The sequence below is a fragment of the Puma concolor genome, chromosome D1 (genome assembly GCF_028749965.1).
Source record: "Puma concolor isolate L17-30 chromosome D1, mPumCon1.1.hap2, whole genome shotgun sequence".
NCBI lineage: Eukaryota > Metazoa > Chordata > Mammalia > Carnivora > Felidae > Puma > Puma concolor.
This window is the reverse complement of record NC_141676.1, coordinates 8957112-9093500: the sequence shown is the minus strand read 5'-3', so window position 1 is coordinate 9093500 and position 136389 is coordinate 8957112. Positions and strand designations below refer to the sequence as shown.

The 136389-nt window shown below is 51.3% G+C and overlaps 2 protein-coding genes and 1 long non-coding RNA gene across 8 annotated transcripts; 1 reads left to right on the top strand and 2 right to left on the bottom strand.

Annotated features, from left to right (window-relative positions):
* Positions 1–18554: 18554 nt before the first annotated feature.
* SCGB1A1 (secretoglobin family 1A member 1) lies at positions 18555–21370 on the top strand. Its single transcript, XM_025915678.2, has 3 exons — positions 18555–18609; positions 20556–20743; positions 21231–21370. The coding sequence occupies exons 1-3, from the start codon at positions 18555–18557 to the stop codon at positions 21261–21263; spliced, it is 276 nt and encodes a 91-aa protein (XP_025771463.1). The 3' UTR covers positions 21264–21370.
* An 11935-nt stretch (positions 21371–33305) lies between these two features.
* Positions 33306–89071, bottom strand: LOC147576413 (uncharacterized). 5 transcript variants are annotated; one of them, XR_015240777.1, is made up of 4 exons: positions 86698–89071; positions 86504–86624; positions 78011–78109; positions 33306–33338 (listed from the first exon to the last, which is right to left on the bottom strand). It is a non-coding gene; the product is annotated as an uncharacterized LOC147576413 (long non-coding RNA). The 5 variants fall into 5 exon arrangements; XR_015240776.1 differs by lacking the exon at positions 86698–89071 and having other exon boundaries at positions 86504–86691; XR_015240780.1 differs by lacking the exons at positions 33306–33338; positions 86698–89071 and adding an exon at positions 53773–53806 and having other exon boundaries at positions 86504–86691.
* Positions 89072–97210: 8139 nt separating this feature from the next.
* Positions 97211–134176, bottom strand: AHNAK (AHNAK nucleoprotein). Of its 2 annotated transcripts, none has more exons than XM_086677169.1 (5): positions 134057–134176; positions 117335–117434; positions 116871–117027; positions 116306–116493; positions 97211–115356 (listed from the first exon to the last, which is right to left on the bottom strand). In XM_086677169.1, exons 3-5 carry the CDS (start codon positions 117025–117027, stop codon positions 98080–98082), a joined length of 17622 nt encoding a protein of 5873 aa, XP_086533295.1. In that variant the 5' UTR covers positions 117335–117434; positions 134057–134176; the 3' UTR covers positions 97211–98079. The 2 variants fall into 2 exon arrangements, with proteins under 2 accessions (XP_086533295.1, XP_086533294.1); XM_086677168.1 differs by lacking the exon at positions 134057–134176 and adding an exon at positions 128030–128219.
* Between the last annotated feature and the right edge of the window lie 2213 nt (positions 134177–136389).

The window sequence follows — 136389 nt, the reverse complement described above, 5'->3', positions numbered from 1 at the left end:
GCTATCGAGGGAGAGGAGTCACCTCCCAGCCACGGTGAGGGCCCTCTTGGCAGTCCCCAGCTGGCCAGGGGCTTCCAGAATGGGAATGGGGCAGGGTGAGGCAGGATGGGCGTGGTGACCCACTGAGGATAGGACAGACAGCGAGGGAGTCCACGCCTAGGGCGCCCCAGCTCAAGAGCCCAGGCTTCCCCCCCGCCGGGGGCCATTTCTCTAGCTGACTCCCCCACCTCGATGATACGAGGGCCTGTGCGGCTGAGGTGTGAGTGTGGGGTGGTGTCTGTGTGAACGAGTCCAAGCTCAGGAGTCCAGTCGGGGGGACTGTTCACACGCCTTCAACAAACATAACAGCCGTGGCCACAAAGTAGAGCGACAACGAACTCAAACTCCACCCCAGCCTGGGTCTTCTAGAAGACGTGGTGAATTGAACTGTGGATCAGTACCTGGCTTTGTCCACCTCCCCTGTCGTAACAAAGCCTGTTCTCCAACGTCCACCAGTCACCGGATGTGCTCCATCCAGGCCCACCGCCCCCGTCGCTCCCATTCCCCACGAAGCCGGGCCCAGACCCCACTTCCATGCCTTTTGTATCTGTGTCCTGCGACCAAGGTAAACGCGAACGTCCCTCGGGCAATCAAGGCTCTGTGTGGATGTCAGGCTCTTGCCCCGAGGTCCCAAGCCTTCTCTCTCAGTGCATCAGCTTCCACCATGCTGGCGTCGCCTGTGGCCCCGCTCCCGGGGGCCCCGAGCTTCACACACCCCACCTCTGTCCCAAGTGCTCTCCCCTGCCCCTCACTAGACAAGGCCTGCCGATCTCACAGAGCTCACCCAAGGGACGCCTCCTCCAGTACCCGACCCGGAGATTCTTCTGGCACCCCCAAATCTCTCCTTCGTGGAAATTGTCATCCTGGGGATTAACATCTGTGTGTCACTCTAGACACGGTCCCCAGAACCGGTACCTGGCTGGCCTTCACACATGAGGGCTGAATGAAAGAACGGTGATGGAGGTGCCGGCCTCTCCCGGCTCTGACCTTGTTTGCCCCCAGTGCCCCCCAGATCCAGCGCAAAGACACCTCCTCCAGGAAGCCTCTCTGCTCCCACTCGGAACTCGTCTTTTCCTCCTCTGAGGACTGCCCATGAACCGTCACCTTTGTCCATCTGCCTCCTCACACGGTTGGGAGACCCTCGAGGTGGCGCCCTAGGCCCGGCCAACCAAGTTGCCCACTGCACCCCTCTTCCCACACAAGCCGCGTCCTCAGGAAAGCCTTGGCTTTCTCTCATCACTGACTGAATTCCAACAGCCTCTGAGAGGCAGGGCTGGTGGCCTCCATTAGCCCTAATTCACAGAGGAGACCTCTGAGGCTAAGAGGGAAAAGGCTCAAAGTTCTGCATGATTCTAAACACCCGCACACTCAGCGCCGTGGGGCCTGCTGAGAGGAAGGAGCCCCAGAAGCACCCGCCTTTGCACACAAGGGTCCAACCCTCCAGAAGAGAGAGAAAAAGAGAGGACTTAATCACTTCAGTCAGGATTGCATTTTAAAACTTACTTTTGGGGTGCCTGGGTGGCTCAGTCGGTTAAGCATTCCATTCTTGATTTCGGCTCAGGTCATGAGCTAACAGTTCGTGAGTTCAAGCCCCGTGTAGGGCTCTGTGCTCACGGCATGGAGCCTGCTTGGAATTCTGTCTCTCTCCTTCTGTCTCTACCCTTTCTGCACTCTCTCTCTCTCAAAATAAGTAAATAAACTTTATTAATTAATTAATTTAAAAAACTTACTCTCAGGGCAGCTGGGTGGCTCAGTGAGTTAAGCTTCTGACTTCCGCTCAGGTCATGACCTCGAAGTTTGTAAGTTCAAGCCCCACATCAGGCTCTGGGCTAACAGCACAGGGCCCACTTTGGATCCTCTGTCCCCCTCTCCCTCCCCCTCCTCCACTCGCACGCACTCTCTCTTCCTCTCTCTCTCTCTCCCTCAAAAATAAATAAATAAACTTAAAAAAAATTAAAACTGGGGCTCCTAGGTGGTTCAGTCGGTTAAGATTCCGATTTCAGCTCAGGTCATGATCTCATGGTTCGTGAGTTCGAGCCTCATGAAGGGCTCTGTGCCGACAGCTCCCAAGCCTGGAGCCAGATTCGGATTCTGTGTCTCCCTCTCTCTCCTCCCCTCTTCCACTCGTGCTCGCGCGCTCTCTCTCTCTCTCTGTCTCTCTCAAAAATAAATACACATTAAAAAAATTTTTTTTAATTAAAATTTACTCTTTAGCAGTTAGGACCACCGAGGAGGATGTTACTACCCAAAAACATCAAGGTGACATTTACCAAATTTACTTCCTATTTGCCAGAGTTCTGTCAGCCCCTTCCCAGCACAGAATCTTCTCTCCCTTCAGAACTGTCAGGTCTAATTCTATGAACCAATTTTTATTGGCAAAAATAGTTACTGTAATAAAAGTTTAAAAGACGCTCAACATCACTCATCATCAGGGAGACACAGACCAAACCCACAATGAGATACCCCCTCACGCCCGTCAGAATGGCTAAAAGCAAAACAACAAGAAACAGTAAGTATGGGCGAGGATGTGGAGAAAAGGGAACCCTCGTGCACTGTTGGTGGGAATTGGTGCAGCCCCTGGGGAAAACAACATGGAGGTTCCTCCAAAAAACTTACAAATAGAATTGCCATGTGGTCCAGCAATCCCATTTCTGGATATATTCAAAGAAAACGAAAACATTGGGGCACCTGGGTGGCTCAGTCGGTTGAGTGTCCAACTCTTGATTTCGGCTCAGGTCATGATCCCAGGGCCATGGGATTGAGCCCCACGTCGGGCTCCCTGCTGGGTGTGAAATCTTGGAGCCTGCTTGGGATTCTCTCTCTCTCCCTCTGCCGCTCTCCCCCACTCATGCTCTCTCTCTTTCTCTAAAATAAAATTTTAAAAAACACTTGGTTTAATAATAATATTGTACTGCATATTTGAAAGTTGCTACAAGAACTTCAAAGTTCTCAGGGCACCCGGGTGGCTCAGTCGGCCAAGCATCTGACTTTTGATTTCGGCTCAGGTCATGACCTCATGGTCTGTGAGATTGAGCTCCAAGTCGGGCTCTGTGATTACAGCCTCAGAGCCTGCTTGGGATTCTCTCTCTCCTTCTCTCTCCGCCCCTCCCCTGCTTGTGCACGCTCTCTGTCCCTCTCTCTCAAAACAAATCAACTTAAAACATAAGCTCTCAGGGGCGCCTCGGTGACTCAATCAGTTAAGCGTCCGACTTCGGCTCAGGTCATGATCTCGCAGTTTGTGAGTTCAAGCCCCGCATCGGGCTCTGGGCTGACAGCTCAGAGCCTGGAAACAGCTTCAGATCCTGTGTCTCCCTCTCTCTCTCAGTGCCCCTCCCCTGCTCATGCTCTGTCTCTCTTGTTAACAAACAAATGTTTAAAAAAAAAATTTTTTTTTAATAAAAAAAAATAAGTTCTCATCACAAGAAAAAAAAATGCTTAACTCTGTGTGGTGACAGAAGTTAACTAGACTTCTCGGGGTGATCATTTCACAACACATACAAATATTGAATCGTTATGTTGTCCACCTGAAACTAACATAATGCCGTAGGTCACTTAGACCTACATAAGTAAATAACCCGCGTATAGAATAAAAGATAAGAAGAGTTAGGGTGTCTCCTCCACCACCCCCTCAGAACAGAGGCCGGAAGAACATGTGCTTGGGGTAGGGAAGAAGGGCTAGAATTAGGTTCAATCCCACCAGCGATGGTTATGGAGACTCACGATGTGCTGAAGTTCCAGAAGCCTCAAGGAAGATACAGAGCCCAGGGATGGGGACAGTCCGTGAGACCTCGGCTCCCCGCAGGCAGGTAACTGAAACCAGCACAGCAAGCAAGGGGAGTGAAGGCGGGCCCAGCAGAAAGGGGCTCGGCAGGTTGCGGTCAGCCCTCCCCAGGTTGAGATCCTGCCTCCCCCGCTTGCTGACTAATACCTTGGGCAATTCTCTGAGCCTCAGTGTCCCCATCTTTGAAATGGGGACGGGCCTAGCACCTTCCTGGGAGGATTGTTACATGAGTTCAGTGAGAGAACACACTGAGCGCCCTGCCTGCAGAAGGGAGGTGTGGGTGAGTGCTGTGACCGTCACTAACGACATGACCTATTTTCCCTGCAGGGGTGAGAGGAGATAGTGGGAGGTCGCCTTTCACCCTGGTCTTGAAGGTAAGAAGGATTGCAGCCAGTGAGGATGTCGTGGACATGGGGGACGACAGCTGAGTGCATTTCAGGAAATGGAGAAGTGACTGAGGCTAGGTCTCTGGGTGAACTTGGGTGCCATCACTGTCCTAGAAAACACTGAATACTTTAGTATGCACCGGCCGTGCCTCTGAGTGCTACCCACATCCTCCCCACTGATGCTCACTGGACACCTGACTACAGGGCAAAAGGCTCAGGGTCCTGTTCATTCAGTCAACAAATACTTTTTTAAAATTTTTTTTTTCAACGTTTATTTATTTTTGGGACAGAGAGAGACAGAGCATGAACGGGCGAGGGGCAGAGAGAGAGGGAGACACAGAATCGGAAACAGGCTCCAGGCTCCGAGCCATCAGCCCAGAGCCCGACGCGGGGCTCGAACTCCCGGACCGCGAGATCGTGACCTGGCTGAAGTCGGACGCTTAACCGACTGCGCCACCCAGGCGCCCCAGTCAACAAATACTTAATAAGCACCTACTATGTGCCGGGCCCCAGAGGGTCCTAGGTGAGCATGGAACCTACGTCCTAGGAAGACAGATAATAAACAGCATCATTTCAGATGGGGATTAAGGCTCTGAAGGAAAGAAAGCTGGACCCTGGGATCCAGAGTGACTGGGGAAGGGCACACGGTGATCTTATCTGCAGAGGGGGTGTATGGGTTGACACCTCCGTGGCAATGACAGAGAGTCTGATCAAGTTGTAATCCGGGGTGGAGTTCCTGGCAGAGGGAAAGCAAGAGCAAAGGTCCGGTGGCAGCCAGGGCTCATGTACCTTGTGGGTAAGGAGGCCAGTTTGTCACAAGGTACTGAGTCAGAGGGGCAGTGACACAAGCTGGGACTGGAGGGACAGGCAGAGACAAGTCATGCAGGGTCACATGGACTAGGGGAGAGTTTGGATTTAATCCTAAATGTTGTGTGAAGCCAATTTACACAGAAGAGTGACAGGGTCTCTGATTTACATCTTAAATTTTTTTTTTAATGTTTCTTTATTTTGAGAGAGAGAGAGTGTGTGCACGAACAGGGGAGGGGTAGAGAGAGGGGGAGTACAGAGGATCCGAAGTGGGCTCTGTGATGACAGCAGCGAGCCCCAGGTGTGGCTCGAACTCACGAAACACGAGATCATGACCTGAGCCAAAGTTGGATGCTCAACCAACTGAGCCACACAGGCACCTCTAATTTACATTTTTAAAAGGTCAGTCTGGCTGCTGTGAGCAGAATGGACCACAGCGGGGCACTCCGGGCAGTGACCCTAACCTTGGACATGAACCCCATGCTGAGCCCGGGGTCCAAGAAAGCAGCCCCCACACTTTCTGTCCCCGCAGACCAGGCAGCATATCAGACACAGCCTCTCCAGGGCCACCATGGGACAGGCACTGGCAGTTGTCCCTTGCCCAACGGGTGTCTCTCCAACTCCAGCCTCTGGGACTGAAGGATGCAGCTCTCTAGTTACCCTGTTTCCTGGCATTCTGAATCTATCCGGAAAAGACCCACCAATGACTTTAGAGGAAAGTGAATTACAACCAGCAATGCTGGTTTTTCGGCATTTTTACAGGCCCCAAGGGTCCGTGAGATTCAGAGCATAAATGCGTAGAACGCTGTCTGTTCCTAGGCATCTGGGTGCATAAACCACGGAGGCCGAGCTCTGCTGTGCGGTTCAGAACAGCAGAGCTCCCCCAACCCCCCAGCAGAGAGCATCACAGTGCTCAGGTTCAAGTCCCATCTCTGCCCCTCACGTTTGCAACCTCTCATAACTTATAGTCTCTCCCTCCTCCAGAGAGCCCTTCTCCAGATGGAGCCGATGTTCCCTGCGGCCCTTCCAGATCACAGACGCAGAATTTCCCTAGAGTTCAAATTTGGGGTGAGCCAGAGACAGCTGCGGAGAACCACCTGGAATCTCTGAGCCCGGGGGCCTGGGCAGCCTGTCTTATGCTGAAGAGGCAGCGAGAACCTCACCCGGGGGCTCACCACCACGGCAGGATACCAGCCACCCTGTGCCCGCCCGGCTCCCCAGGGGCACAGGCCGGCTGCTTGCGGTGGATAGTTTTTGAAGCATTAACCTGTACTTTTTTTCTCCTCATTTTCCTTTCCTCTTTTGGCTTTTCCCCTGACTCAGGCGGCCCCAGGAAGGGCTGAGACAGAGGAAGGCAAATGAAAAGACCTTCAGGCACTCATTTTGTGTAAAGAGCCCGGCTTCCAGAATATTCCCACCTAGAGAAGGATTGGCTGGGAAGCAAAGAGCAAGTATTACCAAGCTTTGGTGGTCCCTGGCTGAGACCAGGGGCGGCCACCCACTCCAGGTGTGCGCAGTAAGAAGGATTCAAACACCACGGTAACACCACTAAAAGCAAGTGTTAACGCCGTGCACCATAAGTCCTAATAATTTTTTTTTCGATGTTTGTTTATTGTTGAGAGAAAGAGAGAGAGAGAGAGAGAGAGAGCAAGTGGGGGAGGGGCAGACATAGACTCTGAACAGGTTCCAAGGTCTTAGCCCAGATTCCGACTGGGGACTCGAACTCACGAACCGTGAGGTCATGACGTGAGCTGAAGTCAGATGCTCAACCAACTGAGCCACCCAGGCGCCCCCATGCACCAGCAGCTCTAAACAATGTCAGGGATAAAATACGGCTACCTGAAAAACTCTTCTAAGCCTCGTGGTGAGGATTGGCTAGTGTCACTTCCGAGTGTTCCGAACACATGCGTGAGCTCCAAATTAGCCCGTGTGTATTGCTTGTCTGTTAATAAACACTGTATTCCACGTGGGAGTCATTTCTAAGAGCTCCCAGTTGTACAGTTGGTCTCCGATGACACAAGCGTGTCAAGACCAAGTTTGCGAAGGTTCAGAATCCTTGGAACAGGCTTCAGAGTCAGATTCTTGTCTCCAGCTCCCGAGGGCTACATCCTCCCTGTGTTTAAGCAATAAACTCAGGGGCTACATCCTCCCTGCATTTAAGCAATAAACTCAGGGGTGCTCGGGTGGCTCAGTCAGTTAAGCGTCCGACTTTGGCTCAGATCATGATCTCATGGGGTTTGCGAGTTTCAGGCCCGCATCAGGCTGTGTGCTGACAGCATGGAGCCTGCTTCGGATTCTCTCTCCCTTTCTCTCTGCTCCTTCCCCACAAGCTCTCTCTCAAATAAACATTTTTTAAAATAGAATAAAATAAACAGTGAATTCAAAGTGAACCACAAAACACTGATGGTAAAGACCATGAAATAGAACCTGAGTGGCTTCCTTTCCATCGTCCTATGAGACCACCTGGGAGCTTGGGGGGGGGGGTTAACACAACAGTAAACAAGTGTAAAGTATAATATTTTTGTTGGGGAAGTGAAAGTGTTAGTCCGTACACGAAATATTTTACTGGATTCTAATATCTTTGAAGTCAAAATGTATTTTTTTCAATTGTCGATTGTTTTAGAAGAACGACTCAAAAAATAAATAAAACGTGACAGCAGTGGTACGATTCAGTGGGTGCCTAAATTTGACCTTTTGTGGGTATTTCAGGGTTTTTATTTTTCCCCAAATGATGAGAGAGCTAAGGCAAGCTGAGGGCAAAATACGAACTAACGCCCCACCACCCTCCACACCCCCAGGTGGGATCTATGTGACCTTCCTCAGGCACTCCAGGCTGCCCAAGAACAAAGGAAAAGGAAAAACAAATGGTTATCTGATACAGATCACAGTCCTGAAGGACTAGAGTCTCCATCAGCTTGCAACTGTCTTAATGATGTGCAAGAAAAAAGGCAATCTCCAGAAACCTGTGGACTCAATTTCCCGGGGGCCCTAACATCCCCCTCCCCTCCGTACTGATACCAGAACAAAGGCAAGACGAAAATACAGATAAAATTAAACTTCTTTGTAACCTGCAGCCCATTGACAACTACTTGGGGCAGGCAGGATAAAACATTCCTCCAGGGACTTCCCACTGTCTTCTTGTTAATGCTTTGCTAGAGGGAAAAATAACTTTAGCTCAACAGTAGCAAGGCCTCTAGTTTGTTGTGAGTCTTCTTTAGCATATGATAGTTCTTTTGGAAACTCCCCTTGCCTTTACCTCCCCCGGCTCCCAGGTATGCGATCAGTCACTCCTCACAGCCCCAGTGCAGCTTTCTGCCCACGGGTCCTGTCCCCTTGCTTTAATAAAATCACCTTTTTGCACCAAAGACGTCTCTAGAATCCTGTTTTGGCCTTTGGCTCCGGACCCCCACCACCACTCCAAAACCGCATCACAAAGAATCATAATATCTTTTATTAATGAACTGTCTGACATCCTTTTGTGTTACTTTTTTGTACTTTTTTGACATATATTTCAGTTTTTATAAAAACTCACTTCTTGGGGCACCTGGATCAGTTAAGCTTCTGTCTCTTGATATCCACTCAGGTCATGATCTCACAGTTCGTGGGATCAAACCCCAAGTCAGGCTCTGCACGGACAGCATGGAGCCTGCTTGGGATTCTCTCTCTCCTTTTCTGTCTCTGCACCCCTCTCTCACAATAAATAAATAAACATTTTTTTTAACCCACTTCTTGGTGACTTTTAATTGGATAAGTATTTACTTAAACTATTAATATGTCAGATTATAATGGAGCGCCTGGGTGGTTCAGTCAGGTAAGCGTCTGACTTGGGCTCAGGTCATGATCTCGTGGCTTGTAGGTTCAAGCCCTGAGACCAGCTCTGCACTGACAGCTCAGAGCCTGGAGCCCACTTCAGATTCTGTGTCTCCTCCCTCTCTCTCTGTCCCTCCCCCACTCATGCTCTCTCTCTCTCTCTCTCTCTTTCAAAATAAATAAACATAATTTTAAAAATTAAAAAAAAAAGAAAAGAAAACTGATCTGGATGGATAAATAAATAAATCATCACTGTCTGAATTTCTTCTCTGGCCTTTTTTCTTATTCATTTTATTTCACGGTGATTGCTGAGAATAATTTTTGTTGGCTAGAGCAGGGCGGTGTTAAGAAATGATCCTCTCCGAATGTCAAATCTACCGGCTAAGCCACTGCAGACACTGCCCTTAGTGAGATGGCAGAGTGACAGAGACCCCAGATGGCTTTGACGAATCCGGGAACAGACAGCAGAACCCCCAGAGAAGAAATGTGTGATGCATCTAGGTAGACAGGCCTTGGGTGGTGTCACAGCAGAACTTCCCGGCCCAGGGACAGCACGGGGACAGCAGCCGGTTCCTGTGCACCCACGAGTGGCGCTGAGGTGACAGAGAAAGTCAGCGGACTGGAGGCCTACAGACAGTGTCAGGGGTCAGCTCAGGAGGAGGCCTGCATGGGCTGATGGCCAATGACAAAGGACGGGCTGATGACGGTGACATCAAGCACCAGATGTCCTCACCAACACAAACCCCACCAATGCCTTCATCCTGCACAAGCCCCTGGAAGTTAGGCACAACCGTGGGGACAGGGAGCCCCAAAATGACCGGGACTGAGTTTTCATCCCCTTAGCAGAATGAAAGCTTGAGAATGAAATTACACATCATATTAATTAGAATATAAATATGATAGATATTATGTATCATTTGCAATATATAACATGTTTATATATGCATGTGAGATAAATATACATTACAGAATATATATTACATAAAATATAAAGCATAAATATAGAATATAACTATTTTAGTTATAAAAATAGAAAAAGATGTTGATGGATATAGGAAAGTCCTGTAGACTCTATAGACCTAAAGAGAGAGAGAGAGAGAGAGAGAGAGAGAGAGAGAAAGAGAGAGAATCCCAAGCAGGCTCCACACTCAGCGTGAAACCTGACGAGGGGCTCAATCCCATGACACTGGGATCCTGAGCTGAGCCAAAATCGATTTGGACGCTAAACTGACTGAGCCACCTGGGCGTCCCAAGGGGAAGGTATTGCATCTCACGAACACCTGTGTCTGAGAACCCTGCATAACCCCGCTGGACCAAAAGTGGTGTGGTGCCCAGAAGGGACAACACAGGCCATGTCTGGGGGACAGAGACCAGGAGCTCCCCAGGCTCCTCTGGGCGGGACATCACTTGCCTCAGACTAGGAGCCAGAAGGAGCTCAAGGTGGCCTTCCTTCCCACTCCCCCCCACCCCCCACCCCCGTCCCTGTGCATCTAGGACAGCTGCAGCCCTGCAGAGCCACGCAGCTGGCCAACCATGTCTGCTGACCACATTGGCGCCTGTCCCCCATGACAGCGGAGAACAGGGCCGCATGACCCACCCAGAGGGGCCTGAGTGGTGACACGCCAACTTTGCGGTGGGAACAGTCACAGGGCAGGGAAGGTGAGAGAGAACACACACAAAAGGCAGGATTTGCGTGACTCAGCCCAGAACAAAGAACCTGCAGAATTAAGCAAGAAAGGGAGCAAGCTTTCTGGGAAATGTCAAGAAGTAAATCGTGTTTCATGTTGTGTTAACCCCCCAAATCCCCAGAGTCTAAGTGAAGGGGAACCGGTTACCACCCCGCAGAACAGGGACTTCCATCAACTTGATGGTCCCCACCCCTCAGGGGAGCTTGTCCCAGAGCAAGGTTCTCCCAGGCTCCGTGGGAAAAGCCCCAGCTCTCAGCCCTGCTCCACCTTCCCACCCCCCAAGTTTCAGCACATCTGCCTGCCTGGCCATCCCCAGCACCCCAAGAAGGCGCTCTGATGCTCAGCAGGTCATGGCCTGACTCACCCTCACCCCTCCCTGAAACTCTCAGGTTCAGCCTCCAGAAACCGCTAACACCCGATCCCTTCCAGCAGGAGTGGGCGATTTGCACCCACAGGATGCTCTCAGCAGTCCAGGAGACATTTCTGCTGGCCCCTGCCCAGGCCTGGGGCTGAGGGACAACTTGCACCAGGAAAGTGACCAAGATCCCCATGGAGAATCAGAACAGTTGCTGACCCACACATACCCTCTTGCTCTCACCACCGCAGTCCGAACACTCACCAACCACCCCTCTGCCGCTGGAACAGACAGACTCCAGCCTGGGGAGTCAGCGGCGCCTCTAGAGAATGGCAGCAAATCTGAATCCAGGCATCTGTCCTACGGGGGGAAGCCCCCAGGGCAGAAGGAGGCGTGCTTGTGGTTTGTATGGGAAAAACTGCGAAAATTACAGGCATCCATCAATAAGGTACTGGTAGCTCAAATTGAACTGCATCCTACAGAGGGATATCCTATAATTTGAAAAAAAAAAAAAAATCAAGTGCATCTGTAAGTGCCGAAGTTTGAAAAGATATCCAAGACATAACATTTTTGTTTTCAAATGTTGATTTCTTTATTTTGAGAGACAGCGGGAGCAAGGGAGGGGAGAATGAGAGGGACAGAGAGACAGAATCCCAAGCAGGCTCCACAATGCCAGAGCAGAACCCGACGACTCGACGCTTGAACTCATGAACCATGAGATCATGACCTGAGCCAAAACCAAGAGTCGGACGCCTAATGGACTGAGCCACGCAGGTGCTCCAATCTGACAGATAATATTAAGTGAAAAAAGCAAGATCCAGAGCTGTATGTATAGAATGAGACCATTATGTGCAGGTTATTCTCTGTTTGACACTCACCCCACGCATCCATTCTCTACCTTTCTCTGATCTGCTCTGTGCCCCCAGGCAGCTGACCTCTGAGGACCACAAAAGTGGGGCTCCCTCGCTGGCTGAATATCAGCTGGTTGGCCAATGGAAGGTTCTAGCTATAGATCAGGGGATGGGACAAGAGACAAACTGGGGCATTTCTTCTGATCCCTCTCTTCCTGTTCTGATGGTGGCTGTGCTCTGCTATGACCACACAGCTGCAGGTATTGGGAGAGCGGGACACGAGGCCCTCCTAGTTGTGACACTCCAACCCCACATCGTATCAAACACGTTAAAATATACACACTTCTCACACTATGTTTGATTTTGCCTATAAACTTTTGAAAGGGTCTGTATAAATTTTATAATTCTGATCCTGAGACTACATTATGCATTTTGTTCATACAAGTTAAACTTTACTGCTCCTGCATGACGCCATGCTGTAGTTGAGCTGAGTCGCAGTAAGCTAGTTGAAATGATGTTACGCAGGTACATATTCATTAGTTACAACTTTGAGGATTTTTAAAAATATTTTGGAGCCAGCAGATACATGATAACTGAGGCGGGGGGCGGGGGACATTCTAAAAACGCACGAGTCTTAGGCATCAGGGCCTGTGGCCAAAATGGCTGGAATGTCCAGAAGTTGCCAGGCCCTCTGGGTCAATGCAGCGATCAGTCCTCAGAGACACCAAGAGAGAAGAGAACAAACCCATAAGGGAAAATCTGCTCTGCCCAAGAGCTGTCTGGAGAACAAGCACGGAGCCAGAAGCCCCCTGAGCGCATGTGGGGAACACCAGCAGACCTAGGGCCTCACGGTCCAAGTCCCCAGGCTGGACTTCCAGATCCCCCAGGACCTTCAGGTTCTGACTGAGCCTCTTTCTGGCCCACAGCCAGGCATACCCTCCAAGCTGGAGTCAGGGAAGGTTGAGCCCTGGCCCTGCCCCTGAATCTCCAGCAACCTAGGGGTCAGGACAAACACAGACCCAGGCACAGCCAACACAGGCCACGGTTTCAGCTGGGGGACACGGGGAGCACTGGCAGGAAGCATACAAATTCATTGCCATGCCTGCAGTGCTAATAACCGAGTGGCTTGCCTTCCCTCAGTTTATCTTTGCACAGTGACCGGGCCACTGCCCAATGTAGCCAAAAACAGTGGCTCCCAGCCCTCACCACATGCCAAGGCAGGCTGGAGGTTTCTGGCCTGGAGCTCAGTGTGTGGTGCTTAAGGATTTGAGGAGCAGGTGTTAGAGTCTAAGAGACTGAGCCTCCCCTAACAATTTTTGCCTAACTGTGGCACACAGCAAAGAAGTTGTTGCTCTATACGTTCCTGGGCAGGGGAGAGAAATGCCCCTCACTGCCAAGCAGAGCTCTCCCAAGGACCAAGATGGAAGAGCCTGTCCTGGAATGCTTGGTGGTGGCCCCACTCAGAACTGAGATGAACCCCCAACCCCATACCTTGAAGGTCAATGCCCACCCCCCGACCCCCGCCACCCCACCCCGCTGGGCCTGGGAAACCATTGCCCCAGGAACAGCAAGGGCTGATTGTCCGTGAGGTTGAGTAAGGGCCGCATGAGGCCCTCTTAATGGCAGGGAAGATATTAGATGCTAAGTTCCTCAAAGACCCAGGAACCAGCTATTCTGTTCCTAGGACCCCGAACCATGAAGGTAAGATGTAGACAACAGAGTCCGAGGCTGTGGGTGATGGGCTGGGAGACCCACGGGTCCCTGCTGCCATCACTGCAGCCCCAGCCACGTCCACTGCTGGCTCAGAGAGGGACCCTCTAGGGGCAGCACTGGGAGGGTTTTAGGGTACCCCGGGTGGGGGTTCAGCTCACCTTTCTTGCCTGTATCAGAACCATCAGCCACACTTTGTGAGTCCCCAAGGGGCATGTGACACAGACACTGAAACTGAGCCTGAATGATGGGCTGGCCTCAAGAGACCAGATCACTGGATCATGGAGTCAGACCCAGAAGGAAGGTGATGTTTAATATCATGGGGGAGGTGGGGGTTGTTTTGTTTTGTTTTAATAATGGACAGCTTTTTATTTTCAGCTTTCAGTGGGTTTCTTACCTCTTAGATAAGTGGCCCCTCAAATAAACCTATCATGAATCTGTGATATTCCCAAAGCAGAGGGAAATAATCAAACTGAATAAAGCTTCAGGACCCCGCTGTGATGCCTGGACCTGATGGCCCCAGAGGGAGTTGGACGAGGAAGAGAAGGACCTGGGTGGTAGACTGACAGATCTGAAAGGCCCCTCAGAGAACAGCGAGAAGGACACCATCAAAGTTGTGTCCAAGCCCATGGTGACATGAGGCTGTGTCAAGATGGCCCCAAGGAGGGTGAGGCATCAAAGATGTGTCTCCGGCTTGCGTGACCAATTGGGTGGTGAGGTCATTTGCTGAGATACGGAATCCTGGGGAAAGGTTTACCAGGCTTAGGAGCAAAGATCGTAAGTCTGACTTTGTACAAAGTGGGTTTGAAGGCTTTTGAAAAATTTGGATGGGGATGTCCAGCAGGCATTGGATGGTCAAGGCTGCAAATCCAAGAATTCTGGGGGGGGGGGGGGGGGGGGCGGAGTGGGAATATAAATTAGGGAGTCGTCTCAACATAAGAGGTAACTGAAACTGTGAGCACGGATGAGGTGCCCAGGAAAAGAGTACAGAGGAGGGAAGGGAGGGGAGGGAAAAAGGAATATGGAGTAACAGAGGAACTGGAAAAGGAACATCCAGAGAGAGATGGCGGGAACGAGAACAAGACACATACTGTCCCCACAACAAACTGTGGAGAAGAGCACAGACTGAAGTCTTTCACAAACGCTGCACTTTTAAGATTCTGGACCCAATGAACTGTCTTTTTTTTTTTTTTTAATGTTTATTAATTTTTTGAGAGAGAGAGAGAGAACAAGACAGAGCGCGAGTGGGGGAAGGGCAGAGAGAGGGGGAGGCACGGAATCTGAGGCAGGCTCCGGGCTCTGAGCTGTCAGCACAGAGCCCGACGCGGGCCTCGAGCCCATGAACCGCGAGATCATGACCTGAGCCGAAGTCAGACGCTTGACCCTCTGAGCCACCCCTAGGACTGTCTTGATGACACTCATCAGGTCATTCTCTGCACAGCCACTGGGCTGTGCCACCAAGTGGCCACACCATGTATCCAGGAAGCCCTCCCTGTCTGACAGCTGGTTCAGGGAAGAAAACACGGAGAGACCCTCGCTCTACAACCCTATGACTCAGGGGACAGAAAGACAGGCCCTGAGGGGCGCCTGGCTGGCTCAGTCGGTTGAGCGTCCAACTCTTGATTTCGGCTCAGGTCATGATCTCACAGTTTCGTGGGTTCGAGTCTCACGTTGGGCTCCGCGCTAACAACACGGAGCCTGCTTGGGATTCTCTCTTTCTCTGCCCCTCCCCCGCTCGTGCTGTCCCTCTCCCTCTCTCTCAAAATAAATAAATAAAAATAAATATAAAGATACGCCTGCATAGTCTATGCCTCTATACAGGGCTTCCGTACAGGGGGACCTCAGAACTACTGTTTCTTCGTGTGAGCTCTCATCTCCTGGCCTGGGTTCAGGTCTGGAACATGGGAGCCAGCTAAGCCATCACGGCTGCGCATGTGATGGACAGAGTAGAGTAGGTGGGACAAAGGAAAAGCTCATCCTGATGACATTAGCTGAGCACGGAAGCAGGGAGGCTCACTCAGGATCCTCTGTGCCCCGGAGACTCGAGCAAGGAAACTCAAAACAGAAAGGCCTTCCTCCTGCAGCTTCACAGTGGAGATGTGCAAATACAACACTCACCAACGTTCAGTCACAGAGCGCATTCTCCATGCCAGCCCCACTTACGAGGTGGCCAGATACAACAGATAATATCATCATGCTCACTGTACAGACAGGGAAATCAGGGCAGAGAGGGGTGATGGACATGGCCCGGGATACTACAGCTAGTGAGTGACAGGTCTGGGAGGCAACTCAGCCTAAACCCAAAACCTGTTCTCTCCTTTTATTATTATTTTTTTGGCAGGGAGGGAGGGGAGGTGCGGCTGGGTGGCTCAGTCGGTCAAGCGTTCGACTTCGGCTCAGGTCATGATCTCGTGATTCGTGGGCTCGAGCCCCGCGTCGGGCTCTGTGCTGACAGCTTGGAACCTGGAGCCTGCTTTGGATTCTGTGTCTCCCTCTCTCTCTGCCCCTCCCCCGTTCATGCTCTGTCTCTCTCAAACATAAATAAATGTTAAAAAAAAAAAAAAAAAGCTGCAGGTTGGAGAAGGCTCCACTCTGCCCCCATCCTCAACCCTATTGTAGCCGGCATTTGCTGTCAGGAAAAAAGCACCCCATGCACCCAGCTGCCCCAGCCAGAAACTCACCCGGCTCATTCTGTCACCTCCCTCTGTCTCACCTGCCCTATTCTAGCCTGTCCAGGCGTCTCTCAGACCTTCACCTTGCCCGCATCAGCTGGTCAGCTGGTCCAAAGCCCACCGCCCCTTCTGCTGAGCCGCTTTGTCACCCCCACCCCTCCCCCAGCCCTTCCTCACAGAAGAGGCAGGGTCATCTCATCCAAAGAGAAATCAGACCACATCTCTCCAGATTAAAACCTTCCAGACTGTGCACTCACGTTCATAGCTGCGTTGTTCACAATAGCTAAAATGCGGACACAGCCCAAGTGTCCATCGACCGATGAACGGATGGCAAAATGTGGTCTGCACGTACAATGGAACATTATTCAGCCTTCAAAGGGAAAGAAATTCTGCAATATGTTCCACGGATGAACTTGAGGACATTGTGCCAAGTGAAATGAGCCCGTCAGAAAGACCAGTACCGTGGGATTGCACATACATGAGGCAGTTAGGAATCAAAATCACAGAGACAGATACCCGAATGGGGACTGCCAGGGCCTGGGGACGCAGAGGGAGTTAGTGTCTAATGGGGACAGTTTCAGTTTTGTAAGACGAAAAGAGCTACAGGGATGGCTGGTGGGAACAGCTGCGAAACAACGCGAATAGATTTAATGCACTCAACCGTGCACTTGAAAGTGATGAATATGGTAAATTTTGTATTATGTATATTTTAACACATTTTTAAAAAGCATTAAAAAGGGGCTTCTGAGTGGCTCAGTCGATTAAGTGTTTGACTCTTGATTTCAGCTCAGGTCATGAGCTCACGTTTCTTGAGATCGAGCCCCGCTTCAGGCTCATCTCGAAGGTTGGTTGGGATTCTCTCTCTCTTCCCCTCTCCCCCTGGCCCTACCCCCCTCAAAATAAATAAATAAACATTTTTTTTAATAATAAAAATTTAAAACATTAAAAAAAAAAAGAAACCTCTTCCAGAGCTTCCCAGGACTCTGAGCATACAGACCTTGGCAGGGGGCCCCTGCAAGGGGCCCACCCCATTCCCCACCCCCTAACACAATGCTTGGCACATAGGTGCTCAACACGAAATCAATGAATGGGCATTTGACCGAATGTTGAAGTACAAACAGGATTTGGAGAAGTAGACAAGACGGGAGGTATGTATTCCAGGCACGAGGCATCCTTTGTGAAAAGGTAGAAAGGCGTGAAGAAACATACGGAACGTTCCCACATCCACAAATACTAACATAGGGTTAAATCACTATGCAGGGAAGTGGCGGAATGAGGCTAAGTGGTCAGCAAAAGCAGTGTAGATCGCACTTGAATTTTACCCTGTCCGCAAATGGATGCTTTCAAAGGGTTTCAAGACAGAGGACACGATCAGCTGGTTTTAGAAAGATCGTTCTACAGGCCTTCCCGATGAGGGCAAGTCGGGATGGGAGGCCGTTTAAGAGTTGGCTTTACCAGGCCAAGCCTGTGTCCTAAGGCAGGTGCACTGGAGAAGGAAGGGAGCAGCCACAGATGTGGCAGAGGGAGGTGAGAAGGGGCTATGGCCAGAGTCTGGAGCTGATGATACGTAAGTGCCATTGGTAAAGAATAAACGTCTCGAGAACAAGGATGGTTGGAAAGAAAGCAGGAAAGAAAGCCTTGGGAGCACAGGAGAGAGAACAGTGCAAGAAGGAAAAGGTCAGAAGGGTCAGGGCCATTAAGAGGCCAAGCGAGATATGGACTGAGTGCCCATGGATTTGGCCACCAGGAGGGCAGGACTTAAGAGCAGTTTCAGGTGGGAACAGACCCAGCCCCGAGCAGGGCATTCTCCAGGCTGATTTGAGGCTTGGGTTTCTCGTGGGCTTTCTGGAGAAGGCCATTATCTGTCAACATGCTTCAGTCCAGGGTCTCCCCCAAGTCTGATCATGAAGATGCTCTGGTCCATGCGACACCCCCAGCTGCCTTCCTTCGAGAGGCAGTGAGAGGAGCCCAATGGAGTATCCAAAGTCCTGAGCCCCATTCCTGTCGCACCTTGTGGGATGAGCCTAAGGCCTTGGTTTCTCCTGGAGCGATGGGTCCAGGTGGACTCTAATTGCCTCTGTTGATCTAGACTGCTCCCGTGCTCAAGTTCAAAGAGAGTGGCACAGGCAGCCAGGGCTCCGTGCCCTCTGACCTGGGTCCCCTTGTGGCCTCCACATAGAACTCTGGGTTTCCCCTGACCGAGTGCCCCATTGTGTGAGCTCAGTTTCAATGGGGAAAGAAACCGGGTTGAGCAAAAAGAACATTTACTTTTCCCACCAAGCTGATGCCCAAGTAAATAGTGTGGTCCCATCGGTGGAGCCCAGGCCCTGCCCCCTTCCCTCCCTCCAAGTGCAGCCTGGATTATTTAAGAAGGCACCCCAGTTGAGCACACCTCACACGAGACCATCGGACCCAGAGACAGGCCAGCGCATCACTCACCAGCCTCCTGACCACCATGAAGCTCGCCATGACTCTTGCCCTGGTCACCCTGGCTCTCTGCTGTAGTCTTGGTGAGTGCCCAGAGCCCCTCTTCCCCAAGCCCGGCTCAGGAACCCTTGCTGCCACCCGGTTGCACTCAGGAGAGGGGGCACCTATTTTACTCGAAGGCTGACTCCCAGCCAGGAGTCTTGGCCTGTGAACAAGCCCATCTTGGGAACTTGGGGAGCACCCTGAGCCTGTGGGGAAACCAGGAAAGGATCCCATCTTCTATATCCAACAACCTCAGAATTCCAGAGTCAGAACAGACTGGAGGCAGGGTTGGAGGAGATCCAGTATGGATGTGTGTTCAATGACCAACAGAATAGGAATAATGAGCTTCTCAGGGCCCAGTCTTGGAGAACCCCCAAGACGCCAAGAGACCTTGGTACAGTGAAGCCTTCAGGTTGGGGGTCTCCACACTACTCTGGGAGCCAAAGAGGCTAGAAAGAGCTATAGAGCCCCATGTCTCCAAAAGAAACCCAAGCAAAGGCAAGGTCTCCCATTCTGGGCAGAGAGGAATATTCTAGAAAGGGATCTTCCCTTTGGGAAACTGCCAACCCAGAGTGGAGTTTTCTAAACATTTTTGTCCTCCTCCAGAAGGATAAGGAGTCTCTGAATAGTTGCAGCTGTCACTAAGAGGAAAGGAATGAGAGAGAGGGAGAGAGAGGGAAGAGGGAAGCAGGAAGGGAAGAAGGAAGGGAGGAAGGCGGATCCTACTTCTCTCGAAGCCCCCTGATCTTTTGGGAATTGAGTTACCTGTTTTTCACTCTGTATCAACCTCTTCTACTCCTTTTCATAAGCAAAGAAGCAAAAAGATTTTTATTTTTTAATTTTTTTAATGTTTATTTATTTTTGAGAGAGAGAAAGACAGAGTGTGAGTGGGGGAGAGGCAGAAAGAGAGGGAGAGACACAGAATCCGAAGCAGGCTCCAGGCCCTGAGCTGTCAGCACAAAGCTCGACGTGGGGCTGGAACCCATGAACCATGAGATCATGACCTGAGCTGAAGTCAGACGTTTAACCAACTGAGGTACCCAGGCGCCGCCCGCTTTTCATTCTTACAATAATCCTACGAAATAGGGGTATGATTCCCATTTTACAGATGAAGAAATGGAGCCACACAAAGATAAAGATACTTGCCAGATGACACAGTAAGTTGCAAAGCAGGGCTCAAAGTTCTGGCGAGGGCTTGACTTAGAGCGGCCACTTGGGGGTGCCCGGATTCCAGGCGGGGAAGCCGAATTTGCACACAGGCAGAAAATTCAAGGATGGGGACTGAGACTCCATGGGAAGAAGGGCCAAGTAGGGCGTAGGAAACGGTGACTCTCCCCCACATTCCTGGGAGCAGGAGCCTAAAGGGGGAGCACAACTGGGGAGCACTCTGGGTGAAGGGAATATAGTGGGGCCAGGAAGGGAAGCAAGAGGCTTGTGGGCAGGTGAGTGCACACCACAGGGCCCAGCGCCTCTTCCAGGCCAAGTTCAGGGGCTTGCACTTGGCTAGAGCCTGACTCCGCCAGAGCCTGACTCTGCCACGCCCCTCCCCCTCCCAGGAGCAAGCAGCTGAGATCATCCCTCACCCTTGGTAAGAGGCACATTTCTGGTGGGACAACCGAAGTCCTCAGTAGCCTCTCCCCAGACCCCACGTTGCATAAAAGATCAGGTCAGCACCTCCTCCCATCAGCCCTCTGCCTAGAACTCGCAGAAGGAACACAGGGCACCCCGCCCCGCCCCAGCCCAGGAGGTGCCAGGAAGGCTCAGACAAGCCGCAGAAGGCTGCAACCCGGGAAGGACCCCCGCGGCGCCAAAGAGCCAACTCCTTGGAGCACCACCAGATCTCCCATTCAACGCATCCCTTCGACGAAAAGGCTGCTATCTCTTGCTGACAGGCCCGGCCACTTACATCTGGGGCTGGCCCGGCCAGGGGCCCTGCCAGCTTGGAAAAGGGCCCGGACACATGTGCTCTCTCTTTTCTGTGCTTCAGCTTCCGCAGAGGTCTGCCAGAGCTTTCTAAACGTCATGGAAACCCTCTTCACGGGCACGCTTTCCAGTTACGAGGCCGCCGTTGAACCTTTCTTGCCAGACGCGGACATGAAAGACGCGGGGATCCAGCTGAAGAGGCTGGTGGACACGCTTCCTCAGAAGGCCAAGGAGAGCATCTTAAAGCTCACGGTACCCAGCTTCCTTGACTCACGCAGTCTGAGAGCGGATCTCCCCCCTCGCTTGGGTGCAGCCTGGGCCCATTTTTTGGAGCCTTTTCTGACCCAGTGCAAATATCCCTGGGGAAGCAGGCTCAGTCACCTCCCCCTTTTCAAGAGGCTTCTGCGGGGACGCCTGGGTGGCTCAGTCAGTTAAGCGTCCGGCTCTTGATTTTGGCTCAGGTCCCGATCTCACCGTTCCTCAGATCACGGGAGCACGGAGCCTGCTTGGGATTCTCTCCCTGCCTCTCTCGCTCTCTCTCTGCCCTTTCCCTGCTCTCTCTCTCCCCATCGCTTTCTCAAAATAAATAATCAAAACAATCAAAACGCTTACAAGCTCAGCTCTTCCCAGACCCACTGAACCTCTTCGTTGACATTGAAGTTCCTGCGTCTCGTCATCTTGGTCGACCTCTGAGGTTCACTCGCCACTGTCTTGGGGGGTTTTTTTGTGTGTGTTTTAGGACAAAATCGTAAGAAGCCCACTGTGTGCTTAGGATTCAGAAGCTGAAGGTCTCCAGCCGCCGAAGTCCCTGCTGCTCCCCAGACGCTTCCCTCACTGTGTCCCCAGCCTGGCTCCCTTCAGTAAAGCACAAGCATCTCACCTTTGTGTCCCAAACCCCCCCCTTTTTTGTCCCCCTGCTCCAGTGGGAAGGTGTGTCGCTGCTAGGGCAAGGGTAGCAAGTGCAAAGGGACAAAGGGAAAGTCACTGGCTGTGCAAACATATCTCCAAGGAGCCCAGGAGTCTCACTTCCTGTTCCCCACACGCACCAGGCTCCTCACAGTTGGCAGGAGTGGGGACCGGCACACAGTCCCTTGCCGGGGCAGAGAGCCACCAGGGCCCTGCTCAAACTTAACCCACGGTGGAAGAAGGGAGGGTCCAACGGGGTGGTGGCTGCCCTCAGAAAGACGCCCCAACCCGCGTCCATTTAGTGATGGAATCCACTGCTCTGTTTCTTCCAGTCTCTTTGGAATCCTGCTCTTGGGTGAAAAAGTAAATAGTTAAGGTGATTATGCTACCCAGACATGCCTGCAAGTAAAGATGGCGCTTTCCAGAGAGTTCTGTCTCCTGTAGACAAATGGTGGACGTTTCAAGCATGCGGATAGAGCAGTTGGGATCTGTTAGGGGTTGGGTGGCCCTGTGTCAGAGGCGCCTCAAGTCACACACAGCACACAACCATGCGTGGAAGGAATCGGTTTCCTGTCAGACACTTAGGCAACAAAGGCCGGAGTGGGGAATAGGCTCAATTCCTCCATTAGGGACCCAGGGTGTTTGGGGTGCTTTCGAGAATGACGGACCCTGACTCCTCAGGGTCAGCAGTGGGTTTTACTTGGAGTCCCGAAAGATGGCGGGTTAGATTTTTTCTTCACTTCACATTTGTCAGATGAAATTATTTATCAAACTATTTTCTTTTTTGTTTTAATTCACATCCAAGTTAGCACATGGTGCAACACTGATTTCAGGAGTAGATTCCTTAGTGCCCCTCCCCCATTTAGCCCATGCCCCTTCCCACAACCCCTCCAGCAACCCTCTGTTCTCCATATTTAAGAGTCTCTTAATGTCTTGTCCCCTTCCTTGGTTTTGTATTCTTTTTGCTTCCCTTCCCTTATGTTCACCTGTTTTATATCTTAAAGTCCTCATATGAGTGAAGTCATATGATATTTGTCTTTCTCTCACTGACTAATTTCACTTAGCATAATACCCTCCAGTTCCATCCACATAGTTGCAAATGGCAAGATTTCATTCTTTTTGATTGCTGAGTAATACTCCATTGTGTGTGTATGTATTATATATATATCATATATATATCATATATCATATGATATATGATAAAGAAGATATATCATATATATATCATATATCATATGATATATATATATATATATATATATATATATATATATATATATATCTTCTTTATCCATTCATCCATCGATGGACATTTGGGCTCTTTCCATACTTTGGCTATTGTTGATAGTGCTGCTATAAACATGGGGGTGCATGTGTCCCTTCGAAACAGCATACCTGTATCCCTTGGATAAATACCTAGTAGTGCAATTGCTGGGTCATAGGGTAGTTCTTTTTTTAGTTTTTTAAGGAACCTCCATACTGTTTTCCAGAGTGGTTGCACCGGTTTGCATTCCCACCAGCAGTCCAAAAGAGATCCAACACCAGCAGTGTTGGTTGGCCATCTGGATGTCTTCTATGGAGAAGCGTCTATGCATGTCTTTGGCCCATTTCTTCACCGGATTATTTGTTTTTTGGGTGTTGAGTTTGAGAAGTTCTTTATAGACTTTGGATATGAACCCTTTATCTGATATGTCGTTTGCAAGTATCTTCTCCCATTCTGTCGGTTGCCTTTTAGTTTTGCTGATTGTTTCCTTCACTGTGCAGAAGCTTTTTATTTTGATGAGGTTCCCAGTAGTTCATTTTTGCTTTTGTTTCCCTTGCCTCCGGAGATGTGTTGAGTAAGAAGTTGCTGCGGCCGAGGTCAAAGAGGCTTTCTCCTCTAGGATTTTGATGGCTTCCTGTCTTATGTTTAGGTGTTTCATCCATTTTGAGATTATTTTTTTGTCTGGTGTAAGAAAGTGGTCCAGGTTCATTTTTCTGCATGTCGCTGTCCAGTTTTCCCAGCACCACTTGCTGAAGAGACGGTCTTTTTTCCATTGGATATTCTTTCCTGCTTTGTCAAGCATTAGTTGGCCATACTTTTGTGGGTCCATTTCTGGGTTCTCTATTCTGTTCCATGGATCTGTCTGTTTTTGTGCTGTCTGTCTTGATGATTACAGCTTTGTAGTATAGCTTGAAGTCTGGGATTGTGATGCCTCCTGCTTCGGTTTTCTTTTTCAAGATTGCTTTGGCTATTTGGGGTCTTTTCTGGTTCCATACAAATTTTAGGATTGTTTGTTCTAGCTCTGTGAAGAATGCTGGTGTTCTTTTGATAGGTATTGCTTTATCGATCTATTCTTAAAGGGGGTGGAGAACAGGAAAAAAAAAAACAGCCCCTGCTTATACATTTTCTAGATCCTTCAGCTGTCACCATTGTTAGGACATCCTATTTCCAGGTCTAAATCGCAAAAGCATCCGACTCTTGATCTCGGCCCAGGTCATGATCTCAGAGCTCATGAGTTCAAGCCCCTCATCGGGCTCTGTGCTGATGGCATGGAGCCTGCTTGGGATTCTGACTCTCCTTCTCTCTGCCCCTCTCCCGTGTGCACTACATAAATATATAAATAAAATGTAAAAATAAAATAAAATAAAATACATCGCAAAAGCCTACAAGTCAAACTGTCTGTTCACATCAGTCTTGCCTTTAAAGACATCTCTGCCCAGAAGAGGATCTGGAGGTGGGGCGGGGTGTCACAGGCACAGGGCTGTTCACCACCGGGTCACTGCTGTCTAGGGTCCTGATGCTCTTGTGCCCTGACTTGGACCACTGCCCCCTCCCTGAGGCCCTGTCCAGCCCACTTTCCTGCAGAAAGAGAATCAGTCATCCTTTTCTTCTGTGGCCAAGGAGTCTTCAGGCATGAAATTAATCCCTAGGTATTTACGGGCACGTCCAATGTGTTCATAGTGGCGCTGGGCACTCTAAGGAACCCAGGAGCGGATTTCATAATCCAAGTCTGTGTGAAGTGACTGCTCTGGGCCAGAACTGTACTAAGGCTCAAGCACGGCAGTGAAGAAAGCAGGGCCTTCTGCTCTCTTGGAGCTGGCGATCAAGCGGGGAAGCTCCCACAAAATAAACGTGAAGTCAACAAACAGACAGGTAGATGAAACTGTGATAAAAGCCATAAAAGAAATCCATGGAGTGATGTGAGCCAGAGAAGCTTAGGCCAAAGCTCTGGAGTCCCCCTTGTCAGGATTTGAGCAGATACTTAAAGGGATGGCAGGAGCCAGCCACCCGGGGGCCGGCGGGGGACAGGGCCTTCCAAGCAGACGGTATAGCAAGAACGACGATCAGGCAGATACACAGAGAACGGAGTGGAGGCTGCCTGGGGTCCCCCACTCCCTTCCAGAGGGCCCACTGAACCCAGTGTTTGGACCCCAGGGGAAAATTCAGAACCTTTCAAAAGAACCTTTCCTCAGGGCACCCAGGTGGCTCAGTCGGTTAAGCGTCTGACTCTTGATCTCAGCTCAGGTCAGGATCTCACGTTTCATGAGTTCGAGCCCCGCACTGGGCTCTGCACTGACAGTGCAGAACCTGCTTGAGATTCTCTGTCTCTCTCTCTCTCTCTCTCTCTCTCCACCCCCTTCTCTCTCTAAAATAAATAAAAGAAAGAAAGGAAGGAAGAAAGAAAGAAAGAAGAAAGAATCCTTCCTCTAGGTTCTGTTACCTGTCGCCAAAAGAGCCCGGACCTCCTCCCCTCATGTCCTACCATCTACTCAACCTCTCAAACTCCACTTGTCCGACGGAACTCACGGTCCAAGCCCCCCTCCCCTGCCAGGCGGTTTCTAATCTTAGTGAATCCTCCCAGCTGCTCAGAAGGACGGACAGTCCTAACCCTACTATGGATGCAGTCAAGCAAGTCCATCTCCAAAGCATCTGGGAACTCCCTCCAAGTCCACAGGGCTGCCCCCCCCCTTACCCCTCCATCCACCTCTCACCCACACAACCCAGGGGCCCCCTGATGGGCTCCCAGCTCACACTTAGCCCTCCCGCAGCCCATCTTTCCCCCAACCATCAAAGTCATTGTCATCACCTGAAAACCCCCTTTCACTGCCACCAGCCTCCACCAAGTAAAAACCTTCAAGGCTTTCTAGTACCGTGATAAAATTCAAAATGCAGGGGCGCCTTGGTGGCATCCAACTCCTGATCTTGGCTCAGTTGGTTAAGCATCCAACTCCTGATCTTGGCTCAGGTCATGAACTCAGTCCAAGCCCCCTTTCAGGGCTCCGTGCTGACAGCATGAAGCCTGCTTGGGATTCTGGCTCCCTTTCTGTCCCTCCCCTGCTCATGCTCTCTCTCATGCTCTGTCTCACTCGGAATAAACACTAATAAATATTTTGAAAATAAAAAGTAAAAATTACATTCAAAATGCAGAATCTGCCCATCACTGGCTTTCACCTCCCACCCTCCTTCCCATTGCTTATTTCCTGTGTTCATTCCACCACCCACTTTCTCTCCCTCCCCCCACCGTCTTCAGGTCAGTATTTTTTTTTTAAGAGCCAAGTCCCTTCCCACCTCAGGACCTTTGTACAGGTCACACAGCATCAACCGCTCAAAAGTATTGTTGATTGGTTTAGAAAGTCTCCCCAGAACAAAATGTGCAAAGACTAGAGTTTGTCATAAAGATGTGTCCCGCGTGCATGTAAAAAACAAACAAACCTCGAAACCCCCCTGTTCCGTGGCAATCGGTCCCCAGCCAGGCCACGCCATCCGCAGCCACTGAATGAAAGCAGAGGACGTGCAGAGGGGAGGCGGGAATAAAAAAGGCATCGGCAGAGGGCAAGGAAGGAGACAGCTGAAGAGAGAGAAGCCTCTGCAGGCGGAATTTTCCGTCTAGCTGCGCGGGTCTGTGAGGACGCGCCTTCCGCATCCTCAGAGCCCTGTGCTGCCGCGGCCACTAGGGGGCGGTGTCGGCCAAGGTGTCCGCGAGCGGACGCGGTGGGTCGGTCCTGGGGCTCCGACGCCCTGCGCAGCACAGCTGGGCGCGCTCTGCGGGACAGTTGATGAAACACAGTTCCTTCCTGGGGATCTTTTATCGTCTGTATGATTGCTTTAATTTGATTTCTGAGATGTGTTTTTTTTAATCCGAATTCTGAGAAAACACAGGGACAGTCATACAAACAAAAGTGCCTCTCGCTGAAGGCTGCCGGTGATGGGTCAACCCTTTTGGAATTAGGAATAATTCCATTCCCAGACGATCCCAACGGCGAGTCCAGCTGAATCTACAGACTGAGAGGACCGAGGGGCGCTGGTAGAGCTGACCTTTAACCTCCATCGGCCCCATTTTTAAAGTCTGGAAGCAGAAACGCAACCTCGTAATTATCTTTATAGATTGCTTACTTGCTGGGGGCAGTTTTGCAATTAGTCTTCACACAACCCGGATTCCAGAGCCCAGGCCCCAACCCTGGCTCTACAGAGAATGCGATTCCAGACGCAGGAATCTCCCGAGCCAATAAATGAGATTGATGAGCATTGTCCCCCGCACCCCCACACAGGTACAAGCGCACCACGCCCCACCCTTCATTGTCCACCACAAAGGCGGGACTTCCTGATGGTAAAAATTCCAGAGCAGGTCATGAGGATTGGCAATTTCAAACGAGATTCTTGGCAGAAGGCGGGACCTTGGTGGGGGGCCTCCTGGCTCTCTCCCACCTCCTCCACTCCCTCACTGCTGGGCCAGGGTTCTTCTGTATCCAGGTCATTAACTCACATACCTTTGCCTCCCATGAGCCATCCACCTAGGTGAGTATTGTTCAAACGGATAAGGATCCAGGGCCAAACAAGGTTCAGAATTTTAATGACTTATTCACAGCAAGGGAAGTATTTACCCAGGGCAAATTCAACACAGGTATCTGGAGATAAAAGCAAGTACAATTATAATGTAGAGAGTGTCCGCCTGAAGGGGGCTGGAGATGTAGGGGATCCACGAGCATTGTGAGCAGTGGACACAGAAAGGCACCTTCGGTTTTAAAAGAACAGAATGCGGGGCGCCTGGGTGGCTCAGTCGGTTAAGCGTCTGACTTCAGCTCAGGTCACGATCTCACGGTTCATGGGTTCAAGCCCCGCGTCGGGCTCTGTGCTGACAGCTCAGAGCCTGGAGCCTGTTTCGGATTCTGTGTCTCTCTCTCTGCCCCTGCCCTGCTTGTGTTCTCTCTCCCTCTCAAAAATAAATAAACATTTAAAAAAAAAAAAAAAAACCAGAATGGAAGATGAACTGATCCAAACCACAGAAAGAGCACGTATCTGTGGGATGCCTGTTGCCAGAAAGCAGAAGGTAATTAGAGGACTGAAGGAATGTTCATTGGGTTCTTTTCTGTCTGCATATGCTCACCCGTAAGTTATAGCACAGGTCCAGGAACTATGACCAACGGCCCACATTCAAGACTTGGCCTATTCTTGAATGGACCTCAAGCTAAGAATGGCTCCTGCATTTGAAGAAGGAAGAGGAGAGGAGGAGAAAGGGGTTGTCCATCACTGTATCACATAAATATATAATTCTATAATCGGCCCTTTTCACTACGAAGACGCCAAACTAAAACACAGAGAGGCCAGTGTTTGAACATAAGCTTCCTGCATTCGAGAAGCGTTGCACACACTATGTAAAGACAAAGAAAAAACTTAAAAATGCATCTCAGCAAAGCAGAATAAAAAATATATCTGTATCTATATTATCTGTTCTTAGCACTGCATTAGTTTTGGTGTTCATGCCTCTGAGAAGCCTAGGGAAAGACCACACTTCTTTTTTTTTTTTTTTTTAATGTTTATTTATTTTTGAAAGAGAGACAGAGAGTGTGAGCAGGGGAGAGGCAGCGAGAGAGAGAGAGAGAGGGAGACACAGAATCCAAAGCAGGCTCCAGGCTCCAAGCTGTCAGCACAGAGCCCGACGCGGGGCTTGAACCCACAAACCATGAGATCATGACCTGAGCCAAAGTCCGCCACTTAACTGACAGAGCCACCCAGGCGCCCCAAGACCATACTTCTTGATCACATTGTCAACTGAAGTGTGAATCTGGGTGAAAATGGTCTTTGAAAGACAGTCTTGGGGAGCCTGGGTGGCTCAGTTGATTAAACATCCGGCTCTTGATCTCAGCTCAGGTCATGATCTCACGGTTTGTGAGATGGAGTCCCCGCATCGATCCCACATCTGGCAGTGCGGAACCTGCTTGGGATCCTCTCTCCCTCTCTCTCTGCTCCTCCCCTGCTCATACTCTTTCTGTCTCTCTTTCTCAAAATAAATAAATAAACATGAAAAAGAAAAAAGAGAAGAAAAGAAAAACACCCTGTCGCCCCCACAATCCGAAAACAAAGGAACAATTACTCCGGAAGAAAAGAGGAGCGGTAATTAACAAACCCCAGGGTCCGGTCACACTGTAAAACCCCAGGGCTCGCCCTTATCCTAGGTCGATGTATACCCTGAACTGACAGACCCTGAATTGACAGATGGACAGGAAGACTGAAGTTTTCACCCTCAACACACGAGAGAGTTGAGGTTAGCCTGGCAGAAAAATCTATAAATGACTCACAAGGCAGGAAAGAGGAAGCAAAACCAGCTCTCGTCAACTTGATCGAGATGATGTGGATAAAATTATGTCTAGTTTACGGCTGATGCCAGGCATGCTGTTGGTGAAGGCCAGGGATTGGTGGGTAGTAATTCACCGTAAGGCGGTTGCCACTGAGAATGGCTTCAGCTAGACGATAAAACAAATAACGCGTTCTGAAACGTGTAATTAGGGAATGACCCTCCCAAGCACGTACAGAACACACTGACAGGCACATGGGACAATGTGAGGATGAATCATCGGGAGGAAGCCACCCAACGTATTTCCATGGGCCAACTAAAATGATAAAACTACAGTACGTGCAAAAAAAAAAAAAAAAATCGGAGAACAGATTCAACTCAACACGTGCAGCCCCCATTGTCGGGGTTTGGAACTCAGATTTGTTCCCCACCCAGTGAATAGATTCCTAGCCTATCACGGAAGTCTAGTTAACTCATAAAATATCTCAGGTTGTGAGAGCTCGGAGCCTGCTTCAGATTCTGGGTCTCCCTCTCTCTGCCCCTCCCCTGCTCGGGCTCTCCCAAACATAAATAAATATTTTTAAAAATTTGTTATCTCATAGGTCGAGGGATCAGAAGTCCAAAAAGGTTTCACTGTGCTAAACAAGATGGCAACAGGCTGTGTTCCTTCTGGAGACTCTAGGGCAGGATCAGTTCCTTGCTTTCCCCCTTTATCCAGAGGCAGCCTTCACTCCCAGGCCTGGGGTCCTTCCCTCACCTTCAAACCCAGCGGTACAGCCTCTCCGATGCTCTCTCTGGCTCCAATCTCCTCCTCTGCCTCCCTCTGCCACCACCCTGGTGATTGCACGGGGCCCACCCTGTCATCCAGGCCGTTCTCCCCATCTTAATGTCATCTGATCAGTAATCCTCACTCCCCGTGCAACTTTCACTCCCCTCTGCCGTGGAACCTAACATATTCACACGTTCTGGGGATTCGGACGTGGGCATCTTTGGAAATCGTTATTCGGCCCCCAAAGAGTCTCTAAGATTTCAGTCTTGCCCCTTCCACAATATTCTCCTCAGGACTGTCAGTCAACAGAAACGCCATGCTTTTGTTTAAAATCCTTCTCTGCTCCCAGTCACCTGTGGGATAAAGCCCAGACTCCTCACCAGGCCCCGGGGGGGCCCTCCTTGGAGACTGGTGCTGCCCGCGGCTCTGACCTCAAGTCCCACTGCTTCCCCCTTCGATACTGGGGGGTGCGGCAACAGACCAGGCCTGGAAATAAGGTGGCCCTTCCAATCGGGCTGGCAGATTCACACAGTGGATGGGGAGGAACCAAGAGATTGTCTCTAACCACGAGAAAAGATTCTGCCACATCCTGTACTCCACCAAGGTGATGAGGGAGTCACGTGAGGGGGGCAGGGCTAGAATGTGGGTGTCGTCTAGGACGTGCAGACCTAACCCGAGGTACTGTGCCCCGCTGGGTGAACAGAAAGGGCTGGCGTGCCAAAGAGGAGGGAGAGGCAACGGAGCCAGAGAGACAGGTGGGTCCTGAGCAGGAAGAAGGGGCAACGGGGGAATATTCCAGCTTCTGCCGGCGACGAGCTTTGACTGGGTCGTGGCCAGTCCCTTCGTACACTCTCTGCTCCCCACCCAGCCCTTGTAACTTGTCCACAGGGGGAGAATATGCTCGTCTAGTCTACTAGACCTTTCTCCCAGCAAATTAATGAATATGCTTCTGGTTGCAGCTGTGGGTCGGGAGGCTGAGGGTGCAGCCTCTTCTGAGAGACGGGACCCTTTTCGTGTTGTCCCCTCAAACAGGTTCTAAGGCCACAAAGCCATGAGAAAGACCCAGGTTCCCCTCCTCATCTGTTCCCCAGCCAGCCTCTAGGGTGTGATGGATGGAAGACAGACAAATGGAAGGAAGGGAGAGCCAAAGGGGAATCGGATGCCACCGGCCCAGAACAGAGGACCTTCCTGGCGGGCAGACCTCCTTCCTCAGGGGACACTTACCTGCGTTACTGCGTTACTGTTTCTATCTGAAACAGGCAACCCGCTCCACACTGTGCACATCTCCACACCTTTGCAGGCAGTTCTCACTGACCGAAGTCACCTCTTCCTCTCCCCCAAAGCCACCTGAAGACCCACACTCCTCCCTTCGTGACCTAGGCAATATCTGGGCCATAGGATACTTAAAAAAAAAAAAAAAAAAAAAAAAATTCCAGTTTAACTGGGCATCCTGTATTTTTATCTGGTACATCTAGCACACTTACACTTCCTTCAAGACTCAGCTCTTGGGGGGCGCCTGGGTGGCTCAGTCGGTTAAGCGTCCAACTTGGGCTCAGGTCATGATCTCACGATTTGTGGGTTCTAGCCCCGCATCGGGCTCTGTGCTGACGGCTCAGAGCCTGAAGCCCGCTTGGGACTCTGTGTCTCCCTCTCTGCCCCTCCTCCACTCACACTCTGCCTGCCTCTCTCTCTTGCTCGCTCGCTCTCTCAATCTCTCAAAAATAAATAAACATTAAAAATTTTTTAGGGGTGCCTGGGTGGCTCAGTCGGTTGAGCACCCGACTTTGGCTCAGGTCATATCTCATAATACGTGGGTTCAAGCCCCACGATGGGCTCTGTGCTGACAGCTCAGAGCCTGGAGCCTGCTTCAGATTCTGTGTCTCCCTCTCTCTCTGCCCCTCCCCAGTTCGTGCTCTCTCTCCGTCTCAAAAATAAACATTAAAAAAATAAAAAAAATAAAAAAGACTCACTCTTGGACTCTTCCCACCCTGCCCCTGATGCTCCCAGGCCCAGGGGCTCTCTTCACCACCGTCACATCTCATCTACACTCTGTCATACGCATATCTCACTAGAGCACGTTCCCTTGTATCTGCTTTCCTCTCTGCAACATGAGCCCCAGGAGGGCATGATCCAAATGTGTGTTCTCTTGCCAGGCATGGACAAAATGAGAAAATCCAGGTAAATAAAAGGGAAATAAATTCATTCAAATATGAATCTGCATCCTGTAATCTAGTATAGCGGGGTCCTACTTTTGAGCCTCTAGTGAAAAAGTTGAAACAAATGTGGAAGCGAAGATAGAACATGTGTTAAGCATGTTATCGGCGTAGAGACCCTTTTTATCCCCACCTCTCTTCTTCCAGGTGGGACCACATCAGTAACCAAGTGGTCCCAGAGAGATAACCCTGATTCCCAAAGAAGGTCTGCCATCACTCTATGGCCAACCCATTGGAAGAATGCACACGTTCGTGGGCAGCCAGCTCTAACCAAAGTCTACGCATTCCAAAAAGTTTGAGATTCATTGTTTCCCCTTGCTCCCATCTTTCTTGCTTCCAGCAGAGATGAGATCAGCTTATGGAACTGGAATCTCTCTAAACCACAAATCTATCCGAAATGTATTCATTTCACACGTGATGAATTTCAAGACCTGATTATTTTGCAGTTATATCAATGTTGATAAATGTCAACTATTAACCAGATAACCAAAAATACTAGTTTTTAAGTTTTTTTTTTAACACTTATTTATTGTTGAGAGAGAGAGTGTGAGCAGGGAAGGGGCACAGAATGCAGAGCGGGCTCCAGGCTCTGAGCCGTTAGCACAGAGCCCGACGTGGGGCTTGAACCCACGAACCGTGAGATCATGACCTGAGCCAAAGTCGGACACTCAACCAACCAAGCCACCCAGGTGCCCCCCAAAAATTACCTTTTGACGTCTCACACCTAGAACAAGAATTTCTGTATGTAGTCCCATAACTGGAAAGCTTGAAAAATCATATGTGTAAAGAAATGTATTTACTGACATGTTAAGAATAGCGTTTTTATTTTTGTAGATCAATAGAGTAGAATGAGAAAGGAGGGAGAGGGGGAGAGGAGAAAGAAGAGGAAGGAGAGAATGCGCTGGGGGGGGTCTCTCTAGCTGCCCATCATTTAGAGGCAGAAATCGTGCACGGACTCTGAAAATTGACAAAAAGTAACCAGAAAGCCGCCTGCCTGTAGCCGATTCTCTGGGTGATTTTTAACAAGGCCAGAGAAGGGAGTCGTGAAATCCATCAACACTGACCCAACGGAGATGCTCGATAGATGTTTATTGAGTGAATGAGTAAAAGACAATCACCGGAGCCCCGTAGTCACCAAAGCCCACCCTGGTTACAAATGGAGAAGCACCCGATCCCCTTAAAAGTGAAGAAAGCACCAAGTGAAACTTGTGTTAACAGCCCCGCATCCAGAACTGGCTGGGGCTCTGAGAGCCACCTCGTGGTAGGTATTCCTTTAATTTCAGGTGTTTGTTTCCTTTGGCACGGCAATATGTAATTTCCCATTTTTAGAACAATGCTCCAAAGAACAGTCACCAAAACAACTTTCAGAGGGGGCGGTTTTCTTCCTGGCCACTGCTACAGCCCTGTAAAACAACAATAACAAAGGGATATTTATTCCAAACACGGTTTGCGTCTCTCCATAAAATCAGGAGGCCGTTCCTTAGCTTTGCGCAGGCTGCCGAAAGACCCTTCCGACCCCTCGGCAGAGCATCCAGCCAAACTCTTATGTCTCTGGGAGGGGGAGACTGGGAAAAGGTTCTGCTGTTGGCTTAGTTTTGGTCTTGACACACCTCCCTCCGTGTGGTTCCCAGGCGGCGAGGGTGGAAAGGAAGTTTGTAGAAAGGCTGTGTCCGTTCTTTGGGTGTCCCGTACTAAGCCTGAACCCGGAAGAGGGCAGTGTGTTCTTGGGGTCGTGCAAATAGCAGACTTTGAAGGTGAGGGCCCGGGAAGGGATGAGATGCATTCCCCCCCCCCCCACCCGGTTGGTGGAACCGTTGAGAAATCCCTTTCATTGGCATCCCCGCACCGACCTTCTCTCTGCTTCATCACTCAAGAAATTGGCTCCAAGACTTCAGGAGTCCAACCCCGCTCCTCCCCATCTATTTACCCTTTCATTTCCATCCCGCTGCTTCTGCCCAGATCACACATAACTCCTTCCCACCTGAACCTGCATGCTTCCCCTCCTCAATGGCCTCCTGGCCCAGTCACTTTGACCTCCCCTGTGGGTCTGCACATCCCGGCTTCATCTTGTACCTTCCCTGCTCAGCAATGGTCAGCGACTCCTCTTCCTGTAGAAAACGTCTGGGTTCCTTGGCAGGGGGGAACCTCATCTGAGCCAGTCTTCCTTTCCAACCTCATCTTCCACTTGTTCCTCCATAAATCTTAGGCGCCATCTCAAAACGGCCCGCTCACCATTCCCAGACTCCACCTTTGCCCTCCGGGTACCACCTCCCTCCCCCAGCCCCCAAATTTGAATGACCTTCCTGGTCCTCTCTCTGTGACAAAAATCTTACCCATTGCTGACAGTCCCACCAGCTTTAACACCTCTCTCTGCCCAGTCCAGCTGAAAATGACCTCCCTCCCCCACACCTTACTGAAGCACTGAGATTCCGCCCCATCCACAAAATGGCTCTACTTTGTGGAGATAACGTTAGTGTAACTTTTTTTCAAACGTGTGCTAAATCGTTTCGAGGAGAAAGGTGCTGAGCCTCTTTAAGAGACCTAGGTAGAATCAGTTCAGTGTTGGCTTTGCCATTTCTACCCAGTCCTTTACTGAGCACTTGCTATGACCCGGGTGCTGAGCTGAGTGCTTCTTAGGTATGACCTCATTCAACCCTCGTGATGAAACTGTAAGGTAAGTACCACAGTCCCCTTTTCACAGACAAGGAAACAAAGGCTTTGAGAAGTTAAATAACTTCCCGAGAGCCTCCCAATTTCAGAGGAGCAGGGATGAGGCCCAGGCTTGGCTCACGATATTCACTGCTGTGGCCAATGCTCAGTATTTCCTTCTCAGAGAACTCACAACCCAGAACAGTTAGGATGAGCAGGTGAATGGGAAACCACAGGTCGTCTCCCAACTGGAATAAATTCATGGGAAGTTTCCCCATTCAATGTTTCGTTTTGTTTTGTTCTTTAGAGAGAGAGAGGGAACAAGCACACATGCACACAAGCAGGGGAGAGGGGCAGAGAGAGAAAAGGAAAGAGAGAGTCTCAAGCAGGCCCCAGGCTCAGCCGGGAGCCCGACTCCAGGGCTCAACCCCACAACCGTGAGATCATGACCTGAGCCGAAATCAAGAGTTGGACGCTCAACCGACTGAGCCACCCAGGTCGTCCTTTTCATTTTTTTAAATCGAAGTATAACACAAATACAGGAGAGGGCATGAGGAATGCACTTGTGATGAGCACAGGGTGATGTACGGAAGTGTTGAATTACATACACTATTCCATACCTGACACTAATATAACACTACGTTATACGTATACGTTATACGTATATATACGTTAACTGGAATTAAAATGAAAACATAAATACAACAGTAAAATAAAATAAAATGCGTTCATCTTAAAGGGACAGCGCGATAATCATTTACATGCATATGCACTCATATAAGACCACCCTGGTCCGGCCTAGAATATTTCTAGTGCTGCACAAGGTTCTCTCATGCACCTTCTCAGTCCATGCCTCCACCAGATATATAACTATGAGTTTACTCTTCATGTTTTAGCTTCGCCTCTTCTTGACCTTCATATCAATGATCCTGTAACACATAATCTCTCTCACTGTGGTGTATACTCTACTGTATGAATCTACCACCATTTATTGCTTCAATCTCTAGTTGATGGGAATGTGGGGTGTTTCGAGTCTGGAGACCGTGCCTTTGAACATTTTTGTCCATCACATCTCTGTGTCATCCTATCTCTTGGATACATGTACCCAGGAGGGGCATGACTGAGTTATGGAACAGACATATCATTAGCTGGAACAGAATCTACCAAACACTTTTCCTCCGTGATTGTGCCTTTCAACACTCCCCCACAGCAAGGTGTGATAGTTCCAATGGCTCTGCATTTCAGTCACACCTGGTATTGTCACGCTTTTCTTTTTAGCCATCCTGGTGGGTGTGTGGTGATATTTCCTTGTGGTTTTGATGTGCATTTTCCCCATGAGTAATGAATGATGTTGCTTACCTTTTTATAGTTTGTTTGGTCACCTGGATAGACTATCTTATGAGTGTCTGTTAAGCCTCTTGCCCAATTTTTATGGGGTCATTGTCTTTTTCTTACTGATTTACAGCTGTTCTTTATATATCCTGAAAACAAATACTTGGTTGGATATATGTGTTACAGATTTCTTCTTCCGGGTCTGAGGCTCGCCTTTTCGTGATTTTTTTTTTTTTAACGGTTTGTTTATTTATTTTGAGAAAGAGAGCAAGAGAGAGAACACGGGCGGGGGGCGGGGGCAGAGAAAGAGGGAGAGAGAGAATCTTAAGCAGGCTCCATGCTCAGTCCAGAGCCGGACTCGGGGCTCGATCCCACGAACTGGGAGATCACGACCTGAGCCAAAGCCAAGTCGGACGCTGAACCGACTGAGCCACCCAGGCATCCTGCCTTTCCATGTTTTTAATAGTACTTCTTGACGAAGAGAGGTGGTAATTTTTCATAAAATGCTATCAATTTTCTTCTGTGGTTAGTGCTCTGGGTGTTCTGTTTTAGACATCTTTGCCCACCCCAAGGTCATGAAGACATCCTCTCTATGTTAATTTCTTTTACTCTCGCTTTCTAAGTATCTTCCTCTAGACTTGGAGACAACCAATTGGCTGCTATTTCAATAAGGAGCACAGGTCGCATGGAAAAACTCACCATGACTGGCTCACGTGTCATTACTCACAGGATAATGTCCACCTGTCTTTGGGCCATCTAGACCGTTATCCTAAGGCCGCCTTAGAGCATCCACAGACGCCATTACGCACTGACTGCATTGCTGTAATTCCAGAGGAGGCACCCCTAATGAGGGGAAGGGGCATCTTGCAAAATGACCTGGAAAGGAGAAGGGAGGCCACCTGTCCCCCCAACCCTGTTGACACTCTCCAGCCAGCAGCCTACTCCCACAACCCGAGCTGTGATCACTTTGCAACACATTCTTCCCATCCTAGCAACTCTCGCGGTCCCTCTTTATAAACCCTTCCCCTGAGCGTGTTCTTTTCTCCCCAGATTTGCCCTTTTATCATCATTTATTTGCTTAACCACTTGCCATCTCTAGGACACTTACTATGAAACCTTTGCTTTTTCCTCCCTTCGCCCCTTCCTCCCCTCACGCAGGCTTATCCCAGCCTCAGCGCCTTGGATTTGGGGGCTGGAAAAGCCTGTGCGGTGGGCCCATCCAGTATGCTGGATCCAGTATGCCCGGCTCTTCAGCTTCCTGGCTCTTCTGGTTCCTCCTGTTTCCTTCCCACCTTCCTTCTGTCAATCAAGAGGCCTGAGGGAACAGTGAGGGAGTGGGAGGCAAATCATAGCTTTTTCAAGCTTAAAGGAGCCTTAGATACGATCTAGTGCAACCCCCTCATTTTACAGATGAGGAAACGGATCCCGAGAGGGGAGGGAGAGGATGTGCCAGAGCCAAATATGTGGGGGAACAAAGCCAGGCCAAACAGGAAGTCCAAATTCCAGGGCTTGAGGCAGAATTTCCAGTCCCACCAGGGAACCTGGGACTGCTTCCCACAGCAACTTTCTCCCTCCAAGCCACACATCCCATTCCAGAAACAACCAGGGCTGCTCAGACACAGCAGCAGACACAGATCCGACAAGCCCCCAGCGTGTGCACACCAGCGGTCGTCCCTGAGAGTCCATTCCAGAGCCTCCAGGGGACACAGACGACCACCCATCCCCACAGGGGAGTTTCGCGATGACTCATGCCATGACCACATCTTCGTTTTAATTCTCTAATCATGAGGGAACTGATGGGCATCCCGCCTGGCCGCACCTGTTCCAACGGGGGAGTTGGAGAGCAAGAGAGATGGGTGGAGAGCGGGAGGGGCCTGGAGATCACGTCTGTCCCCGCCCTGTCGCCAAGCCTGCGGCTGAGGGGACCCCCCCCCCCCGACCCAGGGCAGCCCTCAGCTGGGATCTCCCAAGTTATGGCGGCTGTCAGCACCTAACTGAGCGCTTACTATGCACTAGGCACTGTTCACACCACCTTAGATGAATTCAGTCCAACCTCGCCCAGCCTCTGAAGGAGACACTGCGTTTCCTCACGTTGAAGATGCTGACACGTTGCCCGGGGGGCCTCTGGCCGAGCAGCAGGGAGGCCTTCCCGAAACGTCTTTGATGGGGTCACCAGTCGGCACGAATCACCCTACTCATTACATCTTGCCAACGTCAAGCTCACCCCCAACATCACCACCAGACACCCACGGAGACCACCAGGAACATACACAAAGCCCAAGATTTTAGCAGCTCCGTGATGAATGTTTGCATTTTCACCGTTACGAACTTGTCGACAATTACTAGACATTTTGTCGGATTTCATTTATGGTAGTGACCATAATTAAAAAGATTTCTTTTTAATTAAATGTGAGGATTTTTTTTTTTTTTTAATAAATCTACTTCAAGAGGATGATGAAATGAACAGGGCACGGAGGGCATGTGGATGTGCAGCGAGGGTGACGGGGGCACCGGATGGACTTAAGCATGGGCGACCCACCCGGTCTGGTCCCAGCTCAGAGGCGACCTCGCTGCTGGAGCCCTTGTGCCTCCGATTCCCACCTGCCGCCCCCACAGCACCTCCCGCAGTAAAGCCCTGCGGATTGGGAGAACCTAGTCAGCCCTCCGGCCTCCTCTGGCCCCATTCCACATGAAGGTCACTCACTTCTGGGTTCTCTCCACTTTCCGGAGAAACCCGGTGAGGCCGATAAACGTACTGAGACCCACAAACAAGAGGCCAAGTATGAAGACAGAAAGGAATGAGGAAACCCCGCCCTTTCTTTGGACCCAGTCCTGGGTCTTCTGCCTCCACAAAATTTGCACATCACTGGCTGGGGGGGGGGGGGGGGGGGGGGAATGTCCGCCCAGGACCCTCTGCTGAGGATCCCTCCCGGTGCCGGGCTGTGAGCTGGCCCTGGCCAGGGCAATGCTGTCAAGGACCCAACACCACCCCCTCCTGCTGGGGTACATGGCCCAGCCTGGTGGCCCCGGAAGGTGATACAGGGAGGACTGTCCTTCCTTGAAAAATAGGGACAGTTTAAAAACAATACTCATAAATGAGATGGGGTGGGGGGGGGGTGTCTAGGGGAGGGCAGAGGACTCGCTCAAAGCCCCAGGGATCTAACAGCAAACAAGAGGCTGGGATTCGCCATCCCCAGCACTGTCAGAGGACAGGAGTCAAAGGCCCTCTGCCCTTGGAGTGCCCGCCATTGCGTTCTCTTGGGCGCCGCCTCCCCCACAGCAGGGCGGGTGCCTGGCCGAGGAAGCCGGAGCCTTGTTCAGGGCATTGTTCTCCGTCAGAAGAGGATCTCGAAAGCAGAAGGAAATTAGAAACAACCACACAATGAATACCAGATTCTCCTTTCTCCTGGCTTTGGCTGCCGGGAGAGTAAGCAGGGCTGGGCCGACAGCACACCCCACCCAGCAGTTGCTGGCCCTCCAGGACGTCCAGGCCGCGGGGAAAGGCAGGGCTTGGAGGCTGCACTGGTTGTCTACTGATTCCCACCAGGTCCGTGTTCTTTCTCCAGCTAGATGCTGATTCCTAGACACAGAGCCGCCCTCTGGGGCTTCCTTCCCATGAGGCACAGCCGACAAGCTACGGGCACTCTGTGTTTGCCGGTTGACTAACTGATACCCTCTGGGCGCTTTCCTAGACGTTTTACAGGTGTAGACTCATGGAACCCCCACAGCCACCCCACGAGGGAGACGCTACCGCTAGTCACGTTTTAGTCGTGACGAAGGGGGGTCCAGGCGACCCAGCGCCCGGCAGGACTGATCTGACTGGGGCAGTTTTGACGGGACTAAAATGATCCCACTCCGCGCTTCTTACGAACATCAGCTTCCCCTACGACACCATGAGACACGCGCAGAGCCCTCCTGGAGTCACCCCCACGTGTCAGATAAAAAGAGTGACCCGAGAGAAGATGTGTCCCCTTCAGAACTTGCACCCCGAGACACAGGACACCATGGGGACGGACACTAACGCGCTGTCGAAGGGGAGACACGCGGAGCCGATGTCAATCTTACCAACTTAGCATCTGAATGTTCCCGCTGAGAATTTTTTCTTAAAAATGCACTTTTTTCCTCCCCCCTGTTGGGGCTATTCTTCATTTTAACATAATGTTGTGTTTTATGCCTCCTACGTAAGTAGGCACCAGCTTCAAATGTTGTGGAATATTGAGCTCATATATCTAGTCAAACTTCTGCTTGCTTTTTGCTGCCTCCATGGCTACCATGAGGATAAATAGAGGAGAAAGGTTTGGCTCTCAATCGTCCTAGCTGGGCCCTCTGCCATCATTCCCAAAAACAAAGGGGAAAAGATGCCAGCAGTGAGGGACCAGGGTGAGTGGTGAAAGAAAACACCGTCCTGTTCCAACGGGTACTGAGCAGAGTCAAAACTCCCCGGCGAGGGCTGGTGGAGGGGGCAGGAAGGCATTCCCCTAATTCCCTGTAAGGAGCATGCGCGTTGTAAACCTGCGGGCAGAGGAGGGAGAAGACGAGCTGTCACCCTCCAACCCTCTGCAGATGGGGTTGCAGGCTTGGAGGACACGAGTGAACCCCAGCTTGTAAGTGGTCTGCCTGGACCTGGGACCCAAGTCCTCTGTGCCCTACTCCGTGTGCCCCACCCCCTCCACCCTGCTGCCCATCGGCTGCAGGATCTGGAAGCTCTGCGTGGTCTGTTAAGTGACCTGCAGTCTCTGGACGGCATGATGGAATGACCACTCCCCTGACCGTGTGCTGTGAGGCTGTCTGAACAAGAAAACCCAAGGATCGGGCTTTGTCCTTGGACTTCCCAGTGGAGGACCACACAAATGGATCGCGTTTTGGGGGTGGAGGTTGTTTTTGTTTTTGTTTTTGTTTAGTCTGTTATATCCGATTGTTCAAACAAAAGTGCTGGAAAGGTCAAGTTCACAGGTTCACTCTCTAAATGAACCCACTGTCCCACAAAGGAGAGTGAAGGGAATCTTCATCCCTCCTGGGCATCTTCACCATCCTGCCACCCTTCTCCCATCTCAGAAAGCATCTGAGTCTCCAGAAAAGCCTCTCTGCTCTGCCCAGTAACAGCCACCGCCTCTTGTGCACTTGACCCCATCCCTGTGCCTCTTTCGGGGACAAGGGAATCAACTACGCCATCTTGCTTCCCCCTCTCTCCCACTGGCTTCCTTGGCTCATCCAATAAACATCTTCAAGTTTGCCCCAAACTGGAAAAACCTCCTTGTGTCTGCCTCCTGTGGCCAGAGACCGTCCCATCCTTCCTCTTCCCTTTAACACCAAACTTCCTGGTGGTCTACCTTGCTCTCCGCAACTTCTCCCGCTAATTCCTAAGCCCCCACAGAGGGCAGCCCAAACCAGTGCGAGTTGCTCTCTCAAGGGCCACACATAGTCTTTAAGCATCAACTCCAGCAGCCACTGCTCAATACCCATCCTATCTGACCTCCCTACACCAACAGAAAAAACTCCTCCTTGTGAAATGTGCTTAGGGCAAGCGCTTTGCATTGTTTTCTCAAAAGCCATCCCCCTTCTCCTTAGCTGGCACGAGCCCAACTTTGTTCAAGGACAGGAAAGAGATTCTTTTATTTCAGCAAGATGGGCACCGGCCCTGGTCCAAGGGCAGGCAGGCATGCATCCTTTCTGACCAGTGGAATATAGAGGGACGTCGGTTGGGATCTTCTGGGGACAGCCCCTCCGCCCCCCCCCCCCGCCCCCCCCAATAAGAGAGAGACATGTACAACAATAAGACAGAAGCTGTCTGTCCCATGCTGCTCCTTGTTTCCTGTCTTTGAACTCAGTTGTGTGAGGATGTGATGCTGGAGGCTGACGGAAGGCCAGGAACACCTCAGCAACACTGGCCCAGAGCTTGGCCGCTGAACGTTCCGACTATGAAAAAGTTCATCTGTGTCTATACCACTGGACACGTTTGCCGTTACCTGCAGCCAAAAGGATCCCCAGCCGAGTTGTCACTCTTTTCTTGGTTATTGACATTTCCCTCCTGGCTCTCATTCTCAAGTCTCCTTGACTCCTTGGCAGGCCCTCTGCCCACCCCTTGAATATCCCTGTCCTCCATATCCATGGAGGGCCATGCTCCTGGGTGGGTGTGCCCTCTTCATCTACCTGTTTGCTAACTCCACAAATACCCACTGGCAACTTCTATGTGCTTGGCTGGCCTCCTAGATTTGACACTCTAGCAGGGGACACAACAAATAAACACAATGAACAAATAGAAGGTTACAAGTTATGGGGGTGCCTGGGCGGCTCAGACGGTTGAGTGCCTGACTCTTGATTTCGGCTCAGGTCATGATCTCATGGTTTGTGAGTTTGAGCCCTGTATCAGGCTCCATGCTGACAGCTCAGAGCCTGTTTGGGATTCTCTCTCTCTCTCTCTCTCTCTCTCTCTCTCTCTCAATAAATAAACTTAAAAAGAGAGAGAGAGAGAAGTGAGTGAAGGGGAGGGGAGTCCAATGAAGCTGAGATCCTTGCAGAACCCAGTAAGCCTTGGGAAGGTGCTGGCTGTTCTGCTAAGTGCAGTTGGAAGTCATCAGGTAAGATGATTAACCATGGAATTTGTGTTCCTTAAAGATCACTGAGGCTGGAATTTGGAGCCAGAGTGGAAGGGGGAGGCACTGTGGACTCACAGTCACCCCGTTGAGAGATGGGGGTGGCCTGGCCCAAGATGGCGGCAGTGCAGATGGAGAGAGGGGATGTGCTTCCCTTGTGATGTATCCCCCAGGTAGAAATTATGGGACTAGCTGCTGAGGGGGCTCCCAGGGGTGAAGAAAGGGGGAGACACCAAGGATGATCCCCATATTTTCTAGCTTGAGCACAGGGGAGAGTCGTACCATTGAGGGAGATGGGAAGCAGGTTCGCGGGTGAGGCAGGCAGATCGTTTTTGGAGTTCTGTTTTGGAGATGTTGTGTTTGAAATGCCTGAGAGCCATCCAAGTGAAGAGACCAAGAGACAGCTAAGTACTCCAGGCTGGAACTCAGGGAATTGGGAATTTGGAGATTGTCAGCCTAGAAACGCTTGTAAAGCCACGGGGATGGATGAGATCCACCCAGCACAGTGTGAAAAGGGAATACAATGGCCATTTAAGTGAGAGACAGCCTTTAGCTTCCCGTCTCCCTTTGTCTTCTCCTCATCATCATATCAGTTGAAACCCAGAATATTCCCCCAAACTGCCTTCCATTCCCATGGCCGTGGCCTTCCAGCCTTCACCTCATCTCCCCTGGAGATTTTCACCAGCCCCCTGGACGGTGGTCCCTCCCACGCATCCACCGTTCTGCCACCCGTGGGGTCGGGCCCTGCTCAGCTGTAGCAAAGCTGAAACCAGAGGGCGGAGCAGAAAGCCTCAGAGAAGCAGTCGTGGAACGATCCCAGGTGGGAACGGGGTCACCCGGACCTGAGCTGGAGAGGCACCCGCGACAGAGAGAACGAGATGCCCAGGTCGGTAACCACAGCAACGGGGGTGGGTGCAGGCAGACTGCGGCCTTGAACCCCGGTCAGCACCCTGCTCTGGAAGGAGTGGCTTTATTAGCTCAGTTTACTCACGCCAGCCCATGTGGTTTCCAACTCAAAGGTGCCACCCAGCACCTGGCATGCCCGCGGCCACTCTCTGCAACAGACAATAGCAACAATAACAAAAACAAGAGTGACCAACGTTTACCGAGCACTTACAACATGCCAGGCACTGTGGCAAGTGCCAACCATCCTCCCCAAGTTACGAAGACAACCCTGTGAGGGAGGTTTTATAGAGGAGGACTCCGAGGTTCAGGAAGGTTGAGGAGCAGTTAATAGCAAGGCCTTTGGTGTTGGACAGACATGGGTTTGTCTGCTGCTACGTGACTGGGCTTTGTGGACCCTCCCAGCCTCGTCTGCGAAGGGGGCTTAAACGAGAGAATTTGGCAAAGCACTTAGCTGATGCCCATCCCAAGACAGTGCTCAATACCGATCGTTGTGATGGCTGTTGTAATTACAAGAAAACCAAAAGCCAGCTCCTGTCATTTCCCTGTATTAACACCTCCAGTGGCTCCCACCTCCCCAAAGATTAGGACTCCCTGGCCCACCCACGCCACCCACTCCTCCCGTCTGGGGCCACCCATTTCCTGAAGGCACCACGTTGTTACGCCTCGCGCGCCTTGCCGTCCGCACCAGCAGAGCACCCTCCTCGCCCTTGTCCACCAGGGAGGAGACCGGAAGTTGTCAGCAGAGAGGCCCAGAACCGCCAGCCAGCCCTAGCTAGGCTCACTGGACTTACAGACTGGGACATCTCTCCCCTATTTGCATTCCGGGTGCTTAGCGCAGCAGCGGCCACCCGGCGACACCGACTGAAGTAAATATCAAAAGCTCATCACATTTCCAAAAAGCAGTCATGGGGAAGGTTGGTGGAGAGGTCAGTTCGGGATTCCAGGAAGAGCCAACATCTCAGCCAGCCCTTCTAGCTGTGGGCCAGCGCTACCACCTCCATGTTCTAAGGACGGGTCTCAACCCATCTCTCCTCCCCGGAAACTCAGAACAATCCTGGAGGCGAGACAATCCTGGGGGCGAGACTTCGGTTTAAATAACTTGCGTGGTTTGGGGAACACAGCCCAGGGCAAAATGTCGGGTCAGAGAAAGGTTGTTCTCTGGTCCACTGTCTCTTCCAGGGCCCTCCACAGCCCCAGACCCTCACCCTGGGCCCACCCCAGGTCCTTGCCCAGCCAGGCACCTGGCAGGACAGTTGCTAGGTGGCTTAGAACAGTTGCTTATTTATAAGACTCTCTAGGGGATGCCTGGCTGGCTCAGTTGGGGGACTGTACAGCTTTTGATCTCAGGGTTGTGAGTTCCAGCCCCACGTTGGGTGTAGAGCTTACTTAGAAATAAAATCTTAAAAAAAAATAAATAAGGCTCTAGGGGCACCTGGGTGGTTCAGTCGGTTAAGCATCTAACTTCAGCTCAGGTCATGATCTCGAGGTTCCTGAGTTCGAGCCCCAAGTCAGGGTCTGTACTAACAGGTGCAGAGCCTGCTTGGGATTCTCTCTCTCCCTCTCTCTCTCTCTGTTCCCCCCTCACAACTTGAGCTCTCTCTCTCTCTCAAAATAAATAATAAATAATAAATAAACTTAAAAAAAAAGCCTTTAATCTCAAAAATAATAATCATCATCACCTCATAGGATAGCTGTGGGCAGATCGCAAATCCCACCCCAAAGAGAGTGAGAACAGTAACAGATAACATTTCTTCCTACTTGCCCAGTATTTCACATTTATAATCTCATCTCTCTTTTTTTAAGTTTATTGATTGATTTTGAGAGAGAGAGAAAGTGTGCATGCACACGCAAGATGGGGAGAGGCAGAGACAGAGAGAGGATCCCAAGTAGGCTCCACGCTGTCAGCACAGAGCCTGACGTGGGGCTAGGACTCAGGAACTGTGAGATCGTGACCTGAGCCGAAGTCAGATGCTTAACCAACTGAGCCACCCAGGTGCCCCTCTGCTCTCATCTTATCCGTGTGACAGTGCTATGATGTGCATGGTTTTATTGTCCCCCTTTCTAGCGAGGGGGAAACAGAGATTAATTAAGAATGGCTTGTAAGGTGGGGAGCCGGATTTGGAAGCAACCCCCCTTGGAGCCTGCAGTTCTGCCTACCATGCCTGTTCCAGAGGGGGCTCCGATCCCACGTGATGGTGGATTGGGCAGGTCGGTTGGATTCCTGTCGTTTCCTACCAGCTGCTTTTATTTGGAGGGTGGGGAAGGCAGGCAGGCAGTGTCAGAGCGGTCACCAGGGCCTTCACAGTCGGTCCCTGCCGTGGTGCTATTTGACCTCCACCTAAGACTTCCCACGCTGAGGGGTGACAGAGATCAAAGACAGCAGGTGACTTGGACAACCCCCATCCCCGGAGTCTGAGCTCTCCCCAGGGCTCACATGATGGGACGCGTGAAGTCGTAAAAGGGGTTTCAGCAAATTTTGCAAGAATAGTAGGAAAACCCTAGGCCCGTCAGTGACCCAAAACAAAGTCCGATGTCCCAGGAGCATCCCGTCTCCAAACCCCATCCATATCTAGGTACTGCATCCAGAAGAGCGAACAGCGTTATCCTGACATGTCAGAAGGAGTGCTTAAGATATATTACACCTGTCTCCACTTTCTCCCACGGTTCAGATCGCTCTTTCATCAAGTGATGCCTCAGAGCTGGCTGTTACCGCTCTTGTCCAGCTCGTCACTCAGCTTCCCTGATGACCAGCGTGGCCCCAGGGCAGTTACTTATCCTCCTTCCAGGGAAAACCGCTATATTCAATGCCATTTGGGCTGAGGACGTTGAACGGGTGATAACAATAATAAAAATAAAATCAGCCATGATTTCTGAGCACTTAATGTGTGTCAGGAACAAAGAAACAGACTCAGAAACACCCCAGGAGACCCCGCTCATCAACGGCAGAGCCGGGATTCAGAACCCAGGACTTGCACCTGGCATCGCACCACTGCCTTCCAAGAAGGTTACAAGCTGGTGTTCCAGGGTGTCTCTGCTCCTCCAGAGGAGGGGGTGGTTTGAGAAGACCCTTCAAGTAGGCGATACAGTCTGAATTCCAGACTGGATTCAGGAGCTCTGCCCCAGGAACACATCTCTGTAGGAAGACTGCATCCAAATGCCCTCTGCCATGCGCACAGTCAGAAACTCTAAGTCAGTTCCGAGGCAGCCAAATGTTTGGAAAGAATGCCATCTTCAACCTCCAGCCCGCTCAGGACGACTATGAGCAGAGAGACTATCAAAACCCAAGCCACTTAAATAATACAAGATGTGAGTAAGAGGCTGAAACCAAAACAGCCTCAAGATCAAGGTGAGAGAGCTGGGATGTTGGTCGTGACAGCAGGAACTGCCCACCCTCGCTCCAGCAACAGGCTGCTCCATTTTGGGGGGGGGGGGGGAGGGGGGTGCGCCTCTGGCCAAAATCAAAGCCCGATGGCAGGCAAAGGGATGCGGAGTCCAGGAATCCGGGCTTTCGTGATCCACAGGGACAGATGTGCCAGGATGATGGGGACGTCCACAAAATAGCTCGGGGGGTTGGGGGGGAACCCTTGTGGCAGAGAAATGTGGGAGGGGAGAGGTGGGGGCTTGACAAGTGACCCTCACAAGCTCATCCTGGGGTTGAAATTTAGTGGACTGACACCTGCCCGCATGCTGGGCTCCAGGCCTGTCCTCAAAAAGGCTCCGAGAAGTTGAAGACCTACACCTGGTTCTCGACTGAAGCTCAGATTTGCACTTCAGAAGAAAATGCATGGATGCCTACACTGGAGCACTTATCACATTGGCTTCCTTCAAAGGGTTTCCTGACCCCACTGAAAGCAAGCAAGAGTCTTATGGACCCTAAAGAGCTGCGCCGGGGGCCCAGGGCCCCCAACCTTGGCTTTGTTTTGTCTCCCAATTCCCAAGGATGTGATCTTCCTGTTTCTTCGAGAGCCACTGTCTGCTCTCCCTTCCATATCCCCACTCTCACCTCCTCACTCCACCCATGGAGCTGACCTCAACCACACCTGCCAGGCTGGAGCCCAGGCAAACCCAGCCATCCACCATAAGCCTAAATACACTGCACTTAGCAGCATGGCCGGATAGGATGGGTTGTCTGGGCGACCACAGCGCGAGCCCCCAGACAAGCTCGGGCCTCACTCTCACATCTGGCTCCCTAGAGGGGGCCTTTTGTGTCTGACCCTCAGATATCCTGGCCCTGAGACTGGCCCTTGTTGTGGGCTGAATTGTGTCCTTAAATCCGTATGTTGAAGCCCTAATCCCCATCACCTCAAAATGTGACTCTATTTGGAGACAAGGCCTTTAAAGAGGTGATTAAGTTACAATAAGCCCATTAGGGTGGGCCCTAATCCAGCCTGTCTTCGTAAGAGGAGGAAACTTGCGCCCACAAAGAGACACAAAGGACGAACATGCATGGAGGAAAGACCGTGTGAGGACGGGGCGGGAAGGCGGCCGTCGGCGAGCCAAAGAAAGAGAGCTCAGAAGCACTCAGACCTGCCGACACCAACATCTTGGGCTTCCAGCCTCCAGAACTGTGAGACGATAATTTTCTGTTGCTTAAACCATACAACCTATGGTATTTGGTTATGGGAACCTGAGCAAATGAAAACAGACCTCATTCCGGGTCTTTGCCACTTTCTGTCACTAATTACAAGAAAGCTTAGCTTTTATTGTGCGTTCAGGCACTGCGCTAAGCCGTTTGCAGGCTTCTCTCATTCCAGCCTCTCAACAGCACAGGGAACCTTACTCCATTTTACAAATAGGAAAACTGCCACCCAGAGAGGTCAATGACTTCCCCAAGGTCATCCCAGCTGATAAGTGACGGACTGATATGGGATTCAACCCAAGGAGGGCGACTCCAGAGCTGGCGCTCACAGCCATCACACCCCACAACTAGGGATGCCCAGGCCACCAGCCCCTGGAAGGATGCTGCAACGGACTGAATGTTTGTGTCCCCCCCCCCCCCGCCCAAATTCATCTGTTGAAACCCTACCTGCCCCCCACCACAGCATGATGATATTAGGAGGTGGGGCCTTTGGGAAGTGATTAGTAATGAGGGTGGGATACTTGTGACGGAATTAGCGCTCTTATGTAAGGGACCTCCGAGAATTCCCTCACCTTTTTCCAATGCGTGAGGGCACAGGGAGAAGTGGGCAGGCTACAACTCAGAAGAGGGCTCTCGCCAGAACCCAATTGTGCTGGCGCCCTGACCTCAGGCTTCCAGAGCTACAAAGAATACATTTCTGTGGCTATAAGCTACCCAGTGCATACTATCCTCTCATAGCCGCCCAGACTAAGACAGCCGTCCTCAGCCCAGCTCCCAGACCAGCTCGATGAGTCAGCATGGCCAGTGGTGACACTCGGCCCCACAGCTCCAGGCTGCTATGGACGCTGGCCTTCCTGGAGCCCCAGCGGTGACATGTCCTTCCAAGACCCCAAGAACCTCGTGTCCCTCATCTGAAGGCCTGTGGAGCTGTCGCTCTGCTCCTCTCCCCTCTGAGGGACGCCTCGGCCATTTTGTTCTGTGGCAGCAGGGACTGAGGGAACCCACCAGAACCCAGAGAATAAGCGTGCCCTTTACAGGCCATCTTGGGTCCTCTTCAAACCATCCCCATGACTAAGTGCCCTTGGGGACTCTAGCTCATCAATTCACCTTAGAAAAAGGGGCAGCTCGTAAGCAACAGAAATGACAGCTGCCCTACCAAGAACAAAAACGGGGCTGCTTTTCCTCACCCGCCCTCCATGCCGGAAGGTCAGGGCCACAGTGGGCCGTGGAGATGGTCCCCTTTAGAGGTGGTCCCCTCGCGCTTTCGCCAGAGGGTCACGCGGTGCAGCGGACAGAGCAGGGGTAGTTCTGGGACGGGAGAGTCTGCCGTCAACTGCAGGGAACGGTCATCTCTGGCAACTCACTCAAACTCCCTGCGGGGCCCCCTGCCGAAAAATGCCAAGTCAACCCTCTTAATGAACAAAGCCGAGCTTTGTAAGCACTGGATTACTTGGGAGGGTGGGAGGAGGAATCAGAATCTTGGTCCTCGTGCTACTCATGTTACAGTGTCCATTATATTCTACCACATGTGAGCCGAGTTCCCTGCTGGGGCTTCTGCCCGTGTTACAAGCAACATGAGGGCAGGAGCCAACCCTGTTCCCCGCATTACCCCAAGCACAGTGTGTGTCCCAAGGTGCGGTACTGACCCACCTGCACCAGACTCACCTGGAAGCCTTTATTTTTTTTATTTTTTATTTTTTTTAAATTTTTTTTTCAACGTTTATTTATTTTTGGGACAGAGAGAGACAGAGCATGAACGGGGGAGGGGCAGAGAGAGAGGGAGACACAGAATCAGAAACAGGCTCCAGGCTCCGAGCCATCAGCCCAGAGCCCGACGCGGGGCTCGAACTCACGGACCGCGAGATCGTGACCTGGCTGAAGTCGGACGCTCAACCGACTGCGCCACCCAGGCGCCCCACACCTGGAAGCCTTTAAATGCGAATTCCCAGTCCCCCGCCCCAGATCTACCGGATGAGGCTCTCCAGAGTGGGGCCCAGGAATCTGCATCCACCAAGCATTCCGGCTGATTCTGAGTCTCCCTGCCCCGCTGGGTCCTTTACTTACCCCGCTCAGGAAGTGAGCCAGGCCCTGACAGGGCAGAGCAGTAGGGGAACCGACCGTCCCCGGTGTGCCCTGTGGGGGTTCCTGGGACGCGGGACAGTCCAGGGCAAGCCGGGACGGCTAGTCATTCCAGCCCCCCTTCAAAGTCACACACAAGGACAAGGAGCAGGGGTTTCCAAGCTCATCTCCAAATGGCTCTTACTTGGTGTTGGAATGCGCCCCAAATGTACTCAGGGTTGAGAGTGGGCGTGGGTGATGTTCTGGGATTTCACAACACTCCAAATGAAAAAATGAAGTCAGACCATGAGGAGCTGACTCAGGGACTCCGGAGAAGGGTCCAGCTTCCCTGGTTTGTCCCCTGCCCCAAACCTACTATCACCACCCTGTGCTGAAAGCAGCAAATGCCCAGAGCTCACGGTTCCCTTATGATCAGAGGGGTCACCCCTAAGTAGGAGGAGGTCAGGAGAATCATGGGGTGTCAGAACCGGAAAGTCTCCTGGAGATCAAAGAGTCCTGGTCCTTCATTTCTTGCATGAAAAAACAGGTCCAGAAAGGCCACGTGATTGGCAGGGTCACACAGCTAGCCAGCCCAAAGGTGACCCTAGCTCTCTGATGTCTTGATGTCTGCACCTCGACACCAGTGCTTCTGCTGGACAAAAAAAAAAAAAAAAAAGACAACAGCCGGAAAAGAAACAAGAAATATGAGTTGAGGAAGAGGAGGCTAGACACAGAGATGAGTTAGAGGAAAGAGTGCTTGAGGCCCATGGTGTCCTAACTCCCCAAGTTACAGATGAGGAAAGTGAGGAACACAGAGCTCAAATATATTTCCCAGGGCTACACACAGGAAACCTCTCTTGCAGGTCACTTAAATCCTATCCACAGGGGGTCCCGCCAACAAATCTGAAGATGTGCTGTGTCTGAAACGAGAGACCCTCATGACAATGTCCAACAGAAAGGGGGGACCAGCGCTCCCAGGGCTAGAATTGGAGCCCTGGATCCACGGACACAGTCCCGAAGCCTTCAGCCTGGGGAGTTTCCCCAGAGAGGGTAGGGGCCACTCTGGAAAAGCAGTGGGGGTGACTTTTACTTTTCATTTTAAGCAGTTTTGAGTTATTTGGGGCTCTGGGTGGCTCAGTCGATTAAGCGTTCAACTCTCGGCTTCGACTCGGGTCACGATCTCACAGTTTGTGAATTCGAGCCCTGCATCCGTCTCTGCACTGAAAGCACGGAGCCTGCTTGGGATTGTCTCTCCCTCTCTCTGCCCCTCCTCCTCTTGTTCTCTATTTCTCTCTCAGAAGAAAACAAAATGAAACAAAAAAACAAACAAACAAACAAAACACCTATAGACGGTTTTGAGTTATTTGAAATAACTGGTAAGAATTTGCTTTTTGTGGTATCTTTTTAAAAAGATTAAAGGAGGGGTGCGTCTGGCTGGCTTGGTTGGTGGAGTGTGTGACTCTTGATCTTTGGGTTATGAGTTCGAGCCCCATGTCCGGGGTAGAGTTTACTTTAAAAATAAATAGATAGATGGGGCGCCTGGGTGGCGCAGTCGGTTAAGCGTCCGACTTCAGCCAGGTCACGATCTCGCGGTCCGTGAGTTCGAGCCCCGCATCAGGCTCTGGGCTGATGGCTCAGAGCCTGGAGCCTGTTTCCAATTCTGTGTCTCCCTCTCTCTCTGCCCCTCCCCCGTTCATGCTCTGTCTCTCTCTGTCCCAAAAATAAATAAACGTTGAAAAAAAAAATTAAAAAAAATAAATAAATAAATAGATAGATAGATAGATAGATAGATAAAATTAAAGAGGGGAAATAAATAAAATTAAAGAGGGGAAAAAAGTTCTTTAGTAGCTGGTGAGAGAGGAGCAGGAGACCAAGCCCTGAGCTTGGGAAAGCAGAGAGATGAAAATAATGGGATTTTGAAGACAGAGGCTGAGATCAAGGAAAGAAGACCAAAGGACCCCCTCGGTAACTGGAGGTAAGTTGGATTTCCTGGAGGGGAGGTGTCTGTATGGTGGTAGAATTGGACATGAACTTGCTTTTTTAAGCACATTAAAAGTAACTAATTTAGGGGCTGGCTGGCTCAGTTGATTAAGCATCTGACTCTCGATTTTGGCTCAGGTCATGATCTCATGGTTTGTGAGTTTGAATCCCACATCAGGCCCATAGCAGAGTCCGGAGCCTGCCTGAGGTTCTCTCTCTCTCTTCCTCTCTCTCTCTCTCTGCCCCTCCCCTGCTCATGCTCACTCTCTTTCTCTATTTCTCTCTCAAAATAAATAAATAAATAAACATTAAAAAAAATTTTAGGGGCACCTGGGTGGTTCAGTTGGTTAAGCATCTAATTTTGGCTCAGGTCATGATCTCACAGCTTGTGAGTTCAAGCCCTGTGTCAGGCACTGTGCTGACAGCTCAGAGCCTGGAGCCTGCTTTGGATTCTCTCTCTCTCTCTCTCTCTCTCTCTCTCTCTCTGCCCCTCCGCTGCTCACACTCTGCCTCTCTCTCTCTCTCTCTCTCTCTCAAAAATAAACATTTAAAAATTTTTTTTTAATTTTTAAATAAAAAGTAACAAATCTAGAGATGATAAAGCATTTCTACTTGTCATAGTCCTAGGAGACTGCACCTAAGGATTTAAGAGCTAATTTCTAAAAAGTATTTCGAGTTCTCCGTAATTGGGTGTGCAAAAATATTACCTCCAAGTTATAGTCCATGACAAAATGGAAACAATCTTCCAGGAACTGATGTCTCTGCGGTTGACCCAGTAAAACCCTGGCTGCGCAGAATCCTTAGGGAATGAATGAGTCACTTTATAGAGTAGAATTTCCTGAATAGCTGAAGGCGAAAACTTTAAGTGACAGACATGTAAACTTTTAAATACAAGTCTTTCCAAACCGGCCTCATCGCAGCCTGCATTCTGAACCAGAGGACCCGGGACATTATTTCTATAATCCCATTTTAAGGCGGCCCCTAGGGCTTACCGACGCCTGGAAGGACTCCACACCCAGTATCTTACAACCAGAAGTTTCCCTCTTGCCACAATCCCCACCCCACACCCGTGCCTCACTCCCTCCACCCCTACTCTACACTCACTTCATCCCTGGTCCCTCGTCCAGCGCCTCATTCCTGATGGTCATCAGGAGCTTAGCCACCACGCCCAGGGGATCGGCAGTTTTCTCTGTCCCTATTATTAAAGCTGCAGAATTGAAATCTACCAAAGAAAGGCACAGAACCACACCGCAAACAATCAGAGCAAGAGCCAACCTATGTGTGACACACGACACTTTCCTTTACAGAGTTTATGAAGCAGCTGGTACAGGTAGGTTTAGCCACATTTTTATGACGAAACTGAGGCTGGCAGGTTAGAGGAGCTTCAGAAGGTCACCTGCCCAAAATCCAGTACGTGGATAACTCAAATCCAGGTGTTGTAACTCCAAATCCTTATGCTTTGCTACTTTCTGAATTACCCACGTTGATTAAATGCCTAAAATCTGCGAAAAGAAGAGGCAGAACAAACCAAAACCAGCAATCCGGCCGGACTCCTCTAACACGAAGATCGGTGAAATCACGCCGGGCAGTAACTTTTGATTTCCGTTCGTGTTAAGCTGTTGCTTCGGCAAATCATCGTAATTGCAAATTGCAAAGAAGTATCTGGTATGAGCAAGCCACTGGGGTGTTTCGGCAGGAGAGGAGAGGAAGGGTGCCGTGCTTACAAAGGGTGTGGACAATGTGACCGGGTCTGCACGACAATTATGAACAGCCCCTATGGGAAGAAATCAAAGGTCTGAGTGAAAGTGTTGCTAATCTACTCTCCAGAGAGTTGGCTGCGGCTCTGTTTTCATCTGGAAGTCCTACAGACCAGGAATGTGTTTCTGCTGACGTACCGCTTTCCACCATGTTCCAGGACAACGCAATTAGCGTCCTGTGTTCCAACAAATAGCTTGTGACAGAACGTTAGCCATTTGGAGCTTTGCAGTGTATACACCCCACTGCTGCTCTGCCTGCTATCACGTGACGTGTGTGACCACAGATCACAAGTTGCCACCCAGCACTGCCCAGAAATGCTACTCTATTTCTTAGCGAGCTCCCTTTCCCCCCTCCCAAGATGGCTGTCCTACAACTTTTCCTCTCCCTTCCAGCCTCCCTCCCTGTCTTTGCTCTCAGTTCATGATCTCAGCCCTTATGTCACCCAGAAAATAGAAGCCAACGATTAAAGACTACCTCATCTTCCCTCCAACAAGCCCCTTGGCCTCCCAGCATCCAACTCTCCCTTCAAACCTGACCTGGTTTGCCTGGGACTGGGAGAGGGGAGTGGCCCTGGGACATGGAACTTTCTGTTTTAAAGCTTTCCCAGGACAGGGGACTTTCAGCTAAAACTGGGGAAGTCGCTCCAAATCCAGATGTGCTCCCCCTGCTCCTTCCCATCAGAAGCCCACCCTCCAGGAGACACCGGATGCCATCTCCTCTCACCAGCCTACGGGCTCCAGTCCTGACCACCCTCTCTTCTGCCTCATCCCCCTCTCCCTTCCGCTGAGCATGCAGACGAGGTCTGAGATCCCTCATCTTAAAGAATAAGAACTATCTCCCTCGATCCCACTTTTCCCTCCTCCTGCCAACCCGATTCGCTGCCCTCCAGAGCAAAGTTCTATCCGTACTCACCAAATCCTTTCTCTTCTTTTTATGTTTATTTATTTATTTTTGAGAGAGAAAGAGAGAGCGCAGGGGAGGGACAGAGAGAGGGGGAGAGAGAGAATCCCAAGCAGGCTCCGTGCTGTCAGCGCACAGCCTGAAGCAGGGCTCCATCTTACGAACTGTGAGATCGTGACCTGAGCCAAAATCGAGGCCACGCAGGCGCCCCTCACACCTGCCATTCTTGGCGAACCACTTCCACTCAGGCTCCCTCCCCTTCAGTCCAACAAAACCTCCATGGTCAAGGCCACCCACACTTGCCAAATCCAAGGTGAAGTCTGAGCTCCTACCTTACTCAACCTGTGGCGAGGGAGGGAGGTTTTTAATTTTTTATTTCCTATTGATTACAGACCAATACTGTTGAGAAAGAGAAAACAGATGGATAGCTGCAAGAATGAGCCTGTGCTTGGGGGATTCGCCTATAAAAGTTGCTGAATGCCTACTCGGAGTTTCTGCAATACATCTCCCCATGAACCAGGCACTGCTCCAGATCCCATACTCTCCTGGTTCAGGGTGGGCCCTCATCCAACAACTGGGGTTCTTCTAAGAGGGCAATTTGGACAAAGAGACACAGACATGTACAGAGGAAAGATGGCCATGTGTGTGAAGAGGCAGAAATGGAATAGTACAGCTGTAAACCAAGGAATGCCAAGTCTTGTCAGCAACCACCAGAAGCCAGGAAGAGGCAAGGAAAGAGTCCTCCCTAGAACCTTCCGAGGGCACGTGGCCCGGACGACACTCTGATTCTGGGCTTCCAGCCTCCAGAACCGGGAGGCAATAAATTTCTGTTATTTTAAGCCAGCCTGAGAAAGCCATGCGACCCCCAATTTGTATCTCCAGCCCAGAGTGCTCCCCTGAACACCAGACCTCTGCACGACCATCTGCGTCCCTGACATGCCCCCTGATGTCTGAACTTTGGGGTTTTCTTTCCCAGATCCATTTCTCCCTGCTTCCCCCAGCTCAGTACATGGCAGGGGCATTCTGCCAGTTGTTCAGGCCAAAAATTTAGGAGTCATCCTTGATCCCTCTCTCACCACCTCCCCCACATATCCAATCCATCAGCAGTTTCTGTCAGCTCTACATAGCAGATATTTCCTCCTCTTCTGCCAACCATCCTCACGCCTGGCCTCACTAGAATGTTCCAAGAGGGCAAGGATTCGGTTTGTTCATTGCTATCCGTGGTGCCTGGAACATAATAGGCATTCAGTGAATACTCGTGAGATCAGTGAATGAAACAAAACTGTATTAATTCAAACACTCCCCTGATTGAGGATTTGTGATCATGTAAACAGAGGCTACTAAGCGCACTCACAGTACAATGAAGGTAAGGAAGCATTTTAACTATGCGGTACGCTAAGCAGTAAGTTTACAAGCAACATGCCTGTTAATTAGGAATCATTTGCATACTCATGATGGTCCTCAGGTTTCTCTTTTAAACGACCTGGTTTATGGGCCACCAGGGTGGCTCAGTAGGTTGAGCGTCCAACTCTTGGTGGCAGCTCAGGTCATGATCTCACGGTTCCTAGGTTCAAGCCCTGCATCGGGCTCTGCGCTGGCAGCATGGAGCCTACTTGGGATTCTCTCTCTCTCTCTCTCTCTCTCTCTCTCCCTCTCTCCCTCTCTCTGCCCCTCCCCTGTTCTCTCTCTCTCTCTCTCTCTCTCAAAATAAATAAACATTTTTTTAAATGACCTGGTTTACTTAGTAGTTATACAAAGCCTAGGTCCTTCTTCACAGTCTAGTTCAATACATTTAAGTATAGCCTTCTAACTAGTATCATTGCATTTCCTTAAAAGCAAATGCATATTCTCCAATTCAAAATCTGCAGAATGCCAGAGAGCACACGCATCCTAGAAATACCCTAGCTTCTTGATGTTTCCACCATGGCTCGCCCAGCATTCCAAAAATGCATCTTGAAATACTCAAGCCTTTTGATACTGAGCAAAGCATGTTAGAAGCTGTAACTGCTTTGAAAAAGAGAGACGGCCACTCTCAGGCACTTCCCAACACACCCTGTTAAACTTGCAGCAGTGCCTTCCTTCTGTGCGCGATGCATTCGGTGACCCAAGTTTGCCATTTTAAACCGTGAAACGGACGCAAACAGTTCACTCTTTTGAAGTTCAGTTCAGCTCAGCAAACACTTCCTGAAGCCTGATCTTGGGTCAGACACAGTGCCAGTGTCAAGGGCTCAAAGATGAGTAAACAACATGTGGTCCCTACCCTCCAGAATCTTCCACTGTGGGATAATTATATTAGCTATATTAATTACATTGGGATTATATTCACATAACCAGACTGTAGTAAAAGCTTGGTCAAGGGCTGTTTAAGGTGCTGTGTAGGTACAAGAGGTAACTCCATGAGGGTGAGAGATATCAGGCACAGAGTAGGTGGTTTGAGAGATGGCCTGAGTTCACAAAGTGGACAACGCAGGGAAAGCAGGAAGCACACCTCACTCATGTATGAGTGCCAGATCACGAACCAAAAATTACATGGAAAAATCTCCTAGAATTTAAAGAATAACTCCTGTAACTGGAACTCTGGTTCCCAGCCACCAAAACCACAAAAGTTAAGAGGTTCAAAACTCAGCTAATTGTCCAAATGCTTTGTCACACAGCCCCTGGATGAGGCTTGAGTGTTGATTAAAGGGTCCAATGGGTGGTCATCCCAGGTGGGCAAGGTCAACAGCTTTGTGAATGACCGCTGACTTCAGATCATCACCTCCCATAAACCTTCATCTCTCATCTCTTTATTTGCAAGAATCCTATGCCCAGATCCTTTCAATAGATGCAGAAAATACATTTGAGAAAATACAGCATCTTTCTTGATAAAAACCCTCAAGAAAGTAGGGATAGAGACAACATACCTCAAGATCATAAAGCCATCTATGAAAGACCCACAGCTAATATGGGTCCTCAATGGGGAAAAACTGAGGGCTTTTCCCCTAAGGTCGGGAACACGACAGGGATGTTCACTCTCACCACTGTTGTTCAACATAGTGTTGGAAGTCCTGCCTCAGCAATCAGGCAACAAAAAGAAATAAAAGAGATCCAAACTGGCAAGAAAGAAGTCAAATTTCCACGCTTCACAGACGACACGATACTATACGTGGAAAACCTGAAAGACTCCACCAAAAAACTGCTGGAACTGATCCATGAATTCAGCAAAGTCACAGGATACAAAATTAATGTACAGAAATAGGTTGCATTTCTATACACCAATAATGAAGCAGCAGAAGGAGAAATCAAGGAATTGATCCCATTCACAGTTGTGCCAAAAATCATAAAATACCTTGGAATAAACCTAACCAAAGAGGTGAAAAATCTATACACTGAAAACTATAGAAAGCTTATGAAAAAAATTGAAGACGACACACAAGAAAATGGAAAAATATTCCATGCTCAATGAATTGGAAGAACAAATACTGTTAAAATGTCGATACTACGGGGGCGCCTGGGTGGCGCAGTCGGTTAAGCGTCCGACTTCAGCCAGGTCACGATCTCGCGGTCTGTGAGTTCGAGCCCCGCGTCGGGCTCTGGGCTGAGGGCTCAGAGCCTGGAGCCTGTTTCCGATTCTGTGTCTCCCTCTCTCTCTGCCCCTCCCCCGTTCATGCTCTGTCTCTCTCTGTCCCAAAAATAAATAAACGTTGAAAAAAAAAAAAATTAAAAAAAAAAAAAAATGTCGATACTACAAAAGCAATCTACATTTTCAATGCAATCTCTGTCGAAATAACACCAGCATTCTTCACAGAGCTAGAACAAGCAATCCTAAAATTTGATTGGAAACAGAAAAGACACCCAAATAGCCAAAGCAATGTTGAAAAAAGAAAACCAGGGGCGCCTGGGTGGTTCAGTCGGTTAGGCATCCGACTTCGGCTCAGGTCATGATCTCACGGTTCATGAGTTCGAGCCCCGCGTCGGGCTCTGTGCTGACAGCTCAGAGCCTGGAGCCTGCTTTGGATTCTGTGTCTCCCTCACTCACTCTCTGTCTCTCTCTCAAAAATAAATAAAAATTAAAAAAAAGAAAGAAAGAAAAAGAAAACCAAAGCTGGAGGCATCACAATTCAAGCTGTAATCATCAAAACAGTATGGTACTGGCACAAACACAGACACATAGATCAATGGAACAGAACAGAGAACCCAGAAATGGGTCTACAAATGTATGGCCAACTAATCTTCAACAAAGCAGGAAAGAATATACAATGGAAAAAGACGGTCTCTTCAGCAAATGGTTCTGGGAAAACTGGACAGCAACGTGCAGAAAACTGGACCACTTTCTTACACCAGACACAAAAACAAACTCAAAATGGATGAAAGACCTAAAAGTAAGACAGGAAACCACCAAAATCCTAGAGGATAAAACAGGCAGCAACCTCTTTGACCTCAGCCTCAGCAACTTCTTATTAGACATGTCTCCCAAGTCAAGGAAAACAAAAGCAAAAATGAACTCATCAAGATAAAAAGCTTCTGATGGTGAAGAAAACCATCAGCAAAACTAAAGGACAGTCTGAAGAATGGGAGAAGATATTTGCAAATGACATATCAGGTAAAGGGTTAGTATCCAAAATCTATAAAGAACTTATCAAACTCAACACCCAAAAAAACAAATAATCCAGTGAAGAAATGGGCAAAAGATATGAACACTTTTCCAAAGACACCCAGATCGCTAACAGACACATGAAAAGATGCTCAACATCACTCATCATCTTGGAGATACAAATCAAAACCACAATGAGATACCACCCTGAAACCTGTCAGAATGGCTAAAATTAACAAGCAACTCCGGAAATAACAGATGTTGGTGAGGATGAGGAGAAAAGGGAACCGTTTTGCACTGTTGGTGGGAATGCAAACTGGTGCAGCCACTCTGGAAAACAATATGGAGGTTCCTCAAAAAAATTAAAAATAGGGGTGCCTGGGTGGCTCATTCAGTTAAGCATCTAACTCTTGATTTCGGCTTAGGTCATGATCTCATGATTCATGAGTTCAAGCCCTGCGTTGGGCTCCTCACTCTCTGTGTGGAGCCTGCTTGGGATTCTCTCTCTCTCTGCCCATCCCCTGCTTGCTCTTTCTCTCTCTCTCTCTCTCTCTCAAAATAAATAAATAAACTTAAAAATACATATGTGAAAAAAGAAAAATTATTTTAAAAAATTAAAATACAACCTAGCAATTGCACTACTAGGTATTTATCCAAAGGATACAAAAATAGTGATTTGAAGGGGCACATGCACCTCAATGTTGATAGCAGCACTATCATGGAAAGAGCGATGTCCATCGAGTGACGAACGAATAAAGAAGATGTGGTATACATACACAATGGAATATTACTCAGTGATCAAAAAGGATGAAATCTTGCCATTTGCAACAATGTGGATGGAACTAAAGTGTATTATGCTAAGCAAAATAAGTCAGTCAGAGAAAGGTAAATATCGTGTGATTTCACTCATCTGTGGAGTTTGAGAAATAAAACAGATGAACATAATGGAAGGGAAGGAAAAATAAGATAAAAACAGAGAGGAAGACAAACCGTAAGAGACTCTTAAATACAAAGAAAAAACTGAGGGGTGATGGAGGGGAGGTGGGTGAGGGGATGGGCTAGATGGGTGATGGGCATTAAGGAGGGCACTTGCTGGGATGAGCACTGGGTGTTATATGTAAGTGATGAATCGCTAAATCCTACTCCTAAAACCATTACTACGCTATATGTTAACTAGCTTGGATTCAAATAAAATCTTTAAAAAATAATTTAAAAAAAAAGAAAGAATCTCATGCCCTCCCAGCTGGTACATTTCAATGGAATAAACAAACAATACAAGTTGCTGGGCTAATCCAGATCCCTCCAGAGCTAACCCTTCCTGCTGTTCAACCCAGATGCCTCCTCCACCTGTGATCACCCCTGCAAGTTAAGAGACCTTCTGATTTCATTTATACCAATATGGGAGAAGGCTCTGGGAGGGACTTTTGTCGGACAAGAGCTTCCGCCTCCTGCAGCCCCAGGGATAAAGACAGAGAGGTGTGGTTCTTGGGGCAGAGGTGGAGGGGGGGGGGGGTTGCTGATTGCAAACACAGTTCAAGCAGCCCAGAGCAGAGTTTCTTTCTCAGCAGCAACACTTGAAACATTTTGCACTAGGTAATTCTTTGTTGTGGGAGGCTGTTCTGTGCACCACAAGATGCTTAGCGGTATCCCTGGTGTCTTAGCTCCGGGCTGCAAGGACGAAAATACTCCAGCTAGGTGGCTCAAGCTATAGAAATTTATCTCAGAGTTCTGGAAGCTGGAAGTCTGCCGTCAGAGCGCCAGCAGGGTGGGTTCTAGGAGAGTCCTCTTCCTGGCTTGCCCATGGCCACTGTTTTGCTGTATCTTTATTATTATTATTATTATTATTATTGAGTTTTTTCTTTTAATTCCAGTATAGTTAACATACACTTGCTATATCCTCACAAGGCAGATGCAAAGATCTCTGCAGCTCTTCTTATAAAGCACTAATCTCATCATGAGGGCCCCACCCTCGTGACCTCATTACCTCCCAAAGGCCCTACCTGCAAATACCATCACATTGTCACATTGGGCTTTAGGGTTTCAACCATAATCCCAATGAATCTGGGAGAGACACACACATTCAGTCCATGACACCTATTTCTACCCACTACAGCCAGCAGGACCCCCACCCCCAGCAAGTTGTGACAACCCAAGCTGTGTCTGAAAATCATCGCATGGCCCTTGGGAGGCAATCCTCCCCCCCCCCCTCCCATTTGAGAACTACTGCCTTAGAGGACAGAGCAGGGACAAAGGCAGGAAGAAGCCCAGGGGGAATTGGACACTGGGGAATATAGAGTTGGGACAGAGTGGGGACGAGGGGTGGGGCCACGGTGCCCGTGGTAGACACCATGCAGGGTGCTAGAAAGCCCTGCGATGACCCAGCCAGGGAGAGGGATTAAGGGAAGGAGGGTTCCTCCAAGCCCCTCCTTGAGAGAGGGTCACTGCACTCAGCCCGGAGGAAAAAACATTAATAAAATCAAGCTCCACACCCGCAGGGAAGAAAGGAAAGGTCTCGTGAAGTTCAAAAGCAGCTTACACCTCACGTGTTGACGAGAGAGAGAAACAATTTTCAGTAGGAAGGGGAACATTATCTTTTATTAATAAATGTGTGACCTGTGTTTGCCTGGGCCACCCCACATGGACTTAAGGTTGGGGCTATTTTGACAGTGATGATGTGGGTGTCATTGACTCTTCCTCCAACAGCTATGGTGGGGTCTCAGCCTCCTCCAACACCTACCACCGTTTACACAAATACACACACACACATACACACACACACGATTACTCTGGGAAATCCTCGCACAGCTGTTTACATGTCCTCCTAAGCAGACCCAGTCTGCTCCCACAAAGGGTCTGCCATGAATTCTACCTCAGCGTCTCCCTCCACATTCCTATTGATTGTGTCAGTCAGGGTTTGATCAGAGAAGTAGAACCCCTGTGAGCTATAGAGAAGAGGGGCTCTTTGCCAAGTTGACCCTAGGGTCCCCACACCAGCCACCAGCCACCCTAGCCGGGCACCTCCTCCACCTGCAAGGGGGCCACCACACCGCTGGGCACTGTGGTATCACCCCAAGGCACTGTGCCGCTGTGACCGGGCGTGAAGGCCCAAGGCCACACTGTATTTCCTGGGTCCTCAATGCGACAAAGACACCCCATCCTTCATGCCCATTTGGGCAAAACGCCTCTTCCTTCTGCCTCAGACTGATGAGCACGAAGGCATCATCCTTCCGTGTTCTGACTCAGCCCCCTTGTCTCCACAGGACTCAAGGGTGAGACACAGGAAGACATATTCGAGGGTCCCACCTCAGGCCGCACGTCGAACCATCTGGCAGCCTCCAACAGCTGAGGCTTAAATCTTTCTTCCCTTAAAGGAATTTGTTTATCAGAAAACCCCTCCATCCCTCAAGCAAGCCGACTTCCAGCAGCTTCCCCGCTCCCCGCAAGATATGGCGGAAATCCTGCAGAGCGGGGGAGACTGGCTCAAGCTATCTCAGCCACCACTCACCCACTGCCCGCTGCCCATGCTGTCCACGTCCGTACACGAGGCGCCTGGAGGTCCTGGGCCTCCTCTCGAAGTCTCTGTTGCATTACGTGGGAAAAATAATAAGTCAGGGAAAGTCACACCCTACCAGAAACTTCTGTTGAGTTCTGACGGATATTTATTAACTGCCAGCTGCGCCAAGCACGGCTCTGAGCCCGTTACCTGAGTCCTCCCATCTAATCCCAAGGACCGACCTCTGCCGTCGGTGCTGTTTCCGTGCACGTCCTAAGAGGGGAAACTGAGGTGCCGGGCAGACGTAGGAGGCAAAGCGGTGCGCCAGCTCTGTGCAGGGCCCTCAGGACAAGAAGGAATTAAGAGGAAAGGCGGGAGCAGAGGCAGATGGAGTGGGAGAGGGTGGAAAGGCGGAGAAAGACACCCCTGAGCAAGCTGTCTGCGGTGGGGCGTCGGGGGGGGGGGGGGGGGGGGGTGTTGACCTTGCCGCTCCCACGCCCTGGGCGCGCCCTCAGGGTCACACTGCCCCGAACCCGGGCACCTCCTCAGCAGGAAGTCTGCGCAATCTCCTGACTGAGGCAAAGGGTTGGCCCCATGTCAAACCTCTCTCTTGTGCCCACAGGCCCGCTTGCCCAGACCTGATGACCCTACTTTTTTGCCTCTAGGCCTAGGGTGGGATCTGGGCCCTGCTTCTCAAGGGCGCCCCCGCTTGGGTTGACCTGCGTGGCTCTGACACCACCACCCACCCCTCTGGTTTTTCTCATGGCCCTCACACACCCCCACCACACCCCAGCCTTATCGGCACCTCACCCTGGCCTGTGACCCACAGCCTCTGGACCCTCCCTGACCTGACCGGTCCACACATCTCTCCTTCCATGGGCCCTCTGCCCTGAGCTCCTTGGTCAACACCCTGCCCTGAGCACTACCTGCCAGAAACCAGCCGCTGCCCACCCCAGGGCCCCTCTGTCACCATCCCCCTCACCGCTCCCCCTTCCTGCCTCTCAGCCCACACCCCCTGACCCCTTCCTGCCTCACCCCATGTAAATTCAGCCCTCCAAGCCTGTGCCAGGATGCTTCTCCCGCCCCTCCTCCCTGCCGCGACCAGAATTTCTCGGAGCAGTCCAGACCCCTAGGCGAGCATTACCAGGGGCCCTTGTTTAAAACGCTGCTGACAGTGACATAAGCCAGACACAAGAGGACACATGCTGTATGATTCCACTTATCGGAGGTCCCTAGTCAATCCATAGAGACGGAAAAAAGACGGGTGGGTGGCTGCCAAGGGCTGGGGGAGGGGGAGCAGGGAGTTAGTGTTTCATGGGGACAGTTTCTGTCTGGAAAGATGAAAAAGTGCTGGAGATGGATGGTGGCGATGGTTGCATGACCACGTCAATGTCCTTAATGCCACCAAACTGTGCACTTTAAAAATGATTCAAGGGCCGCCTGGGTGGCTCAGGTGGTTAAGCATCCGACCCTTGGTTTTGGCTCAGGTCATGATCTCACGGTTTGTGGGTTCGAGCCCCGCATCGGGCTCTGAGCTGACAGCTCAGAGCCTGGAACCTGCTTCAGATTCTGTGTCTCTTTCTCTTGCCTCCTCCCCTGCTCTCTCTCTCTCTCTCTCTCTCTCTCTCAAAAATAAATAAACATTAGGGGCGCCTGGGTGGCGCAGTCGGTTGGGCGTCCGACTTCAGCCAGGTCACGATCTCGTGGTCTGTGAGTTCGAGCCCCGCGTCGGGCTCTGGGCTGATGGCTCAGAGCCTGGAGCCTGTTTCCAATTCTGTGTCTCCCTCTCTCTCTGCCCCTCCCCCGTTCATGCTCTGTCTCTCTCTGTCCCAAAAATAAATAAACGTTGAAAAAAAAAATGATTAAAAATAAATAAATAAATAAATAAATAAACATTAAAAAAAATTTTTTAGTAATAATAATAATAAATAAGGGGTGCCTGGGTGGCTCAGTCGGTTAAGCATCCAGCTCTTGGTTTCGGCTCAGGTCATGATCTCACAGTTTGTGACGCCAAGCCCCTCATCGGGCTCCGTGCTAACGGTGCGGAGCCTGCTTGGGATTCTCTCTCTCCCTCTCTCTCTCTGCCCCACCCCACTCACTCTGTCTCTCTCAGAAGTAAATAAATAAACTTTAAAAAAAAAACACAAAATTTTTTAATTAAAAATTAAAAAAAAAAAAAACAAAAAGCCGTGACACAGAATCTTGAGAGCCAGGCAAGGAAGCTATGTTTTTAACCAGCTCCCCAGAGGGTCTTAGGCACCCTAAGTGTGAGAACTGGGAACCGTGACCCCTTCTGAGCTGTGTAGCCCAAGTCCAGTCACGGGGCCTGCTGAGCCCCACCTTCCTCATCCGGAAGTGGATGCTACACCCCCCCTCACGGGGGAGACGGCAGGGGTCTCCCTTCTTCCACCCTCACACCCCCAAAGGACTACCTCCAGGCACAGACACGTGGCAACACACAAGGGACTCGCTGACTTCTTGGAGGCTGCGGTTATAACGTGGAGAAGGAGAGGAAGAGTCACAGAGACCAGGGGCAGGGAGCTGGGACAACACTTACCAGGGGACCTCAGGCTTTCCTGAGGGGTGAAGGCTGTCAACATCCGGAGGGATAATTGGCTCAGGGAGCGGCCAGGGCACTCCTGGCCGAAGGAATTACACGTGCAAAGGCCCAGAGGCCTCCAGTACGTGTGAAAAGAGCAGGAAGGCCGGCTGGGGAATGTATACAAGAGCAAAGGAAAACCTGCTCAGAGGGTTTTACTCAGTCTGGGTCCCCCAGAAGCAGCCTGGAATCTCAGTTGCTCTGCTCCAAGGACCTCCCCCTCTCAGGAGAGGGTGTTATCTTAAGAGCACAAAGCACTTGGTCTCTTTATCTCCTCACACTGTTCCCTGTGGTTTCTGGGGATGGCCTCTTGCCTCCCACAGCCTCGGCCAGGCGGGTCTGGTCAGCACGGCATTCCATTCTCCCAGCTGCATCTGGGGCTGGGTGCGGCTTGGCCCTGAGGCCTCCCCAGACTAAAACTGGACCCCTCTGGTCCCTGCCGGTGCTCCCCACAGACCCTGCAGGGAGTTAGTGGCCCTCGCTGGGGCCACTGTAACCCCTTTCCAGACCCCAGGAGAGCACTGGTGGAAGACAGCCTCTTCTTTTTTCCTTTCTTTTCCTCCTCCTTTGCTTTTCCCAAATTGGCCACCCCTGGCCGTGGTTAGAAAGCAGGCAAGTTCACACCACACAAAATCACTTGAAAAAATACACTTGAAAAAAATATGTAAATTATATTCTACTATATATAAATTCTACTATATATAAATTATATATATATATATATATATATATATATATATATATATATATTAGACCTGCCAGACCTTGGTGCACAAGAGTTTCACTAAGGTAGACAGTGAAGATTAGAAAATATACCTACTTCACGGGTGCCTGGGTGGCTCAGCGGGTTAAGCGTCCGACTTCGGCTCAGGTTATGATTTCGCAGTTCGTGAGTTCAAGCTCGACCAGTTCAGAGCCTGGAGCCTGCTTCAGATTCTGTGTCTCCCTCTCTCTCTCTCTCTCTCTCTGCCCCTCCCCCACTCACACCTTGTCTGTCTCTCTCTCTCTTTCTGAAAAATAAACATAAAAAAATAAAGTGCACCTACTTCAGCACTTACTGCAATAAGATAGTTGGACAAATTTTAGATGGCTTTATTTCTTTTCAAGACCCCCATTCTCGGGGAGCGTGGGGTCCGTGAAGTGGTAAATGCACTAGGAAATTACCTAAATAGTTTTGCCAGGCCCGCCTTTCTGTCTCAGGTACAAGGAGGGTTGGAAGGCTGCCAGACCGCTCATGACCCGTTTACTAAGCTGTCCCCCTGACAGCCTGTCACTGTGCACGGGGGGACCTCCTGGACAGGTAGCAGGCCTCTGTCCCCTCCGCCCCAACGCTGCCCACTCCCTTCTTCCTCTGCGCATGAAGCCCCTAGCGCGAAATCAAAGTCCTCTTTCTAGAACCGGCTCTCCAAGTGGGTGATCCAGCCCTTTGTGCAATCTCGTCCTTTTGCCTGTTTCGCTGTGAAACTATTCTTGAACGTATTCCAAAGTGGCTCTAGGGAATATTCATATCTCCACTGTTTTTCACTTCAGCAAAAAGCGATGGCGACCTTGGCTGGGGCCAGGGAGCTGGAAACGCGAGGAGAGAGCAGTAAGATGCCAGGTACCTTTCTGGTTTGATTCCAGATTTGCAGAAGGGTATCACCCCCCGCTGTCCCTATTTCTAGCAGGACAGCAGTACGCAGGACTCGGGAAGCCTCGCCCAGACCCTGCTTCCTGCCAGGGGGCTCAGGCAAGCCCCAGTGGCCAGCTGTCCTGGAAAGCGAGAGCCACCGAACCCTGTCCTTGCTATGCCTGCCCCAGCCCCTTTCTAAATCCCCCAGGAGTCTGATGTTTTAGGGACGAGAGAAAATAAAGGTCAAGGGTTAAATTACATTCTTGGGTTGTGTCAAAGTTCATTCTAGGTACATCAGTTCAGAGGCTAATCAAGCAGACTTGGGATTAGCAGAGGAGGGCCTGACCCTTTCTGAAGGGCCCCTGACCTCTGTCCCCAAACAGGGCCTTCCTTCCTGAGCTCTCTGCTATGCAAGGGATTCTGCAGACAGTTTAAAAAAAAAAAAAAAAAAAAAAAATTCCCCCTGGATTTGCTGCTTTCTGATCTGACCAAGTCGGAATGTGTGGCGCGGAGGAGGAACACCCCTTGCCTGGGCGAAGACAGCCTCGCACAGGAAAACAGGCCTCAGAAAATAACGTCCTTGACCTTCCCAAAAAAGCCCAGAGGCTGCCTTCCATGAGTAACAGAGGTAAGAGCCGGAGCCGTCGGTCTAGCTGTGGGGCTGATCCTTCACCACGAGGTTAAGTAGGATGAGAAAGAAAATGTGAGAGGCTGAACCGTACCCTCAAAAAATTCATATGGAGAAATCCTAACTTCCGGCACCTCAGAATGGGACTGTATTTCAAGACGGGTCCTTAAAGAAGAGACGAAAGTAAGGTCATCAGAGGGGGCCGAATCCAATATGGCTGGTGTCCTTACTCGCAAGAGGACCTAAGCACACGGGCAGTTATAGAAGGAAGACCACGTGGAGACCCAGGGAGAAGACCAGCATCTACCAGCCGAGGAGAGAGGCCTCAAGACACCGACCGTGCCGAGACCTTGATCTTGGACTTCAGCCTCCAGAACCGTGAGACAAGAAGTCTCTGCGGTTCGAGCCACCAGGTCAATGGCACCTCGTTCCAGAGGCCCTAGGAGGCGAATGCAGAAGACGCGGCTGCAGGAAACCTCCCGCCACCTGTGTACGTGATGAGGCCAATAGAAAGATTAAAGAAAAGTGAATCTGCCTTGTATGTGGACAAGGACAGTGTGGCTACATTTTCTAGAAGGCGCAAGTGAAGCACCGCCATTTTGTTCTGCTCTAAAGGTGGTGGAGGGCAGACGCACCCCCACGCACCCCAACGCTGGCGGTTCCAGTCTATCCCTTTGCTTCCATCGTCCCTCCCTGAGCCGGCCCAGATAAGACAGAAGGACAACACCTTATACAGACTTCAGACCCACCTCCCACCAGCCCGGGAGCTCTGCCCCGCATGATAAAGCCCCTCTTCTCTATAGCTCACAGGGGTTCTACTTCTGTGATCAAATCCTGACTGACACAATCAATAGGAAAAATTCTCAGTAGCCTTTTAAGACCAATAACCTGATTATGTCCTATCTGTTTAATTCTCTGTGAGAGCACTTTGGGTGAGTAAGCAGTGAGCTCTCAGCCCATGGAGTCAACACTGTGCCTCCTGCCAGACTCAGAACCTCAAAGCCAGCAGAATGTGGAGCTTCTTTTCCCACCTCTGTTCCCGTCTGTGAATTCGCTCACACTGCGCTCCCTTGCTTCCAAGCCTCTTGCATCATCCTAGGCTAGACCCTCAACGCTTCATTCCTGCCTCCACACCTCCTACCCTCAGACCTGTCGCTGCCACCCAAACCTCTGCTTCTAGAAAGCCACCTTGTAACACACTTCAAAGGAGATCTCAAGACCAAACCCTCTCTGCTAGATGTTAAGACCTTTTATCATCTGTCCCCACTCTACTGCCTCGCCATCCTCCCCACCGCTCCTCAGCACGTGCCCTCTCCCAAGTGAGGTCAGTCTCTCCTTCCCTGTTGGGGCCTGCCATGCCTACTCCATCCCTGGGCCACCTCTCAGATTGTCCCCATGCTGCAGGACCTCTCGTGCTTCAAGGCTCCAGGCCCACCTCCTTCACAAAGCCATCAGCAAGACCATCAGGTGTAGCATTCTAGAGAAAGGACTCTGGAGCTGGCCAGTCTGGATCCAAACCTTGGCTTTGCCCCTCCCAGCTCTCTATCACTTTGGGCAAATTACTCGATCTTTCTGTGTCTCACACTCCTCCACTGTAAGATAGGGATATGAGTGCACCTGCGTCTTAGGGTTTTCGTGGGGATTTTTAAGTCACATAAAGCATTTGCATCACGCCTGACACCTAGAAAGTGCTTGGTAAAGGTTAGTTCTTGTGTTATTTTTGTTTTTATTATTACCTGACCATTCTGACCATCTCCAATACTCTTTTCCCCTGAATTTCTGCACCTAGTGTCATAGAGACCACATCACTCAAGCACATAATTATAGTCGATCTGGCACCGTTCGCCGCCGTTTCACGGGTAACAAAGAGGAACAAGGACATTTTCTCTGTAATCGGAACATCAATAGGCAATAGCTTACTCATGAACGTCAAATATTCCTCATTCCTCATGTGCAGAGTAAGCAGGGGAACTTGCCCTGCTTCTTCCTGATAGCATTTAACCCCTAGGAGGCCTAGGAGGAAAAAGATGGAAACAGCTAACGGTCAGGAGCATGAAGATACAAAGATGCCCACGTCATGGTCCTGAAGCTCATCCTGGTGCATCTGACCCCCCAAAAGATGACATTTTGAAAGATGTGGTTTTCAGATGAAGAAGAAATGCCTGGAGGGCGGCCTGCTCAGAGGCAGGGACCTCAGTGAGCAACTGCTTCTACAGAAACTGAACAGCACCCACGTTAGGGGACACCCGAGCGGGCCACTAGATGGCGACAGACTAGGTGGGGTGGGTCATGGCACTCCCTCCACGGGCCTTCTGGTTTACCGGTCAGACTGCTGAAGGCTCACGAATTTGCCAATTTGTAGTTCAAGACATTATGGGAGTTGGGGCACCCGGGTGGCTCAGTCGGTTAGGCGTCTGCCTTTGGCTCAGGTCATGATCTCGAGGTTAGCGAGATCAAGCCCCACATCTGGCTGGCTACCATCAGAGCAGAGCCTATCTCAGATATTCTGTCTCCCACTCTAAGCCCCTTCCCTACTTGCACTCTCTCTCAAAACTTAATAAACATTTTTAAAAAATAATAATAAAGTAAAATAAAATGAAGGGATGGGTGGAACCAGAGGAAAGCTAACGAGCCACCCAGTTCTGGAATGTTCTGCCCAGTGTTTTCTGTACAGCCAGAGCAAACAAAGGCAGTCAGGGAGGGCTCTGAGAGTTTGATTTTTGCCAACACTTCCCCAAACAACCTACAGAGTGGATGCCATCTCTATCAAAATCCCAAGGACATTTTTCAGAGAAATAGAAAAAACAATCGAACACTTGTATGGAACCACAAAACAGCCAAAGCAATCCTGAGAGAGGTGAACAAAGCTGGAGGCATCACACTTCCTGCTTTCAAACTATATTACGAAGCTACAATAATCAAAACAGTATGGTATTGGCATAACAACAGATATATGGGTCAATGGAACAGACTAGAGAGCCCAGAAATAAACCCATGCATTTATGGTCAATTAATTTATAACAAAGGAGCCAGGGATATACACAATGGGGAAAGTACAGCCTCTTCAGTAAATGAGAGTTTGATTTTCCCTTTCCCCATGAACAGAGCAATATTAGAAAGAAGAGAGGAAAAACAGAGCCCTACCTGTGCCTTGATGCATTTGGTACTGGAGCCCTCCCGTAGAGGTCCCAAAGCTAGGGGTGAATACAGCAAGGTGGACAACTTACCTGGGTTCAAGTCCCAGCTCTGACCCTTAGAGGTAAGTCACGAGACCCCAGTTTTCTCAGCCACTGCGTAAGGCTAATAATAATTCTTCCTTAATGCACGTACTGATTGAAGGGTAAAGCACTTGGGACAGTACCCAAACCAAACGAGGTGCTCAAATCATTAGGCTTTTCAGCAAATGTTGACTGGTGTCTCCAAAATGACAGGCAGTGTCCCAAGGTTCTGGGGCACAGTCTTAGAAAAGACTCCACCTTATAGAGTCGACCTTTAGAAGGAAAAGAGATGATAAGAAATGACCAAATAATAATGATAATAAGAGTCAGATTTCGGGGCACCTGGGTGGCTCAGTCAGTTGAGCAACCGACTTCGGCTCAGGTCGTGATCTCACGGTCCGTGAGTTCGAGCCCCACGTCGGGCTCTGTGCTGACAGCTCGGAGCCCGGAGCCTGCTTCGGATTCTGTGTCTCCCTCTCTCCCTGCCCCTACCCCACTCATGCTCTGTCTCTCTCTGTCTCAGAAGTAAATAAACATTTAAAAATTTTAAAAAAAAGAGTCAGATTTCCTCAAAAACATAGGAAAAGAATATGAAGAGAAATCGAACAGGATAAATGGGACAGAAATCAGGGTGTGATTTTAGATAAAGTCTTCAGAAAAAGCCATTTGGAGAAAGCAAGATTTAAATGGACACCCGTCAAATGTAGTCATTGTTAATCCTCATTGCCAGTGCCCTGGGCTCGGTACCAACAAAGTATTTCTCTTGGTGGTGTTCAAATGGACATTGCTGCTCGACGGACCTCACAAAACCAAATGTCTGAGCTGGAAGAGAACTTAAAGATGAAGGACTGAGACCCAGAAAGGTGAGTTGACAAACCCAGGGCCACACGGTTAATTCAGAGACAGAGGCTGTTCCAGACTCTACAGCCAAGGTTCCTGCCTCTGTTTTTGTACCCCGTTGTCTCCAGCTGACTCAGACCCTTGTGAAACAACCACCTGGAGCCTGGAAGATTTCTATCCTGGTATCGTGTCTCAGCCTTCACTCTAGCTCATGGTTAATGGCGGTGCAGTCCGAATACTTCTCATTCAGACACCTTTTACAGGAAAAAAAAAATGATCACAGATTTGCAGGAAGACCTCCACGAACCAATGACCCCAGTTTAAGAATTAGAGGCCATTGCCTCAGGTGGTCACTGGGTACCGAGAGTACCATCCACAGACAAAAGCGAACACCTCCCGCGAACCACTTATGTGGCACTCCTTGGCAGGAAGACGGTCATCAACAAACAAAAACACAAAAGTAAGTACGCTTCCATTCTTTCTCTTTTCACAGAGGGTCATCAAAATGTGAAAACAAAATTTCAAATCGGGTCGAATCCTCAGGCCCCTGAGAAGATACCCACAAGAGCCCCGTGTAAGGAACACCACGTGTGGGACACATCTTTGAAGGGCTGTGTATTTTAGGAGAAATCCTTGCAGCCATCAGGGACATGCATGTTAAGAACCCACTGAGGCCAAAGGGAGCGGCAAATGCTGATCAACCAGTTTCACTTCATTTTGAAGCTGCCCTGGGCCAGAAGGATGACACTGAAGCCTTGACAGCAGCGGGATCTTGGGGATCTTGTCGCCTCTGCCCAATGGTCAGAGGCACAGAAACATCAGGGGTCCGTTAAGGTGGGGACCTCAAAGCACCGCCCATTCATTCAACAGATACGAACTGAGCACACTATGCGCTAGGCACTGAGGACACCAGAGGAAACCAAACAGAGCCCCTGACAACATGAAGCTTACCTTCTAGTGAGGAAGAAGGAAGCCAGCAAATTAGGGTGTTAATCTACTCCAGGGAGCAATAGGGAAATGGGTAAATGGCGGTGCTTGAGGTCAGGGGAAGGAGGGCTTGTTACTTTATGTATCAAAGAAGGCTCTCCGGTCAAGTGACACTGGAGGGCAAAGAGCTTATCGAGGGAAGAACGTTCCAGGCATAGTTCATGGCAAATGCAGGAGCCCTGAGGTGAAGGAGCAAGGAAACCCTTGTCCCTTGTGGCCGGAGCTCAATAAAAGACGAGAGCTGAGGTCAGAAGAGGGGTGAGGGCCAGCAGACCTTCGCAAGCCCTTGAGATCTGCCTCGAGTCATTGGGAGAGCAAGGGAAGGTTGTGAGTGAGGAATGACGTTATTTGACTCACGTTTTAAATGTGGAAACAACCTGAATGTCCATAATGGATGGACGAATGGATAAACAAAATGCGGCATGCATATATACACGTACAAATGGAACATTATTCAGCCTTAAAAAGAAATGCAATTCTGACACCTGCTACAACCTGGCTGAACCATGAGGACAGTATGCTGAGTGAAATGAAGCCAGACACAAAAGGACAAATACTGTATGGTTCCACTGATACGAGTGACCTAAGTAGTTAATTCATAGAGGCAAAAAACGAAATGGTGGGGCGCCTGGGTGGCTCTGTCAGTCGAGCGTCCGACTCTTGATTTTAGTTCAGGTCAGGATCTCACGGTTGGTGGGTTCAAGCCTGGGATCAGGCTCTGCACTGACAGTGTGGAGCCTGCTTGGGATTCTCTCTCTCCCTCTCTCTCTATCCCCTCCCCTACTCACACACTCTGTCTCTCCTTTCAAATAAGTAAATAAACAAGAAGAGAAGGGAAGGGAAGGGAAGGGAAGGGAAGGGAAGGGAAGGGAAGGAAAAGGAGAGAAGAGGAGGGGAGGGGAGGGGAGGGAAGGGAAGGGAAGGGAAGGGAAGGGAAGGGAAGGGAAGGGAAGAAAAGGAGAGGAGAGGGGAGGGGAGGGGAGGCAAGGGAAGGGAAGGGAAGGGAGAGGGGAGGGGAGGGGAAGGGAGGGGAGGGGAGGGGAAGGGAGGGGAGGGGAGGGGAGGGGAAGGGAGGGGAAGGGAGGGGAGGGGAGGGGAGGGAAGGGAAAGAGAACTTTTAGAAAATAGATGGTGATCTCACGGGTTAGTCCACCGGCAAGGGTTCTATAAGATTTACAAACACAAAGGCAAATGAAAAATTATCCTAGAGTTGTCCCACGGTTAGCCATGGGCACAGGAATGTCTGCATCCATTCCATCCAGAGGCTTTGGAATTGGGAGAGGGAGAGAACTGCGGGGGTGGGGGGGCGGGCAGGGGCAAAACAGAAGTTTGTTGCAGGCAGCAAGGACAATACGGAAGAGGACAGGACTGCAATAAGATGCTCAGAGAAGCAGAGAGCAAAGGGGACTCGAATGCCAGGCACAGGGACAGTGAGGTACGCAAACGGTGGGGGACAGCTGATGACAGCTTTGTTGACCTAGAGCAAGTGCCCACGGTGAACAGTCCCAGGCGAGGCCGATGAAAGGGCATAATGGCAACAGCTCACACTTACTATGTGTCTAAGCACCATCTAGGGACCAAGGGGCTCCATCCACGCGGCCACCATGTAAGAGGAGTCGCCCAATCATCCCACCAGGATTTCACAAATGAGGACACTGGAACTTCCCAAGCTCAGAGTCTGGGCAGGAACAAGGATTCGACCCCAAGCAGTGCAGTCCCAGAGCAGGGCTACACGGCTCCTGGTGCCAGACAGCGTGACCTGTGACACTGTGGCCAATTTCCCAGGCTTCCACTTGAGCCCTTAGGACACTGTGTGACCGGGGAGATGCCTCGACTGAAAAGCCCCCTGGCTGAAACCTCGCGGTCGTATCTCAAAGCGCAGCAGTGGCTTTCTGGTCACACCCGCTGATCTGCTTCCCGAAACGCCTTTATGACCACAGTTGACAGCCGTGTTGCCGCGAGGAAGCAAACACAAGTTGTGTGCCGTTCAAACGTGTTTTTAACTATTAAGGGAAAGGGCAAAATCCTCCGGAGGAGTTGATTTAGAGAGAGCCGGAGGCTCCTGGCAGGGGCAGAAATGGTTCATTTCCGGCATCCCAGTGAAGTCATGTTGACACAAAACTCAGCTTCAAAGTCCATGAAAGTGCGGGACATAGAAGTTGGTTTCTTTCCACCACCACCACCACCAACCCCCTCTTTTTTTTAAGTAGACTTCACACTCAGCATGGAGCCCAACGCGGGGCTTGAACTCACGACGCTGAGATCAAGACCTGAGCTGACATCAAGAGTCAGATGCTCAACCAGCTGAGCCACCCAGGATCGTGATCCGGGGAAAGCCTGTGACACGGTCTGTTGATGAGTCCCCGACAAATATAACTGTAATCTCTCCCTCTAGTTTAGACTAAGCCACAGCCAGACAAAAAGCCACAGCAAGTTCCTCTAAGCTGCACACACTTGATCTGAATCCCTGTTCTCGGCTGCTTTAATTCCGCCTCCTTCCGCGCCGGCTCTCGATAAATGCTCATCGAACTGACTAGATATTATGCACCAGAGTTTAACAAGTCCTTTGAGGAAGGATCCCGAACACCTTTAAATCTCAAGACACTTCATAAATGTCGACGAAGTACACCGTACAAGCAAAAAGTGCTGCGTGGGCAAGGCAAACACCGTGAGAAGCTAGAATTCGCTCCCCAAGGGGCAAGAGAGGACTATCCGGCCATGTGCGGCCGGGAAGCCAGCCCGAAGCTCTTGCAATCATCTCTTTTATGCGCCTGGCACGCTGTGCCGGGGACCTTCCTGGTCCCCACTGGATGTGAAGTCTGGTGGAAGCCCCGTACTGTGGGAGCCGAAATAGGGATGCCCGGGCACCATGGGAGAACACAGAGAAGGGACACCGAGCCCAGAGGCTCAGGTGGGCCTGGGTTCGTGACTCAAATGCCCAGCAAAAACAGGAAGCAGAAGGCGTGTGGAAGGGCATCGTGAACACACAGGAGGTGGCACCGGCACAGTGACTTTGGGCACCTGTGAGCACTTTGCTCAGCTGGCGTGAAAGATGTTAGGCTGGCCTCTACTTAAAGCTCACTCCAGCCGCGGAGGGGACATATCTGTGACAGGCAGACCAGTTAGGAGGCGACTGCAGTAAACAATGAAAATCTAAGACGTCAGGCCTGGCGCTTGGAAAAGCAGGCTTGAACCAGCAGGCCCCACGAGGTGACCCAGAGAGAGTCTAGAGTCAGTAAAATAAAGACCCCAGGCCAGGTCCCTGGGAAGTTCTGCCACTTGCAAGCTTGCGAGAAGAGAGCCCCCAGAGGGCCTGGGAAGGGAGGGGAGAGTCCCCCCTAACCACACAGACCTCAAGACAAGAGATGTGGGTCACCTGGAGGGCTCAGTCGGTTGACTGTTTCAGGCCCTCGGTTTCCGCTCAGGTCTTGATCTCCCGATTCGTGGGTTCGAGCCCTGCACTGCTTGGGACTCTCTCTCTGCCTCTCTCTCCCTGCCCTTCCCCAGCTCGCACTCGCTCGCTCACTCTCAAAATAAATCAATCAACTTAAAAAAAAAAAAAATCAAGAGATGTCACTAAGCAGAGGGAGGAGAAGCCTTCCAGGAGGGGGGGGACACACGGCACCAAGTGCCCAGGGACTGAGCTGCACAGAGTGTAAGGATAAGCAAGAACAACTTTAGTTGGGGGGAGGGGGGAGGGCAGGGGGGCGGTGGAGGGGGGGCACTAGGGTGAGTAGGAGGCAAGGAAGAGGCACCCTTTCTAGCAGGTTGGCTCCACAGGGACAGCACCACAGCTAGCTGGAGGGGACTGTCTTTAAACAGGGAAGGGTAGGGGCGCCTGGGTGGCGCAGTCGGTTGAGCGTCCGACTTCAGCCAGGTCACGATCTCACGGTCCGTGAGTTCGAGCCCCGCGTCAGGCTCTGGGCTGATGGCTCGGAGCCTGAAGCCTGTTTCCAATTCTGTGTCTCCCTCTCTCTCTGCCCCTCCCCCGTTCATGCTCTGTCTCTCTCTGTCCCAAAAAAAATAAACGTTGAAAAAAAAAAAAAAAAATTTAAACAGGGAAGGGGGCGCGCACAGATTTATTAGTGGACAGGAGATGCCAGGGTAGAGGTGGGGTGCTGGGGAGAGAAGGGGTGAGGGGAGGGGATGCACAGAACCCCCCGGAGGGCTCAGCCCCACGCAGTGCTGGGATGCAGGAGGGGGGTCCCTGGGACAAGGGGGTGCTGCTGAACTCCAATTCCCCAGTGACAGGACTGTCACTTGCTCCAGCTGACAGGTTCCATGAAGATGTTCACATTTCAAGGAAAGCCATACATTCCCTATTTTCTGTGAAATCTCCAGATTTTTAAATGTGCCCAATTACCTCAAAAAAAAAAGAAAAAAAGTGCAATTGTGGGGCGCCTGGGTGGCTCAGTCAGTTAAGCTCTTGGTTTCAGCTCAGGTCATGATCTCACAGTTCGTGAGTTCAAGCCCTGTATCAGGTTCTGTGCTGGCAGCATGGAGCCTGCTTGGGATTCTCTCTCTCTGCCTCTCCTCCCTCTCTCTCTCTCAAAATAAGTAAGTAAACTTAAAAAAAAAAAAAAAAAAAAAAAAAGTTTAATTGTTGTGCAGGCCCAAATCATGGCTACGGCCTGGACTGAGCCAACAGCCCTTGGTCGGTCCCCTATGATCCAGGACTTCCACTCTGCAGTTACTTGTTCCTCCGTCTCGCCCTTCACGTGGGTGCCTCCCCTCCAGGAGGCCTGAGAAAATATTTCCTTTATAGTTTTTCCTTAAACCCTGGCTGATTTTCAACAAGACCTGGATAGGAACCCTTTAATCGTAAATCTCTGGCCTCGGCCCCACCCTGAACTCTTCATTTAATAGGCATTGTCCTATAGGGGGCGCCGGGGTGGCTCAGCAGTTTAAGCGTCCCACTCTTGATATCAGCTCAGGTCACCGTCTCATGGTTTGTGAGTTCGAGCCCCGAGTCGACCTCTGCGCGGACAGCGTGGAGCCTGCCTGGGATTCTCTCTCCCTCTCTCTCTGCCCCTCCCCACCCCCGAAAAATAGACACTGTCCTATAAGCATGTAAACAATCCCCAGCAGCCCTCCTTTCAAAGGAAGCCCTCACTGTATGTAAACTAACTGGGGGGAAGAAAAGGGAGGGGGGGGCGCGGAGCAAGCCTTGACAATTCTTCTGTAGCAAGTGCATTCTCCACACGCTTTGCCGAATGGGGAGGAAGACTTGAATTCCTAGCCCCCGGGGAGGGAGAGACTTCTGCACCGCCGGGGAAGGCACGGTCCTCTGCAGGCACTCCCATGAGCCCTCTGCTGGATGGAGGGTACCCTTCCCACAGCCATTCTTTCAGGCCCCCCTCCTTCTCTCACCTGCATTTGGGATGGAGATCGAAACTGCCCTGCTCGGTTGCCAGTTTCCTCGGGCTTAGTCTGGTCCTTGCATCCCAGTGCTGAAGGCTGTGGTGTGTTCTAACAAAGGACAAGGATTATCACAGGCCACTCTTCAGATCGTCCAACCGATTAACATGTCTCAACGGGTGCCTGAAAAACCCCGAGGCCCCAACTCTGCCCCCCAACCACATCCCAGCCCGGCCTCCTCCTCCCTCACTTGGACGCTCTGCCTGTGGGAGAGATGACAGAATCTTAAGAGAGCTGGCAAAAACTGAAAGACATCCTTCTGTGAAAGTCCAGTGAACCTCCTACAAGGGGGACAATGCTATCTAGGGTTCATCAGCTCAGCAGACCAGGTCCCCGTCCACGGGGATTTAAGGTACCATGTAACTCTGAGAACAAGTTGCTGTCGAGCGAAGGTGTGGAAAGGAGGGTTGTGAGTTACCGTCTGCTGAGCATCTTCTCTCTGTCCAGCACCAAGCTTGATGCTGTGGCACAGGAGTTCCAACCAGTGGACTCCACCGGAGGAGTTCCTGAAACTTTCGGTGGGAGAACTCCAATCCTGGATAACCATCCTGGATGGGGGCTCCCATCAGGAAGGCAGGCCCACCTGGCCACGGGATTCCCTGGCCGATGCCAGGATTCCATCTGGCAGCAACATGGAAACCAGTTCATGGAGAACATGATTGCTATCAGCAACTTCAACGGAATGTTCTTTCCATGGGTTTGCACAAGTTGAACATCATCCCAAGAAATTACTCTTCTCCTGGGAGAAAGCAACCTGGAGCTTGATGAATGGGATTCAATTTCAAACTGGTGAATCTTCTTATTCGTGCTTCCTTTTCACAGATGGTTTATCTCCCTTGCCCCAAGCTCTCAGAGGGATGTTGGGGGCACTTAAATTTTTCCTCACCATGAGTAATAAGAAGATCCCCCACTAGACTTTCCTAAGGGCTGGAACCATGGATTATTTGTCTTTGTGTCCCTGTTTGTAGAGCCTAGGACAGTGTCGCAGGTACTCTGGAAATGTTTGTGGCTTAGAGAGAGAAACGAAGGAAGGAAGGAAGGAAGGAAGAAAAGAAGGAAGGAAGGGAGGGAGGAAGGAAGAAAGGAAGGAAGAAAGGGAGGGAGGGAGGGAGGGAGGGAGGGAGGGAGGGAGGGAGGGAGGAAGAAAAGAAGGAAGGAATGTAGGAAGGAAGGAAGCAAGGAAGGGAGGGAAGGAAGGGAGGGAGGGAGGGAGGAAGAAAAGAAGGAAGGAAGGAAGAAAGAAAGGAAGAAACGGAGGGAGGGAGGGAGAAAGGGAGGGAGGGAGGAAGGAATGAAGGGAGGAAGAAAGGAAGGAAGGAAGGAAGGAAGGAAGGAAGGAAGGAAGGAAGGAAGGAATATTCTTTCTGCTGAATGAGAACACCAGTGGCATGAAAACTTCCAAGGCTCCTAAAACCTACACATAGATTAATCCGATTGCACCGATTCTTCTTCGTCCACAAATTTTCAAAAATTCTAATAGATTAATCAGGTGTGAATTATTTTAGAGAAACAATCTTGCCTTTTCCATATAGGGTTTGGTTGAGTAACTGAGCACGGAGTGATTCTCTCTTCTATTTTAATTTTTCAGTTTTCAATTATAAAATGAGACTCAGAAGCAGTCCAAATAACCACAGAAGAAAGGAATGTTTTTTCTTTCAGAAAGGACTGCATAGTAATGGCAAACACATCAGCCCCTACCACGTGCCAACCACAATTTAAATTGTGTGTTAACCCCTTGTGGCCACTGTGGAGACAGTAGCTACTCTTACTTCGTTTTACTCAAGAGAAAACAGGCTCAGAGAGTTTGAGTAACTTGCCCAAGATCACACAGTTAGGAAGTGGCAGAGGTAGGGGGGAAATGTCCAAGCCAAAGTTATTAGAATATCCAAAATAAGGAGTGATCCCTGAAGAAAGTATGGTTCTTAGCTAAATATATAGATCACCTAGCAGCGTCCTGTTGGCGTACCTTGTGGCCAAAACTTGTGCGCTTTAGAAATAACAGAGTAAGGGGCACTTGGGTGGCTCGGTGGGTTAAGTGGCCGACTTTGGCTCAGGTCATGATCTCATGGTCTGTGAGTTCGAGCCCCACGTTGGGCTCTGTGCTGACAGCTCAGAGCCCGGAGTCTGCTTTGGATTCTGTTTTTGTCTCTCAAAAATGAATAAATATTTTTTTAAAAAAGAAAGAACAGGGGCGCCTGGGTGGTGCAGTCGGTTAAGCGTCCGACTTCAGCCAGGTCACGATCTCGCGGTCCGTGAGTTCGAGCCCCGCGTCGGGCTCTGGGCTGATGGCTCAGAGCCTGGAGCCTGTTTCCGATTCTGTGTCTCCCTCTCTCTCTGCCCCTCCCCCGTTCATGCTCTGTCTCTCTCTGTCCCAAAAAATAAATAAACGTTGAAAAAAAAAAATTTAAAAAAAAAAAAAGAAAGAACAAAGTAATATTACTAAAACCAGCAAAATAAAGATCCTGTAGTAGCTGGACCGGATGAAAGGGCAGAACAGGAATTCTGTTCCAATGCACTTTAGAAAATGGAACAATCCAATTTTCAAGTAAATGGCTTTCTGACACAAACTTGCAAAATTAATCTGAAACCATCAAAACAAGTCACAACCCTTAAAATCCTAATAAACCAAAGGAGGAAGCCATTATTCAATCCAGCCTTATTGGAGGCTGGTTCCAACTTGGTTGAAGAGTAATAGAAAAGTCAGTAAATGATTCTTTTTTTTTTTTAATGTTTATTTTTGAGAGAGAGAGAGAAAGACAGAGCGTGAGTTGGGGAGGAGCAGAGTGAGAGGGAAACACAGAATCCGAACCATGCTCCAGGCTCCAAGCTGTCAGCACAGAAGCCGACGCAGGGCTCAAACCCACAAACCATGAGATCATGACCTGAGCCAAAGTCACACGCTTGACCGACTGAGCCACCCAGGTGCCCCAGAGTCACTAAATGATTCCAAGCTAGATGTTGTCAGTAACAAAGAACCAGGCCTAGAGAAAACTTACAGGGGGGAAGAATCATTTATAGCTGCCATTTTTATATTATCCTGGATACAGAGGTTGAGAAGAATAGAGCAAAGAACACATGGAGTCAAGGTTGGAGTAAGGGAGGGAAATAGACACGAAATTTAAATAGTGTAAAATCCCAAATGCTCTCACAGCTTTTCCTCCTTTTAAAATGCACTTCTCACGATTCTTGGGTTCGAGCCCCGCATCAGGCTCTGTGCTGACAGCTCAGAGCCTGGAGCCTGCTTCGGATTCTCTCTCTCCCTCTCTCTCTGCCCCTCCCCTGCTCGCTCGCTCTCTCTCTCTCAAAAATAAACATTAAGAAAAATGCACTTCTCTGTGGAAAACATTGTCCGAGGTGATGTGTGAGCTTGGACAAGATTAAGGTGGGATCCAGCCCATGACATAGCTTCTGATGTACCCGAAGATGGTCCTGATGATAACCTCAAAGTCAAGCAAAGGACAAAACGAGCTGACGTGTTCCGAACTGATTAAAGGAGAAACCCAGAGGCAGAGAACATACTGCTGCTTGAGACTGGACCATGTGACATGTCATTCCGGGACACAGCCGCTGTGCGGCAGGAAGGGACATGAAGGAAGGCGAGGCTGTGGCGCCAAAGAACTCACTGGAGCCGCTTTGAAGACAGATTAAGCAGGGAGAAGTGGAGGTCTGCACCCTCCAAGACCCCAGATTCTTGTGTTTTACATCTAAAAGTCATGGGGCAGGGTGGGTGCCTGAACGGCTCAGTTGGTTAAGCGTCTGACTTTTGATTTTGGTTCATGATCTCACGGTCCATAGGATTGAGCCCCATCTCAGGCTCTGCGCTGACCGCACAAAGCTTGCTTGGGATTCTCTCTCCCTCTCTCCCTCCCCCTCCCCCACTCACGCTTGCGCTCTCTTTCCAAATAAATTTATTTTTTAATTTTCTTAATAAAATTTTTTATGTTTATTTATTTTTGAGAGAGAGAGAGAGAGAGAAGTGAGCAGGGGAGGGTCAGAGAGAGAGAGAGAGAGAGAGACACAGAATCAGAAGCAGGCTCCAGGCTCCAACCTGTCAGCACAGAGCCCGACGCGGGACCTGAACTCACGGACCGCAAGGTCATGACTTGAGCCGAAGTCAGCCGCTTAACCTACTGAGCCATCAAGGTGCCCCGAAAATTTTTTTAAAAATAGAAATAAATAAAGGTCATGGTGGAATATGGGGAGAAAACTGATCTGTACCTATTCCTGGTTATTACTCACTCCATGTAAAATAGTTACTAAGTAACAGAATACATAGCAATTAAATAGCATTATTACTATACATGTGGTTATGTTACTAATGTGAATCACTCACAATTTCCGGCCAAGAGGATTGAACCGAACATTCTTATTCTAACAATGAGATAATGGCTTTTGGCCAACAGATTGGGAAAAAAATAAGAGATCTCTGAAAACCAATAAGGGTATTGCAGCACCTGGGTGGCTCAGTCGGTTAAGCGCCTGACTCTTGGTTTCAGCTCAGGTCATAATCTCACAGTTTGTGAGTTCAAGCTCTGTATCAGGTTCTGCGCTGGCAGCATGGAGCCTGCTTGGGATTCTGTCTCCCTCTCTCTCTGCCCTCCCCTGCTTGCTCTCTACCTCTTCTCTCTCTCTCTCAAATAAATAAATTAAATTAAAAACCAGTAAGGGTATGGAGTGGGAATGTATGTGGATACAGCCTTTTGGGAGGGCAATTTTGAGTAGCTGTTAAAATGTGAGGGGCACCTGGGTGGCTCAGTTGAGCGTCCGCCTCCTGATTCTGGCTCAAGGTCACGATCTCACAGTTCATGGGATCGAGCCCTGCATCGGGCTCCACAATGAGTTTGGCGCTTGCTTAGGATTTTCTCTCTCCCCCTGCCCCTCTCCCCTGCTCATAAACTCTAGCGTGCATGCGCTCGCTCTCTCTCAAAACAAACAAACAAAAAAGATAGAAAAAAGTTAAATTTTTGTGGGGAGATGGGCAAAATAGGGAAAAAAATGAAATCTTTGGAAATGTTCTTCGAGCCCCGCGTCGGGCTCTGTGCTGATGGCTCAGAGCCCGGAGCCTGCTTCGGATTCTGTGTCTCCTTCTCTCTCTGCCCCTCCCCTGCTCGTGCTCTGTCTCTCTCTGCCTCTCAAAACTAAATAAATGTAAAAAAAAAAAAAAAAAAAAAAAAAAAATTTTTTTTTAAATACCTGCCTTGATGGAGCCTACATTCCAGTGGAATTTATGGCATATCCACTTTGCAGGGAGGGAGGTGACTCTGGGAGAGAGGCACGGGCTGATACGACGTGCCTCGCGGCAGGGCCATGGCATCGATAGGCTCCATTCATCTCTTCCAGGCCCGGGAAAGAGGAAGAGGCAAGAATGGTTTAAGGCCTTAGTGCAGACCCGCAGCCCCTGGCTGGCCCCTCACTGAGCAGCCTCCACGCCCGCTTCAGCCAGCTGCCCAACTTGGGGTGTCTGTAGTTGGCAGCTGTGGGGCCCCTGCCTGGAGCCTCGTGGAGGGATTGAGACACAAGTGCGGAAAGAGGAAAGGGTGCCCCCCACCCCGCTCTGGTCTGGCTCGGGAGCTTGTAGCACCTCGGGGTAGCAGTGAGAGGCCCTCTTCTTCAGGGGGCCCCTTACAGTGAGGAAGGCTGCCTACGAGAGATTGGTTGGAAGGAGGGATAGCCCGGGTGCGGAGAGTGAGGGAAAGGAAGCCAGAGTAGCGAGGGAAGGAGCCCTGAAGGACTGACAGGGCTCCACCACGGCCAAAAGCAGAGAGGACATTTCCCCTCGCGCGCCATCTGGAACCAGAGCACTGCGGCCGGCAGCCCTTATGGGGCCAGGAAGCTACGTGAGAGCCTGCTGGTCCTCAGCGCCCTCAGTCGCCTTCCTCCTCCCCTCTGTCCCCACACCAGGCCACCTGGCTTCCAGCTCTGCTTCCTGTCTACACCGAACAACACAGGGAACAGCGTAGGTGAGGTGACTCGAGAGAGGCCTAAGATTTAGAAAGTGGAACTAAGCTGATTGTGGGGATCACTTTGCAATGTATATAAATATCAAGTCATTGCGTGGCACACCTAAAACTAACACAAGGTTATATGTCAATTATATCTCAATAAAACTAGAAAGAGAAAAACTGGAACAGAGGTGGTGGTTTATCCAAGAGATTAATAGTAGAATTTAAGGTGAGAAGGTTAAGAATGTAAGGTCTATACCCCAGAGCAACCTGCATTTCAAAGGGACAGCAAGGAGAATGTCCATGGTAAACACAAAGGAATGACTCACTAACAGTGAAATTGCAGACATCCTTGATGAGCCAGTGGGAAGACATTTCAGGCCAGGGTGGGTCTTTCCTGAGGCCTTCAAATCACACCTTATAGGCACTAGGCTGCCCCACCTGAACCCTGGCCCAGCCAGCTTCTCTGTCAAGCCAGTTCACACGGGCGCTGGAAGGCTGAGATAATCTGATTGGCCAGGAGATTCATGTTTGCTGTGGAAGGCTGGCTTTGCTAATGATCAAAGTCAGGTTTCAACCTGTTCCTCCCAAACCTACGTGCAGTCCCTCATAGAGCCCGACACAGGGCGTGGTGAGCAGCTTTGCAGAGCCCTCATGGTTTATAAAATCCAAGTGAGTTTTAAACTGCTCGGTAGTGGACACTGGAAATCAGGCTGGCTAAAGAACCACCTCCATCTCGTCTATTTTCCACTTAAAATTTTTGTTTAATGTTTTATTTTTGAGAGAGAGAGAGAGAGAGAACAAGTAGGGGAGGGGCACAGAGAGAGGGAGACACAGAATCCGAAGCAGGCTCCAGGCTCTGAGCTGTCAGCACGGAGCCCGACGTGGGGCTCGAACCCACTAACTGAGATCATGACCTGAGCCACCCAGGCTCCCCTCTTTTCCACTTTAAATTAGGAGAATCAGCTGGAGGGTTCCTAACCCACCAATTCACATATCCTCTCGCCCTCAGCTGGGGAGTCCTTCCTCCCTCCAGGGCCCTGCTGTCTGTAGGTAAGGAGCCAGCACAAACACCCAGTCAGCTGCCAAAGGACAAGTCTGTGTTGGGCTGGAAATGGGATCTCTTGGGGCGCCTGGGTGGCGCAGTCGGTTGAGCGTCCGACTTCAGCCAGGTCACGATCTCGCGGTCCGTGAATTCGAGCCCCGCGTCGGGCTCTGGGCTGACGGCTCGGAGCCTGGAGCCTGTTTCCGATTCTGTGTCTCCCTCTCTCTCTGCCCCTCCCCCCTTCATGCTCTGTCTCTCTCTGTCCCAAAAATAAATAAATGTTGAAAAAAAAAATTAAAAAAAAAAAAAGAAATGGGATCTCTTTCTTGACAACCGGCCATCGCTCAAACACGCCGCACCACACGAAAACACACAATTGCATACCACTTCCCCAGGAGGTTTCTGATCTCAACGCCTCAAAATCTACTTCCTAGAAGGGCTTTGCCCAAACCTGAGAAAGATAAACACGTTTACCACACTCCGGCCCTGCTGTCCTCGAAGGAGGCTCCGGAAGGCGTGCGTGTGAGCGCCGTGTGCGGGGGCACCGCAAACGCTTTTGTGCGCTCACATGCCTGGACGTCACAGCCAAGTGCTTCCCGGCAAAATACACAAGGGCTTTGTCTCATTCTGCAAAGGTCTGCACTGGCAACGGGGCCACTGCCGCTGTGTTTGTCCAGCTCAAAGAGGAGAACGGCAGGGTGGGGGTGATGCAGTTTGTCGCAACAAAGAGAAGGGCAGCCCCACCTTGCTTCAGGTGGAAAACACAACTCTCCACATCCTGGCTAGGCTTTCCGGTCAAAAATTTCACTAGGAAGGAAGGGAGGGAGGGACCAGAAGGGGGGGGGGGGGTGTGCAAAAGAAGGCGCTTTCTTTGTATTACTCTCTGAGTAAAACAAAGCCTGGTCGGAACACTCAGAATCTCATCAGAAAGACATTTTTTTCTTTTTAATTAATAAAAACAGGAGCGCCTGGGTGGCTCAGGCAGTTAAGCATCTGACTTCGGCTCAGGTCATGATCTCACGGTTGGTGGGTTCAAGCCCCGGGTCAGGCTCCGTGCTGACAGCTCGGAGCCTGGAGCCTGCTTCGGATTCTGTGCCTCCCTCTCTCTCTGCCCCGCCCTGTTCTGTCCCCCGCCTCTCAAAAATAAAATAAATATTATAAAAATAAACTAATTAAATTTTAAAAAATAATCATTGGGAACAGAAAAATCAAAAGTCAATTCCCAGACTCAGGCAATGAGTCACGTTTCAGATGCCAGCCACCGGTTTTGGAGCAAAGTGATCAGATTTAGGGAGCCCCTCCTCCTCGCTTCAATTCTTGGTCATCAGATCTCCGCTGCAATTCTGGCGGGGGCCATCTGGAACCTCCCCCCAGCCCCACTCCTCCTCTCCAACCAACCCCCTGCAGGCCTCATCTGCATTCAGCATCCCCCTCTGCCCTCTGCAACCACCATCTCACCTCCTGGGTCTCCAGGCTTTTCTTTTACGTCCTTTCCCACCCCAGAGAGGCAGTCCCGCACACGGGCAAGGTGTGGATTTTGAAGTTTGCTGACAGACGGGCTGCACGCTTCCCATCCTTGCTGAAGTCAAATCAGACTCATCAACTGCTCAAGGAGAACAGCTGATTTGCAAAACCCCTTAGCAGTAACTTACCAGAGAACCAGTTCTGGTGTGTGTTTCTTTTGTTGATTTTCTAGGTTTTGTTTTGTTTGTTTTTGTTACCCAAGTAGAGGCTGACCAGTTGGAGATAGGGTGGAGACCGGGGAAATACACAAGAGTGGGCAGCGAACAACTGGAGTTCATGTTGCTAAGGGGAAGTGTATGAAGTGACAAAATAGCAATAGAAGGGCTTACTGAGTTTCTGCCGTGTGTTGTGTGCCTGGCACTGTGCCGGAGCGGTGATGCTGAACAAGCAGGCTGCATCCCTCCCTCACAGAGCTGACAGTCTGATGGGGGAGGCAGACAGACAAGCAACTAGTCACTGATAAATTAGTATGAATAATGCGGAGAACAGGAAGCCACAGACCAGCACGAATGCACAGGCACGTGGGGGGTGTGGGGTGGGGGTGGGGGGTAGGGAAGAAGAATCCCAGGAAGAAATGCCGCCTAAACTGAAATCCAACGGATGGGGGAGAGAAACCTGCTTAAAAGTCAGGGGGCTGGAGACAGCAGGGAATGTTAAAGAGCACTGGAAACAGCTGCGTGGGGCTCAGAGGCCAGCTTGAGGCTGCCGGGGTTGACAATGGCCAGAGTGAAAAGCAGGGGAGGGCTTGGGAGACCACGGAGCCAGAACACGGAAAGGCTGAGACAGACACAGTGCTCAGAGCCACCTCCAAGACCTTTTCCTACCTGCGTGAACCTGCCTGTGGCTCAGGCCGTCTCAATAAAGCATTCCTATTCACTCTTATTTAGTGAGAGCTCATCAGATACCCGTGAACACAGAACAAGAGTCCAGTCCATGTCTGAACAGAGTAAGCAGGAGACACTCCCCGTTCCCCATGTTTTTTCCTGTACTTGCTTCTGCAACCAGAAAAAGACTAGCAAAGGTCCTCCGTGATGACGCAACAAGGACACGGCAAGCAAGCTTCGTGGGACACACAGGATCCAACCATTTCCCCTGCAGAAATGGTCAAACACCGAAAGTGAATGTGTTTGCAGGATGTAGTGTGCAGGCTTCCCACCCAGCTTGCGGGCAAGGTCGGGGATCGCTCCCTGGGGGCAAGAACCCTAGTCATCCAAGGTGTTTATTTCCTTTCGGTAAACGTAATGTGTAATTTCCCATTTCTAGGGACAATGATTACTTCAAACAAAGGGCAGTCACCAAAAGCGGTGTTTAGGAGGGAGCGGTTTTCCTCCATAAGAGGGACTGAAGTTCAGTGGGGATTAAAAAAAAAAAAAAAAAAGCCCTTGGCTAAAAAAAGTGTTGTCTCTTAGATCTGATTCAAATACAAGTGATTTTTGGAAACCCAGGGTGTCCAAATACAGAAAGAAGACGAAAAAGCCACCTCCTCCCCAGCCCGGGGCCTCCTGGATTACCAGCTCTGACCCCCTGCCCCAAGCGGGGTGTGCTCACCTTGGCACTCCTCCTTCCCCACAGCTACATTCCTAGAATTTATTTTCTAGGAATTTAGACAATCCGCAATGGCTGCCTCCACTCTCTCACTTGACCTCCCTAATCTTCCTGAAGGGCCCACTTGAAATTCAAGTTGTGAACTGAGCTTGCACTGTTACAAGTAGAAAATGCCCGGTCATTATTCCATCCTGACTGTTCTCATTCCAACCCTCCCCACCGCCTGGCCACTGGACACAGAGGATAGAGGCCAGGATGGCCGCCGTGCCCCCTGGGGGAAACCACACATTCAGGTGAGGATACAGAGCCCAGGCCACAGGCTGAAAAGGCCGGAGGTTGTTAAAAGCCGGGCCAGAGTGGAGACCTCAAGACAGGTAGGGGTCAAATGCCCCACTACGACCCTGAAAGCTGAGCTCTCAGGGCCCCAGTGGGGAAAACAAGACCTACCTCTGCGGCTTGTGAGGCTTTGCTAAAAGGCTCTCCTGTCCCCAAATGCCTGGAGCTGGCCCGCCCATTGGTCTGAAATAAACACCTTAAGGGACCCATCCCTGGAGCCCAAAAGCCCCCTTTAAAAATTTTTTTAATGTTTATTTGTTTTTTTAAAGAGAGCACAAGCGGGGGAGGGGCAGAGAGAGAGAGGGGGACAGAGGATCTGAAGCAGGCTCCTCCCTGACAGCAGCGAGCCTGAGCCCCGTGCGGGGGCTCAAACTCATGAACCGTGGTGAGATCACGACCTGAACCTAAGTCGGACGCTCAACCGACAGAGCCACCCAAGCGCCCCAGCCCTCTTTTTTTTTTTAATTTAATTTAATTTAATTTAATTTAATTTAATTTAATTTAACTTAATTTTATTTCATTTTTTAATATAATTTATGGTCAAGTTGGCTAACATACAGTGTATAGAGTGTGCTCTTGGCTTGGGGGGATAGATTCCTGTGATTCATCACTTACATACAACCCCCAGTGCTCATCCCAACAAGTGCCCTCCTCAATGCCCATCACTCATTTTCCCCGCCCCCCTGGCCCCCACCCCAGCAACGTTCAGTTTGTTCTCTGTGTTTAAAAGTCTCTTATGGTTTGCCTCCCTCCCTCTCTGTAACTATTTTTTCCCCTTCCCTTCCTCCACGGTCTTCTGTTAAGTTGCTTTAAGTTGCACATATGAGTGGAAACATACGGTATCTGTCCTTCTCTGACTGACTTATTTCACTCAGCATGATACCCTCCAGTTCCATCCACGTTGCTGCAAATGGCAGGATTTCATTCTTTCTCATTGCCAAGTAGTACTCCATTGTATATATAAACCACATCTTTTTCATCCATTCATCATTTGATGGTCCCAGCCCTCTTCTTAAATGTAAATATCCTAAGTATTAACATCTATGGCGCAGTCACTCTCCAACACAGCATTTCTTTTTTTTTTTTTTTTTTTTTTTTTTTTTTTTTTTTTAAATTTTTTTTTTTTTTCAACGTTTATTTATTTTTGGGACAGAGAGAGACAGAGCATGAACGGTGGAGGGGCAGAGAAAGAGGAAGACACAGAATCGGAAACAGGCTCCAGGCTCTGAGCCATCAGCCCAGAGCCTGACGCGGGGCTCGAACTCACGGACCGCGAGATCGTGACCCGGCTGAAGTCGGACGCTTAACCGACTGCGCCACCCAGGCGCCCCAAACACAGCATTTCTTGAGGGAAGTCTGGCCTAAGGAAAGAGCTAGCTAGCATCCCTCCGTCCCTCCTCAACTGGGTAAGGAGGCCAGCTCTCCTGGAAGCCATTGGAGGTGTGGCCTTGGCCTCGAGTACCTTCCTTCTGAACAGCCCCTCCCCAGAGTCTTCTGTCCCCAATTCCCTACCAACGGTGCCCCTCCCCCAGTCCCAGCCGGCCACCATCGACACCTTCACAGCAGCCCTGAGGTGGGAAAAACTCAGCCTGGAAAAAGGTCCACGGACCGGACCGAGGATGGCCTGGTGACTGGCACATCGACAGAACAGGGTGGGGTGGCAGATACTCCCTGGATCTGGCCCTCTCCCCTCTGCTTTCCTCCCTCCCTCCCCTCTACTCCTCTGGGATGCAGTTGCTGTGGGAGGCTTTTACTCTCTGGACACTGGCAGGCCCCGTGATTACAGTATGGGGCGGGGGGGGGGGGGAATGGGGGGGAGGAGGGCTGAAGGGTGTCATATGGTTTGGGGCTGAAGCAAAAAACAGAAGTTAGGCTGGAGTTTGGGGGACAAAGTGACATTGCATGTTCACTGTTTCTGAAGTTCTTTTGGGGAGCCAGGAGAGGCTTATGGAGATAGGAGGCGAGGCTAAGCTGCCCCTTTGCTTGCTCCCTGCGCGTTCTCTCTTCTCACCTCCCCTCTACACGCACTTTCACGCTCCCAGCTGCTCATTCCAATCTCCCTCCTCCCCTCTCTCCTCCTAGCACTTTGCTCCTCCCGGCTGCCTTCCCGCTCCAGGCCCCCAGGCCCTGCTCTTCTGCTTTCCCTATAGATTTCTGCTTCCTTCTTCCCTGGAGCCCCCATCATCTCCAGAATAAAGGGCCAGTGGTCCCAGTTGGTGGGGGCCTCAGTTCCTTCCCCTGGGGTGGGGTGCGGGTGGCGGGTGGATGGGGCTGCTGCGTCTCACCCTGGAAGCAGGGAGGTCCTCACAGCGCAGATTGTTAGCAAGTCTCCGGTTCTAATTGGCCACAGCCCTGGAGCCATCAGGGCCAAAGAATAAAAAAGGGAGGCTCTCTCCACAGTCTGAGAATGACTCTTCTCTGAATCCCCTTCACATTGCCTGGCCCCCCCTCCCCTCCACGCCCCAGAGAGGGAGGTCAGCCCCACAGGGCCCCAGCTGGCCAGAGGGCTGTGCGTAGGCCTTGGCCTGCATTCCCAGGGCTGTGGGGCAGCGAGGCCAAGGCCGCCGGCTGGAGCCAGCCCAGAGGTCTCCATGCTGCCAGGACAGCGATCAGGGACAGGGAGTGGGGCTACTTATAATGCAAATGCTTTGATTATAGTTACTCCCTTGTTTATCATCAGCCTGGAAGAGGGAAGACTCTGGAGAGGAAGAGACCCTGGGTAACACTGAGCAGGAGCAGCGGGGCTGGCAGCAGCTGAGGGGGCTGAACCACTTTGCTTGAGGCCCGGAGTCTCCCTCCTGCTTCCAAAATGGGCAAATTGATTAAGAGCCTTTTCTTTTCCTTTCTGGGCTGGACCAGAAAGCAGCTAAGCTCCGTGGTCTTGAATTTCGTTCCAAGTTCCCCACCCTTCTCTTGCTCCCCCCCAACCTCCCCACACACTTCACTTCCACCTTTTCCTCCTGTTCCCTTTGCTGCACTGTGTACCCCACAATCCTCTCCAGACCTTGAAACAGTTATAGACTGTTTTTAACACAGTCTTTCCCGTAATCAGAGCAAGCAGAAAGCACGGCCTTCTCAGTCAGACCAGACCCAGCTTGAATGCTGCTACATTCTAGCTGTGTGACCCTGAACACATTGCTTAACCTCTCGGAGCCTCTGTCTGCCTGTAAGTAAGAAAAAGAGTACCCACTTCTTGGGGTTGTTGTAGAAGTCAAAAGAGACAAAAAGCATGTACAATCATATAGAATGCCTAACACAAAGTATTCAAGAGTAATCACTAACACATAGTTTTTACTTTATGCCAAACACATTGCAATGCTAGGAGAGAGAGGTACCATATCATCCCTATTTTATAGAGTAGGAAACTGAGGCACAGAGAGGTTTAATCACTTGCCCAAGATCATACGGCTAGGAAGATAGCTATTATTATTATTCCCCTACGAGACAATAAGCTCACTGAGGAGAGAGGCTTTGCACATATGTATTTAATATCTACTTTAGGGATGTCGTTGAAAGGTCAAGGCCCTACAAATTTCAAGAGACATCTTCCATTTCCTAAAACCTCCCCAGAAAAAGATCCCCAGTTTCCACAGGGAAACAGAAATAGCATCATGGGAAAAGGGGGGAAAAAAAACACAATTTTTTTTTAAGTCAGAAGGTTTGCATTGACCTATCAGAGTCACCTATTCCCAGCTCTGTGAGTTGAGACGGATCGCTTCACCTCCCCTAACCTCACCTTTTTTTATGCCTCCTTGCCCACAGAGCTGAGAGTCCGGTGTGAGATCTCAAGTGATAAGGCACTTTGTGGACTGGAATGTCCTGTCCAAAGAGAGGGGTTTTTCATTCTTAACCCTTCCCAGCCCTTGGCCCCCTTGCTGGGAAGCGTTTCCATTAAGGCCAGGCCTCTCGAGTGTGTGGTGGAAAATAACAGAGGTTTTTTAAAGGGAACTGAAACCGCACTCCTCAGCAGAATGTTCCCCACACATTCGCTGTGGCCCATGACGGAGTCTCTACATTCAGCTTTGAGAAGCGCTTGTGGGTCCCGGCTGCCGGCCACCGCAGGGCTATTCAGAGGCTGGTAAACAGCACATGGCATTCTCCGCCTATGGCAAGCATTCATGCACCGAATTCTTTGTCCTCGTGAGGAGAGACAGAGAGCTACTCTGTGCTGCAAAACCAGAACCCCGTTCGCAAAAGCCCCGGCCGGACAGCACGCCAAGGCTGGGGCCCACATGCCACCGAGCCCTTGTGCGCTTGCGAAATAAACTTGCCCGAACTTGGACTTCTCTCAAAAAAAAACTTGGGTTAACTTGTTAATTCCAAAGGGAAAGCATGGCACTGTTACCATGGAGAAGCTTGGCCATCTGCTCCTTAATCAAGAGCTCCAAGTCCTGCGGGTCCTGAGAAGCGATCCCACACCGCTTCCGTGGTATTCCTGCCCCCAGTGCATAACCCGAATCTAACCAAGAGGGAAACAAACATCATCACACAAACCCAGGCCGAGGGACGTTTCTAGAGGACAACCAGCCCCACATATTAAAAAAATATTAATGTCGCCCCCCACCCCCTGGGTGGCTCAGTCAGTTAAGCGTCTGACTCTTGGTTTCGGCTCAGGTCATGATCTTAGGGTTCATGAACATCATCGGCTCTGACCTGACGGTGTGGAGCCTGCTTGAGATTCTCACTCTGTCCCTCTGTCTCTGCCCCTCCCCTGCTCACTCACTCTCTCTCTCTCTCTCTCTCTCTGGCTCTCTCTCAAGAATAAATAAATTAAAACTTAAAAAAATATATGAAAATCTTTTTTAAAAAATATCAGTGTCATGAAGGGCAACGGAAAGCTGAGCACCTGTTCCAGATTGAAGAAACCAGATGGAAGAGACCAGGAGAACTGAACGTCAGGTGGGATTGTGGACATGGGTTGAAACCAAAATGGGAATAAAGACCTTGGCAAAAGGCAGTGGTTGGGCAGTTAATAAAACTTACAAATGGGCTGTATGTCAGATAAGAATATTTTACCAGTGTTTTCTTTTCATTTTTTTTAATGTTTATTTATTTCTGAAGGAGAGAGAGAGACAGAGCGTGAGCAGGGTAGGGACAGAGAGAGAGGGAGACACAGAATCCAAAGCAGGCTCCAGGCTCCAAACTGTCAGCACGGAGCCTGACGCAGGGCTTGAACCCACAAACCGCAAGATCATGACCTGAGCTGAAGTCGGACACTTAACCGACTGAGCCGCCCAGGCGCCCCTTGCCAATGTTAAGTTTTCTGAATTTGCTGATTGTATTGCGTTATTAAACAGGATGTCCATGCATGCTAAAGTATTTGGGAGTAAAGGGTCGTGGCGTCTGCAATTTACTCTCAAACGATCCGGCAAACCTGATGCTACTGATAACCTGTACATAGATTAAAACAAACGAGGTACCGGGCGCCTGGGTGGCTCAGTCGGTTAAGCGTCCGACTTCAGCTCAGGTCACGATCTCACGGTCCGTGAGTTCGAGCCCCACGTCGGGCTATGAGCTGATGGCTCAGAGCCTGGAGCCTGCTTCTGATTCTGTGTCTCCCTCTCTCTCTGCCCCTCCCCCATTCATGCTCTGTCTCTCTCTGTCTCAAAAATAAAATAAATGTTAAAAAAAAACAAAAACAAAAAACGAAGTAACATTGGTAAAAATCTAAGTGAAAGGCATATGGATTATCCTAGGTATCGCTCTTGCAAGGTCTCTGTAGGTTTAAAGCCAAATAAATACACTTTAAAAAAAGAAAAAAAAGGAACATCGGGGGCGCCTGACTGGCTCAGTTGGAGGAGCATGCGACTGCTATCTCAGGGTCGTAGGTTTGAGCCCCGCGTTGGGGGTAGAGGTTGCTTAAAAACAAATTTTTTTTTTAAGTTAAATAAACAAAAATGCCCCAACGGACAAAGAAATAAAGGAACATCAGTTACATGCACAGCTGCATCTCCCAGATACTAATTCACGTCGGCTAATGTGCAAGGGCAGGGCCATGAGAGCCAGCAACGTGCTAAGTCCCAGTGGAACACTGGAGACATAGCAGAAATTCACTAAAGACATAGCAGTAATTCACTAACGCTGCTATTGCTGGAAACATTTGATCCAACCTACCAACCTCACAGGAAAATTAGTTACATTATATTATAATCACACCTTGCTTTTGACCCCAAACAGTTCCACGCACCTAATTAACCTTACTTCTGAAAGGATCATAAACAGCTAGAACTGGCAGCGGCCTTAAAGAATGCAAGCCTGAGCCATGTTACAAATGAGGAAACCAAGGCTGAGAGAGGAACCTTAATGTGCCCAAGGTCGCAGCTAATTCCATTTACTCCCAGGCCAGTACTGCTTTCCAGGCTCTGTCCTGACAACCCTGGAGTATCTTCCCCCAACTTTTGGCTATTGGCAAAACTTCAAGACAAGAAGACTTGTGTTTCCCCAAGGGGAAAAAAAAATTTTTTTTAATGTATAGGTGACATTGGGAGCCTTTTGAAAAGAGAGGGAACAAATATATTTTTTTATTTTTTTAATGTTTATTTTTGAGAGAGAGAGAGAGAGAGAGAGAGAGAGGCAGAGTATGAGCAGAGGAGGGGCAGAGAGAGAGAGAGGGAGACACAGAATCTGAAGCAGGTTCCAGGCTCTGAGCTGTCAGCACAGAGCCCAATGCGGGGTTCGAACTCACGAACCCTGAGATCACAGCCTGAGCTGAAGTGGGATGCTTAACTGAGTGAGCCACCCAGGTGCCCCTATGTGTGTGTGTGTGTTTTATTTATTTTTTTTCAATATTTATTTTTGAGAGAGACAGAGTGTGAGCAGGGGAGGGGCACAGAGCTAGGGAGACACAGAATCCGAAGCGGGCTCCAGGCTCTGAGCTGTCAGCACAGAGCCCAACGTGGGGCTGGAACCTACAAACTGCGAGATCATGACCTGAGCCGAAGTCAGATGCTTAACCAACTGAGCCACCCAGGCGCCCCTAAGTGTGTTTGTTTAAAACAAAAATTGTCCTGGTACTTTGTGATCAAATACATCCCATGTGATGAGGGCTAGTTTCAGAAATCTCAAAATACAGAAATTCAAACTTGCCTAACAGAAAAATGAGAGGATTGGGACATTGTCCTGATTATCCTTTACCTGTATCTCCCCCCTTCAGAGCCCTTCTGCCTGCCCTCTGCCTCCCGGAGGTTCTGTGCCTCCAGGAGGCTGACCCCTTCACCTGCAACACCTAGACTCACTTACCCTCCAGGGAGAGGCACCGTAAGGAGGAAAGGTCATTTTCCTGTTGCCCATGACCAGCACTTTCCGGCAAATGCTATGTCCTTTGTGACTACAGCTCCTGCCGGTGGACCCTCCTCTGCCTCCAGCTCACACTGGGTTCCAAGGAACACCATGTCTTCCCCAAACCCCTTCAGGCCCCTGGGCGATACCAGCTTCCTGCTGTCCGTGTTCCCGTCACCCCCTATTGGCTCCTCTGTTCCTGCCCACTATTCCTTGAACAGTCCCTTTCTCTAATCCTCTATGATTGAACTAATCTTCAAGTGGAATTTTGTTTCCTGTAGGGACCCTGACAGATTGAGAAATGAGTTTGTGTGAAAGCAAAACATTTACTGCCATTTGTGAGCACGTGGTGCATTTCCAAGTCATTCTATTTTTGAAATGTCCCCTTAGCCAGTCTTTCCACCCACTGTCACACTGCCTAAAGCAAGGTACGAGGTGAGGCTGTGGTCCGCGGGGCGCTCGGTGCATCTCTGAGCAAGGACCTTGGGGAGACCAGCCCAGCCCCTCCCCGGTCTCCTGATGCCACCAACCTCCTCCCCCCCCCCTTCTAAGTGTAACACCTCCTGAAGGACCGTGCAGGACTTTGGGGACCCCGCGAAGCATCCTCATCAGGGACTGAGAGAGGGCAGGGGTGAGTGGCGATGAAGGTGTCAAGCAAAGAGAGGGAGAGTGGGAAATGAGGGGCTGGCGGGCCGGCAAAGCAAAGCCAGCTGGGATGGGTCCCCCACATGTACCTCCAGCCCCCAGCACCTCCTCCACGCTGCCCCTCCTATGGTAACTGCCACCACAGGAGGGAGGGATCCTGTTCCGAGGCCACCGCCTCCAGCCTGGGTCTGCCGTCAAAGAGGGCGGCTGAGAGGTTTCTCACGTTTCTTTTAAATGTCTTATTTATTTTGGGGGGTGCCTGGGCGGCTCAGTCGGTTGAGCATCCGACTTCAACTCAGGTCATGATCTCGAGGTTCCTGGGTTCGAGCCCCGCATCGGGCTCTGGGCCGACAGCTTGGAGCCGGCAGCCTGTTTCGGATTCTGTGTCTCCCTCTCTCTCTACCCCTCCCCTGCTCGTGCTCTGTCCCTCTCTGGTCTCTCAAAAATCAATAAATTAAAAAAAACAAAAAAATAAAGAATAAAGAAAGAGATGGCAGGCCTGTAACTCAGAGCCAGAGAGAGCCCTTTCTACCACCCCAGTAGGTCTTATTTTCCATCCCCATTGGTATCTTCTGACCCATTCAGAACCATTTCTAAATCGTGTATTCGTATCTGAGGATGGAAAGCGGGTGGGTGGGTCCTGGAGCCCGGGCGGCCAATGTGCCAAGCCTCTCTTGATTACTCGCAGCCAGCCTCACCCGGAGAATCAGGCAACGGAGACTTCCCTCATTAGCCACTGACGAAACGAGCTAGTCCGCTGGATGGACTGAGTCTGAACCATCAGGGCTGGGTGTGCAGACTTCGAACTCCCAACACAGAATGCAAAGGCACAAGACATCAGGGTTAATGAACAGCTTTATTTGCCTTCGACAGCATCAATTTCCTTACATTCTCCATTAATTTGCCATTAAAGTGCGGGACATTTTCTTAATCACGGTAACTTTTATTAAAAGATATCAGAACTAGTTTCAGGAATGTGGCGGTCATGAAGATAAACATCTCTCCTACGATACACAGAATGGAAGCCCCTCGCGTGGAGCTGGTGGGTTGGCCAATCTGCAAACAGACTGTAATTCCCTCTCACCATGAGCACCAAACTGGCTGGGACCGCCACCCATGGGGGGGGGGGGGAGTGGGGGGGGGAGAAGTGATGCTACAGAGATCGAGAAACACCCACACGCCCTGCCCTGCCCGCCAGCTCCTCTCGGCCCTCACTGGGTGTTTGCTGTTTGAATAGATCCAATCTTAGGAGAAATGGAGGTCTGACCCTCCCTACTGCCTTCCACCCCACCCCACCCTTACTAACAAAAGCCCCAAAAGTCATTACAATGAAAAAGTGGGTTTCCATTGCCCCAACGCTAACAATGTTCAGTAAAAATGAGGATAATAAACACAGAAGCTTGCTTAGTAAACAGGAGCTCTCAGCGTTCAATGCAAAAAAAAAAAAAAAAAAAACCTGAAATCTTAAGGCAAATACTGTTGACTCTGCACATGGGCTGGACGAACTTGGAACTCTTTACCTATCTGTAAAGCGCCGGCCGTGAGCTTAAGGGCGGTTGGCTTTTCAGCGCTTGCTACTGGCAGAGGCCAGAACTTTGCATTATGCTGAGGCTGTCTGTCGGCGTGTTTCTCTTTGGAGTTTATATACAAACACACCCAAGGCTGATGTATTTTTATACATATATGTACACCCACACAGAGACCTGCTACTCCTTGGAAAGGACTAGTTCCACCTCGGGAAGCTGGATGCCAACCTTAGTCCCGCTGTCATTGCTAGAAGAAGAGGACAGTCGGGACTTCTTAGAGGCCAGGGACACGCCACTGCCCTGTAACTTGCCTGCCTCGTCATCGCTCCCAGTCACCTCATAATGGCCTTTGCTCTTTGACCCCAATCCACCGAAGGTACCAAATTTCAGCTTTCCGGGTTTCCCTTTGACTTTCCCGCCTTCCAGTGACACTTCCCCACCTTCAAACTCCAAAGTCCCCGTCGGGGTGGAAGGCACAGACAGCTCCCTTTCGTCACTGAAGGAGTTTGAGCGGTGCCGCGGCTTCTTGCTTTTAAACAAAGAGAATTTGCCTTTGGGCGACGATGTTTCAGCCTCTGCTTCTCCTTCCAGAGAACCGAGGCTGGCCTTGGAGCTCTTCAGGTCGCCTTTGGACCCTGAAATGGATGCTTCCGGTGAGCCAGTGACACCACCTTTCCCTTTAGGTTTGGAAAAATTGAACTTGGGCATTTTGATTTTGGACTTTTTAAGTTTTACATCGGACTCTTCCCACTCGCCCTCTCCGGCACCAGCCTGGACAGTGGCCTCCACTTTCGGGAAGTTAATATCCACCCCCACTTCTCTGCCAACCAGCTCCCGGCCAGAGAAGGTGAATTTGGGGATCTTCATTTTGGGGAATGTTACTTTTCCAGATCTGCTTTCCAAGTGGCCTGGAGACCCAGACGCACTCAGCCCAGGACCCTGGAGTCCTTCTACCTTTGGTCCTGAGAAATGAAGTCCCCCGGCAAGCTTAGGCACATCCACGTTGAGAGCGGAGGAGGCCTGGGGTCCTTTCCACTCACCCCCAGAACCTTTGACACTCATATGCCCTTCACCCAGACTGACAGCCGGGGCGCTGACAGCCCCTGATACATCCACACCTCCTTTGATTTTCGGGCCCTTCAAGCTGACACCGAAATCTGCCTCAGGAGATGCCATATTAAATGAAGGCCCCTTCACGCTAACGTCAGGAACAGCACCCTGGAAACCTATTCCCGAACCTTTCAGATCGCCTTTGATTTCAGGACCAGAAATGTGCCCTGTTGGGAGTTTCACATTCACACCTGACAGCTCCACATCACATCCAGAGGCCTTAACCCCAGGCATCTGGAGGTTTCCTTCGAGGCCCTGCACGCTGATGCCCGGAAGGCCTCCTCCAACAGCGGGGCCTTTCACCTCACCAGTGGCCCCGAGGCTCCCTTTTATTTTTGGTCCTTCCAAGTTCAAGGCCATGTCTGGTGCTGAGATTTGAGGGCCAGAGATCTGAGGCCCTTTCAGGTTCAGGCCTCCGAGGTTCACATCCACACCTGGCCCCTTTAGTTCTCCGGTCACTTGTGGCCCCTTGACACTGATGTCCAAGTCGGACCCTGGTGTGGAGATGCCAAACTGGGGCAGCTTCATTTTGGGAAGTTTAATGCCACTTTCAGGTGCCTCCAAGCTGAGATCAGGGGCACCTACTGATACCTTAGGGCATTTGATGTCACCAGAGGCAGCCAAGTCTCCCTGCAGGCTTGGTCCCTTCAGGGTCACGTCTGGCGCGCCAAGGCCAAGGTTTAGCGCTGTGGCATCAATCCCCAGCATTTCCACACCATCTCCTTCCATCCTCACCTTTCCACCGACACCTCTGAGGTCAAGCCCTGGGGCATGCACCTTCACGCTGGGAACAGAGGCATCCAGGTCTCCCTTCAAACTTGGTCCTTTCAAATTCAGGTCAAGGTCAGGTCCAGAGACTGTGGGCATAGAGAGGTTCACTGAAGGCAAGTCTACTTTTGGCCCCTTCAGAGACACATCAGTTCCTTCAAGACTAACATCAGGTGCACTCAAGCCTCCTTCAAGAGAAGGCAGCTGGGCACGGACCTCGGCTCCTCCGCCTTCCATTTTCATACCAGGGACGCCGATCTTGGGCATTGAAAACTTGGGGAACTTGATTTTCGATTCTGGACCTTGCAGATCTATGTCTGGTCCTTCCAGTCCCACACTGGAGACATCACCCTTTAACTTTGGTCCTTTCAAGTTAACGTTCACATCGGGGGTGGAGACCTGAGGGGCAGAAATGCCGAACGATGGTGCTTTGACTTTAGCATCTGGGCCTTCAATGTTGATGTCAGGTGCATCCAAGTTTGCCTGCACCCTGGGGCCTTTGAAGTCGCCCTCTATTTTGGGGCCGGAAACATCCATACCTGGCACCTTCAACTTCGGAGCCTTCAGCTTGAGGTCAGGACCTTCCACATTAATCCCTGAAGAAATATCCAGATCAGGTGCCTGGATTTCACCCTCTATTTTGGGGCTAGGGAGGGGGGCCTCTGCTTTAAATTTAGGTGATTTAATGTCAAATTCTACATCGGGAAAGTACATCTTTCCAAACATAGGTTTCTTGGTTTTGGGGGATTTCACATCAACTTTAAGTGTGGCATCTGGCCCCACAACATTGACATCTACGTCAGGAGTCTTGAGACTGGCGTCAACTTCACCCCCAGGAACATTCAAATCAAATCCCTGTTTTTTGGCCTTCATTTTAGGACCACTCATGTGAATCTTAGGCATTTTAAACTTACTTTTCTTGCCCTTGCCACCAACACTGATGTCAGGAGTCTCGACGTTCAGTTCTGCCTCGGGAACAGCCACATCCAAGGAAGCTGGCTTGAGGTCAGCTTTGGGACTTTTTGCCCCAAATCCAAACTTGGGTTTCTTAAATTTGGGAATTTTAATATCTGGCCCCTCAACATTGATATCTGGGCTCTCCATGTGTACGTCCAAGCTTGGGGCTTCTAAATCAACTTTGGGCCCTTTGAGGTCCAGTTCACCACCTACCGTGGGACCAGAAACCCCAATTTTGGGTGTCTTGAGATGCAAATCAACATCAGGAACAGTTACTTTAGGGGCAGATATATCCAGCGATGGCATCTTTAAATTTGGGCCGCTAAGCTTGACATCAGGGCCTTCAATATCCACACCTGGACCTTTAAGGTCTACTTCTGGGCCTTTGAAAGTACCTTCAATCTTAGGGACAGACACATCAAAATCTCCTTTGATTTTGGGTCCTTTCAAATCCAAGTCAACATCAGGCATGGAGATTTTGGGAGCTTTGATATTTATCTCTGGCATCTTGAACTTAGGGCCCTTCAGTTTCGCATCTGGACCTTCAATATCCACATCTGGAACATCAATGTCCACCTTGGGTCCAGATAGGTCAATGTCAGCCTTGGGCAGGTTCACATCCACTTCTGGGCCCTCGCCTTTGAAGCCTGGCATGCTGAACTTGGGCATTTTCACCTTGGGCATCTTCAGGTGCCAGTCTGGCCCATGCACATCCACATCTGGGATATCAATGTCCACGTTGGGCCCTTTGATGTCAACTTCCGGGCCCTTGAGGTCACCTTCCACTTTAGGCAAAGAAACATCCACATCACCCTTTACCTTGGGACCTTTCAGGTGTAAGTCAATATCAGGCATGGAGATCTTGGGAGCTTTGATGTTCATCTCTGGCATCTTGAACTTAGGGCCCTTCAGTTTTGCATCTGGACCTTCAATATGCACATCTGGAACTTCCACATCCACCTTGGGTCCAGACACATCAATGTCAGCCTTGGGCAGGTTCACATCCACTTCTGGGCCCTCTCCTTTGAAGCCTGGCATGCTGAACTTGGGCATTTTCACCTTGGGCATCTTCAGGTGCCAGTCTGGCCCATGAACATCCACATCTGGGACGTCAATGTCCACTTTTGGGCCCTTGATGTCAACTTCCGGGCCCTTGAGGTCACCTTCTACTTTAGGCAGAGACACATCCACATCACCCTTTACCTTGGGACCCTTCAGGTTCAGGTCCACTTCAGGCATGGAGATCTTGGGGGCCTTGAGGTGCAGGTCAGGCATTTTAAACTTGGGGCCCTTCAGTTTCCCTTCTGGGCCATGAATGTCAACATCAGGAGTGTCTATGTCTAGATTAGGGCCTTTAACATCCACTTTGGGGCCTTTCAGATCTCCTTCCAGTTTAGGAATGGAAATGTCCAAATCTCCCTTTATCTTCGGTCCTTTCAAGTTCAAATCGATGTCACTCATGGAGATTTGTGGGGTTTTGAAATGGACATCAGGCATCTTAAATTTGGGACCTTTGAGTTTCCCTTCAGGACCTTCAATGTCCACCTCTGGCCCTTTTAGATCACCTTCCACCTTAGGTAATGAAAGATCCACATCCCCCTTTACCTTTGGGCCTTTCAAATTTAAGTCAAAGTCAGGCATGGAGAGCTTGGGGGCTTTAATATGCATATCTGGCATCTTAAATTTGGGCCCCTTCAATTTTCCTTCTGGGCCTTCAATGTTGACATCAGGAGTGTCAATGTCCAATTTGGGGCCCTTTATGTCTATTTCAGGGCCCTTGAGGTCACCTTCCACTTTGGGCAGAGACACATCTACATCACCCTTCATTTTGGGGCCCTTCAGATTAAAGTCAAGGTCAGGCATGGAGATTTTGGGAGCTTTGATGTTCATCTCTGGCATCTTGAACTTAGGGCCCTTCAGTTTTGCATCTGGACCTTCAATATCCACATCTGGAACATCAATGTCCACCTTGGGTCCAGATAGGTCAATGTCAGCCTTGGGCAGGTTCACATCCACTTCTGGGCCCTCACCTTTGAAGCCTGGCATGCTGAACTTGGGCATTTTCACCTTGGGCATCTTCAGGTGCCAGTCTGGCCCATGAACATCCACATCTGGGATATCAATGTCCACGTTGGGCCCTTTGATGTCAACTTCCGGGCCCTTGAGGTCACCTTCCACTTTAGGCAAAGAAACATCCACATCACCCTTTACCTTGGGACCTTTCAGGTGTAAGTCAATATCAGGCATGGAGATCTTGGGAGCTTTGATGTTCATCTCTGGCATCTTGAACTTAGGGCCCTTCAGTTTTGCATCTGGACCTTCAATATGCACATCTGGAACTTCCACATCCACCTTGGGTCCAGACACATCAATGTCAGCCTTGGGCAGGTTCACATCCACTTCTGGGCCCTCTCCTTTGAAGCCTGGCATGCTGAACTTGGGCATTTTCACCTTGGGCATCTTCAGGTGCCAGTCTGGCCCATGAACATCCACATCTGGGACATCAATGTCCACTTTTGGGCCCTTGATGTCAACTTCCGGGCCCTTGAGGTCACCTTCTACTTTAGGCAGAGACACATCCACATCACCCTTTACCTTGGGACCCTTCAGGTTCAGGTCCACTTCAGGCATGGAGATCTTGGGGGCCTTGAGGTGCAGGTCAGGCATTTTAAACTTGGGGCCCTTCAGTTTCCCTTCTGGGCCCTCAAGGCTCACATCTGGGGCTTCAATGTCCACCTTGGGTCCAGAGACATCAATGTCAGCCTTGGGCAGGTTCACATCCACTTCTGGGCTCTCTCCTTTGAAGCCTGGCATGCTGAACTTGGGCATTTTCACCTTGGGCATCTTCAGGTGCCAGTCTGGCCCATGAACATCCACATCTGGGACATCAACGTCCACCTTGGGCCCTTTGATGTCAACTTCAGGGCCTTTTAGGTCACCTTCCACCTTAGGCAGGGAAACATCCACATCTCCCTTTACCTTGGGACCTTTCAGGTGCAAATCAAAGTCAGGCATGGAGATCTTGGGGGCTTTGATGTTCATCTCAGGCATCTTGAACTTGGGACCTTTCAACTTTCCCTCTGGTCCCTCAATGTTAACATCAGGGCCTTCGATGCCCACCTTGGGTGCTGATACATCAATGTCGGCCTTAGGCAGGTTCACATCCACTTCTGGGCCCTCTCCTTTAAAGCCTGGCATGCTGATCTTGGGCATTTTTATCTTGGGCATCTTCAGGTGCCAGTCTGGGCCATGCACATCCACATCTGGGACATCAACGTCCACCTTGGGCCCTTTGATGTCAACTTCAGGGCCTTTTAGGTCACCTTCCACCTTAGGCAGGGAAACATCCACATCTCCTTTGACCTTAGGACCTTTCAGGTGCAAATCAAAGTCAGGCATGGAGATCTTGGGGGCTTTGATGTTCATCTCAGGCATCTTGAACTTGGGACCTTTCAACTTTCCCTCTGGTCCCTCAATGTTAACATCAGGGCCTTCGATGTCCACCTTGGGTGCTGATACATCAATGTCGGCCTTGGGCAGGTTCACGTCCACATCTGGGCCCTCTCCTTTGAAGCCTGGCATGCTGATCTTGGGCATTTTTATCTTGGGCATTTTTAGGTGCCAGTCTGGTCCATGAACATCCACATCAGGGGCATCAATGTCCACCTTGGGACCTTTGAGGTCCACTTCAGGGCCTTTCAGATCCCCTTCAAACTTGGGAAGGGAAACGTCCACATCACCCTTCACCTTGGGGCCCTTCAGGTTTAAATCAATGTCAGGCATGGAAATCTTTGGAGTCTTTAGGTGCATCTCTGGCATCTTGAATTTGGGCCCCTTCAATTTTCCCTCTGGGCCTTCAATGTTAATATCAGGAGTGTCAATGTCCAATTTGGGGCCCTTGATGTCCACCTCAGGGCCCTTTAAGTCACCTTCTACTTTTGGCAAAGACATATCCACATCACCTTTCATTTTGGGGCCCTTTAAGTTCAGATCAAAGTCAGGCATGGAGATTTTGGGAGCTTTGATGTTCATCTCAGGCATCTTGAACTTGGGGCCCTTCAGTTTTGCATCTGGACCTTCAATATTCACATCTGGGGCATCAATGTCCACTTTGGGGCCAGAAATATCAATGTCAGCCTTAGGGAGAGTAACATCCACGTCTGGGCCCTCACCTTTGAAACCTGGCATGCTAAACTTGGGCATTTTCACCTTGGGCATTTTCAGGTGCCAGTCTGGGCCATGCACATCCACGTCAGGGACATCAACGTCCACTTTAGGGCCTCTGATATCGATCTCTGGCCCTTTCAGATCCCCTTCAACTTTGGGCAGAGAAACATCAATATCACCTTTCACCTTGGGGCCCTTCAGGTTTAAATCAATGTCAGGCATGGAGATCTTGGGAGTTTTGATATTCATGTCAGGCATCTTGAGTTTGGGACCTTTTAAGCCTCCTTCTACACCTTCCACATTGATTTCTGGGCCCTCAATGTCCATTCTGGGACCCTCTATGTTGATCTCTCCTTTGGGCAGATCCACAGCCATTTCTGGCCCTTCTGCTTTTAAGCCAGGCACACCAAACTTGGGCATTTTCATTTTGGGCATTTTCAAGTTCCACTCTGGACCATGCACATCCACATCGGGTGCATCAAGATGAACTTCTGGGGCCTTAATATCCACTTTGGGTCCTTTCAAGTCACCTTCTAAATTAGGAGCTGTAACATCCAAGTCTCCTTTGACTTTAGGGCCTTTCAGATTTAACTCCACATCAGGCATAGAAACTTTAGGAGATGAAATACTCAGGAAAGGCATTTTGAACTTGGATCCTTTCACTTTTCCTTGGACCTCAACATCAGGAGCATTAATATCAACTTTTGGACCTGTCACATCAATATCCGGCTTTTTAACTTTGGCATCCACCTCAGGTGTCTGAACTTTGGAGCCCGAAAAATTAAACTTAGGAAGCTTAAAACGTGATTTCTTTGACTTGCCTTCAAGACTGAGCTTAGGACCAGAAATGTCCACTTCTGGACCCTTTACATCCAACTTGGGAGCTTTAATGTCACCTTCTAATTTGGGCCCAGAAACATCAACATCTCCCTTAAGCTTTGGGCCTTTCAAATTCAGGTCAATTTCAGGCATGGAGATCTTAGGCATGTTCACATGCATGTCTGGCATCTTCAGTTTGGGACCTTTTAATTTGCCTTCAGGGCCATGGATGTCAATATCTGGAGCATCTACATCTATCTTTGGGCCCTTGATGTCAAGAGTAGGTCCTTTCAAATCACCTTCTACGTTTGGAAGGGAAACATCCGCCTCTCCTTTCATTTTAGGGCCTTTGAGATTAATGTCCAAATCAGGCATGGAGATCTTGGGAGCTTTGATGTTCATGTCTGGCATCTTGAATTTGGGGCCCTTCAGTTTCGCATCTGGACCTTCAATATTGACATCTGGAACATCAATATCCACCTTGGGTCCAGAGACATCAATGTCAGCCTTGGGCAGGTTCACATCCACTTCTGGGCCCTCGCCTTTAAAGCCTGGCATGCTGATCTTGGGCATTTTTATCTTGGGCATCTTCAGGTGCCAGTCTGGGCCATGCACATCCACATCTGGGACATCAACGTCCACTTTAGGGCCTTTAATATCTACTTCAGGAACTTTAATCTCACCTTCCACTTTTGGTAAAGACACATCCACATCACCCTTCACTTTAGGGCCCTTCAGGTTAAGATCAATGTCAGGCATGGAGATCTTGGGGGCTTTGATGTTCATCTCAGGCATCTTGAACTTGGGACCTTTCAACTTTCCCTCTGGTCCCTCAATGTTAACATCAGGGCCTACAATGTCCACCTTGGGTCCAGCCACATCAACACCAGCCTTGGGCAGGTTCACATCCACTTCTGGACCCTCGCCTTTAAAGCCTGGCATGCTGAACTTGGGCATTTTCACCTTGGGCATCTTCAGGTGCCAGTCTGGGCCATGCACATCCACATCTGGGACATCAACGTCCACCTTGGGCCCTTTGATGTCAACTTCAGGGCCTTTTAGGTCACCTTCCACCTTAGGCAGGGAAACATCCACATCTCCTTTGACCTTAGGACCTTTCAGGTGCAAATCAAAGTCAGGCATGGAGATCTTGGGGGCTTTGATGTTCATCTCAGGCATCTTGAACTTGGGACCTTTCAACTTTCCCTCTGGTCCCTCAATGTTAACATCAGGGCCTTCGATGTCCACCTTGGGTGCTGATACATCAATGTCGGCCTTGGGCAGGTTCACATCCATATCGGGGCCTTCTCCTTTGAAGCCTGGCATGCTGAACTTGGGCATTTTCACCTTGGGCATCTTCAGGTGCCAGTCTGGTCCATGCACATCCACATCTGGGACATCAACGTCCACCTTGGGGCCTTTGATGTCAACCTCAGGGGCCTTCAGGTCACCTTCCACCTTAGGCAGAGACACATCCACATCTCCCTTTACCTTGGGACCTTTCAGGTGCAAATCAAAGTCAGGCATGGAGATCTTGGGAGCTTTGATGTTCATCTCTGGCATCTTGAACTTGGAGCCCTTCAATTTTGCATCTGGACCTTCGATACTGACATCTGGAACATCAATGTCCACCTTGGGTCCAGAGACATCAATGTCGGCCTTGGGCAGGTTCACATCCACTTCTGGGCCCTCGCCTTTGAAGCCTGGCATGCTGAACTTGGGCATTTTCATCTTGGGCATCTTCAGGTGCCAGTCTGGGCCATGAACATCCACATCTGGGACATCAATGTCCACTTTAGGGCCTTTGAGGTCAACTTCAGGGCCTTTCAGGTCTCCCTCTAACTTAGGACCTGTGACATCCACATCTCCTTTTATTTTTGGACCTGATAGATTAAGGTCAATATCTGGCATAGATATCTTAGGAGTCTTAAAATGCATTTCAGGCATCTTAAACTTTGGACTTTTCCACTTTCCTTCAGGTCCTTCAATATTCACATCAGGGCATTCAACATCCACTTTGGGTCCTGAGACATCAATGTCAGCCTTGGGCAGGTTCACATCCACTTCTGGGCCCTCGCCTTTAAAGCCTGGCATGCTGATCTTGGGCATTTTTATCTTGGGCATCTTCAGGTGCCAGTCTGGGCCATGCACATCCACATCTGGGACATCAACGTCCACCTTGGGCCCTTTGATGTCAACTTCAGGGCCTTTTAGGTCACCTTCCACCTTAGGCAGGGAAACATCCACATCTCCTTTGACCTTAGGACCTTTCAGGTGCAAATCAAAGTCAGGCATGGAGATCTTGGGGGCTTTGATGTTCATCTCAGGCATCTTGAACTTGGGACCTTTCAACTTTCCCTCTGGTCCCTCAATGTTAACATCAGGGCCTTCGATGTCCACCTTGGGTGCTGATACATCAATGTCGGCCTTGGGCAGGTTCACATCCACTTCTGGGCCCTCTCCTTTAAAGCCTGGCATGCTGAACTTGGGCATTTTCATCTTGGGCATCTTCAGGTGCCAGTCTGGGCTTTGAATATCCACATCTGGGGCATCAATGTCCACTTTGGGGCCCTTTAGGTCACCTTCCACCTTAGGTAGGGAAACATCCACATCTCCTTTGACCTTAGGGCCTTTCAAGTGTAAATCTATGTCTGGCATCGAGATCTTGGGAGCTTTGATGTTCATTTCTGGCATTTTAAATTTAGGCCCTTTGATCTTTCCCTCCGGACTCTCAATGCTCATATCTGGGACTTCAACGTCAACCTTGGGTCCTGAGACATCAATGTCAGCCTTGGGAAGATTCACATCTACTTCTGGGCCCTCTGTCTTAAAACCAGGCATGCTGAACTTGGGCATTTTCATTTTGGGCATCTTCAGGTGCCAGTCTGGGCCATGAACATCAGGAGCATTTATGTCTACTTTGGGGCCCTTGATGTTCACATCTGGTACTTTAATTTTACCTTCTACCTCAGGCACAGACACATCAACATCCCCCTTGATTTTGGGTCCTTTCAAATTTAAGTCCACATCAGGCATAGAAATATTTGGGGCTTTGAAATGCATGTCAGGCATCTTGAACTTGGGACCTTTCAATTTGCCCTCTGGTCCTTCAATGTCAATATCTGGCCCACTGATGTCACCTTTGAGATCTGGCCCTTTGAGGTCACCTTCCAATTTCGGGACATCAACATTCACGTCTCCCTTTATCTTGGGACTTTTTAAGTGTAAATCAACGTCTGGCATGGAGATTTTGGGAGCTTTAAAGTGCATGTCTGGCATCTTAAATTTAGGACTTTTCCATTTTCCATCTGGACCTTCCACAGCTACGTCTGGCATGTCAACATCCAATTTGGGGCCTTTCACATCCAATTCTGGACCCTTTAACTCTCCCTCCAGCTTTGGGGCAGAAAAATCCAAGTCTCCTTTGACTTTAGGCCCTTTTAAGTTGAAATCAACATCAGGCATGGAGATCTTAGGGGCATGAAAGTGCATTTCAGGCATCTTGAACTTAGGGCCTTTCAGCTTCCCTTCTGGACCTTCAAGGCTCACATCCGGGGCTTCAATGTCCACCCTAGGTCCAGAGATGTCAATGTCAGCCTTAGGCAGGTTCACATCCACATCTGGGCCCTCGCCTTTGAAGCCAGGCATACTGAACTTGGGCATTTTCATCTTGGGCATCTTCAGGTGCCACTCCGGGCCATGAACATCCACATCTGGGGCATCAATGTCAACTTTGGGGCCTTTGATGTCCACATCTGGCACTTTCATTTCACCTTCTATCTTGGGCACAGACACATCCATATCCCCTTTCACTTTGGGGCCTTTTAAGTGTAAATCCACATCAGGCATGGAGAGCTTGGGGGTCTTGAAGTGCATGTCTGGCATCTTAAACTTAGGGCCTTTCAACTTTGCATCAGGGCATTCCAGGTCAACATCAGGCATCTCCACATCCACACTGGGGCCTTTCAAATCTCCTTCCAATTTTGGCACAGATACATCCACATCTCCCTTCAGTTTTGGCCCCTTAAGATTCAAGTTCACATCAGGCATGGACATCTTGGGAGCCTTGAAGTGCATCTCAGGCATCTTAAACTTGGGGCCCTTCAGTTTCCCTTCTGGGCCCTCAAGGCTCACATCTGGGGCTTCAATGTCCACCTTGGGGCCAGATACGTCAACGTCAGCCTTGGGCAGGTTCACATCCACTTCTGGGCCCTCGCCTTTGAAGCCAGGCACGCTAAATTTGGGCATTTTCATCTTGGGCATTTTCAAGTTCCAGTCTGGGCCATGAACATCCACATCTGGGACATCAATGTCCACTTTGGGGCCTTTGATGTCCACATCTGGCACTTTCATTTCACCTTCTATCTTGGGCACAGACACATCCACATCCCCTTTCACTTTGGGACCTTTCAAGTGTAAGTCCACATCAGGCATGGAGAGCTTGGGAGCCTTGAAGTGCATCTCGGGCATCTTAAACTTAGGGCCTTTCAACTTTGCATCAGGACATTCCAGGTCAACATCAGGCATCTCCACATCCACACCAGGACCTTTGATATCAACTTGTGGACCTCTGAGATCACCTTCTAGTTCAGGCACGGAAGCATCTATTTCCCCTTTCACTTTGGGTCCCTTCAAATTCAAGTCCACATCTGGCATGGATATCTTAGGAGCTTTGATATTCAACTTAGGCATCTTAAATTTAGAGCCCTTTAATTTTCCTTCTGGTCCTTCAATATCCAAATCAGGAGCATCAATGTCCACTTTGGGGCCAGACACATTAATGTCAGCCTTGGGCAGGTTCACATCCACATCTGGGCCCTCACCCTTGAAGCCAGGCATGCTGAACTTGGGCATTTTCACCTTGGGCATTTTCAGGTGCCAGTCTGGGCCATGAACATCCACATCTGGGACATCGATGTCCACTTTGGGGCCTTTGATGTCCACATCTGGCACTTTCATTTCACCTTCTATCTTGGGCACAGACACATCCACATCCCCTTTCACTTTGGGACCTTTCAAGTGTAAGTCCACATCAGGCATGGAGAGCTTGGGGGTCTTGAAGTGCATCTCAGGCATCTTAAACTTAGGGCCCTTCAGCTTTCCTTCTGGACCTTCAATATCAATATCACCAACATCCACATCCATCTTCGGGGCCTTCATGTCAATTTCAGGACCTTTCAAGTCTCCTTCCACTTTGGGAAGGGAAACATCGACATCAGTTTTCAGTTTAGGGGCTTTCAGATTAAGTCCAACATCAGGCATAGAGATTTTGTGTGTCTGTATATTCATGCTTGGCATCTTAAACTTGGGACCCTTTAGTTTCCCCTCTGGACCTTCAATATTCACATCTGGAACATCAATGTCCACCTTGGGCCCAGAGACATCAATGTCAGCCTTGGGCAGGTTTACATCCACTTCTGGGCCCTCTCCTTTGAAGCCTGGCATGCTGAACTTGGGCATTTTCACCTTGGGCATCTTCAGGTGCCAGTCTGGGCCATGAACCCCCACATCTGGTGCATTAATGTCCACTTTGGGCCCTTTGATGTCAACATCAGGAGCTTTTATCTCTCCTTCTACCTTTGGAGTTGTAACATCATAATCTCCTTTCATTTTAGGACCTTTCAAATGCAAACCAACATCTGGCATGGATATCTTCTGAGGCTTTATATTCATTTCTGGCATCTTAAATTTAAGACCTTTTACTTTTGCATCTGGACCATCAATATTCACATCTGGAACTTCAACATCCACCTTGGGTCCTGAGACATCAATGTCAGCCTTGGGCAGGTTCACATCCACTTCTGGGCCCTCTCCTTTGAAACCTGGCATGCTGATCTTGGGCATTTTTATCTTGGGCATCTTCAGGTGCCAGTCTGGCCCATGAACATCCACATCTGGAGCACTGATGTCAACTTTGGGCCCTTTAATGTCAACATCTGGCACTTTAATTTCACCTTCTACATCAGGCACAGACACATCCACATCTCCCTTCAGTTTTGGCCCCTTAAGATTCAAGTTCACATCAGGCATGGACATCTTGGGAGCCTTGAAGTGCATCTCAGGCATCTTAAACTTGAGGCCCTTCAGTTTCCCTTCTGGGCCCTCAAGGCTCACATCTGGGGCTTCAATGTCCACCTTGGGGCCAGATACGTCAACGTCAGCCTTGGGCAGGTTCACATCCACTTCTGGGCCCTCGCCTTTGAAGCCAGGCACGCTAAATTTGGGCATTTTCATCTTGGGCATTTTCAAGTTCCAGTCTGGGCCATGAACATCCACATCTGGGACATCAATGTCCACTTTGGGGCCTTTGATGTCCACATCTGGCACTTTCATTTCACCTTCTATCTTGGGCACAGACACATCCACATCCCCTTTCACTTTGGGACCTTTCAAGTCTAAGTCCACATCAGGCATGGAGAGCTTGGGAGCCTTGAAGTGCATCTCAGGCATCTTAAACTTAGGGCCTTTCAGCTTCCCTTCTGGACCTTCAAGGCTCACGTCCGGGGCTTCAATGTCCACCTTGGGTCCAGAGATGTCAATGTCAGCCTTGGGCAGGTTCACATCCACTTCTGGGCCCTCCCCCTTGAGGCTGGGCATGCTGAACTTGGGCATTTTCATCTTGGGCATTTTCAGGCTCCAGTCTGCACCTTGGACTTCCACATCTGGTGCTTTAATGTCTACCTTAGGTCCTTTGATGTCCACATCTGGAACTTTCATTTCACCTTCTATTTTTGGTGCAGACATATCTAGATTTCCTTTCATTTTGGGTCCTTTAAGATCCAAGTCAACATCTGGCAGAGTCATCTTAGGGGCTTTGAAGTGCATCTCAGGCATCTTAAACTTTGGACCTTTCAACTTTCCTTCTGGTCCTTCAAGGCTCAAGTCTGGAGCACTAATATCTATCTTGGGTGCCGAAATGTCCACATCAGCTTTTGGCAGGTTCACATCCACTTCTGGGCCCTCCCCTTTGAGGCTGGGCATGGTAAATTTGGGCATTTTCATCTTGGGCATCTTTAGGTTCCATTCAGGACTATGAACGTCAACATCGGGGGCACTGACGTCTACTTTTGGCCCTTTGAGTTCCCCTTCCAGCTTTGGCACTGTAACATCATATTCTCCTTTTACCCTGGGACCTTTCATATGCAAATCTACATCAGGCATAGAGATCTTTGGGGCCTTAATATTCATTTCAGGCATCTTAAACTTGGGACCCTTCAGCTTTCCTTCGGGTCCTTCAATATTCACATCTGGAACTTCAATGTCCGCTGTGGGTCCTGAGATGTCAACGTCTGTCTTGGGCAGGTTCACATCCACTTCTGGGCCCTCTGCTTTGAAGCCAGGCATGCTGAACTTGGGCATTTTCATTTTGGGCATCTTCAGGTGCCAATCTGGGCCGTGAGCATCAACATCTGGAGCATCAATATCCACTTTGGCACTTTTAAGTTCAACATCAGGAACTTTAATCTCACCTTCAACTTTTGGCACTGTGACATCGTATTCTCCTTTTACCTTAGGGCCTTTCAGATGTAAGTCCACATCTGGCATGGAGATCTTCGGGGCTTTGATATTCATCTCAGGCATCTTAAACTTAGGTCCCTTCAATTTCCCGTCTGGTCCCTCAATGCTCACATCTGGACCACTAACATCTACCTTGTGCCCAGAAATGTCCACATCAGCCTTGGGAAGATTCACATCCACTTCTGGGCCCTCCGCTTTGAGCCCTGGAACACTGAATTTGGGCATTTTCATCTTGGGCATCTTCAGATGCCAGTCTGGGCCATGAACATCCACATCCGGGGCATCAATGTCCATTTTGGGGCCTTTCAGTTCTCCTTCAAGTTTTGGGGATGTTACCTCATATTCTCCTTTTACCTTTGGGCCTTTAACATGTAAGTCTACATCAGGCATGGAGATCTTTGGTGTCTTGACACTGACTTCAGGCAGCTTAATATCAGGGCCTTTAAGTTTGCCTCCCAGGCCCCCTACGTTGACATTTGGGGCCTCCACGTTGACCTTGGGCCCTGAAATACTGACATCTCCTTTGGGTAGTTTCACATCTACATCTGGGCCTTCCCCTCCAACTCCTGGAGCATTGAACTTGGGCACTTTCAGGTTCCATTCTGGGCCATGCACTTCCACATCTGGGGCCCTGACGTCCACTTTGGGTCCTTTGATGTCAACTTGAGGGACTTTGACTTTCCCTTCTACTTTTGGGAGTACAACATCCACACCCCCTTTCACTTTAGGGGCAGTCACATTTAAGTCTACATCTGCCATAGAGATCCCATAGGTGCCTGTTTTCCCAGAAGGACTACTAAGCTTGGGTCCTGTCAAAGTCCCCTCAAGGCTAGGTGTCTCTATGTCCATTTTAGCGCCTTTCACTGCCACTTGAGGGCCTTTAACATCACCGTGCACCCCAGGCGCAGAAACCTTAATATCTCCTTTCAGTTTAGGAGACCCAAGGCTCAGATCCACATCCTGCATGGAGATTTTAGGTTTTTGAATAATCATTTCAGGAGTCTTGGCTTTCGTACCCTTCACCTTCCCTTCCAGCCCCCCGGCAGCAACTTCAGGCAGACTGATGTTCCCAGAGACCCCAGGAAGAGTCACTGCACCTGTCACATCAATGCCAGCTCCCTCTCCCTTAGAACCTAATACAGAGAATTTGGGAACTTTCATCTTGGGCATATTCAGTTTGCCCCCAGGCCCGTGAATATCAACGTCAGGGGCTTGAACTTCCACATTGGAGCCAGTGATGGTGCCCTCAATCTTGGGCACAGAGACATCCACCCCGATGCTCCCCTGTGACTTGGCACCTTTCAGGCCTAGACCAGTCTCAAGTGATGGCCCAGTGATTTGGGGGCCTTTCAGCTTCCCCTCAAGCCCCTCAATACTGGCATGTTGTATTGGGGTCTGGATGTTCCCACCAATGGTCAGGCCTGGCTTGCCTCCCTTGTGCCCCACAGAGAATTCAGGTGCAGAAACACTCAACCCTGCCACTGGCACCTGGCCCTCAGGCCCCGTTGGGACACCAAATTTTGGCACTTTCATAGTGGGAATTTTAATTTTCCCATTACTGCCACTCTCAAGAGATGGGTCCTGCACCTCTACTGCCCCACCCCCAAGAGAAGACGAAATGTCCACTCCTGGAACTTGGGCCCCTCCTTTGCCACCCAAGTCCAAGCCCTTCGCACGGACGCTGACGCCTGGGCTTCCCACCTTTATCCCAGGCATGGTGACCTGGAGCTTCGAGTGGCCAGCACCTTGGAGCTCTGGTACCGAAGCGGAAACGGACCCCGCTCGGATGTCCACGACAGAGCCTGTGGTCGGAGACACTGCCCCCGAGCCCGAGGGCAGTCTGATCACTGTCTTGCCAGGGTGGGTGTCCACATCCACAGTGGAGATTTCAGTCAGTTCATGCCGTGGAATCTTGATCTTGAACTCAGGGCTGCTGATGTCGATGTCCTTGGCACCTTCACGGCCTGTCACATCAACAGTGTAGGCCGTGACCCTTCTAGTCACTGTGATGGTGCGGCTCTGGGTCTCCCCAGGATCCCCTTCTACGCCATCCTCCGACTTCAGCCGAGGCTTGATCTTCGTGGTGTAGATGCGCTGGTACTCCTCATCATCCCCGCTCTGCAGAAAGACACGCCCGGCAGAGGTTGAAGCAGGGTCTGCCCGAGTCACAGACGCCCGGCCACAGCCCAGCCGACAACATGGCTGCCTGTTTCCCAAAGAAGCTGGGACCAGAACGGAGACCCACGGAGCCTCCTGGGGCAGAGCAAAGGGGGCTGAAGAAAGGGGCTGACGGCCACCTCACAGGAGGAAAACAAATTATTCGGGGAAACTCCGGGAAGCAAAAGCCATGGGGAGAGGAGCCGGGTAGACGGCTGCGCTGTGTGGATGAAAGATTTACAATCCATTCTAGATTCAGATGGGTGTCAAGTCCCAGGGATGCCTCCTGGGTGACCATCTCTGTGTGGACTTCACCCTTTAGGCTCCCGACTCTCGACTCACTCTGGCTTACTTAATCCTCTCGACTCACTGGCTTACTTAATCGGCAGAGGGAATTCTCTCAGGGACCTCTCAAGAAAGCATTTGTTGAGACTCTGTGCTGGGGTTAACACTGTCACTTTGAGGACCCATTATGTGTTAAATAAAGAAGCCGGCAGAAGGAGCAAAGAAACGTCCCTCAGGCACTTTGCCGCCCAGCCTCTGACTCACAGACGAGTCCAGGCCTCTGGAAGTTGAAAACTGCTGCCTGTGAGGCACCTGTGAGGCTATTTCGAAGATTCTTACAAAACAGCTGACCTTCCTCCTGGCATCTAGGTCCAGACAGCGTGAGTGGGTTCCCACGCTGTGGGGCTCTGAAGAGTCTGACGGGAGACTTTCAGGGCAACATCAGCCGCACACCAGACACTAACAGGAACACACAGACTGGCTCATCAGAGAACGCACAAGAGAGAAAGTAGGGAAAGTAACCACAAGAGAGGTCCGGCAGGCAGGCACAAGGCTCAGGAAGTGGCCAGCAGGTCGGCATGGCCAGGGGGAACTCGGGGCGCAGAAAAGCCGCCGAGGCACTCACCAGAACCACCTCGGAGCTTCGGGAGCTGAAGACTTCGTGGGTCCAGGTCTGGCCAGGCTCAGGGGAGCGGTCGCCCTTGCGGTGAAGCTTCAGGCCCACGGTGTGGTGCCCCATGGTGTTCAGCAGCTGGGTCACCTCGCCTGATTGCAGGTTGTCAAAGTAGATGGTGGCACCCACAATCTGGTCCCCTGAGCAGGGAGGAGTGAGAAGCTGGTGAGACCCCCACCCAGGGTCTCAGGGAAACAACACACAACCACCACGCACTGGGCCCTCGAACTGACTTAATTTAACGCATGTCCAACCACCATAATACACGTTGCACAGATGAAGAAACGGAGGCTTAGGGAGGCCAACTAATTTGTCCGAAGTGAGAGAGCTCGTGAGCAGTGGAGTGAGGACTAGGGACTACGTCTCCACCGCCCTACATCACCGCCTGCCCCAGTGGGGGCAGAGGAGGGCAGGGCTCAGGTACCGACCATCCTGATGCCACTGGGACCGTGCCCTTCCGTCCGCCACCGTCCTCCACCCCTCTCCAGCACCCAGCCCGCACCCTGAGGTGACTCACCCTCCTTGACCACCCCAGTGCGGGCCGCAGGGGAGTTCTGCATCACCTCCTGCACAAAGACGCCGTCGTCCCTCTGGGCAATGGTCAGCCCATGGGAGCCGCTGCCCTGCCAGTTGGGCAGCAACAGCTCCCGGGTCGTCTCCTCCTCCTTCTCCATCTGGGGTGAGGTAAGGAAATAGGGCTCAGGACAAGTGGGGGCTCAGAGGGTATGAGGAGATGAGAAAGCCAAAGATCGCTGGTGCTGTGAGCTCCCAGGGAGTGAAGCAGCGTCTCCGAGGGGCCCGTGTCCACTGTGGAATGTTCCCAAGGCACCGCAGAGGATACGGAAAGTGCACACTGGTGGCAACCGACTTCGGAGATAACCAGCCCCTCATCCCTTCCACCCAGGGCCCTGCCTCCCATGCCACACAGGGTCCCTCCCCTCCCCTGCCCATCCCCTCCATCACACCCTCCCTCCCGCGGACCTTTTGCAGGACTCAGTTCAGGAGCGGATGCCTTGCCAGGAGCCCGCCCCTCCTTCCTGTCTTCTCAGTCTCTCGTCGTCGGGAATCTCGGTCACAGGGCCTAGGGAAAAGCGGACAAGGACACTCGCCCTCAACAACTGGCTTGCTCGGCACCCCGACCGTAAGAGATGGCGGAGTGTTCTGCTCTCTGGACCAGACCAAAACCTCAACCTTCCCCACTGTCATCATTCCATTCCTACGTGACTCTCCAGCATGGGATCACAGAGAGGGGGATTAGGGGAGGCCAGACTTAGCTATCAACCCTGGCTCTGCATCTTTCCCAGCTGTGTGACCCTGGCCAAGTCACTCAACTTCCCTAAACATCCATTTCCTCATCTGTGAAAATGGAGACGATATAGGATTTCCCGGAGGGCTGGAGGAGAGAGAGCGCGTGTGTGAAAAGTTCTGGTGCACACGAGCTCCACGATACACACCGTCCTCGGTGGGTTCTTTAGAACAGCTCCAGGAGGGAAATGTTACCGTCCCCATTTTATAGATGGAGAGACTGAGATTGCGGGGGGGGGGGGGGGGGGGAGGGGGGAGGGCAGTGCGCCCGGAGTCCACAGCGAGAGCACCACTCTGCTTGGGCTCTGAGTCCGCAACTCTCTCCCCTACACCGCATCGGGTCTGCAGCGGTCACCCCTTCTCAGGGCCTCCAGCACTGGGGGCCAGTGGTGGCCCTGAAAACAGGAACAGTGGTGCCCTCCTTCCCCTGTGACAGTGACACTGGCTCACCCGGTCTAACCCAGTCCTTAGGACCAGGGGAACCCTCACCAGCTGGGAGTTCCAGGCACAGCAGCTGAGAAAAAAGAAGCTCCAAACCCCCTGGAGCCAGCCCACGCCCGAGAGGCCTGAATACAGCTAAGCCACCTCGGGGACACGGTGAGTCAGGGCTCATCTGGTTGCCCACACCGGGCCCTGAGCCAGGGCCCCATAGGTACGGGCACTCAGGAGCAAAGATGCCCTCTGGCCACAGGATGAGCTGTCAGCTGCAGAGGTGCCCCGGGAAGACACGAGGCGGGCCTCTGGATACAGCCATGGCCCACAGCCACCCACACAGAATGGTGGTGGCAGCGTCACGCCGAAGCATGGTCTGTGAAACCAAGTTGGGGATGCTAAAAACCACTCAGAGCCTCACCCAAAGCCCCACCCTGAAGCTGTTTACATTCAGGAATTAGTCAACCAGTCGATAAATACACGCATACTGATAGCGTCTTGTAAGTGCAACACTGTACCAGACACGGCAGAGAAGACCAGCAAGGGACGGACAGCAGAGCCCCACGCTCCACGCCGCATTAGATCGTTACCTAACTTCCCTCGCAGCTCCTCGCCACGTTCACTGAATGCGCTCCGTGTGCCAGATGGGGAGATTTAAAAGACTCAGTTCCTGTCCCGGATATAAATTATGAGCAAGGTGCTCTGGGTGTGACCCATTTAGCCTCAGAATGTTCCAGAAGGTTTATGAGCCTTCTCGGGGATTGGGGGATGAAATATAAAAGGAAAGAAAGGGGCAAAGCAAACTATAATTTGCCAGCTTTCTTTTTTTTTTTTTAATATTTATTTTTGAGAGAGAGAGAGAGAGACAGAGACAGAGCGTGAGTGGGGGAGGGGCAGAGAGAGAGGAAGAGACAGAATCTGAAGCAGACTCCAGGCTCCGAGCCGTCAGCACAGAGCCCGACGCGGGGCTCAAACTCACGAACCGTGGGATCATGACCTGAGCCGAAGTCGGATGCCCGGCCGACTGAGCCACCCAGGCACCCCTTTACCAGCTTTCTTGAAAGTGTTAGAGTTTGCCTCTGAGGACGGGATTGTGTCTCTTGGAAACTCCTGGGCACTTAGCAGTTGTGGTGTCAGGCAGATCACAGCACGGGGGGTGGGGGGCGGGGGGGTAGACAGCCACAGAGACCCCAGTCCTCCACCCCCTGAACTCATACAGGCAGTATTTATGACACGGGAGCCGCCTAGGAGGCGAGCAGAGCCAATGACAGTGAGTGGCCTGTGGGCACAGGTGTGAGCTGGGGAATCACCATCCCTCCGGAGGAGCAGAAATGCCAAACAGAGGAGCCACCACAGGAAGTCACGCGGAACAGCGAAGCTGCAACTTAAAGGTGCCTTCGCCCAGCGGCCAGCCCCAGGAAGCCAGCCCTGCAGACAGGGAGCCAGGCAGGGCAGGGATGGAAAAGGCTTCCAGCCTGAGGGCTTCTCCAACCTCTGAAGCCACCAACCACCTTAGCACCCCGTTCTTCCTCCTCGAGCAGGGCCCCTTTTCTCTGCCCAGCATCCTGGTCCTGAGCCAGCAGCCAGCGAAGGGGGGGAACACGAGCCAGCTCACCCTCGCCCACAGCTCAGCCCCACCCTCCCTCCTTCCCCAGTGAGTCACTGGGGCCGCAACAGCTCCAGACATGCAAAGGGTCACGCCTAAAACCAGACAGACAAAGTGCTTCGTTGGCCAGACCCCTGGGTGACAGAGGGGCCGGGGCTCCAGTGGAGACAGGCCAGGTGTCCCCAGAAGCACAGCTCAGAGGCTCAGGAGGGACCGGCTAATGCACCTCAGGCCTGGCGGCTAACGAGGGGAGAGAGCCATCTCGAAGGTGAAGCCTCCACAGCCCGTGAGAACAGGAGCCGCTTGGACCCAGGGCTGTAGGCTGGCCCTGGCAGGGCACCCACTGACTACCCAGGCTCGGGGCTCTCCTTCTGGCACAGCCAGGACCAGCACCCTCCCCTCCCACCTGCCCTGGCCCATTCAGGTGGCTGGACATAGGGATGCCAGCGTGGGATTCGAGACCACGGTGGCAAGGGTCTGTTTTTTGCATTTGAGTCCCTGCTCCCAGTCTCTCCCACACCCCTGGAGCTTGTACCAAGCCCAGATAGATGGTCCCTTCTTTTCCCACACAAGTCAGGCAACGCCAGGCTTCCCCTGGGGGCGCCGAGGGCCCTGCCCTGCGGTTACCCAAAGGAGGGTCTTCGGAACTTTGGGAAATTCTGCACATTCAGCAGAGATTCCTAAGTCTTTGGAGCTGGAAGACATCTGAAAGCCATGCTGTCAACAGGGTAGCTGCCTTAATTTAAATTATATTTAAATTAATTTAAATTAAGGGGCGCCTGGGTGGCCCAGTCAGTTAAGTGTCCAACTCTCACGGTTTGTGAGATCGAGCCCTGCATCGGACTCTGTGCTCACAGCTTGGGATTCTCTCTCTCTCTCTCTCTCTCTCTCTCTCTCTCTGCTCCTCCCCCACACTCTCTCTCCCTCTCTCTCTCCCTCAAAAATAAAAAAATAACGTTGAAAAAATTAATTTGGGTGCCTGGGTGGCTCCATCGGTTAAGAGTGCGACTTGGGCTCGGGTCATGATCCCAAGGTTTGTGGGTTCGAGCCCCGCATTGGGCTCTGTGCTGACAGCTCGGAGCCTGGGGCCTGCTTTCAGATTCTATGTCTCCCTCTCTCTGTGCCTCCCCTGCTCGTGCTCTCTCTCTCTCTCTCTCTCCCAAAATAAATTAACTTTAAAAACGTATTTTGGGGCGCCTGGGTGGCGCAGTCGGTTAAGCGTCCGACTTCAGCCAGGTCACGATCTCGCGGTCCGGGAGTTCGAGCCCCGCGTCGGGCTCTGGGCTGATGGCTCAGAGCCTGGAGCCTGTTTCCGATTCTGTGTCTCCCTCTCTCTCTGCCCCTGCCCCGTTCATGCTCTGTCTCTCTCTGTCCCAAAAATAAATAAACGTTGAAAAAAATAAATAAATAAATAAAAAAAATAAAAACGTATTTTAACACCATATGCTAATTAACTTGGATGTAAATTTAAAAAGTAACATAAAAATATTTTAATAAAATAAAATAATTAAATTAAAATTTTAGCTCATTGCTTGCAATAGTCACGTTTCAAGAGCTCAACAACCACACAAGGGTCACCACGTTAGACAGGGCAGATGTGGAACACTTCCGGCACCGCCGGAAGTCCTGTGGGACAGCACCGTCTGGTATTTACAGATGGGGAAGGCGAGGTCCAGAGAGGTGAGAACGGGAGAGTGTTGGGGCCCCAGGACCCCCGATCTGCCAGCTCCCTGCCCCGAGGCCCACCTGACACTGGCTTACAGTATCCTTCGTGATGGGAGGGACTGGAGTGGAGACCCGCTAAGGCAGTGGACTGCTTGGAAGTCAGAGAGAGATAAGTCTGCTCCATCTGTAAGGCTGAGAGATCATATATCTAAGGCTGCAGGGACACACACACCATGACGCGGGCCAGAAGCAGTGAGAGAAGAACGAGGCTGTCCTGTCGATTCAAAACTGCAAAGAGGATGTGCAGCACCTCTGTGGATTGGGGACAAGATCCTGGCGGATCCAAGTAGCGGACTCCATGCCCAGGGCAGAGGGTCTCTGCAGGGGTGACATCCAGAGGAGCGTCCTTCCCCCACTGCCCTTAGGGAACAGAGCCTCTTCCTCCCAAGAGCCAGCATGAAGTCAGCCGTGGGGGGGGGGGGGGGGGGGGGGAGTCCAGCCTAATTGCTGCTACAGCCAAAAACAGCCTTGCCACCGGCGTCAATGTCAAGATGACAGGAACCATAAGACACACACTCCCCAAGATAGGTCCATGGGCCCCGATGCCTCCATGCACCAAACCTGAAGACAAGATGCACACCGGAAGGAGCACAAGTTTGAGTATCTGTCCCCCAAAGGATGGACACCGGCGGTGGTGCTCCCACCCACCATGGGGAGGACGCCAAGAGCAGTGGGCCTTCTAGCCAGCCCAGCGGCATGCGCATTAGCGATCAGATGCACCATACACGCAAGGCAGGGAGAGCCATTCCCCAAGCTACGAAGAACAGAACGAAATGACTCACACCCAAGGTAGAGACCTCTACCAGAGGGAAAGTCCCAAACACTGAAAATAGGATGAGGGGGTAGGATATGCGACGAAAAAAGGGACACACCCGGGGGGGGGGGGGCGATCTATGCTCCTAAACACTAAGCAGCCAAGAGGAATAAAAAGCTCCGCGTAGAGCGAAAACCCCCAACAGAGCAGGGGAAAGAGAATTCTGCAGAGCTCCTGGGGTGTGCCAGGTTCCGTGCTGTGGTTCCACGCCTGGGGTCTCATTCGATCCCAGTCACGGCCCTGTGTGATTAATAATTAATTGTCCTGGTTTTAGAGGCACAGCAACAGGTCCCCAGAGGTAAGAAAACTGCCCCAAGGATAAGCTAGAGTTGAGATGCAAGCCTGGGTTTCTAGAACTCTGTGACTCCAAAGCAAACAGTCTTTAGCGAGGCGGAGGGATGGAGGGCACAAAAAAATACACACACAGGATGAGAAACCACAGAGAAAGATGCACGACAGAGATACACAGAAAAGAGACCTGGGCTGGAGGAGGAGGGCCAGAGAGACGCCCCCAGGAAGATGGAGAGGCCTCTATGCACATCTAGAGGGATATGAGGTGCGAGGGGCATTACCCCCAAGAGAGGGAGGGACTGAGATTACTGGAGGGGACCCAAAGACCCAGGGAGCAGCGGGAGATTCACCCAGACAGCAGTGACACCTTTCAGGTGGCTTTCAAGGGCCAGAAGCATAGGAGGGAGGGCAAGAGGCCACCAGCCTCCTTTGCCCACACACCGGCCACCTCCTGGCCAACAGCTTGGGGACAGCAAACCCAGATGGGCAGAGACCCAGGCATCCGACAGCCCATGATCTGAGGGGCCTTTTGGTTCCGGGGCTCGTTGAGGCCATGTCCCTACAAGTCAGCAATCCTGAGCTACACAGATCCAGCCCACCTGTAGACTCTCCCGGGCCCCAGCAAGCGAAGGCCAAGAGAATCGTCCCCTCTGGGGCTTGGGCAGCCTAAGATCCACTCTAGAGAAAGGCACCAGTAAGGCAAGGCAAATATTTCCACTCACTGGGAACAGACACAACAGGCAGACCCTCATCCCAGAGGCACAAGGACAAACAGGGGTGGCATCTCTTCCAGGGCCCAAGCCTCCAAATGAGCCTCCGTGTATGCAGTTGCCACGTATGGAGAGACATTCCGAGAAAAACGAGGGCACGCACACAGCGCGTGTGCACACAGACGCTCATCAGCCCTGTTCTCCACCCTTCGCAGCCCTGAGCGGGGCCACAACCCCTGCCTTCACCCTCTCCCCGCAGACACCTGGTCTGGGAAGCCCCAGGCCCTGCCCATCATGGAGGGCACCTACACCTGTTACCCTGGTGCCCGGGAGTCTGTCTCCCTCTATGTGTGTGCCCCTGCCCATCTCCTTGCTCCCTTGCTCTCTGGGCCACTAGCCCAGCCCACGACTCCCACCAAGGAGGAAGTTCCTCCAACCTCATCACTCGAGCCCTCTCCTCCCTGTCAGCCCCTCACCACCATGGGGAGTTTTCTGCACCTCCAAGTCCAGGGCATCCCCACTCCTACCCCACCAGGCAGCTGCCCACTGGCTTCCCCCATGACACCTTTCTCCACTTCTTCCCCCCCCCCCCCCCCCCCCCCCCCCCCCGGCCATCCGCGCGCTGCTTCCTCCCACCCACCCCCCAACTCCCCAGCGAGCTCCAAGTTCTCACTTTCAGCGGGGAGGGAGATTCCCTCTTCCTCCCCTGACCCAGAGGGACTCTCCTCCTTGTGACGGGCCTGGGGCCAGGAGCACGTTATCCAGCCCAAGTGCCCGCACCTGGCCACACAGCCAAGGAAGAGAGAGCCTTTACCCAGGACCGCTGGACGAAGACACCAACTCCAAGGGTGGCACCCTCCACGGGGCAGGGGTGGTGAAGAACAGTCCGTCTCCCCCTGGGGGAAGGTTACAGCCGGGAGGGCGCAGAAACTCCCCGACCACAGGCAAGCTCTCCGCCCAGCGGTCAGACCACGCTAGTGCAGGGGTGCAGGGCCAGGCCGGTCGGTTGGCTCTGCAGCCAAAGAGCCGCCCCCCATCCCAGCCAGGACACGAAGCCGGGATCAGCTCCAGGCACTTCCCCTTCCCCTAGAACCTCCGCTCTGGCCCCCAGGGACAGGGCAGGATGCCCCTCCCTGACCAGCCATGTGCAGTGCCTCGTCCGGCATCACTCAGCCTTACTCCCAGGGCTATCCTCACCCTCCCGAGGGCCTCTGGATGCAAACTCCAGGGCCCAGAACCTGTCCAGGATGGAGAAACTGACTCCAGCGCTTATCTGCAGCCCCTCCAGCCCCTATGAAACCTCCACTACCCGGGCAGAGTCCCACTGCTGTCCCCTGCCCTAAAAGTCCCACAGGCAAGCAAAGTGACACATCCAGGGCCACCATGCATAGCCAGAGGGCCATCTGCTCACAGGTAATAACACACACCTCCCCACTATGACATTAGTGGTCACCGGGACTCAAGGCCACAGTGAAACCTCCATGCTTGGGACGCAAGACCTCCAGCTACAACAGCCCAGCAGTCTCACAGGCAGGAAGTGAGGCCAGGGTGAGGAAGAGGGGCTCTCTCAAAACTCCCGTGTGCATACTCATTCCTGCTAAGCCCCACTGTGGCCCATCCATGCAGCCCCCACGCCAGGCATGGAAGAAAGCGACCTTGCTCCGGAAGGACTGGGAGCCCAGCAGGGATGGGCAGAGACCAGGGACATGCCAGCTCCCCAGGGGGCCTGGATGAAGCCCATGGGGGACAAAGAAACAGCAAAAGGCCCTAGACATTGGCCCCCACCCGACTGAAACCAGCACATTCTAAACCCTCCCCAGCAGCCGCCTGCCTTCCTCTCCTCGCGTGCACAGGGCATGCACAGGCTTACCACCTCCAGGGAGAGAAACCTGGGGGCGCGGGGGCAGGGGGGTGGGGGGGGGAACAGGGAGAGCCAGCAGTGGGAGGGTTCCCATGAAGAGTAGGATTAGCTCTCCTGGTATGCCTCTGTCTGTCCCCCGGGCGGTTCCCAAGTTCTGAGGAAGGTTAGTGACCACACCCCAGAGCCCCACACACCCCTCCGCCCCCACAGCTTTGCCCCAACCTCTCAAACCAGCTGCTCAGGCTCTGGGTAGCATGCTCCACCAGGGCCTGCCAGCCAATTCCGAGCTGAGCCAAGGAATCCAGCCTGGCAATGCCTGGGCACCTCCACCCAGGGCCTCCCTGTTCAGGTGATCCCGGAGACCCCCATACCATTCCCTGCCCTTGTCTGCTGCTGGCCTTCCCCCACCCCCTCCCGTCTCCACGAGTCTCCCATGGTTTACTCTCTCTTATCCCACCCTGGGCCCTGGACCTGTAGCCTCAGGACCCTGAACCAAGTCCGGCTGGTACGAGTCCTCAGCTCTGTGGGGTTAGCTCTTCAAGGAACTGCCCAGACCAGGACCCTGAGCCATTGCTAAGGGCTTCCATGTCAGCAGCACTAAGCCCCGCACGACTTACGTGGCTCCCTATGTGTCCTTGTTCAATGACCAGTGTCTCTGCATATAATCTCCTAAGGAGAAGACTTTACAGAGGGGCTTAGAACACCCCCTGATCCCCATTTTGAACCCTGCAGACCCTGTGTCCTCTGCTAGCCCAGTTTTCAAGATCCCAAGTCCTCTCCTACCCCGCCCCACCCCCACCTCCTTCCAACCACAGCTCACAGCTCAGAGCGAGGAGGTGCCCCCTAAGCCTGGGGTGCCCTTCTGCTCCCCACTCTGCACACTCTGCCTACCGACGGCTGGCCCAACCCATCAATCCCTTTGGGCCAAGTAGAAGGAAGCTTCCCCATTCAGCTTCGGAAAGGAAGTGAGGGCCACACCCAGCTCCAGGGATTTCCCTCCTGGGGGGCGGCGGAAAAGAGGAAAATGAAAGCGGACCCTGCTCCCCCAGTTTTGGGGCAGCATAGGTGTGGAGGCCTGAAAATGCCTTCCAAGGCATCTTCAGTCTCTTCCTCTTTCCCGCCCCCCCACTCCCGCGCCTTCACCTGTCACTACAGCCCCACACTGTCACTATGCCTCACAACATCAACCCAGCCCCTATCAGTGCGGGGCAGTGCAAGGAAGGGCAGGTGAACCCTGTCATCGGAGGCTGGATTCTAAAGAAGGAACTGTTTCAAAACCAATTATTGGGAGCCCAGCGCTGTGCTGGGGACACAGAGGTAAATATCGTAGTCCTTCTTCCTCCAAAACGCCAGGTAATTCTCTAAGGACCCCACTGCCATGGGATGATCCCACCCTGCCTTTCCACAAATCCACTACACAGAGCAGGGCTCTCAGCGGCCACCGCGCAAACTCCCTCGGGGCACCTCACCACCACCCCTCTGCAGCCACACCCAGTGAAAGGCGAGAGCACACACACCACGCACACAATTCTCCGTGGCCACGTTGTGGGTGCAGGCGCCCAACTAGAGCCCTGAGTTGCCCCCTCTGCCCACTCGGCTCCCCTCCCACGCAAGGGGGGCACAGCCAGGCCTGCTCAGACCCCACGTATCCCTCGCGGCCAGCTCCGCCCAGGGCTGCGCCCCCACATCCCCGGCCCTGGCACTGCAGGGGGCGCCCAGCCCAGCCAAGGGAGGGCCAGGCCCTCACACACTGCACACCCTCTCCCTGCATGGGAAAGCCTTACATAACACCGCTCTCCGAACACACCCTAAGCACTCAAGCCTTTCCAACTCCGTGGCAGGACCTCGTCCCCCAACCCTCTCTCCAAGAGCGCACCGCTGGAGTGGAGGGTCCAGAGAGCGCAGCGAAGCCCTCCTCCTACGCGGGGCCCCGCTCCTGCCCCCATCTCCCACACACAGCCCCTTCCCCTCCTCCCCTTTGCCCCTCACCACTCCTCCCCGAGTTCTGGTTTGAATTAGTCAGCGGCTCCAACCACCACATTCCTCAGGCTGCTGGCGCCGAGCCAGGCGCTGGGGCGGGGGCCATCCCGCCCCGACGAGTTTGGGAGTGGGGTGGGGGAGAGCGCACCGCCCCCGAAGGGGAAGGGGCGGTCCCGAGGGCCGGGCCGCCACACCGCCCCCCCCTCCCCGCCCACCCCAGTGCTGGAATCTCCCTAATTACGCCCCCCACCCCCACTCCCACCCTTCCCGCCGGGGGGCGCGCTGCAAACGTCCAGGCAGCGCCGCCCCGGAGGAAGCAGGGAGTCTTCTGGAGCCGGGAACGCGGAGCGGCCAGACTAGGGCGGGGCAGCTGGAGGGGGGCTGAGAAAGGGAGAGGCCGGTGGTACAGAACTGGGTGGGGCCGGGAGGACTCCGGACGCGAAGTTAGAGGCGGAGGTGTGGGGAGCGGGGAGGGACAGCGGAGGGGGCGCGGGAGCGCGGGGGCTCCGGGAGGGGCCAAGGGGCCGCGGCGGCGACCTCGGAAACTTCTCCAGTAAACACGGAATAGGAGCTACAGCAGTGCGCTGAGCCACCGCCCCAGAGAAGGAGGGGATGGGACAGGGGCCCCCGGACCAGGAACAGGGCTCCCTGCCGGGCAGTAGAACTAACAATCAGCCCTCGAGAGAAGTAAGGACTGGAGCAAAGCGCGCTTCGGAGCGATTTTCCAACTTTGCCCAACTTGCGCCCCACCTCCGGAGGCAGAGTTCGGCTCCCAGGGCGCGGCGCGACGCGACGCGTCGCCTGCCCGCGCGACCCGGGGCTGCCTAGCTTGCTCCACGCCGTTTGAATCCTCGCAGCGCGCCTGGCCCAAGAGCGCGGCCCAAAGCCTGCAGCCCACCTCCCCTCGCGCGTTCGCGGAGTCCTGTTCCCGCGGTGCGCCCCGTGCCCCTACCTGCGCGCTCAGCCCCAGGGCACAGCCATAGCCCGCGCGGGGCCCCAGGTCGCGGTGCTGCGGCTGCTGCAGGCGGCGAGCCCCGGTCGGGGCGGGTCCGGCAGGGCGGGCGGTGCAGTCCCCGCGGCGGAGCTGCTCCGAGTGGCCGGGCCCCCGCGCGCGGAGGCGGCTCTTGTAACTCCGGCTCCGGCGGGCGGGTCTGCCCCGAGCAGTGGGGAGAGGGCGGGGCCGGGCGGGGCCGGACTGGGGCTGGGACAGGCGAGCGGGGGCCGACCCTAAAAGGACCCGGGAGCGGGCCGCCGGGGTGGGGGTGGGGGGGCCACTGGGGGTCGCAGGGACGTGGGGGCGCCGCACGTCCGAGGGGCTGCCTTACCCTGCCCCCATCTAGTGCCCCCGTCCCTGGCGCGTGCCTGGATCTACCCCCAACGTATGCAGTGTGTGGTCTCCTCGGCCAGAAACTCCTCGAAGCTCCCCAAGGCTCATCCTCCCAGCTAGAACCGCGAATCAGCTCATTTTGCGGGAGCGGCTGGGGGGCTTGGGTGATTCGGCCGCGACCTCCAGCCTGGCGCGGACCTTTTGAGTTTTCTCTCAACCCAGGAACCTACACTTCAAATTCCAGGCCCCTGTCTCCTCCTCACTTAGTTTCTGAGCTCCAGGCAGCCGCGCCCATTTCTCGCCTCGCCCCTTTCGGAGGGCCCCCAGCCCCTCCCCCCACAAAGCCGGTCTGAAGACGCTGGCCCCACCCCTGGAGTTAGGGTGCCCACGTGGAGTCACCAGGGCCCCACGCACCACGGTGCTGCTCCGGCCGCTGCAGCGACATGGGAGTCAGGCCGGCAGCCTCCCCACCCCCCCCCCCCCTTCTGCAGACTCCTTGCAGGCCGGAGCGCCCGCCTTTCCTCTACCTACCATTTCTTATCCGAGTCCCTCCCCCACCTCCCCACTTGGAAGGACGCTGTTTCCAGATTTACTGCGATTTCCCACAGCCACTTCTAACCCCATGAGATTTTATTAACCGCTTAATGATGGGGTGCAGGGGGGCCTTCTGGCGCTACGCAGTCCCCTTCCACCCCCCATTCTCTTCTCCCCCGACGACTCCTCTTATCCTTCCTCCTAGGCGGCCACCCACTACCCGCAGCGAGGAAGCTTTCCTTCCTTCCCGATTGCTGAGGAAGGGAGACCCCAGGCTGGGGGGTCCAGGAGAAGACCTGGCTCCAGGCCGGAGCTCCCTCCTCGCTGCAAGATCATGAGTGGGCTAGGGCTGAGACCTGCGGTCCTGTCCTCTGAAATGGCAAACATGTTTACAGGCTAAAAATACCCAGCAGCCAACTCTGCTGCCAGCCCTGGGGGCTGTGTCCCAGGTCCAGTTACCAGCACAGGGTACAGGCCGTGGGGGAGGGAAGACATAGCAAAGGAGCCATAGCTGTGCAGACTCATACAATGGACACGGAGAGGTGGAGACACACGTGTAGACATTCAGACAGGCATCGACATGCAAAGACAGACAGACAAAGCAGAGACTGGGGCACTAGCATTCTCTCTATGTCTCTGTGTCTATGTCTACTGTCTCTAACTTGCTCGTGTGTGTGCAAGAACGTTCTCTCTCTCTCTCTCTCTCTCTCACTCACACACACACACATACACACACGTAGATAGGGACTCAAACCCATGGCAGAGGCACACCACACACATCACAAACACAGCCATAGACCCAGGATTTCTAAAGAAGCACCCTCTCCATTTTGTTCTGTACACCTTCCCTAGAACCTGCCTTATTTAAATGTTTGTTTATTCTTGAGAGAGTGTGAGCGGGGGAGGAGCAGAGAGAGGGGGCAGAGGATCAGAATCCGTCTCTGTGCTGACAGCCGCGCGAGCCCTATGAATGGGGCTGTCGAACTCACAAACCCTGAGATCATGGCCTGAGCCAAAGACGGAGGCTCAACCGACTGAGCCACCCAGGCGCCCCCCCAACCTGCCTTATTAAAAAAAAAAAAGGGGGGGGTGCCTGGGTGGCTCAGTTGGTAAGCATCGGACTGCAGCTCAGATCATGATGTCACGATTTGTGAGTTTGAGCCCCGAATCCTGCATCGGGCTCTGTGCTGACAGCTCAGAGTCTGGAGCCTGCTTTGGATTCTGTGTCTCCCTCTCTCTCTGCCCCATCCCTATTCATGCTCTGTCTGTGTCTTAAAAAATAAATAAAACATTAAAAAAAATTTGTTTAAGTTTATATATATATATATATATATATACACACACACACACACATACATATGTATATATGTATACAAACTTTTCAACTTTGGGATGCTTTTAAAACACAAAAACCAAGAGCTACTATATTTCCTTTACCAATGGCTTTTATTTTTTTTTTTAATTTTTTTTTAAATGTTTTTATTTATTTTTGAGACAGAGAGAGACAGAGCATGAATGGGGGAGGGGCAGAGAGAGAGAGAGACACAGAATCGGAAGCAGGCTCAGGCTCTGAGCCATCAGCCCAGAGCCCGACGCGGGGCTCGAACTCACGGACCGCAAGATCGTGACCTGAGCTGAAGTCGGATGCTTAACCGACTGAGCCACCCAGGCGCCCCAACCAATGGCTTTTAATTCATATTTCATTTTCAGAAACATTTATTCGGCTTTTCAAAAATGGACCAAGAATACAGATAAAGTGGCCCGTAAGGCTCCAAGTCAGACAATCCTTGTTGACATTTTTTAAATAAAACCAATGCCTCCATCTGGTGAAGAATGTAAACAATACAGAAAGGTAGGACAATAAAAAGTAAACATCTCCTTCCTCCCCTCCTCAGGCCCCCTCCCCAAAAGTAACCACTGCTAACAGTGTACCAAAGGATATCTAACTTTATGAAATGAATCATCTGGTTCCTTGAAAGTGCAAGTTTTCCCAGGACATATTTTTTTTTTTAATTTTTTTTAACGTTTATTTATTTTTGAGACAGAGAGAGACAGAGCATGAACAGGGGAGGGGCAGAGAGAGAGGGAGACACAGAATCTGAAACAGGCTCCAGGCTCTGAGCTGTCAGCACAGAGCCCGACGCGGGGCTCGAACTCACGGACTATGAGATCATGACCTGAGCCGAAGTCAGACGCTCAACCGACCAAGCCACCCAGGCGCCCCTCCCAGGACATATTTTTTTTTTAAAAATGTTAATGTTTATTTTTGAGAGAGAGAGAGAGACAGAGCGTGAGTGGGGGAGGGGCAGAGAGAGAGGGAGACACAGAATCAGAAACAGGCTCCAGTCTCTGAGCTGTCAGCACAGAGCCCATCGCCGGGCTCAACCTCACAGACTGTGAGATCATGACCGAGTCGAAGTCGGACGCCCAACTGGCCAACCGACTGAGCCATCCAAGCGCCCCTTCCCAGGACATATTTAAATGGGAGTGGATTTACCTAGGTTTTCAGAAGGATAGCTCGGATGATTTGCCACAAAGACACAGGGGATCTGCAGAAGGGCTCTGGGAGTTTGGAGGGAGGGGCTGGAGCAGGAAAGGAACAGCGGGGGAAGGGTGTGGGTGTTGTGCCCTCACTGCAGCCTGGGTTCCGTCAGCCCCCCAGGAGTGAAAGAGCAGAGGCTAGTGTCCTGGGCTCCAGGCCAACTTATCTGCTGCATTGTTTGTCCTGGCCACCCTCTTGGTCAACAGAGAAGAAGGCAGGAGGGGCTGGGTTTGGAGCAGCTATAGAGCAGGGGTTACTGTCCAGGTACTTCATTCAGAGGTAAGAGTGTCAAGATCCCTGGTGGGGGATGGTCCTGGGGACTGGCTGTTGCCCCACTCCAAGCAGGAGTGTAGAGAATGGGGTAACCCAGACCCTTGCCCCGTACAAAGCCAAGATCGTGCCTGCTGGAGCTGGGATTTCCTAGGCTAGCTTCCACAGCGCAGGGGAAGGGAAATATATTCAACAATTTTCAATGATGTGATTGGAGACACACACACTCTTTTGGAAATTTCTGCCAACCCTTCTCCTTCTGCCCACAGCTGTGGCTCTCCCCCCCCCCCCCCCCCCCAAAGCTACTCTAATGGTGATTGTGTCTAATGCCACAGCAGGCACTATCATGTGTTAGCTCATTTAATCCTCACATGCTCTGGGAGGAATAGTCTGAGAGGGTTAGTGATTTACCTAAAGGCACAAAACCCTCAGAAGCAGGGGTCAAAACTCCCACTGGCATCTAAGCTCCATGAGGGCAGGGAATTCTTTGTTCTTTGCTGTCTGTCCTGCGCCTAGAGCCGAGGCTGGCATGTAACAATCAATGAAGAACACTGTGTGGAATGAATGAGTGAATGAAGGAATGAATGAATGAACCAACTACAGGTACAACTGGCCCCACAGCCCTTGTTCTTTTCACAACAGCATCCTGAACCCCACACTTCCCTTCAAGGTCAACCTCCAGGGAGCAATCACTCCACTTACAGACCTCACGTGCAGCTACACAAACAGTTATTGTGCGTCCAACACAAGGCCAGGGGCCCAAGGAGGGGGGGGGTGGTGCAGGGAATGGAGAACTTGACAGGATGCAATCCCTGCCCTCAAGGTGCTCTGTCCTGAAGGAACTGTATTCTGAGTCCCCTGCAGGTCCTATGCTTTGGGAAAATCGGACATGATCTTTTCGGCCAGGTCTTTTACATGGATACCTCACCCCCCACCCGCACACAGATACACACACTATTTCTTTAGTTATAAGGATTCCTGCGGTGTCAACTTTGCAAAGAAAACCTGTATCTTCGGGGAGGCTACCCAGGGATCAGGGAGGACTTGAGCCCTCCTGCTGGCACTCCCATCATCTTTCAGAGGCATCCCACACCACAGTCCTGCAGATTCCCTGGCAGAGCTAGGTGAGTTCTAGGACTCGTCATCACTAGGATACCCCAGCTTCCCCAGAAGTTTTGCTCCCTCCCCGCAGGGGGTTCCCTGATGTGTACACACAGTGTGTGTGATGAACCTTGGGCTCCTCGGTTGCCAGGCGACGTGCCTCTGTTTTGTTCCTATTATGCCCATTTCCATAGCAACCACAAAGGGAGCTCTGTGGGCAGGCCCCTGGCCAGGGGATTCCCCTTCCCCTCCCTCCTCACCACAGTCCCCTTCTCTAAAATCAGTGTATTACAGGGAAGACAAGACGCCGACTGCTCAAAAAGTAATCATGGCTTTTAAACTGTGATCCCAGAAAGGAAGTGAAGTGTGCAATCTGTTTGCAGTCTCTTTGAAAGCAGACTCCCTGCCCCTCCCATGAGGGCCCTCTGGCGTGTCAGCCTTGGAAGCAGAGAAATGACTGTTACCCCTCCTTTGAGCCATCTGGGATCTCCCAGACCCCACCTCCACCCCATACACACACACCCGGAGCTTAGCATCTCTGCCAAACATCAGGCCCTTCCCTGTTGTTCCCTTTTCACTGCTTCCCAATCTGTCTTCCCCAGAGAACAGCAGACCTAGTGGGTGATTCTGGGATCCACACATTAGGTGTTCAGCAATCGTCAAACCCCAAACTCCTCACCCGCACTCAAAATCTGAAGTCAAGTATTCCGGCTCCGTTCAAATCCCAGCCTGTATTTAAACCCCGGACTTCAAATAAGGAGTTCCTGAATCACTCAGATCAGACAGCCGGGATACCGGAAACCCGCCCATTACACTCGGTCCTAATTGAAATCTTCAGGCCAAAGCAGAACCCAAGTTAAAGCTGATTAGAGAACAAGAGACGACAGGCAGGGCTCTGAGTGCAGACTCTGGGAGGAAAGAAGGCACAGAAAGACCGTCCGGGCAAGAGAAAGGGGACGAAGTGAGCAGGGCGAGCGGGACAGGTGGACATACCCGTCACTGCCTGCTTCCAAGCACAGTCAGAGACAGCCTAGAGGCCGGGGGAGGTGTGGGTGTGCAGATGCGGGGAGAGCAAGAAGATATAGGAAACGTGGAGCCGAGATTAATGAAAACAGTGGCAAAGCATGATTGCATAGGCTGCAAAGGAGGGAGGTGGGGGGGGGGGGGAAGAGACCAGCCCGGGTTTCCCTCCCTCTTCTACTTACACTTCCCAAGTCCAGTTGAAGGAGATCAGGCTGAGCCGTGAAGGAAAGGCCTAGGCTGCCCAGAGCCTGAGTCACCACATAGTTGAGGTTCCTGTCACTCGAAGTCCCGCCTCTGCTACACCCTGTGCCCTCTGCCCGCCCCAGGACTTGGAGCACCGGGGTTGACCTGCCCTGGGACTTGCTCCACTTCTGTGCTTCTCGCTCAGCCAGGGCTGCTGGTGGCTTCGGATACCACCTTCTCTCTGCCTCCCAAACCGAGAGTGCATCCTTCTCTGCCTGCAGCTTTGGGGGGAAGCGCCCTCCTGCTCTTAGGAGCAAAAGTGACTCAGTGAGTGGCTTCGAGAACTGTGGAAAGGCTAGCATGTCCCCTTGATAAGTCACTTCCCCTCTCTGGGCTCATTTCCTCCTGGGTGAAATAAAGGGATGACTTGATGTGGTCTCCCCGGCAATCCCAATCCCGAATAAGGTACATTCTGGACGTCTGAGTCAAAGAGATAGAGTGTAAGCATTGAGGAGGCTGGGAGAAAGGGGTATGTTTGCTAACCCCCGTCCTAACCGGAGTGGGTGGCATGAGGCACAGGCACCACCACCATAGGGCAGCCAACACCCTAGGTGACTGGGTGATTCAGGCCCCACATAGAGGCGGACTGGCAGGAAAGCACCCCGTGGCTTCCCTGTGACTCAGGGGAAATGCAGAGCTCCCTGAAGAATGACTGCCCAGGGTCCCGCTATAACCAACTCATCTCCCTTACACCTAGAAAGTTTCCGGTTGCACTGCAGGTCCCACTGCCTTTGATGGGCGCCCTAAGCTCATCATACTGCCTCCCTGGCCTACTCTACCCCTCCTACCTGGCCTTGGCAACCCCTCTTCCCTCGGCCTTCAACCCCATAGCCCTCCGGGCCCTGCCAGGTCCCCTCATTTACCCTTTGGCTCTGCCCATCCTCACTATCCACCCCCATCCCAGTGGAGCCAGCCAGATGATTGCAAAAGGGCTGAGCCAGCGGGAGAGGCCCTCACATGACAGCTGTTCCTGCTGCGGAGGGGAGGGGGCAGCTGGAAGTAGAGGGAAGCACATTCCATGGGAGATCCGATCAGAAATAGCCCCAAACCCTGACCATCCAGCCCCTGTTCTGCACATGGCCAGCCCATTGTGTAAACAAGGTAAGGTCAGTAGACTTTCTTTGTAATCCTGAGGATATCAGGAAAACAGGGGGCAGGGGGAGGTTCCCAAAGGGGAGGGGACCACAAGAATGAAAAGAGCCAAGGAACATCTAGAGATCCAGGGTCACCAAGGGCACTTTGGCCATTTCAGCAGGTCCCACCTGCCCATGGCGTTCTCTCTCTTATGAGACGTTCAGTGCTAGGGTCCGGCAGCCGCCATTACCACCATTCCACCCATCCCTTGGGTGCTGAAGCACTGGGACACCCCAGTCATTCCATTGGAGTAAAACAACAGCCTCCTCCGGGAGCCATGCCAGCCTGATTAGAGCAAACAGACAGGAGCAGGTGGCAGTTTCTCTAACCTTTCAGGAGTGCCTATATTTCAGCTCCCCGGCATTAGGGGAGGCAGAGAGGAGAGGGTGAGGACCCCAGAATTGCGCTCAAACATACGGAGGACCAGGCCAAGCTGGGGAAATTACCCTGCACTGTAGGTACAGCTTGGTGGGGAGAGGCAGGGAAGCCAGAGTCAACCAGGAAAACCCATTTGATTGTGTGGAGGGAAAGTTCTGGGTTCTGGGGACAAAGAGTGCTGGTTGCCATGAAAACCACAGTATTAATTTCAGAAATGACTGGGTGGAGCCTCCGAAACACTTTATTCCTCTCCCTTCAACATTCTAGACCCTTCCCCCACCTTTCAAAAGGGGAAGTGGCACATTGGGGCATGTGGGCAGCTGGTGGGATGGGCCTGACCCAGGGTGCCGAGCAGCTGTCCAGCTCCAGCTCAAACAGGACATGAAAAAAAAGAAGACAATCTAGGTCTTTCTTGGAAGAACTTTAAAGGCTTTCGACTTTTTAATAAGTGACTTAAGCAGAAGCGCCAACAAAGCTAAAATAAATAGCTGCTTATGACCAGTATCTACCAGTTTACATACAGGCGTTCCCATTCACACTCGGGGTTCCGGCAAGATTTCATCTGCAGCAAGGGCGGGGATAGAGCTAGAGAGTATCATGCTGAGCGAAATAAGCCAGTCGGAGACAGACACATAGCATACGATTTCACTCCTATGTGGCCTTTAAGAAACAAAACAAACGAGCAAACAGAAAAGAGAGAGCGATAAACCAAGAAACAGACTTCGCTACAGAGAACCAACGGATGGTCACCAGAGGAGTG

Coding starts and splice junctions, on each gene's coding strand:
- SCGB1A1 (XM_025915678.2), top strand. CDS start 18,555: ATGAAGCTCGCCATGACTCTTGCCCTGGTCACCCTGGCTCTCTGCTGT. Junction 18,610..20,555: donor GGCTCTCTGCTGTAGTCTTG/GTGAGTGCCCAG, acceptor TCTGTGCTTCAG/CTTCCGCAGAGGTCTGCCAG. Junction 20,744..21,230: donor AGAGCATCTTAAAGCTCACG/GTACCCAGCTTC, acceptor TGTGTGTTTTAG/GACAAAATCGTAAGAAGCCC.
- AHNAK (XM_086677169.1), bottom strand. CDS start 117,027: ATGGAGAAGGAGGAGGAGACGACCCGGGAGCTGTTGCTGCCCAACTGG. Junction 116,494..116,870: donor CACTGGGGTGGTCAAGGAGG/GTGAGTCACCTC, acceptor CTCCCTGCTCAG/GGGACCAGATTGTGGGTGCC. Junction 115,357..116,305: donor GAAGCTCCGAGGTGGTTCTG/GTGAGTGCCTCG, acceptor GTCTTTCTGCAG/AGCGGGGATGATGAGGAGTA.